General features: G+C 35.8%; 2 protein-coding genes and 1 pseudogene across 4 annotated transcripts; 1 reads left to right on the top strand and 2 right to left on the bottom strand.

The window, feature by feature from the left end:
- Positions 1–16,849: 16,849 nt before the first annotated feature.
- On the bottom strand, positions 16,850–75,932 carry IQCB1 (IQ motif containing B1). Of its 3 annotated transcripts, none has more exons than XM_026494544.4 (15): positions 75,802–75,932; positions 75,013–75,095; positions 70,981–71,092; positions 70,377–70,539; positions 68,324–68,453; positions 64,538–64,631; positions 61,871–61,970; positions 57,707–57,885; positions 55,852–55,961; positions 55,138–55,247; positions 35,852–35,994; positions 33,660–33,808; positions 28,104–28,235; positions 18,297–18,453; positions 16,850–17,431 (listed from the first exon to the last, which is right to left on the bottom strand). In XM_026494544.4, exons 3-15 carry the CDS (start codon positions 71,078–71,080, stop codon positions 17,202–17,204), a joined length of 1,797 nt encoding a protein of 598 aa, XP_026350329.2. In that variant the 5' UTR covers positions 71,081–71,092; positions 75,013–75,095; positions 75,802–75,932; the 3' UTR covers positions 16,850–17,201. The 3 variants fall into 3 exon arrangements, with proteins under 3 accessions (XP_026350329.2, XP_057162659.1, XP_048071075.1); XM_057306676.1 differs by having other exon boundaries at positions 70,981–71,094; positions 75,016–75,095; positions 75,802–75,917; XM_048215118.2 differs by lacking the exons at positions 75,013–75,095; positions 75,802–75,932 and adding an exon at positions 72,454–73,486.
- Positions 75,933–76,040: 108 nt separating this feature from the next.
- On the top strand, positions 76,041–126,000 carry EAF2 (ELL associated factor 2). Its single transcript, XM_026494578.4, has 6 exons — positions 76,041–76,224; positions 83,895–83,989; positions 90,828–90,964; positions 93,893–94,038; positions 110,266–110,517; positions 124,631–126,000. The coding sequence occupies exons 1-6, from the start codon at positions 76,116–76,118 to the stop codon at positions 124,675–124,677; spliced, it is 786 nt and encodes a 261-aa protein (XP_026350363.2). The 5' UTR covers positions 76,041–76,115; the 3' UTR covers positions 124,678–126,000.
- On the bottom strand, positions 108,577–110,084 carry LOC113256176 (ribonuclease inhibitor-like; annotated as a pseudogene).
- Positions 126,001–130,228: the final 4,228 nt, after the last annotated feature.

The raw sequence follows: 130,228 nt of genomic DNA, 5'->3' as shown, positions 1-130,228 counted from the left end.
ATCTTATATTGGACACAATAAGGCTTGAAAAGATTAAGTAATTTGAATAAATTCACATAATGAGGGGCAGAGCCAGGATTTGAAGTTACTATCAAATGCCAAAGCTGCGTACTTCATCAGTACATTATATTCTCATATCCTTGATTGTATCCACCCAGCAAAGCCTGGATCAGGGCAACCACCAGTCTTCACTCCTACCTTTGGAGTGCAGAATGCTAGAGGAGAAAATGTGACATCGGGGAGATGGTTACTTCTATACACTCAGTTTCCAACTTCACTCCATCCTCAGCACACTCCCAAATCTTTGATGTGTATTCAGCTTCCTCTCCATTTCCCACAACAGTTATTCAAAGCTTTAACACCCTCTTCACATTCCCAGCAGATGAACTTAACTTTTATCTCAGAGAAAACAGAAACCATCTGCTTGGAGCCTATTGAGTTACTCCCTTACACAAACATTGTCTTTCTCCATACTTCCTTATTTCCACATTCAGGCTTAGAAAAGATCTTCCAGTTTTAACATAATGAAATTTTCTTATGGGAGAAGAGATTAGAAAATTGTCTGTATAGTAAGTAGGTCTTAGGGCCATGCCTTTCATTCTTGGGTAAGCACAGACTGGTCATTCAGTGAGAATTACAGTGAACACTAGGCAAATGAAGGAATAATAATACTGGATGGAGGTTAAAGGGCTGAACTGAGGTTTTTTTCAAAGGGTACTGAAAGACTGGAAATAATTTAGAATGCAATTTAATGGAAGCAGCTTAGGCCCTGAGAGAGTGATTAAGATAACAAAAGATAACTAGGAGTTGACCCATCAGATAAGAAGGAAAAGAGCAGCGGAGGCAAGTGGAGCAACATGTGCATGGACTGTTTGAGGAATGACATGAGTAATATGAACAGTTAGACAAGAAGTAGGTCATGAGGTGGTGTGTGATATTTTATGGTAAGGGGTTTAGATATTATTCTGAACTCTAGAGAAGTTAGGGACTGCAGAAATCACAGAAGCTTATCATCACTCAGTTGTCCCTTACAGAGTGGCCATTCCTCAATTAAGAGTTCAGTGACAACAGTTTGGGGGACAGGAAATGTCACATCCTCTCTGATTTACTATTGCCCAATTCCCTCTTGGTCTTCTTTTTTCCAGTTCTTTCCTCCTCATTCTCACCTTACCTTATGCCAAATACAAACTTATCCCAAAACTTTCATACAGCCTTATTTATTAATATATTCTTCATACCTAAGGTTATATCTTCAACAGAGTACATGTTCAATAAATAATTGTTAAATGAACATGTTCAAATTCATAGGAATTTGATGTATAACTATGCCAATAAATCTTAAAATCTGAAAGAAATAAAAATTTCTTGAGAAATATAGGATATATAAATATATTTTAAAAATATAAATCACACAATTATATCAATCAATGAAGAAAAAATATGACAAAATTCAACAGCCATTCATAAAAAAAAACCTTCAGAAAACTAGGAATAGAAGGGAACTGCCTCAACCTGATAGAGAACATCTACAAAAAACCCACAGCTAACATCATTCTTACTGGTAAAAAACAATATATTTTTTTCTCTAAGATTGGGAACAAGGCAAGGGCTTCCTCTCTCACCACTCCTAGTCCACATTTTACTGGAATTCCTATCTAATGTAAGACAAGATATACAGATTGGGGAGAAATAAAACTGCCTTTGTTTGCAGAACATGATTATCTATGTAGAAAAATCCCTAATAAACTAAGAAACAAAAAATAAAAAGCAACAACAACAAAACCCACACATGGAACTAATAAGCAATTATAGTAAGGTTGCAGGATAAAAGGTTAATGTACAAGAATCAATTGCTTTTCTATATACTAGTAATGAACAACTGGAATTTGAAATTAAAAACAATGCTGTATATTAGCACCAAAAGAAAGAAAGACACATAAATCTAACAAAACATGTACAGGATCTATATGAGAGAAACCATAAAACTCTGATGAAAGAAATAAAATATCTAAATAAGTAGAAATATCATATTCATGGATAAGAACAGTAAAATTGATCACAGATTCAACATGATCCAAACTAAAATCCCACCAAGTTATTTTATGAATATCAAAAAAACTAATTCTTAAGTTTATATGGGAAGAAAAATCTGCAATAAACAACAGAGTACAGAATAAAGGAGAAGTTGGAGGAGACATGGGCGGGAGAAGAAGGAGGAGGACAAAGTTGGGGGACTGACACTAGCTGACTTCAAGACTTACTATAAAGCTATAGTAATCAAGACAGTGCGGTAATGGAGAAAGATCAACAGAACAGAGTAGAGAGCCCGAAAATAGACCCACACAAATATAGCCAACTGAGCTTTGATGAAGGAGCAAAGGCAATTCAATGGAGAAATGTCTTTTCAACAAACGGTGCTGGAACAATTAGAAACCCATATGCATAAAATGAATATATACACAGACTTACACCTTTCACAAAAATTAACTCAAATGGATCACAGACCTAAATGTAAAATGCAAAGCTATAAAAATTTTAGAATATAAGAGAAAATCTAGATGACCTTGGATTTGGCAATGACTTTTTAGATACAACACCAAAAGCATGGTCCATGGGAGGCTGTGTATATGTGTGGGTGAGAGGGGTGATCTGTTAAGTTGGACTTGATTAAAATGAAAATCTTCTGAAAGGCTCTGCTAAGAGAATGAAAAGACAAATGTTGCAGAACACCTATCGGGTAAAGGACTAGTATCCAAAATATACAAAGAACTCCTAAAACTCAACAATAAGAAAACAATCCAATTAAAAAGTGAGCAAAAGATCTAAACAGCAACCTCGCCAAAGAAGATATTTAGATGGAAAATAAGCATGTAAAAAGATGCTGAACATCATATATCACTAGGGAATTGCAAGTTAAAATAACAATGATATATCACCACATACTTATTAGAAACGCAAAAATTCATGGGGCACCTGGGTGGCTCAGTCGTTAAGCGTCTGCCTTCGGCTCATGGCATGATCCCAGGGTCCCAGGATAAAGCCCCGCATCGGGCTCCCTGCTCAGCAAGAAGCCTGCTTCTCCCTCTCCCATTTCCCCTGCTGGTGTTCCCTCTCTCGCTGTGTCTCTCTCTGTCCAATAAATAAATAAAATCTTTTTAAAAAAAAACGCAAAAATTCAAAACACTGGCAACATCAAATGCTCTCAATGATGTGGAGCTGCAGAAACTCTCATTCACTGCTGGTGGGAATGCAAAATGGTACAGCCACTTTGGAAGACAATTTGGCAGTTGTTTTATAAAGTTAAACATAGACTTACCATACTATCCAGCAAACATGCTCCTAAGTATTTACTCATATTGTTGAAAACTTACATCTACACAAAAACTTTCACTTAAATGTTTATAGAAGCTTTATTTATAATTTCCCAAACCTAGAAATAACCAAGATGTCCTTCAATCGGTGAGTGGATAAACTGTGGTACATCCATACAATGGAATATCATTTAGTGATTAAAAAAAAAAAAAGGAAACAAGCTATTAAGCCACAAAAAGACATGAGGAAACCTAAATGTGTATTTCTAAGTGAAGGAAGCCAGTCTAAAAATGCTGTTTACTGTATGATCCAACAATATGACAATCTTAAAAATGTAAAACTAGAGATAGTAAAAAGATCAGTGGTTGGCAAGGGTTTGGAGGGGCAGGAAGGAATTAATGGGTGTAGCATAGCGGTATTTTTTAAGGCAGTGAAATTATTCTGTATAATAGGTAATGGTGGCTACATGACATTCCTTTGTCAAAATCAATAGAATTATATAACACAGAGTGAACTTTAATGTAAACTATGAACTTTAGTTAAAAATTATTGATATTTGTTCATCAATTGCAAAAAAAGTACCACACTAATGCAAGATGTTAATAAAAGGAGAGGGGCGCCTGGGTGGCACAGCGGTTAAGCGTCTGCCTTCGGCTCAGGGCGTGATCCTGGCGTTATGGGATCGAGCCCCACATCAGGCTCTTCCGCTATGAGCCTGCTTCTTCCTCTCCCACTCCCCCTGCTTGTGTTCCCTCTCTCGCTGGCTGTCTCTATCTCTGTTGAATAAATAAATAAAATCTTTAAAAAAATAAAAATAAAAAAATAAAAGGAGAAACTGTTGGGTGTGGGAAGATAGGGGGTGAGTATATGAAACTATATATCTGCTCGATTTTTTCTGTACATCTAAAATTACTAAAAATAAAGGAGTGTGTGTGTGCATGTACACATATTACCGAATTTGACTAAAAAAGTAGAAAACCCTGACAGTCCATTACCATAGAGAAAAAATTGAGAAGTTGTTAATTTTTCTTGAAATAAGTATACTTTTCAGCCCAGACAGTTTTACAGGGAAATGCTTCTGGGATTTTCAATGAATGGATACTTCCTATGCTAGATAGTCAACACAGAGTGTAGAAACAGGATGCTTCCTAGCTAATTTTTTAAAACTAGCATAATTCATATATATATATATATATATATAATGGAATATCACTCAATCATAAAAAAAGAATGTGATCTTGCCATTTGTGATAACATGGATAGACCTAGAGGGTATCATGCTAAGTGAAATAAATCAGAGAAAGCTAAACACTGTATGAGTTCAATTGTATGTGGAATCTAAAAAACAAAATAAATGAACAAACAAACAAAAAGCAGAAACAGACCCACAAATACAGAGAACAAACTGAGGAGGAGAAGGGTTGGGAGGAGGTGGGCAGAATGGATGCAGGGGAGTAGGAGGTACAGGCTTCCAGTTATGGAATGAATAATTCATGGGGATAAAATGTCCAGCATAGGGAATATAGTCAATGGTATTGTAATAGTGTTGTATGGTGGTGACAGATGGTGACTAGTGGTGAGCACAGCATAACATGTAGAATTGTTGAATCACTATGTTGTATACCTGAAACTAATGTAACATTCTGTGTCAACTACACTTCAAGTAAAAAAAACAAAACCAAAACAAACAAACAAAAAAACCACACACACACACACACACACACACACACACACACACACACACAAACTAGTATAATCCAGTTAACTAGGCTTTTCAAAAGTCTCTAGTTTAATTATTATTATCTTTGTTCTTACTACTTCTCTTTCTCCATATTTATTCTAGCTGAAGCTACTATTTACAAACATAAAAGTGCTAGATGACAGGCTATTTTCAAGGGAGTTTCATGGGGCCTTTGAAGAGAAAGAGGGTCAAAGCCAAGGTGGGCAATCAAGTGCTGGTCCAAAAGCAAGGCCACTGGAACTAAAAGCCCCGTTAGAGCCACAGAGCCAGGACAGCCCTTCCAGAGGCCAACATGAGCCAGTGTTTAGAACATTTTCTGCAGTCTCTCCAAGATCTTCTAATTGAGGCCATATAGCAAGAGAATGTTGCTGAGTACCAACTGCAGCTGTTGAGGGCGGAGGCACTCAGCAGCCTGCATCAACAGCTGAAACTGCTCCTTGATGATGTGCAAATCTACCACATAGTTAGTCTCTGTGAGTTATATTTAAATACAGTCATCAAATAAAATCCTCATTAATCAGGATTCCGTAGGGATGAAGTAAAGTCTAAATTACGAGATTTGAATTTTGTCTGAAAATATCTGCTTATACTTCCCCTGCAGAGCACTGGGTCCTTATTGATTATATTCCCCTACATTGGCAAAAATCCCAGAAGGATCCAGAGCATACTGAACACCCATACTCAAAACCTAAGAAAAGATAATTCCTCTGAATTCCCTGGCACTCATAGGTAATGAGTCATGGGTGTCTCCTCTGGGAAGTACAGATATACCTGTTCATGCTTCAGTGTCCATTTTTTTTAATACAACCTGCCTGCCTGCAGACTGCATCTGCAGCAGATGGGAACTGGTGTCCCACCTATGCTGAGGACAGAGGACTTGCTCCTCTGTAAAATGCTTGGCATCTGTTCTGGTATCCCAAGGAGGCTGATATGACATGACATAGATTTCAGACCATTTGTCTCCATATCATTGTCAGTAGTCATTCTTCATACAACTTCACACAAATTGAATCCTAGCAACAGATGCCAGAGACAGCTCTCTATGGGAATTGGGACTTTTGTTCTCCTGACTTTCCTCCTGGGAATGTTGGCACTCCTGACTAGACATGAGACCCTGGAGAGACCGAGCTGGCTTTGGGAAAACTAAGATCTGATGAATTTGTTTCATCCTCTGTACTCCTTAAAACTTGGAATGTATACCAACCCTTAATATGTATTTTCTTGCCCAACCTCAGGCTCTGGTCTCCACAGGTCTTTGCATATCATTTATCTTTGAGAATGGAAGAGATTGAGATTTGGGACCTGTTCTATCTGTGGAGCTGCAGGTAACTTCTTGCTCCTGCTGGATGAGCTCTGAGATGGGGAGCAAGGATGGCAGGTTGGGTCTTGGAAGGCCTGTAAGTGTAGAATGAGCTGGTGTTCTGGTTCCAGTCTTCTCAGAGACATCAGAGATGCCTGAGGGATGCAGAAGCTTGCCAGTTTCTTTTCCTACCCTGAGGTTAAGGTCCCAATGCCTATCTGTCAGCTCTAGCTAAGCATCTTCAACCAGTACCAGTTTGCCCAAAAGTGGGCAGAAACAAGCAGGAACCCTGCAGGAACCCTGGCACATGGAAGAGCAGGAGAGAGAAAGAGGCCAGGCATCCTTACCCTGGAGATGGCAAAGGTTGTCTCCCAGCCCTAGTCTGGCTGGGAGCTGCTCCTTGAACAGCTGAGGAAATGATCACTGTTAAAACACCCATTGTGCCTCCAGGATCCAGAGATACTAGAACATTTTGACTCAAAGGCCTGAAAAGGCCAGGCTCCAGAAGAATTGACTGAGGCTTCTTCTAACTTTAAGAGTATTCCCCCACATAATCAGGAGGCTCTGGGTACTTCATGGAACATGTGGTGCCAGGCAGAAAACCTTAAAAGACCTGGTAGGCAAAGCATGGGGAATGGCTCAAAGTGGGCTTGTTCTCTCCAGGTGATGAAGTCATGGTATTTTGTCGAGGAGGAGCAGCATTCATGCCACAAGAACTCAGATACCAATTCTATATGAATTGTTATTGAGCATTTACAAATATATGAGGAAGTCATATGGGGGGAAATTGTGACTTTTTCATCCTGAGGCACCTAGAGCCAAGGGCACGAGGAATCTGAAATCAAAGTGCAGAAAATTCCTAGGAGGTGTAATCACAAAGCTCTTATTCAACACTCATTCAACAAATATTTACTAAGTACAGACCATGTGCCAGGCAGGAACTGATATGGCTTATTTTTGATCTAGGATCTAAGAAAAAATTTCAGGCCACTAAGCAAGCTTTGTGATGTGGGCTTCTCCAAGCCATCAGTTTGAAGAATCTTCTTATCATGTACCTTAGGGAATGTAGCAGGGCCCACTTTTGGAGAATTCCCAAATACTATAAAATTTCCTCAGGATACAGCTATACTTAATGCATTATGTTAACACAAAAAGGCCACTGGAACTCAAGTTACATATCAAACTGACATCTCTGAGATGTTTCCTAGGTACTTTCAAGGACTCTATCACTAAAGCATCACCTTGATTAACAAGGCACCCCACCATTGCAGATATAACTAATAAATGTGAAGATTTGCATATACAGCAATATTGCTAGAAAGTTTATGGACTTCCTAATTATCTCTAAATTGTCCTAGGTGTGTCCTACTCAATAAACTCCCCCTTGATTTTTTATCAGATTTCTTTAACAATTAAGAGATTTTATCCATTTACTACTTTACAGTACTAAGCACACTGTTTAGGAAGGTGTATTCAATCCGGAACCAAAATCAAGCTATTAAGAAGTTTTGTATAAACAGCAATTAACAGCCTCCCTTCTGATCCTTGAAGGAAATGCAACCCTGTCTCCTGCCTTATTTCTCTCAGTGCTCAAGATTACCAACCTTCTCATTCACTTTCCTTGCATACATTTTAATTAGGCCGACAGGCAAAAGAAACACAGACTGATTAATATGAATGAAGGGTTTGGCTGCATAATTTATAGACCCAGTAATAAGACACCTCACAGGACTCCCGTGGGGACACAGGTGTTGAGTCTGCTCCCTGGGAGACTCTTTTCCATTAAGATATTGACTTCCTCTTTATGCCTGTGTAGTGCTGAGAGTTGCACATTCTAGAGAGCTTGAGCCAACTCTCTTGTCTTCCCTGTGCTGTATGGGCATTCTATGAAACTAACGTATTCATTCCGTATTTACTACTTGAATTTTATTTACTTTGATTAATCTTTCTATTCTGCTTATTATTTATTCTTGAGAGCATGTTACATTACAGGGCACTTAAAATTGCTTGGATTTCCTAATGGCAAGGTAAGTCCATGTGTGCTAAATAAATCTAGACTCAATAAATTGTTACCGAGTGCCTCCTTCACAATAAATTGGTTGAATAGACGTTTTTTATATTCCCTCTACCTGGAACCTATCCTTCTACTCCAACTGGTCAGTTCATTCTTCAATTCACTTTCAGAGGATTCTTCTGGTCATCTCCCAGACTAAATTAATGACTCTCATATACACATCACTCCCTGCAAAATAATCACCCTCATACTCAATCATTTACTTATTTAATGTTATCTCTACACAAGCTCCATTTCCAGATACTGTATCTGTCTTTTCCACTTAGCACAGCCTCTTTTATATCATAAATGCTTAAAGGTATTCATTGAGTGAACAGCTGCATCTTAGAGTTAAACATCTGACGTAACAGGTAGCCAAATACTGAGAACTCAGTTATTTAACAATTGCTAATTGAGCACTTCAATGTGCATCATGCATAGTGGAGAGACTAAAAAATATATATAAGGAACCATTCTATAAGCTCTCAAGAGGGCTTCAATCAGTGGATGGGCCATTTTCATGCATAGCTGCTTTTGAACGTCCTTTTTTTTTTTTTAAGATTTTATTTATTTATTTAACAGAGAGAAACAGCCAGTGAGAGAGGGAACACAAGCAGTGGGAGAGAAAGAAGCAGGCTCCCAGCAGAGCAGGGAGCCCGATGCCGATGCCGGGCTAGATCCCAGAACCCCAGGATCACGCCCTGAGCTGAAGGCAGACGCTTAATGACTGAGCCACTCAGGCGCCCCTGAATGTCCTAGTTTTTAATGTCTTGCTTCCAAAAAGGAAAAAGAAAAAAAAAATGAGGGGAGGGTAAAAAGGGGCGCCATCCCTTTAAATCCCCTGTAAGTCACTTCAGCCAGAGGGGGAGTGACTTGAAACAATGGAGGTAGGTAAAACAACAATGGCCACCCTATTTTTTTGTCTGCATCTCTGCAGCAATCATTGACCAAAGCACAGATCACCAGTATTTGGAGGACAGGGTCCTTCTTGCTCACCCTGGCTTAGACAAATTGTATACAAGCTGCTCCAGAAACATGCAAAGCTACCTGCTAGGATGCCAGGGTGGGGAGCAGAGGTGGAGGATATAGTAGCTGCTCTTGTGCTTAGAACTGAAACTGACTAAAATTAACTGCAATTTATCTTCCAAACCTCCCCCTAAAAGCTGCAAACCTTCCATAGACTCAGGAGTTCCAAAATAGTCATATGACACATATTCTACCAGTGCAATTGTTGTCTAGGTGAGTGGACAGATTCCGGGTGCTTACTACTCCAACATCTTTTTTGAATCCTCTGTATATAATTTATTTTTATGGTACAACTTCATAATATTCCTGAAAAATATAACAATCAGCTTTGGTTAAAAACCAGTAAGAGCCGGCTCTAGTAAACTGCTATTTATTTCTCTTGATGTTTACCATATTAGAATTACAACATAATAAAACAAAGAATTAAAACATAAATATTAAAAATACTTATTTACTGATGCATTAAAAAGTAATAATAATAAATTATTATATGTTAACAGAAGTTTTGAAGAAAGGAAGGGCACTTTTTTTGCAAAGCTCTTTAATATCTGGCTTAAGAGAAGAAAATTGGATTCTCATATCTGCTTCTGTATTCAATCTGTTGTGATATGTTGTTTTGCTCAAAGCATTTGAAGAAAATACAGCCTCAGGTAATTAGAAAATAGAGGAACATTTTAATAGCCTATGCAGAAAATTGTGGATATTCTTTCTATACCAAACCTCAACAAGTAGTAGTTTCTCAACTGTGGCTGCAATTAGAATCACTCAAAGGGCTTTTAAAAAACATTAATGGTTGGTATTCACCCTAGGATAATTAAATTAGAGGTGGGCCACAGCAATTGAATTTTTAAAAGCGCCTAGGTCTACGCTTCCTAAAATTTAATGTAAATATGAATTACCTAAGGATTTTATTCAAATGCAGATTCTGATTTCATAGATCTGGAGTAGCATCTGAAATTTGCCTTCTGACAGCCCCCACCTGATGCCAGTGCTGGGACCCATGGGCCACACTTTCACTAGCAAGGCTCTGGTGATTCTTACAGGCAACCAGGGCTAAGAACTCAGGCAAAGAAAAGCTTGCTAAACATTAATTATTGATTAAGATTTGCTGTAAGAAAATGCAAAACAATCAAGAAGAGAAAACTAGAGACTGAGGAGGGGAGAAAGCCCTGACAACACTCTGGAACTCTCATTACTGCTGGAGAGTGGGGAGTAGAGTCTATTTTATAATTAACAGTGAGTTAATAAAAGCAAAGTGTTCTTTCCAAAATGTTTATGTAAAAGCTTGGAATCTCTCTCGACAACACTGTGGTAGATGCGTAGCTATGACCTATGTAGGCCCATATGGTAGATCAGGGCAGAACCAGACTTTTGAGTCCATGGCCCAAATTGAATATAAAGCTATTTTAAAGGATGTAAAGAGAAAACTGGATTGAGTTAACCAGAATTTAACATTCCAAACCTGAGAAAAGATCTCTTTGTCAAATTCAGAATTAAACATTAAAGTATCAAAAACTTTTTCAGCCATTGAATTCTTAACTCTGAGTACTTCTGATCAAACACTTGGTAGATCCATAGGTTTTTCTCCAGTCTAACTTTTTTCTCCTCTAAACTCTTATTCACATTCTTAGGCCAAGCTCCCAATTTTCCAATCCCTTTACTTACAGAGAGTTGATCAGGCTTCCTTTCTCCTGTCTCTGAATCTGAAACACTTTTTTTATACTATTATCATGCTGTGTCATCATTTTCTCCTCTTTCTCTCTCCAGACAAAGAGCTCTTGAGAGAATTTTGTTTCTTTCTTTGAATCCCCAGCACCTGGCACAGTCACTGGTACAGATAGGTAAGGTACTCCAAAATATCTGAGGATATATGCTGAAATTAAGAAATATTAGAGAATTAAAAAAGAAAGAAAGAAAAAAATATTGGAGAGTCTATAGAGAATAGCCAATAAAAATGAAAACAGTATTTATGAGAAAAGGGGGGAAAAGAACTAGCATTGCATAACCTAAAGAAGAAAAATTAATGAGGCATTTACCTGTTCCCCAGTACAGTCTATAATGAATTATAAACAAAAAGATGCTGACCCTGAAGGAATTTTTCGGGTTTTCTTAACACATGTAAAAATTCACCAAATTGTACATTATTTTTTTTAAAGATTTTTTTATTTATTTGACAGAGATAGAGACAGCCAGCAAGAGAAGGAACACAAGCAGGGGGAGTGGGAGAGGAAGAAGCAGGCTTCTAGCGGAGGAGCCTGATGTGGAGCTCGATCCCAGAATGCCGGGATCATGCCCCGAGCCGAAGGCAGACGCTTAATGACTGAGCCACCCAGGCGCCCCACCAAATTGTACATTATTAACACACTTTATATAAGCTATCTTTTATGAAAGGGAGGGAAGGAAGGAAGGAAGGAAGGAAGGAAGGAAGGAAGGAAGGAAAAGAAGGAAGAGAAGGAAAGGGAAGGAAGAAGAAAAAGAAAATCCAGCCAACCAAGGAGGTGAATCAAAATACTCAGTAACTGATACATAATGGTTGGGGTTAAGATCAAGAGAGAGACAGACAGACAAAGAGACAAACTTTGGGGAAAGAGGATAGTAGCCTTTAAAGATAGTAGCCCTACTGGTTGAGGAAGGATGTATAGGGATCTGAATATAAATTTCTGATCTAGTTCACATGTGTTGTCTGGCAGCAAAGGAGACATTGAACACAATAAAGCAAGATGAAGAAAATGAGAACATAGTCTTCTCACATGTACTCACACAATCCCTTTGTACACTCACAGCCTCATGCACACACACCTTAAGTATCCCACACCATTTGCCTACACATTCAGGGACCTCCACTTACACACCTTCCACCTGCCATTCATTCCCTTTCTCCCTGTTTCTGGTTCTGTTACTCAATCATCTCTGCTCACAGAAGAGCAGGACTCCTCTATCCTGCCTCTTGACATCAACAGGAAACCCCTGGCTTTGCCATCACCATGGAAACTTGGGGGCACTGGGAAGTAGATGGAGGAGAGAGACTGGGATAGGCTTTGATTGGCTAGTGATTGTCAAAGCTTGAGGCAGAAAACCCAGCTGGGAAGAGTTAGGATGCATAGAGTGCACAAGACAGGGAAAGAAAGAGATACTTTCCATGCATGTTTCTTTGGCTGGACAATGTGTCAGAAAGAGAGTGGAAATCTGAGCCTGTCAATGTCATTGCCCTGCCCCATACGATTGAGTCCTAGCCCAAGTGTCTGAGCATTCACTCAGTGTCTTTTCATTATAACATTAAAGTGATAGAGTGACTAAAACAAACTCACCGTGTCTTAGTACCTCAGTTTCCCCATGAGAACAAAGGGCATAATCATAGCCAAAAGGAGAATACATGAAATGATAGTCAAGCAAGCTTCTTAAAAAATTCTAGAAAGATGCATAGAACCACAGTGTTGTATGTGAAGTCCCTTCTTCTCCGAACAGATGAACAGAATGTTTCTGTGCAATGCAAGCAAATTCCTCTAGGAATATGAAAGAAATGTGATGGAGGACATCTATTGTGATGTAGGAAATGAGATGGAAGGCAGAAGCTGGGAAGGACACACCATGACCTAGATATTGTCTCATGACATTAAACTGTGGCAATCATTGAATTCACCTCATTTGTTTCCTATGGACTTTCCCTCATCGCTGATGTTCAGTGAAATCAAACCTGTTGTTTCATACATGGTTTGTTTTTGTGTTTTTAGGTGGGGGGGGTCAATATGGCACTTGATCTTAGATGGAATGGTTGTTACTTTAAATTACTAAGTTTGGGGGTGGTTTGTGATATAGTAATGAATGATACTGAAATTGATAGCTAGATATGGGATACTGCCATGAAAAAAACCTAGAATACATGGCACTAGCTTTGTGACCAGGCAGCAGGGATAGGCTGGAAAAATTGCAAGGAGACTGGAAAACTGGCAACTTATATTATGTAGCAGTGAAACTATTTATTTATAAACCTGTCACCTGCAAAAACTTGGCAGTGAAAATTTAACAAACTTTTGAATTTAGATAAATGAATTTATCTAAATAAAACTTTCAGAAAAAAATATCCTATGAGGTGAGGATATAAGAAAATAATGAACTAATGAAAGAATAGGCCAGTTTATAAGCATTTAAAGGGAGCTTAGAGGGGCCAAGACAGTTTTAAAAAACATTTCTCATCTCCTGTCTACCCTTTTGGTAAAAGATTCTCAGAGTCAAAACCTAGACGATTTATTTACATTTAATGCATTATTGATATAGTTAGGTTTAAATCTATTTTGCTAGTTGTTTTATGATTCTATTTTAACTGCCCTATCATCTTGTAAGTTATACCTCTTCTTTTATTGTTTCTGTGGTTGCTTTAGGGTTTGCAATGCATATACACAACTCATCATAGTCTACCTAAAAACAATATCTCTTTTCATTTATAATTTTAAAACCTTAACAATTATATTTCCTTCAACTTTTTTTTGGCCTATTACTATCCTACAATTTATTTCTACATATGTTACAACACAAATACATTGTTACTAGGGCACCTGGGTGGCTTTTTTTGGCCTATTACTATCCTACAATTTACTTCTACATATGTTACAACACAAATACATTGTTACTGGGGCACCTGGGTTAAGCTTCTGCCTTCAGCTCAGGTCATGATCCCGGGATCCTGGGATCCAGCCCTGGGTTGGTCTGGTTGGGCTCCCTTCTCAGTGGGGAGTCTGCTTCTCCCTCTGCCCCTCCCCACGCTTGCTTTCTCTCTCTCTCAAGTAAAATAAATAAAACCTTTAAAAAATACATTGTTAATGATTTGACAATTTTACATTGATTAAAAATAAGAAAAACATTTTATATTTTACTTTTATTTTTACTATTTCCTTCATTCTTTCTTTGCGTAGATCTAATTTCTATTTTATATCTTATTCCTTCTGTCTGAATAACTTCCTTTAGCATTTCTTATAGTGTAGGTCCACAGCCAATGAATATAATCAGCTTTGTTTTTATGGGAAAAAATCTTTATTTTGCCTTCAGTTTTTGGAAGATATTCCTGCTGTACATGGAATCTTCAGTTCATAATTTTTTCTTTCAGCATTCTAAAGATGTCATTCCATTGTCTTCTGGCTTATATGGTTTCTGATACGTTTATTGAAAGTCTTACCTTTGTTCCTTGTCACATCATTTTTCCTTTTTCTACGTTATTTTTTCTCTGTTTTCATGATTTTTTCTTTTTGATTTGAAGCAATGTGAGGTGTGTTCAAAAATTTTTATATTATTTTCTGTTATTTATCCTGCTAGGGGTTCTTTGGGATTAGATCTGTGGTTTCATTAATTTGAAAAAAAATTCAAATTAATCTGAGTTCACTGAGGGATTTAGCCAGGAACAAAGGAGCTGGCAGGCAACATTTTCCTCACCCAACCACCCCACCAGCATAACCACATGGCCACCTGCAGGAACTAGCATGGTTCTCTTTTTTTTTTTATCTTCAATATACCATAGACTTCAAATTATTTTTTAGCTGCTGTTACCTTGTGCTTAGAGTGGGGTCTGGGGAGCTTGAAGGTTTTCAGTGTCCACTTTTAGCTGTCCCTGTATGCCTTTGCCACAGAGGTTTCTCTCCATGCTGGTGATACACTGCCATTTCTTATTACTTGGTGCTAGGCTAGTTGTTGGGACATGGGTGTTGTGTTGTCCTGATCTAGCCTAAATCTTAAGCAGATCTCTTCTTCCTGTGATTGGAGGTGGGGCTTTCTCAGGGTTCCTATCCTTCTACTCGATGGCAGTCATTATCTGTGGTGGTCTTGGGCAGGCAAGTTGTCTACCCAGCATTAGCAGACATCTGCTTTGTATTGTGTAGGATTTCTGGGGCTAAGATGATTTCTTGTCTCTCTTTCAGGAGGGGAATTTTGTTTCCATATCTCCCTTAGCAACGCTGGATTTCTTTTGGGGTCTGGGGCTACAGTGTTGCCTATCCTACCCCCAGAGACAGAGTTTTTCTTTTTCTTCCTTACATACAGTGTAATTTTCTCTGAGCCTTGAGGTTAAGAGGGCTTATAGCTCCTGCTCTAGCAGCCTAAGGCTTTTAAGAGAAGGGTTTGGGAAAGCAGGCAGGACTTTGATCATGTCACCCAAAGCAGCCTATCATGTTTGCTGGCACCACGAAGGGCGTCTTCTCAGGCCTGCTGCCCTGCTCCCAACCTTTCCTGTGTTTGGTGAAGGTCTGAATTCCCTGTCTGAAGCTTCTAGATATTCTAAACTGACATGCTACCCCATACTTGGCCTTTAAGAATTTGTTAAAATTTTAACTGATTTCTTATCCAGCTACCTTTGTCTCCCGTGCTCTCCCAAGATGAAATAGCTCATTTCACAGATACTGAGTCCCATCTCAATTTACTTGGCTGTCTCGAGGCCTCAGCTATCAGACAGGCTGAAGAAAAATTATTTTTGTAGATTATCTGGCATTTTTTTTTAACATGGAAGCAACATTTTCACATAGCTTTCTACATTCTCAGTGAAACCAGAGCTTCCATCTGATTATCACAGATGAATTATATACATTTCTTTCCCAACTATGAATAATAATTACATTAGGATACTAGCTAGAATTTTACTAAATTTTGGAGGACTGGACGTTATACTATTTGGTCTTCCCATCTAGAAATACTGGTATTTTCACTCATTTATACAAAAAGTACCTTCTAGGCTCCTTATGGTAGTGGGTCTATGATTCGTTAATTGTTTTTAACTTAAAATCCATATCGTTACAAATACAAATAGAAGTAGCTTCTGAAAAAAAAAAAAAGCAACAGCTTCTGGTATGAAAACACAATTAAAGATAAATAGGAAAAATCAGAAAGTATTAGGTTGGTACCAAATAAGTATATCAGTACCTAGGATCATAACAGAAGTTAAGCATTATATTTAGCTCTGAGATTCATAAGAGATAAGACAAAGGGAACTGTTGAGTTATATAATTCTCATAGTTTAACAGAATTTTATCTGAGGGATTTTTTCTTGTGCTGAATCCTAGGATTTTTTTTAAATGTAGTTCTTTTAGAAATAACAAGATAAAAAATGAATTCAATCACTGTTTGGTGGGAAATAGTGGAGTACCCTTCAAATGACCATTTCTCTCCCCTTAATAAAGGACAAGCTGGTGATGGGTATTAAGGAGGGCAAGTATTGCATGGTGCACTGGGTGTTGTATGCAAGTAATGAATCATGGAACTCGACATCAAAAACTAGGGATGTACTGTATGGTGACTAACATAATATAATAAAAAAATATTATAAAAAAATAAAAAATAAATAGCATACAAAAAAAAGGACAAGAGCACCGTTCTTATGTTAGCAGAAAAATATGAATTATAAATAATAAATGTGAAAAGCTGAAGTAATTCTAACAAGTTTTTGAGAATAATTGTTGAAAATATTTATTTAGAAAACACCTTTAGTAGGAAAACAGCAAAAACAAAAGAAATACCACATTTCATATAAGCAATAGAATGCCATGCTGAGGTTATTTCCACAATAAAAGTCATACTAATTTGTATGTGTGGCCAGGGATGGTGATGTGGAAAAAGGAAAAGAGAACCTAGTGGTAGAAGACAACTCTTTGCCTACTGACTGCAAATCTTATTTGGAGAGGAATCTCTGGAAAACCATGAGTTAGGATAGTTCTAGTCTACTAGCATGCCAGAGGCAGAACCAATATAATCTCCTGAAATAAAGGATTTGTGTCATTTCTCTGGGTAGCTCCCTAAGGGGGTTTGGTTCCACCAATGAATAAAGTTCCTAATTCTACACTAAACTCATCCTTTGGGACATCAATCTCATCTCCTGTTTCTTCCCCAAGCTTCTTCCACCAAGGTGCTTGTATATGCTTCAGGGTGGTGAGATGGGCCTGCTTGGCCTTGGCTGCCACAGGCCTGGATCTACTTAGGAAGAGCTCAGGTTCTTTCTCTTCTGCCTCCTTCAGACTTGGTGCTTCTGTAGTAAACAGAAAATAAACAGGTGAGTAGAAGAGCTCTGTACCATACAAGTAGGAAACTACAGAGTTGGAACTCTGCTATAGTAGGCAGGGACAGGGTTCCAACTCTGAATCTATTATAATTGCTAGCTATAGATAGCATATGACTATTCACAAGTTGTAGGTGTGGCTGGCAGCAACTGCCCACCCCCCATAATGTGTTTAAAAGAAAAGAATAAAAAAAGGTGTAGATTTTTTTAAGATGATTTGAAGAACATGAATTTTTAAAATATAGCAGAACCCCATCCTATATATGAGCTCAGTTACAGCCACTTATCTATTGAAAAATACAAAATTTTCAAGTCATGGCACTCGATAGAGATCCCTGGCCTTCTCTGCTCTCTATATACTAAAAGTGTTTCACAGGTGGACTGAAATACTGTGGCTTCATGGAAGAGATCTCTCACTAAATGTACCTGTGGTTGTGGGGAGCAGATGAATTAACTTTTGTGAAAGCACTTCATTAAAAATTATAAAATGGCATGGTAATTACTGTCATCATCTACTTCTAAAATATGATCAAAAGCTTTTGAGACTACACAATAGAATCTGGCTAGTAGGGCTCAGCATCTTTATAATTAATAACTGCTGTCTGAGTTGATACCTATGAAGGACAACAAGGCTGGGAGAAGCAGCCAAAAAGGTTATGGGATCTGCATTATTTGAAAAGATCATGTGATACCATGTTCTGGATCTAGAAATTTCTGAGGACAAGAGATAGGGTAATAAACCATTAAATGGTGTTTTCTTTCTGAAGATTTTGGATGTCACAAAATCTCGCACAGGTTGTTCATTTTAGGAAACAAAAATGGAATGAGCACATACTCATTAACTGTTCAATGTTGGTGCTGATCTGAGCCATCAGAGCCTCCCTGTGCTGCTGGGCTCTCTCTTCTAGGGCCCTGCCCATAAGGTAGTGTTGCAGTTGTTCTTGAGCTTGGGAATGGAGCTCTCTGCTAGTCACATCTGACATCTGAGAGCTCTGGGAACAAAGAACAGAAAAAATTATCACAGGACACACACACATGTGTTTTGCCCAACCATTTAGTTGAGGTTCCAGAATGCTTAGCTGTCTCTCATCCTATCAGTTGAATCTCATGATTGATTCCTACCTCGTACTCTTGTGCAAGCATTAAATAGCCTTTTAAAAGCAGCTTTAGATGAAAATTCAGAGGGTAGTTCCTTTCTGGTATGCTCCTACACCTCACTTCCTCACACATTGGAATTCTGGGAGAAGAGGTAAGACTGAGAGACCATAGTGAAAACTACAAATCGTTCAGTAAAGATACTGGCCTGGAACAGGAGTAACAAGGCCAACCTCTTGTTCCAGATCCCACCTGACAGACTATGTTACTTTTTATCCCACCCCCACTCCTAAACTTATTAAAATCATAATGTTATAATTGCTTCTGGTTTCAGAGATCAAGGGACAAAATCAGCCAAAGGACCATATTCCTTGGGCTACACAGCTACTTTAAAGGGAACTTAATTAGTTTAGAAAAATACAAGAAAATTTTAACTGTGAAGCTGATAAAGCTTCTGACACCACAGCTTCTCAAATATTTCACAGCTCTGTCTGGAATGGAGTCCCATTCCAGCTAACACCTTACTTTTCAGCCACAGAATCTTAAACAGAGCAGCACTAGAGTATGACTAAAGCAGTACTTCTTTTTTAAACAAGAGCATGCATCAAAATCATACACAATGCATTAAAAAAAGAGAGAGGCTCAAAGAACTAAATGTAAGAGATAAACTAACTATAAAACTCTTAGAAGATAGGGGAAAAGCTTCATGACATTAGGTTTGGCCATTTCTTGAATATGACACTGAAGGCACAGATACAACAAAAGAAAAATAGACAAGTTGAACTTCTATCAAAATTAATCATTTCTGTGCATCAAATGATACTATGAACAGAGCAAATGGGTAACACATACAATGGGAGAAAATATTTGCGAATCCCATATCTGATAAAAGATTAATATCCAGAATATATAGATAACTCCTAAAACTCAACAACCAAAAAACCCAAACAACCGGATTAAAAAGTGGGCAAAGAACCTGAATGGACATTTCTTCAAAGAAGGTAATACACTATATGCTAACTAAATTTAATGTAAATTTAAAAAAGAAGATATTCAAATGGCCAATAAAAGATGCTCAAAATCACTAATCATTAGGGAAATACAAATCCATTCACAATGATATACCTACTACTTCACACCCTTTGGATGTGAAAATAACAGAAGGCAAGGAGCTGGAGAAATTGGAACCCCTGTGCACTGCTGGTGGGAAAGTAAAATGGTTCAGTGCTCTGGAAAATAGTATGGAAGTGCCTAAAAAGACCAGAAATAGAATTACTATATGATTTAGCAATTCTGCTTCTCAGTATATGCCTCCAAAATTTGAAGCAGTGACATGAATAGATACTTGTACACCCATATTCAAGGCAACATTATTCACAATAGCCAAAAGGTGGAAGCAACCCAAGTATCCATCAATAGATGAATGGATAAACAAAATGGGGTGTATACTTATGATGGAATTATTATCCAACCTTAAAAAATTCTACATAAGACATGCTGTGGATGAACCTTGAAGACATTAAGCTAAATGAAATAAGTCAGTCACAAAAGGATAAATACTGCATGATTCTACTCATGAGATACTCAGCATAGTCTAATTTATAAATACAGAAAGAAGAATAGTGGTTGCCTGGAGTTAGGGGGGAAAGAATGGGAAATTAGTGGTGAATGGGTATGAATTTCAGTTTTGCAAAATGAAAAACATTTTGAAGATGAATGGCAGTGATGGTTGCACTCCAATGTAAATGAATTTAATTCCACTGAACTATAAACTTACAATGATTAAAATAGTAATTTTTATGCTTTATATATTTTACCACAATTAAAATAAATAAATTGAAAGAACAGAACATGTGACCACACCAAACTTACTGATTCAGAATTTCTTGGTGTGTGTGGCCTGGGTATGTTATTTTTATAAAGGGATTCAATTTATAACTCTGATTAACACTGCTAAAGTAATACAGTCTACTCTACAGACCTTAGGAACCAATGATCCATTTGTTGGGAAAAAGGCTCCCCCCCCCCCACATTTAGGTTAAATAAAATTTTTTTAAACATATAGCTTTATTGAGGTAAAAGTGAAACACAGTAAACTATAATTATCAAAAGTGTACAATTTGATAAGCTTTAACCTATGTAAACATCTGTGAAAAACATTACCACAATCAGGATAATGAACATCTATCACCATCAGAAGTCTCATTGCCCTTTTGTAATCCTTCATTCCTCACTCTCCCATCTCCAAGCAACCACTAACTTACTTTCTGTTACTCTATAGATTAGTTTACATTCTTACAGTTTATATAAGTTGAATAATACAGTGTATATTATCTGGTTTCTTTCATGTAGCATAATTATTTTGAGATTCATCTATGTTGCTTTGTGTATCAATAATTCATTCCTTTATATTGTGGATTAGCGTTCTATTGCATGGATATACCACAACTTGTTTATCTATCTGTTGATGGATGCTTGGGCTATTTCTGGATTTTGACTATGAGCATTCATGTGCAAATGCTTACATGGACATATATTTCCTTTCCTCATGGATAAATACTTAAGAGTAGGATAGCTGAATCATGTTTAACTTTTTAAGAAGTTGCCAAACTGTTTCCAAAGAGGCTGCACTATTTTACATTCCCATCAGCAGTATACGAGAGAGCTACAGCTCCTCCACATGCTTGCCAACCTTTGATATGGCCAACTTTTAAAATTTTAGCCATTTTAACAGTTGTAGAAGGATCTTATTGTGGTTTAAATTTGTATTTCTTTATTGACCGATGATGTATCTTTTTATGCATTTGCCACATCTTTGGGTGAAGCATCTGTTCAAATCTTTTGCCCATTAAAATAAAATTGCTTTGTTTTCTTATTGCTGAGTTTTGAGAATTTGTTCTATATTCTGGATACAAGTCCTTTACCAGATACATGCTTGGCAAATATATTTTCCCAATATTTGGTTTAAAAAATATATCACAGTGTCTTTTGAAGAGCAGAAGTTTAAAATTTTGATGAAATCCAATCTATCAATTTTTCATTTGTAGATTATGCTATTGTTGTATTTAAGAAATTTCTGCTCAACTAAAGGTCATGATGTTTCTCCAATGTTTTCTTCTAAAAGTTTTACATAGTTTTAGATTTTGTATTGAAGTCTATGACCCATTTTAAGTTTTATATATAATGCAATATAGAGATCCAAGTTCATTTTTTTACATATGGATATCCAATTGTTCCAGTTTCTCCACACATTAATTGTGTACCTATGTCAATAATCATGTTGTTGGCCATGTAGGTGGGTTTATATTTGGATTTGATTTTGTTCCATTGATTTATTTTTTAAATCTTCACATCAATACCATTGTTTTGACTACTATAGCTGTATAGTTTATGAAATCAGGTAGTGGTAGCCCTCAACTTTGTTCTTTTTTGTAGTCATTTTAGCTTTTCTGCGTCCTTTCCATTTCCATACAAATTGTACGGTCTGCTTGTCAATTTCTACTAAAAAATTTTGCTGGGATTTTAAAAGACTACTAAATGACATCCTGTCTCCTTCCTGATTTTAGGAAAGAAGCATCCAGTCTTTCATCATTGTCAGCTGTAGATATTTTTCATGACATGGAGGAAGTTTCCTTCTATTCCTACTTTGCTGAGATTTTTTGTTTTGGTATGTATTTATATGATGATATTGTTTTTCTTAGTCTGTTAATATGGTGAGTTACATTGATTTTCAAAGGTTAAACTAGTTCTCTATCCCTGAGATAAACCCATGATGCATTAACCTGTTTAATATATTACTAATTCAACTTGCTATAATTTTGTTTAGAATTTTTTCATCTATGCAAAATATTGTTCTGAAATTCTCTGCTTGTCATGTTTCTGGTTATGGGGTGAGAGTAATGCTGGTCTTATAAAATAAGCTGAGAAGTATTTTCTCCGCTTCAATTTGACAGATTTTACAGAGAATTGGCATTATTTCCTCCTTAAATTCACCACTGAAGAAATCTAGTCCTGGAGTTTTTCCTGAGGAGAGGTTTTTAACTATAATTTGTTTCCTTTATAAATATGGGGCTATTCATTTTATCTCTTTCTTCTTGGGTAAGCTCAGGTAATTCTTATCTTTACAGGAATTTATTTCATGAGACTTATCAAATTTATTGGCATATAAAGTTGTTATAATGTTCCCTTATTATCCTTTAACATCTGTAGTGTCTACAATGAAGTCATCTTTCTTATCTCTGACAGCAGTAATCTGTATCTCCTCTTTTTCCTGATTAGTCTGGCTACAAGTTTATCGATTTCATTGATCCTCTCAAATAGCTGACTTTTAGTTTTACTAATTTTTTCTATTGTCTTTGTTTCCTATTTTATTAATTTCACTTTTATCTTTATTATTTCCTTTCTTCTATTTACTTTGGGTTTAACTTGTTCTTTTACTAGTTACTTAATTTATAAGCTAAGGTCTTTGATTTGAGCCTTCTTTTAATATAGATGTTCAGCAATATAAATTTCCCTCCAAATACTGCTTTAGAGAAATCCACAAGTTCTGAAATGTGCTTCCATTCAGTTTGAAATACTTTTTAACTTCCCTTTTTATTTCTTCTTTGGTTATTTAGAAGTGTGTTGTTTAGTTTCCAAATATTAAGGGATAATATATCTAGAGATCTTTCTGTTACTACTTCAAACTTAATTTCATTGTGGTCAGAGAGCATATTTGTATGATTTCAGTCTTTTTTAGTTTATTGGCTTGTTTTATGGCACTGAACATGGTCTATCTTGATAAATATTCTGTGTGCACATGAGAAAAACATGTATTTTGTTGTCATTCCATGGAGTATTCTAAAAATGTCAGTCAGGTCAAGGTGTTTAACAGTGTCATTCAAGTCTACTATACTCTTGTTGCTTTTCTGCCTACTTATTGCATAAGCTGTTAAGAGAGGGTATTGGACTCTCCAGCTTATAGTTGTGCTTTCTCTATCTTTTCATCACAGTTCTACCAGATTTTGCTTCATGTATTTTATTTTGACAAAATATATATAAAATTTATCATGTTAACCATTCTTAAATATATAGTTCAGTAACATTAAATACATTCACATTGTTGGGCAATCATCACCATAACCATCTCCAAAACTTTTTCATCTTTCCAAACTGAAATTTCATACCATTTAAACACCAACTCCCCATTCTCCCACCCCCAGCTCCTGGAAACCACCATTCTATTTTCCGTCTCTATTCTAGGTACCTTATCTAAGTAGCATCATACAATACTTGTTCTTTTGTGTCTGGTTTATTTCCCTTAGATGATGCCTTCAAGTTTCATCCATGTTGTCTTTATGTATTTTGAAGTTCTGTTATTAGGTACATAAACATTTAGGATTCTTATATTCTTTTGACTGACCCCTTTATCATTTATCAGAAATTGTTTCCTCTACTTCTGGTAATATTTCTCTGACATCTACTTTGATATTAACATAGTCATTCTAGAATTCTTTTCATTTGTATTTGCACATTTTGTTCTATCTTTTTATTTCTTCATATTTAAAGTGTGTTTCTTGTAGTCAACATATAATCAAGTCTTACTTTTTTATTTAATCTGACAATCTCTGCTTTTAATTGGAGGTATTCAGACCACTTACACTCATTATAACTATTGATAATGGTCCTATCAATGATTATATGATATGGTCTTATTGATATGGTCATATTTGTTTTTCATTTTCCCCATCACTTTCTTTATGTTTCCTCTTTTCTGCCTTCTTTTTTGATGAATCAACTATATTTTATTATTCAATTTCATCTCCTTTATAGGTTTATCAGCTGTACCTTTTTTATTTTTTAATCATATTGGTAGCTTTAGGACATAGTATACGTTTTTAACTTATCAATCTATTTTCAAGTAATATCATCTCACCTCATATATAGAAAAAAACCTTTCCATAGTATACATCTATTTCTCTCCTTCTCGCTTTTATACTATTGTTGCTAAGCATTGTATTTTTATAAAAATTACAAACACCATTAAACATTGCTATTATTTTTGTTTCCAACAAAAACCAAACTAAAATAATCTATTTTTGAAAATGAAGTTTAACTGAAATACAGCCACATGTATTTGTTTACATATTATCTAACGCTTTAATCTACAACTGCAGAGATGAGTAATTGCAATAAAGGTTTTACCACCTACAAAATTGGAAATATTTACTCTCTAGTATGCATTACAGAATACTTGATGGCATTTTGGTTTAAAGAATCAATTATATTTTATAAAGATTTAAATGATGAGGAAAAAGTCATATATTTACCCATGCTGTTACCATTTCCAGTGTTCTTAATTTCTTTATGTAGAGTTGGGACATCTTGTGGTGTCATTTTCCTAGTATCATTTTTGAGAAAAATCTTAAATCCTTTACAACGTAAAGGATATAACATTTCTGGTAGTGTAAGTGTGTTGGTGACACAGTAGTTCATCATTTGCATGTCTGAAAAAGTTATCTTGTCTGTGTTCTTAAAATAATTTTTCAAGGTAAAGCATTCTGCATTGACAGATTTTTTCCTTTCAAAACTTTAAAGATGTCTTCCTACCTGCATTGTTCCTGCTGAGAAATATGTCATTTCTATCTCTGTCTTTATATGTTTTTATTTTTCTATTTTTGAGATTTTTACTTTATTACTGATTTGAGGAATCTGATTATCATATGCCTTGGCATAGGGTTTTTTTTTTCATGTGCCTGCGCCTTCAGTGGACTTGGGGGTAAATTTATAGTTTGGAAAGGTTTTGGCCATTATTTTTTCTCCCCATCTTCTCCAGAAACTCCAATTATTCATTTACTTGGCCATTTGAAGTCTCACAGATCATTAATGTTCTTTTCAACTAAATTTTTTTTTCTCTTTGTGTCTCATTTTATATAGTATATACTACTATGCTTTCAACGGTATTAATATTTTATTCATCAATGTTTAATTTGCTACTAAAGATCTAGTGCATTTTTCATATCAAACACTGAAATTTTCATCTCTGGAAGTTTGATTTGGATATTTTTTATATCTTCCACATCCCTACTTAAAATTTGAGTATATGAACAATGTCCTTCTCTGCTAATTTTAACATCTGCATAGTCTCTAGATTGGTTTGATTAAGTATCCTCCTCTTCATGGGTCATGTCCTCCTGCCTCTAGATATGCCTGTTAATCTTTAATTGGCTGCAAGACATTGTTAACTTTTACCTTGTTGAGTCTTTCTCTGGGATGTGGTTAATTTACATAAATTAAAAAAAAATCTTTTTGGCTCTTGCTTTTATGATTTGGTTAGCAGAATGCATCAGTCCACACTATTTACTTTCTACTACTAAGGCAAGACCTTCTTAAGTACTCTTTCTGATGCCCTGTGAATTAAGTTTTTCCAGTCTGTTTGATGGGCATATGTACTATTCTTGGACCTGTGTTGAGTATCAGGCACTGTTCCTTCCTATCTTTGAAGACGACTGTTTCCTTGGTCTTGGGTAGTTTCCTTATACATATGTGCTAATCAGACTCCTGAAATATACTCAATATTCTGCAGCTATCTGGGGTGCTCTTTGTATATCTTTTCATTCTGTACTCTGTCCTATGAAATCTAGCTGCCTTGTTCTCCTCAGACTCTCAGTTCTATCTCTTCGGCACGGGGATCCCAAAAGGCTCCAACTCTTTCCTCCTCCTTGTGCTTTGACCTAGAAACTCTCTCAGGGCAATAAGCAAGGGTCATCATAGGGCTCACTTTGTTCCCTCTCAAGAATTACTAACCTTCTTTGTTTGATGTCCATGGTCTTGAAAACTCTTGTTTCACATATTTTATCTTTTTTGTCTCCCATTTGCTTCAGGCAGGCAGTAAATCCAGTCCCTTTTACTCCATCTTGCCTGTCAGGAATTACTAACCTTCACTGTCTGATTTCCATGGTCTTGAAAACCATTGTTTCATGTATTTTATCTCCCCCCCCCCCAATTGTTTCAGGCAGGAAGTAGATTCAGTCTCTGTTACTCCATCTTGGCTACAAGCAGAAGTCAGAACTTTTTTCTATTGTCTACCTCCATGTGGTAACCACAGAGGGCCTGACTTATAATGGCAGGCTTATCATCTTCTTTTTCCTCACAGGCTTACATTAATTTACAGGTTCTTAAATTCAGATTAGTAGGAGGGAAATGTAGGAGGCCTTACTCAGGTCTCCTCAACTGGACCTTGTTGTTCAGTTCTGCTTTTACCAATGCTCTGTGTTCTACTGCTTATCTATCAGATACATGTTCAGCTATAATATGTTAGTATTCTAATTTCCATTTATATAAGTTTTTTCTGTTTTGGGGGGGTTGTTTGCATAAAGCACTTTAGTTTTGGGAGCTCTGCAAGAATGAAACAGTGAATGATAGGACTACCTAACATTACTCTTAAACTCTAACATTAGTCACCCAGAACCTTCAGATTTTGAAAGACAGAGTCAGAGAGAAAGTGTATATGTCGGGAGGCAGGGCCAGGGAGGAGAGAGAGAGAGAACCACAAACAGTAGAAGTACAAGGAAATGGATGTGAAAGTACCAAATGGCACTTTTATGAGTGGTTAGCTCAAATGAAGGCAATAAGAATTCTGACTGAAGTGTATAAACTCCCAACTTTCCCCATAAAATTAGTGAAGTATGGAAAAAGCCTCAAGAGAAAAGTGGAGATGACTGGCAGAAATACAGGTTATTAAAATTAATGATGGGGTGGTGAACTACTCTAAAAGCAGAAAGGAAAATGATCTTCAAAGACATACAGGAGTAAAAGGTCAAGAACTCAGAAGGGAGGGGTGCCTGGGTGGTGCAGTCAGTTAAGCATTCAACTTCTGATTTTGGTTCAGGTCATGATCTCAGAGTTGTGAGATCAAGCCCCACATAGCGCTCTGCACTCAGTGAGGAATCTGCTTCTTTCCCTCTCCCTCTGCCCACACCACAACACCCTGCACGCACTCTCTCTCTCTCTATTAAATAGGTGAATAAAAAAAAAAAAAAAGAACTCGGAAGAAGCAAATAACACCTGATCTGTAGTACTGTGGTCATAGAAAGTAAAAGATATGGACATTTCTATTGGGAGAAATGTGTTAGCAGTATTACAGTGATAAAATCATAAGAGACAAACAGTCAAATGCTTTGTAACATTAGCTCCTGGGGTTTCATTAATAGCAGATGTCGGTTCCCACATGTACGCATTACGTGTTTGGGTATACATGTTAACAATGAATATTTATTGATTGGAAGCTATATATATTCTTTATGGAATTTTCAAAACAGTCAATAGTTTTACATACTATTGGAAAAAAAAGCAATGACCATGTCTTGCTGATACACTATAGGAAATAACCAATCTGAAGCAGTCTCCTTCCCTATTGACTATACTATGGCCCATATAATTATAAGACTCCAAATCTCTTAACTCTATGGTAAAGCCACTCTTACTACTTTATATCAATAGTAAACACACAAACACATGAATATCATGCACTGGAAACACTGATATCATGGCACAGAAGCCTGCATACCGGATGTCTTCTGAGATAGTCATCCACTTGTTGCTTCAGTTCAACTCTGCGTGCATCAGTGAGATCTTGAAGTCCTTGCCAAGGAGCAAATATCTTCTTTTTCTTACGACACTTCTCTAGAAATTTAAGAGTCTGGGGCAAAAAAAGATTTGTGATTTTTCATTCCTGACTAACAGAACTATTTTTTCTACAACATATGGTAGCAACAACATTATAACAGTTGTTAACTCTGAGTATACATGGGGAGAGGGATGGGATTGTGACAGGGAGTGAGGGAGGACAATGACTTTTTAATGATATTCTTCTGTAGCATTTTAATATTTTACAAGGATATATTCACGTATTATCTGTATGGAAAGCAAAAAAGAGGAAAAAATAGGAAGTGAGTTCTTGTTTCAATTCTAGTCCCTTATAAACTGTATGATTTGGGGCATAGTACAGTAAGCAATAAAGAGCAAAAAACTAGAAATAAGTTCTTGTCTCAATACTAGTCCCGTATAAACTGTGTATGATTTTGGGCAAGTCACTTGATCTTCACAGGACAGATTCTATGTCTATAGAAAACACAAACCCCAATTCTACTTAGACTACAAAAATGTGAGGACCAAAGGGACAGTATGTAAGAAAAAGCTTGATAAATGAGGAAATATAATAAAATTGTAAAGTATGGGGCAACTGATTAAAGTAGTTTCTGAATGTTCTTCCTCATGTCCTTCAGAAAGAAAGAACTAATAAAAGAAGTCTTGAAACAGGCAAGATTTGGAGAAAATTTGAAATTATTCTGCCCAATTTTTTTTCACTCTCTCCCTTCCTTGTAGTTTTTATTTTCATCAGTTACATTTCATATTGCTTTAAGGAAAAGGTTGGCAAATTATTGCCCACAGACCAAATTCAGCCTGCTGCCTGTTTTTATAAGGCTTAAGAGTTAAGAAAGGTTTTGTACTTTTACATGGTTAAAAAGTTCAAAAAGGAAATGAATATACTGTGATATGTAAAAATTCTATGAAATTAAAAATTCAGTGTCTACAAATAACATATTTTAAAGTTTCATGCTTGTGTATTGCCTACAGTTTCCTTTGTGCTACAACCATAGAGCTGCATAGTTGCAACAGACTGCATGGCTCACAAAGTGTAAAATATTTTACTATTCAGTGCTTTCCAGAAAAAAATTCATTGATGTAATTCTATTGTTTAAAGCATCAGTTTTATAAGAATTATTACCAAAGAACCCTATAGTTCTTTGCCTCCTCCCTCAAAGACAACAACTTTAATTCTTTCAGGTTTTTCTTTTGGTGTTTCTGTCCATCTACTTCTCTGTCATTTCTCAGGTATAGTTATTATCTATTGACTTTCTCATATGAAGAAAGTCATGCAAGACTCTCACTGCTTGGCCTCCCACACACTTTCCGTATCCCGACATCCAATATTATTATAAATTTAGTTAAATCAAAGTTCAGTGTTTACATAATTATGACTACATAAAGGCCATTCAATTTTGAACCATATAGCATATGATTTACTTTTCCTTTTTAGCACATTTTTTATTTTCTCTAGAATTAGTAAGTCTGTTGTTTTCCTGTGCTTACTTTTCTATGCACTTATCACTGATTACATATCTAAACTCTGTCCTAATGCTTAATACATTAAAATACATCAGGCATTCTATCAAATTTATTTTGTTGGACATACATCTTCTGGAGCTTTCTGACCTGCTCCAATCTGGATTGACTGTTCTTTATGCCTGATGCATAGGTATCATCCTGAGATCTCCATTTACCATCATCTTGGTGACTCTTTTCATCTTTCCTTTCCATTTTCTTATATTCCACATTGTCTTTTTTCTTGGGTTACTTCTTTGTTTTAAATACTTTGTGATGCACGAAAATGTCTTTAGTCTACCCTTACCTTAAACTGATAGTGTGGTTGGGTGTAGAATTCTAGTTGGAAATCATTTTCCCTCAAATATGTAACAGCCTTACTCCAATACATTTTAGCTTCCAATGTTGCTACTGAGAAGTGTATGTGTCCCCAGTGTATTTCACAGTAATGAAAATAAATGTGGGTGTGTTTCTGTCCTTATATTAAACATTTAGTCCGTCCTTTTAACCTAAAACTCGTAACATTCAGTTCTGGGAAATCTTGAATGATTTGATTTCCTATCCTCAGGTTTTTTCTGTTGCTTCAAATGTTTGAATGTTTGACATCCTGGACTGGTTATCTTTTCTTTTTGCCCTGCTCTCCAGATTTCCCAAACTTTTTTCCCCTAGCCCTTTTATTATGTCTTTCACTTTTTCTTCTGCCAATGTTTATTCTATTTGTCCCCTTTTACATAGCATCTTGGTTTTGTTTCATGCAGTAGCTCTGAGGAAATAATAGATTTTGTAAAAGTTTTCTTATCCCTGCAATGTCTCTATTTTCACAAAGTAGTTTTATTCTGTTTCTTTTGGCCTCAGCTTTCTCAGATATCCAATGATACTTCGAGTTAATATTTAAGAGTAAGCTCTAAGAAGGTGTTTAGAAATTCTGGGCAGGTTGGTAGGCTTTATCTACCATACTTCAATACAGAACTACTGAACTGAGCTGTTTCTTTGAAGTACGCCATTTGAATAAACTGGTAACTTTTCTCAGATTTCTCAAAGAAAATACTCTCAATCTACTGCTTGCAGGAGATAAGCCTGGCTGCCAGCACACTGGGACCTAAGGGGAGAAAAATAAAAACAGGGCTGGAGGTCTTCTCACTCAGTTTATAAAATTTCCCTAATACCCCTATTTTAGTATGTTACTGGAGCCTTCAACTGTGCTTGCATTTTCCTGTTAAGAGACTCTCTCCTTTCCTTGTATTCTTCCCTTTACTTGATTCTTCTTCCGCCCCTCCTCTACCTCCTGCTTTTAGCACCATCCTAGGCTTATCAAGCTATGCTGGGAACTTCAGAATTAAGGTACCAGAACAGAGGAATCTCTATCCCTAGATCAAAAAAGCCCACCTTGACCTTTTCTCCATTCTTTGTCATTTCAGAACTCTCTGAAATTATATTTCTCACCCCGTTTTTTATTTTCTCAACTGCTAATGGTTTGTTTTACTAAGTGGTTTTGTGGTCAGTCTGTGATGGATATGTATAATAGTGCTATAATACTTTTCTGATATAATCAAGTAGCAAGGATTGCCATTATTCTGGCCCTAGAGACCAACACCAGCAACAATCACCTTCCTTCTGAGCTTAAGAGATGAGAAACCAAGAGAAGAAAATCCTGAAGCATTAAAAGGGAAAATGTAACTAACTCTTCAAATTCAACACTATGCCACTACAGAGAACTCCAAGTTGTCTATGTCAAGGATGTGTAACTTGAAATTAGCAAGTTTACACAGGTTTTTTTTTCAATTTCTAGGTACATGAGAAACAATGCCTCTGCTTTTGCACAAAATAAGGGAGGGAGAAAGGTAAAAACAGTTCTGGTCTTTCTTCCAGTTCTGGCTTTTTCCTGCCAAAAATACTAAAAACCAGTTCCTTCTAAGGGACAAGTTCAGTGAAATGATATTCCTACTACTTTCAGTGAAACTAATGAATTATTCCTTTTTCTTTCTTACCAAGATCAATTGCAGTGCTAACAGAAATATAATGGAAGTCACATATGTAATTTTAAATTTTCTAGTAGCCATATAAAAAAAAGCAAAAACTGGTGAAATTAATATTTTGCATAGGCTAGGTTATGTAAACATAGTATAACTCAATATATGTAAATATATGTAAATTATCCAACATGTATTCAATGGAAAAATTATTAATGAAGTATTTTACACTCTCATATTAAGTCTTCAAAATGTGGTGGGCATTTCACACTTACTGCACATTTCAATTTTGACTAGCTACATGTCAAGTACTCAAGTAGTCACATATGGTTGGTCGGTACTACTGTATTGGACACAGTCTATATGCAGGTCTATAGTATGTCTTAGAAAAGGATGCTTCAAAATGTAGCAAAATGTGTCATTTACTGACCACTGATTGCCCTATTCTAATTTTCTCTACTATTTTCATTTTTCTTCCCTCTCTATACTTAATAATTTTTCTTTCTCTTTTCCCTCTTTGAAAGGAATCCTCTTCTTACCTTTCTACTTTTGCCTAGCTTTGCTTTCCTTCACCATTATTTTCAGTAGTGAGTTGCAAAGACTAAAAACACGACCTCGACCTATCCCTTTTTGTTCTTACAATGGAGACCCATTCTCCTTTTGGGTGGGGGAGATATAAGGCAGATGTAATGAATCTTTTTCCTCTTATGCCGAAGAAAAATGTGAAAGCCAAAATAACTTTGCCTTCATAGCCCTCAGATACCCTCTTATAAAGACCTCTGTGCTTCTTTAAGGAATGGCAGACAAACTGGGGTATCTCACTTTAGAGTAGAGGACCCTTTTATAAAATTTTGGGCTTATCTAAATAGGTAAGATAGTAATTCAATTTAATAAGGGCCCAGCTGATTCGCTGACAAGGGAGCATTTAAGAAAGGAGGTAGCCATGAGGTAAAGGTATTAGAAAGGACCCAAGGGTTCCTCTAAAAGAAGTATGTCCAACACTGATATCCATGGGTTAATTCTTAGATGGCCCCGTTTAACAGAGGGAAAAATGTAGGTATAGATGTGGTTTGGTGATAGTACTGGATTGTTTGTTGCAGATATAGCCTGACCTCACCAGAAAAGCCTGAGGAAGAAGGATGCCACAGAAAAATCTCTTCCTATTTCTGTAGTACTTACTCTAACCTATTTTTTGAGTGGTTTTTAATAATTTTTGTAAAACGTTAATCACAGAGAATTAACAAAGAGACTATTCAAAATCTATCACTGTGAAAAGCTGAAATTAACCCAAAGTTCAACAATAAAGGACTACAAAATGCTATAGGACCTGAAATCCTAATATGAAAGTTAACAGGTATAAGTGAATAACAGATGTTAGGAAATTGGTCATTAAATGAAATAAACACCTTTGTGTGCTATGCTTTCCCAAGGCAATAAATATTACTAAATCCAAGGAAAATTATCATTTAAGAACACCATTCTATAATTCAAGAATTATAGTGATCCAGTTATATCTAATATATTATCTGTACATTAAAAAAATAAACTATGATGTGCTGAACTAGTATAGACTTTGCAATTTACAAAATACTTTCCCATAAATTGGGTCATCTCATTCACGTAACAACTGAGTTAAAAAGGTAGGGCAACCATCCATTCATACAACAAGCACATGCTGAAAGCTGACAACATAGATAAGACTTAGTTCCTTATCCCCAAGGAAGTCACAGACCAAGAAAGAAAGAAAAAAAATTAACAACACTGCAGTATGATAAATGATGTACAGGGTTCTATAGAAGTACTAAGGACTGAGTGTCTAAATCAGTTTGTCCAGTGGTAAGGAGGTACTTATTTTATAGAGAAAGAAACTAAGACTCAGAAAAGCTAAGTGACTAGACCAAGACTTTACAGCAGGTATATACAAGGTCAGCTTTGAATCCATGTTTTTGCCTCCTAATCCAGTAATCTTTTTACTACATTAGACTCACTGCTCTCTGAAGTATGACAGCTGCTTTATACTCCGTGAGAGATGGCCTCTGTTGGCGAAAATTTTTCCTTTCCCTGTACCCTCTCCAGTGTTTCTGGATAATCAATGCTGATTTCTCTTCTATTTCCCGATTATATTTTTCCACCTGACCTAAAAAGATGACAGACACTATTACAACATACTCAACTGCTATGTTTCTCAAGTTCTGGAATCAGGATAATGATAATAACAATAATCTTGCAGTCTTTTTGTTTCTTTAAATATTGTTCATTAATTTCTCCAAGTTTATTATTTTACAATGGTTCTAAGATAGCAGAAACAAAAAACTCCAAAAGCTTTCTCAGATTATGCAAGTTCTTTAAAGATTCATATAGGCTGCTGATGGGTAATAAGGAGGGCACGTATTGCATGGTGCACTGGGTGTTATATGCAACTAATGAATCATGGAATTTTACATCAAAAACTAGGGATATACTGTATGGTGACTAACATAATATAATAAAAAAATATTATTATTAAAAAAAAAGAAACAAGTCCACACATATTTCCTAAAATAACATTGATACGTTCAAACTTAGTAGTAACATTTGTGGGACATATTTTGTTTCTGCCAGATTTAAATATGATGGAGGCAAATGTGAAATAGAATATGTTAAGTAATTACAATAAAAACACCACTAAAAAAAATAAATAAAGATTCATATAATTTTTTTGGCAAAGGAATGAGAAAGGGTTAAAAATCCAATAGCAAGAATATTTACAAAAAAGAATCAGAAGTACATGGTTAGGAATTCAATCCATACCACGAGAGGGAAAAGGCAAGATGTGTGTATGTTAACTACTCTGTGTACTTCCAAATTTCTCTTAAGTCTACAGATAACTACGGGTGACTTTTTTCACTTTCTGGGAGGTGTTGTATGTGAAAGAGAGAAAGACCTCAAGGATGTCTCACAGATGGGAAATTGAGTATATTGTTGTGCTATTACCTGAGATGGGGAACTCGGGGAGAGGAAACGGGTGGGGTGAGGAGAGGATAATGACTAGTTTTGGGGATGTATGTGGATATCTAAGTAAAGCTATCCAGTAGGGAGCTGGCTACAGAGCTGTGCTGTCCAATATAGTAGACACTAACCACAAATGGCTACTTTAATTTAAATAAGATAAAATTAAAAATTCATATGCTTATGTGCACTAGCCACATTTCAAGTACTCAGTGGCCATGTCTAGCCAGTAGGAACCATATTTGACAGTGCAGATAAAGAACATTTCATTTTCTTAAAAGTGTTGGTTTAGGGGTGCCTGGGTGACTCAGCTGGTTAAGCGTCTGCCTTTGGCTCAGGTCATGATCCCAGGGGCCTGGGATAGAGCCCCATATTGGGCTGCCTGCTCAGCAGGGAGTCTGCTTCTCCCTATTCCTCTCCCGCCCCTCCTCCTAGTGAGTGTGCACATGCACGCTCTCTCTACCAAATAAATAAATAAAATCTTACAAAAAAAAAAAAAAGAAAGTGCTGGTTCAGAGCTTGGGAAGGTGAAGATGAAAACAAGATTTGTGTGTGCGAAGCACTCAGTTGTTAGTTGAAGCTATAGTTACGGACAGGATACTGTAGGAAAAGCAACATGAGAATAAGAGGTGAAGATGGAACCCTGGGAAACATCTATATTTAAGGGTAAAAAAAGAGAAATAAGAGGTTAGGTAAGAACACTGGGAATGAGTGGTAGGAGGGGAAGGGGAAGAACAAAAAAAATATCTTGAAACCATTCAGATTCCTAGACTATAATATTAATTTCAGCCTAGTGCATCAAAAGTGGCAAGATGGCACAAGGTTTATAGTGGTATATGAGTGAAGTTCTGATTCCAGAATGTAGCAATATTCTAACTCCTTACTTTAGGTCGAGGTGATTCTTTATGTCTCTGAAAGCCATCTTTAAGCATGTATTTTTATGTTTCACTAATTTATCTGAAAGATAAGGAAACTAGTGGAGAGACTGCTCATCATCAACTAATAGGCCTTAATAAAAAAAAAATAGTAACTTTTTTTTTTTTTACTCAAGATTTAATAAAGTTTACCTGAGAAGGGAGAAAACAGGAGAAAGGTCCAAATTAAAAGGAAAAAATCATCAGATAGTGGGAAATCTGGTTCATTAAGATACTCTAAACATTTTTACACTTACAAAATTGACATTGCCACCCACCTGGATGAACTATTTCGAGCATACTCAGCCGTAATTCTCGGGACAATCTCATGGCTCTCTGTCTTTGAAGTTGCAACTGTAATCTGCGGTGCTCTTCTTCTTTCTGCTTATTTAGCTTTAGTAATATCTTGGTTCGTCTAGATCTGTGATAGAAACATTAAGTACCTTACACACAATTTTTTCTTAAACTACATATCCACTCAAGAAGTATATGAAAAAACATTTAATCTCACTAGCAATTATATACATGCAGACTTGTTATAACAGTAACAAGTTGAAAACAAACTGTATGCCCCACAACAGGGAACTGGATAAATAAATTACTGGTTTATTCACTGGACAGGATTCTATGAACCATAAAAAAATAAAAATTACAAAAACTATTTAGCAAATTGGGAAAATACCCAAATCTAATGTCAAGTGAAAATAAAATCAGAATATAGAAGACATCCAAAGTGTGTTAAAAATATGTATTATGTACATAAAAAATAAATGATTAAAAAACAATAAAATTTCAACAGTGATTTTTGCTGCATAGAATGATTATGAATGATTTTTTTCTTCATGTTTACCTATTTCCCAATTATTGACTAATAACCATTATTATTAGAACCAATTATGAAAATTTTCATGTGGCCACAAAAAATTATTTAACTGGCATTTGTATATTACCTGCTCTTATTCACCAAAATTTCTCCTTAGCCATTTCTACCAGTTTTGATTGCTTCCTATATTACTGTGTAAGGAGATCACAAATATTAGTCTATAGTGAATATACTCAAAATGCTTTCAGATATCCATAGGAAAAGAAACCAAAAAGGATAAGAAGAAAAGAAAAGAATACATTATTCATTTTATCTCTATAGACTTAATTTGCTTGTGTCTCACTCAAGAGCATTTGCTCCTTGATTCTTTTCCCAGAATTAAACTGCCAACAAATGAGGTACCTTGGCTATAGTTTTGTAGACAGGCAGATTTCAAAACAGTATGGTTATAGAGGGTTATAATAATTTTTAATTCAGTTTCTTTTGGAAAAGGAAAAACAACCATAAAGCAATTTCAAAAATCTTTTAAAACAGGAAAGGAAGACTCACAAAACTATTTTGATAAAATTTTGTTTGAGTGTGTATGGTTTTTGCCTTTATTCTTAGTGTTTCTTAACTGCTACCAATTATAATTTGAGTGGTTTTTTTGGCTTTACACTTTGTCAAGAGTCAAAGATTTGTTTCAAAATATCTTTCTTATCCCATTATGAAAGGTAGAGAAGACCTCAAAGTGCATGTGTGCCAAAAGGAGAAGGGGTTCTAGAGAGGATGTAGGGCTAGCTGTATAGTTTCTAAGTGTCTCTTCCTCTTCCAGACTGGAAATGAAGTAAGTAAGGGGCCTTTATGTTCTCAAAGAATGGCTGATGGCTTGCTTCTCCTGTAGAACTAACTCTCCTTGGAAAATTCTGGGTTGTATACAGCATATACATAAGGATGTTTTACCCTTTACCTACTTATGGAGGGTAAAAGAGAACAGTTGGCTCTAAACAAAATCTCCTTTTAAATTACCTAATTGGTTACAGATTATAATGTCTAATATTGCATTATCATTATTTTAAATTTACTATTAGTATAAGAAACATAGTAATCATTAAAATTGAATTGCTAAGACATTTAATCTGTCAGAAAACTGGGTCTGAGAAAAATATGCAGGTTATAAAATACTGCAAAAAAAGAACTATGGAGCATGCAGGGCAGAAGTAAAATACAAACAGAAATATAGTAGAAAAGTGAGATTCAGAGATTGAAATGACTATAAATTGTAAATATGTACGTTTCTAGATTCACGTGCTTTAATTTCATGTTTGAAAACATTTATTAGGAATTAATGTGATTTTGAATTTGAATGTTTTCCCCCCCATTAGGAACATTTTTGTTAGTTACTAGTAGTTAGGTACTCTGTAGTTCTAGTTAAAGAGTTTCTTTAATCATTAAAAAATTAAAAGAACATTTATTTTATTTTTATTTTTTTATTATTATTTTTAATAATAATTTTTATTTTGTTATATTAGTAAGAAAATTCATTTAACTGGTCTCTTTATAAGAAAGACTAGGCATTTGACCATCTGGCATCTGTGAGCACTTCTGAAAAGGAAATGAGTGATCAAATATATTCCCAATTTATGTAAGTACATTCCATGAGTTACATTTAATCAACATGAATCTTTACCACCAAAGAGAAAGTTGACCAAACTATCTACTACCAAGACATCAGGAAGTCTCTAGCAATTCCTTTGTTGGAGAATAGTAAGTATGAACTGGGGGAGTACCATATGAGTTGACTGCCAAAAGAGTTGATGGGCTCTGTTCATTAACGCAACAAACATTTATCTGAGTGATTGTTGCCTGCTTGGTACCATCACTCAGGGAAACAGAGAAGAAACACAGTTCTGCTCTTCAGAAGCTCAAATTCAAGGAGAAGTTGAAGTATAGCACAATATGTCACTCTGTCATAAAGATTATTTTGAGCTGGAGGCAAATGAGAATCCACAAATGTAGAAAGAGCCTTCCCAGAGCTTCCCTTATTGGACTAAACGCAGAAATGTCTCAGAAATGAGGGCTGCCATAAATCCCCCTCTCAAGAAGTTTTATGGCCATGAAGAAGATGGAAAGTTGGTACCAAGATGGACCTAGACAAATAACCCACATACTCCATTAGTTTCCCAAATATATTTACCTTTTCATAATTTCCTGACTTTGGAAGTCTAAAATCCTTTTCTTTTTACCTGTCACTTCTCTATGAATTTATTATTCTTTGTTAAGATGCTATACAAGCCCAAATTCTAACTACTCATTTGAGTTATTCATCATGTGAGGTTTCTTCAGCATGATGTGCCCTGCACATGTTAATAAACTGTTTTTCTCTTGTTAATTGTTTTTCCCCCTTTTTTGTCAGTCTAATTTCCAGGGAATGAACCCACAGTATGGTAGAGGGAAAACTTTTTTTCTTCCCCTACAAAGTGAAACAAATACAATTAAGACACCAAAATATCAGCACTATGATAAAGATAGGTAGTTGTGAGGTTTCCCAAAGGTAACCGGAGTAACTGTTAGCTGCTTCAGAAAACCTTGCTCGGCACATGACAGAAAATAAAGTTTCTGACCATAAAAAAATGATTCAGTAAAAAAGAAACCCCCCAGTGGTGAGAGGATGGGCAAAATGGGTGAAAGGGAGTGGGAGGTACAAACTTCTAGTTATGGCACGAGCAAGTAATGGGGATGAAAGGTATAGCACAGGAAATACAGTTAATGGTATCATAATAGCGTTATATGGTGACAGTAGCTACACTTCTGCTGAGCAAAGTATAGAGTCATCGAATCACTATGTTGTATACCTGAAACCATAATTCAGTTAAAATAAAAAGAGCAGCTCAAAAGGCATCTTACACATCATAAGAAATAAAAAAAGAAAAGAAACCCCCAAGAAAGTGCATTAGTAAAGGTGTGACTACACAAGAGTGCCTCTTGCTGGAATTTAAAAAGCTCTGATGAATCTGGGCCCATAATTATGAGTGGTGGGCAGTCCCTACCTGCACCCCCCAGCCCTGGCAAAAAAAATGGGAGGGAAAAATTACCCTGAGATAACGACCTGACCACAAAGAGACAGAAATAAACTTTGCAGAAAGTTCAGTTATAAAGCAAGCAAGAAAAATTTGCATAACCTATTTCAACTAGAAGAGGAAAGGTGGTGAAGCCTGAGCAAACTTGAAATTTAAAAATAATAAATTAATAAATAGAACCCAAAGGTTAAACCTATACTTCAATCTGTCCTAAAATTTCAAACTCAAAAATACTGGGGAAAAAAAACTAATTATAATGTGAGATTCAAATAATTCTGGCTTCACAGCTAATCTCTTTTAATGGAAATATTTATAACTGGACTGGTTTTGTTACATAAAGCAATGGAATTTCTATTTTAAAATAGTGAAACATTAATTAGACTCCACAGATACAGTTCTAAAAGTGGACAAAATCTATAATCCTGGGATACTTTTAAATACAGATTTTAATATTACAAGACAAAGTAGACTGGCAAATTTGACAACTATTGTGAGACTAAACATCAAAGGTCTGAATCCATGGTACAGGGGTACCTTTAAATGTTAACAGAGCAGATAGCTGAGAATAATAGCAAGTAGAATCCATAAGTAATAAATACTCTTCCTTCACCACAGAAGGCAGGGCTATACCAAGAACACAAGTACTATTTATTTAACATATCTATCTGTCTAACTAGATTTGTAAACCCTCAAAGGCAAAAAATGTGCCATATGCATTTTCCCCACTATCATCTTTTCTAAGTTCCAGGTAATATGCTAAAAAAACCTTTATATTATTTTAATCTTGGAAGGTACACAGACAATTATCCCCATTAAATAGATGGGAAATTTGAGGCAGAGAGAGGTTGGGCATTTTGTCCACAGTCATAGCCCAAAGTTGCTGAGGTGGAATACAAAATTGAGTCTGTGTAACTCTCCCAGTACCCAGCATAGCTTCTGGCATATATTAGGCAATTGAAACATGTCTTAAAAATGCCATGTTTAAAACAAACAAACAAACAAAAAAACACCAAAACTCATGCCCATATTAATAATCTATCTTTAACTTCTTTAAAGGAAACTTTCATAAATGACTTAAATCTAAATTTTAGTTTACTATATTAAAACATTTTTGTACCTGAGAAATGCAGCTGCAGTTATTAAAAGACTAGTTTTAGTTCTCTTAAAAAACTGACTTCTGGCATATGCAAGTTTCACTTTAGTGAACGAAAATTTAAAATTGAGCTTTAAGCTTAAGGCTACATGAAAAATCACCTCTGAGATAGCTCTATTTCATCATAAATGATTAGGAGCTAAGTCATTTATTTGTGTGCATGTGTGTGTATATGTGTGTGTTTCATTCTTTCCATTGCCTCTAAAATCTGGATGGGCCAGTCATATAAAAAACTGAGCCATGTCTTCAGTATTTCATTTTTGGTCCACTTCAAATAAATAAATGACAAACTGTCATATCTAAATGATCATTTCTATCCATTCCATATTTACTGATAAAACTCAGGTGAACATACTAAAACCTTTATGAATTCATACATGGTTTTACCATAATTACATATGAACAATTAAGGCAATTTTTTATTTTAAGGGTTAAATAATTGACTATCACTGCCTCTTTCTGTAGGCTTGGCCCACAAAAAAAGTCTTATCAAGTGAATAGGGTTATGTATTTGTTTCATCAGATTTTTGTCTTACATTATGTCCTTTGCTTTGAAAGTACATCTAGTTAATGGTACTCAGAAATGTGTTTTCAGAACAAGAATGAAAGCAAGAGTAAAAGAAACAGCTGGAGGAGCAAGTGGGTAGAACAGGAGGATCCTGAGCTCATCTCCTTCCCCAGACAAACAAGGCTTCAACTAAATAAGAGCAACTCTCTCTGGGAACAACCTAAAGATTAGCTATTTCACAGCTAAAGATATAAAGAAAAAGCCACATGGAGAAGGGTAGAAGGGACAGAGATGCAATCTGACTGGGACTTATACTAGGAGTGCAGTGACTCACAGGGGGAGAGATACCACAGACAGAGCTTCAGACTCTGCCCTGGGGACATGCACCTGAAGAAGTGCCCATAATGTCCAGCTTTGAAAATCAATGGGGCTTAATTCTGGGACAGTAGGGAGGCTATAGGAAACCAAGACTCTGTTCTTAAAAGGTCCCATGCACAAACTTAATTGCTCTGAGAACCAGCACAAAAGCAGCAGTTTAAAAAGTGCCTCAGCCATATGTAAATTTACTGACTACTGACTGATTTTAGGCTGTGTGCTGGAGGGCCAGGGATCTGTAGGAACTTTCTCTGGGAATGGAAGTACTGGTATGTTCCACTTCTGACATTCTCCATCTACCCTTAGCACCACATGCTTCTCTCTTCAGTGTTGCCTTGTGGACTCACCACACCAACTGGCAGGTGGCATTGGCTGGGACTAGCACCTCCTAAAAGCATCTCTTGCCTCACTGCATTCAGTGGGAAGCATTAGCCTGGATCAGCACCCACCCAAATTGGCTGGCAGGGGGAGATGTAGACAGCCCTACCTACCAGTGTGCCCACAAGAGTTGCAGCCCAATCATAAAAGAGAGAATGATCCCCATACAGGGAATACCCCTGCAGCACCTGGTTCTGGTGACCTGGGGAGGACTGTGCTTCTGGGCCCTCCAGGATGCCTTCTACATAAGGCTACTCCTTCAAGACCAGGAATTGATTGACCTAATAGAAACAAATACAGAAAGTCAGGCAAAATGAGGAAACAGAAGGATATGGTCCAAATGAAAGAACAAGAAAAAACTTCAGAAGAAGAATTACACAAAATGAAGATGAATGATAATTTGGATAGAGTTCAATGTAAAGGTCATAAAGATGCTCACTAAACTTAGGATAAGAATGGATGAACACAGTGAGAACTTCAACAAAGAGACAGAAAATATTTTTAAAAAGAACCAATCAGAGCTAAAGAATACAATAAATGAAATGAAAAATAAATTAGAAGAAAATCAACAGCAGATTAGATAATACAGAAGAACCAAACAGCAATCTGGAAGAGAGTGTAGTGGAAATTATCCAAGCTGAGCAACAAAAAGAATGAAGAACATGAAAAAATTAGAATACTTTAAAGGACTTCTGGGACAACATCAAATGTACTAACATTTGTATATTAGGGGTCTCAGAAGGAGTAGAGTCGGAGAAAGGGGTAGAAAACTTATTTGAAGAAATAGTAGCTGAAAACTTCCCTAACCTGGGGAAGGAAACAGACATCCATGTCCAGGAAGCAGAGAAACTCCAAACGAGATTAACCCAAGGAAGTGTACATCAAGATACACAATAATTAAAATGTCAAAAATTAAACAGAGCATCTTTTTTTTTTAAGATTTTATTTATTTGACAGAGAGAGAGAGTACAAGCAAGAGAAGCAGCAGGCAGAGGGAGAAGGAGAAGCAGGCTCCCTGCTGAGCAAGAAGCCCAACGGAAGGCTTGATTCTAGGACTCTGGGATTATGACCTGAGCCAAAGGCAGACACTTAACCAACTGAGCCACCCAGATGCCCCAAGACAGAATCTAAAAAGCAGCAAGAGATAAACAACTAATTATGTAACAAGGGAACACCTATAAGGCTGATTTTTAGCAGAAACTTTAAGGACCAGAAGGGAGTTGCATGATGTAGTCAAAGTTCTGAATGGAAAACCGTACAACAAAGAGTACCCAGCAAGATTACCATTCAGAATAGGAGACATAAACAGTTCCCCAAACAAACAAAAGTTAAAGAAGTTCATCACCACTAAAACCAAACTTACTAGAAATATTAAAAGGACTTTTTTAAGCAGTTAAAGGCCATAACCAGAAGTATGAAATTTATGAAAGAAAAAAATCTCACTGGTAAAAAAGATATTGGAAGAACCATTTATAAAGCTAGTACGAAGATTAAAAGACAAAAGTAATAAAGTGAACTGTACCTACAATAATTAGTTATGGGACACACAAAATAAAAAGAGTTAAATATGACATCAAAAACAAAAAACATGGTGGTAGGGGAGTCTTTTAGAATGTGTTCAAACTTAAGTGACCATTTACTTAATATAGACCACCATAATTAAAGTGTTATATATGAACCTCATGGTAACCACAAACCCAAAATCTATAATAGGTACACAAAAAATAAAAAGACAGCCAATCATAACACGAAAGAAAGTCATAAACTCACAGAAAAGAGAACAAGAGAAGAAAAAAACAGCACTACAAAAACAACCAGAAAACAATAACAAAATGGCAATAAGTACATACCTGTCATAATTACCTTAAATGTAAATGGACTAAATGCCCAATCAAAAGACACAGAGCAACTGAATGGATGAAAAAAACAAAACAAAACAAAACACCCATCTACATGCTGCCTATGAGACTCCCTTCAGACCTAAAGACACATACAGGCTGAAAATAAAGGGATGGAAAAAAGATACTCCATGCAAATGAAGTGAAAAGAAAGCTGGAGTAGCAATACATATATTAGACAAAAATAGACTTCAAAACAAAGACCATAATAAGACAAATAAGGGCATTACATAATGATCAAGAAATCAATACAAGAGATTATAACAGTAAATATATATAAGCACCCAATGTAGAAGCACCTAAATATATAAAGCAAACATTAACAAATGTAATGGGAGAAAATGACAGTAATACAATAATAACAGGGACATTAGTAATCCACTTACATCAATGAATAGGTCATCCAGACTGAAAATCAGTAAGGAAAAAGTGAACTTAAACAACACATAAGACCAGATGGACTTAACATATACACAGATCATTCTAACCCCAAACGGCAATCTACATATTTTTTCAATTGCACATGGAACATTCTTTTTTTTTTTTTTAAGATTTAGTTATTTATTTATTTATTTATTTATTTATTTATTTATTTGACAGAGACACAGCCAGTGAGAGAGGGAACACAAGCAGGGGAAGTGGGAGAGGAAGAAGCAGGTTACCAGTGGAGGAGCCTGATGTGGGGCTCGTTCCCAGAACACCAGGATCACGCCCTGAGCTGAAGGCAGATGCTTAACGACTGCGCTACCCAGGCGCCCCCACATGGAACATTCTTGAGACTAGATACATGTTAGACCACAAAACCAATCTCAACAAATTTAAGACTGAAACCATATCAAGCATCTATTTCAACTACAATGGTATAAAACTAGAAATCAATTACAAGAAATAAAAACTGGAAAAACCACAAACACCTTGAGGCTAAACAACGTATTAAATAACCAATGGGTCAACAAAGGAATCAAAGAGGAAATTAAAAAATTACCTTAAGACAAATAAAAATGGAAACACAACATTCCAGAATCTATGGGATGCAGCCAAAGCAGTTCCAAGAGGAAAGTTCAGAGCAATACAAGCCTACCTCAAAAAACAAGAAAAATCTACAACAATGTAATCTTACACCTAAAAGAACTAGAAAAAGAAAAACAAAGCCCATAGTTAATTGAAGAAAAAAATAATAAAGACCAGAGCAGAAATAAAACAGTAAAAAGAAAAAATGGAAAAGATCAATGAAACTAAGAACTGCTTCTTTGAAAATTTAAACAAAATTAATCAACCTTTAGCCAATTTCATCAAGGAAAAAAAGAGAGGGCCTAAATAAATAAAATCAGAGATGAAAGAGAGGTTACAGCTAACACCACAGAAATACACAGGATTATAAGAGACTACTATGTCAAGCAGAGAAAGACAAATATCATATGGTTTCTCTCATCTATGGAACATAAGAACTAGGAAGATTGGTAGGAGAAGAAAGGGATAAAGAAAGAGGGGTAATCAGAAGAGGGAATGAAGCATGAGAGACTATGGACTCTGAGAAACAAACTGAGGGCTTCAGAGGGGAGGGGTATGGGGGAATGGGATAGGCTGGTGATGGGTAGTAAGGAGGGCACGTATTGCATGGTGCACTGGGTGTTACATGCAACTAATGAATCATCGAACTTTACATAAAAAACCAGGGATGTACTGTATGGTGACTAACATAATATAATAAAAAATATTATTATAATAAAAAAATAAGAGACTACTACAAAAAATCACATGCCAACAAATTGGACAACTTATAAGAAATGAAATATGCAATTTTACAAGAATGAATCAGGAAGAAACAAAATCTTAACAGACCAATTACTAATAATGATACTGAATCAGTAATCAAAAAAGCTCTCAACAAACAAAAGTCCAGGATCAGTGGGTTCCCAGGTGAATTCTACCAAACATTTGAGAGTTAATATCTACTCTTCTCAAACTACTCTACAAATTTTAAGAGAAAGGAACACTTCCAAATTCATTCTATAAGGCCAGCATTACCTTGATAACAAACCAAAGACGCTTTTACAAAAAAGGAAAATTATAGGCCAATAATCCTGATAAACACAGATGTAAAATTCCTCAATAAATACTAGCAAATTGAATTCAACAATATGTTAAAAGGATCATATACCATGATCAAGTGGGATTTATTCCAGGGATGCAAGGACTGTTCAATATTCACAAATCAATCAACATGGTACACTATATTAACAAAAAAAAAAATCACATGATCATCTCAATAGATGCAGAAAAAGCATCTGGCAAAATTCAACAGCCATTTATGGTAAAAACTCTCAATAAAGTATGTATAGATGGAAGATACCTCAAAATAATACAGGACATATCTGACAAACCCATAGCTAACACCATATGCAATGGTGAAAAACCAAGAGCTTCTCCTCTATGATCAAGAACAAGACATGGATGTCCACTCTTGCCAGTTTATTCAACATAGTTCTGGAAGTCCTAGACACAGCAATCAAACAAGAAAAAGAAATAAAAGGTGTCCAAACTGGGAAGGAAGAAGCAAACTATCACTGTTTCTCATAAGATAATACTATATATAGAAAACCCTAGAGTTAAGATGGCGGAGAAGTAGGGGTCCCCTTTTTCAGCTGGTCCCCTGAGTCGAGCTGGATAGGTACCAGACCATCCTGAACATCCACGGAATCAGCCTGAGATGCAGGAAGATACATCTGGATGTCTACAAATGAACATCTCCAGCGATGAGTATTGAGGTACAAAGCGGGGAGCCATGAAGCCGCGCACAGATATCGGAAGATAAACGGAAGGGGGAGGGAGCCACCACGTTCGGGCGCTGGGAAGCGGTAGCCACCTGCACTGGGGAGCAGGCGGACTCGCGGACTGGCACCCGCAAGAGAGCAGACAGAGACCATGAGCTGGGAACGTGCGTGACCAGTCTGAAAACCAGAGCTCTGGAGTGCACGTGAACCACACTGAAATGGAGCTCCAGAGCGTGCGGGGGCGGCTGGAGGCTGGCGGTGTTAGAAACACAAAGGACAGAGATGTGCCGGCCCTGGAAGTGAGGTCTGGGACACCGGCTGTGGGGCGCACATCCCGGGACGCTGCAGGGTTGAGCAGCACCAACAGAAACAGAGTTAAAGTGGCCAGAACACCAGTGGAGAGTTCTGAGACAGAGTCTGAGATTTGACTTCTGCTGCTCTGACTCTCAGAAGAGGCATAGCAAACCACCAGGGAAAGCTGCCAGAGAACAAAAGCCTGGAAATACCGTCTCACAATGTGCCCATTCCCATCCCCCCTCGCAGGGAACACGGAGACTCTACCCAAACAGGGTTGCCTGAGTATTGGCGCGGCAGGCCCCTCCCCCAGAACACAGAAGGCAGGCTGAAAACTCAAGAAGCCCACATCCCTAGGTCCCTATAAAACAAGGGCGCATTGCCTGGGTCCTGGTCAATAATTTGGGCTCTGGACAACACCGCAACTTCTCCTCATCAGAATGACGAGAAGGAGAAATCCCCCCCAGCAAAGACAAGAAAATGAGTCTGTGGCCTCTGCCACAGAACTAATGGATATGGATGTAACCAAATTATCAGAAATGGAATTCAGAGTAACAATGGTCAAGATGATGTGTAGACTTGAAAAAAGTATTAACGAAAATGTTAATGAGAATATAGAATCTCTAAGGGTGGAAATGAGAGCGAATCTGGCAGAAATTAAAAATTCTATGAGCCAAATGCAGTCAAAACTAGAGGCTCTGATGGCCAGGGTGAATGAGGCAGAAGGACGTTATCAGCGAATTGGAGGATGGGTTAGTAGAAGAAAAAGCTAAAATAGAATCTGGACTCAAAAATCCACACTCAGAAATGTAGGTTATGGGAGATTACTGACTCAATGAAACGTTCCAATGTCAGAATCATCGGCATCCCCAACAGGGTGGAGAAAAACAGAGGTCTAGAAGAGATATTTGAACAAATTGTAGCTGAAAACTTCCCTAATCTAGCAAAGGAAACAAACATTCGTGTCCAAGAGGCATAGAGGACCCCTCCCAAGCTCAACCACGACAAACCTACACCACGTCATGTCATAGTGCATTTCGCAAATATTAGATCCAAGGATACAGTATTGAAAGCAGCCAGGGCAAAGAAATTTCTCACGTACCAAGGAAAAGGTATCAGAATTACGTCAGACCTGCCTACACAGAACTGGAATGAGAGAAAGGGTTGGGGGCATTTTTAAAGCTCTTTCAGAGAAAAACATGCAGCCAAGGATCCTTTATCCAGCAAGGCTGTCATTCAGAATTGATGGAGAGATAAAGACCTTCCAGAATTGCCAGTCATTGACCAATTTCGTAACCACGAAACCAGCCCTACAGGAGATATTAAGGGGGGGGTTCTATAAAAGTAAAAAGGCCTCAAGAGTGATAAAGAACAGAAAGTCACAATCTATAGAAACAAAGACTTTACAGGCAACATGGCATCATTAAAATGGTATCTCTCAATAATCAGTCTCAATGTAAATGGCCTAAATGCTCCCATAAAATACCACAGGGTTGCAGATTGGATAAAAAGACATGACCCATCCATTTGCTGTCTACAAGAGACTCATTTTGAACCTAAAGATACATCCAGACTGAAAGTAAAGGGATGGAATACGATCTTTCATGCCAATGGACCTCAAAAGAAAGCTGGGGTAGCAATTCTTATATCAGACAGATTGGATTTTAAACTGAAGACTATAGTTAGAGATACAGAAGGGCACTATATTATTCTTAAAGGATGTATTCAACAAGTGGATATGACTATTATAAATATATATGCCCCCAACAGGGGAGTAGCAAGATACACAAGCCAACTCTTAAGCAGAATAAAGAAACATATAGATGAAAATACGTTAATAGCAGGGGACCTCAACACTCCACTATCAGCAATAGACAGATCACCTAAGCAGAAAATCAACAAAGAAACAAGAGCTTTGAATGCCATACTAGACGAGTTGGACCTCATAGATATATACAGAACACTACACCCCAGAACCAAAGAATACTCATTTCATTCTAATGCCCATGGAACATTCTCAAGAGTAGACCATGTTCTGGGTCAAAAAACAGGCCTCAACCGATACCAAAAGACTGAAATTATTCCCTGCATATTCTCAGACCACAGTGCTTTGAAATTGGAACTCAACCACAAGGAAAAATTTGGAAGAAACTCAAACACTTGGAGACTAAGAACCATCCTGCTCAAGAATGATTCGATAAACCAGGATATCAAAAATCAATTTAAACAATTTATGGAGACCAACGAGAATGAAAACACAACGGTCCAAAATCTATGAGACACTGAAAAGGCAGTCCTAAGGGGAAAATACATAGTCATCCAAGCCTCACTCAAAAGAATAGAAAAATCTGAAATGCAGTTTTTATATTCTCACCTCAAGAAGCTGGAACAGCAACAGAGGAACAGGCCTAATCCATGCACGAGAAAGCAGGTGATCAAGATTAGAGCAGAGATCAATCAATTAGAAACCAGGAGTACAGTAGAGCAGATCAACAGAGCTAGAAGCTGGTTCTTTGAGAGAATTAATAACATTGACAGACCTCTGGTAAGACTTATCCAAAAGAATAGAGAAGGACCCAAATTAATAAAATTATGAATGAAAAGGGAGAGGTCACAACCAATACCAATGATATTAGAAGGATTATTAGAAACTTTTATCAACAGCTTTATGCCAATAAATTAAGCAATCTGGAAGAGATGGAGGCCTTCCTGGAAACCTATAAACTACCAAGACTGAAACAGGAAGAAATTGATTTTTTAAACAGGCCAATTATTTATGAAGAGATTGAAGCAGTCATTAAAAACCTTCCAAAAAACAAAACACCAGGGCCTGACGATTTTCCCAGGGAATTCTACCAAACATTCAAAGAAGATATAATACTTATTCTTCTAAAGCTATTTCAAAAAATAGAAACAGAGAGAAAGCTACCAAACTCATTCTATGAGGAAAATATTACCTTGATCCCCAAACCAGACAAAGACCCCATCAAAAAGGAGAATTACAGGCAGATTTCCCTAATGAATGTGGAAGCCAAAATTCTCAAAATTCTTACTAATAGAATACAACAGTACATTAAAAGGATTATCCATCATGACCAAGTGGGATTCATCCCTGGGATGCAAGGGTGGTTCAACATTCACAAATCGATCAGTGTCATAGATTTTATCAACCAAAAAAAGCCAAAAATTATATGATCCTCTCAACAGATGCAGAAAAAGCATTTGACAAAATACAGCATCCTTTCCTGATTAAAACCCTTCAGAGTGTAGGGATAGAGGGTACGTTCCTCAATCTCATAAAAACCATCTATGAAAAGCCTACAGCGAATATCATTCTCAATGGGGAAAAGCTGGAAGCCTTTCCCTTAAGATCAGGAACACGACAAGGATGCCCACTCTCGCCATTATTATTCAACATAGTACTAGAAGTCCTTGCAACAGCAATCAGACAACAAAAAGGGATAAAAGGTATCCAAATCAGCAAAGAAGAAGTCGAAGTGTCTCTCTTCGCAGATGACATGATACTCCATATGGAAAACCCAAAAGAATCCACTCCCAAACTACTAGAAATTATGGAGCAATTCAGTAATGTGGCGGGATACAAAATCAATGCTCAGAAATCAGTTGCATTTCTATACATGAATAATGAGACTGAAGAAAGAGAAATTAGGGAATCCATCCCATTTACAATAGCACCAAAAACCATACGTTACCTTGGAATTAACTTAACCAGAGACGTAAAGGATCTATATTCCAGAAACTACAAATCACTCTTGAAAGACATTGAAGAAGACACAAAAATGGAAAAATATTCCATGCTCATGTATCAGACGAATTAACATAGTTAAAATGTCCATGCAACCAGAGCAATCCACACTTTCAATGCAAACCGATCAAAATACCAATGACATTTTTCAAAGAACTGGAACAAACAGCCCTTAAATTTGTGTGGAACCAGAAAAGGCCCCGAATCGCCAAGGAATTGTTGAAAAGGAAAAACAAAGCTGGGGGCATCACAATGCTGGATTTCAAGCTGTACTACAAAGCTATGATCACAAAGACAGCATGGTACTGGCACAAAAACAGGCACATAGACCAATGGAACAGAATAGAGAACCCAGAAATGGACCCTCGGCTCTTTGGGCAACTAATCTTTGATAAAGCAGGAAAAAACATCCAGTGGAAAAAAGACAGTCTCTTCAATAAATGGTGCTGAGAAAATTGGTCAGCTACATGCAAAAGAATGAAACTTGACCACTCTCTCACACCATACACAAAGATAAACTCTAAATGGATGAAAGACCTCAATGTGAGACAGGAATCCATCAAAATCCTAGAGGAGAACATAGGCAGCAACCTCTACGACATCGGCCAAAGTAAACTTTTTCATGACACATCTCCAAAGGCAAGAGAAACAAAAGATAAAATAAACTTGTGGGACTTCATCAAGATTAAAAGCTTCTGCACAGCCAAGGAAACAGTGAAAAAAACTAACAGGCAGCCCACGAAATGGGAGAAGGTATTTGCAAATGATACTACAGATAATAGATTAGTATCCAAGATCTACAAAGAAGTTCTCAAACTCAATACACGAGAAACAAATAAACAAATCATAAAATGGACAGAAGATATGAACAGACACTTTTCCAATGAAGACATACAAATGGCTAACAGACACATGAAAAAATGTTCAAAATCATTAGCCACCAGAGAAATTCAATTCAAAACCACACTAAGATACCATCGTACGCCAGATAGAATGGCAAAAATAGACAAGGCAAGAAACAACAATTGCTGGAGAGGATATGGAGAAATGGGATCCCTCCTACATTGTTGGTGGGAATGCAAGTTGGTACAGACACTCTGGAAAACAGTGTGGAGGTCCCTTAAAAAGTAAAAATTGAGCTACCCTATGTTCCAGCCATTGCACTACTGGGTATTTACCCCAAAGATACAGACATAGTGAAGAGAAGGGCCATATGCACCCCAATGTTCATAGCAGCATTGTCCACAATAGCTAAATCGTGGAAGGAACCGAGATGCCCTTCAACAGATGACTGGATTAAGAAGTTGTGGTCCATATATACAATGGAATATACTCAGCTATCAGAAAGAACGAGTTCTCAACATTTGCTGCAACATGGACAGCACTGGAGGAGATAATGCTAAGTGAAATAAGTCAAGCAGAGAAAGACAATTATCATATGATTTCTCTCATCTATGGAACATAAGAACTAGGAAGATCGGTAGGAGAAGAAAAGGAAAAAGAAAGGGGGGGTAATCAGAAGAGGGAATGAAGCATGAGAGACTATGGACTCTGAGAAACAAACTGAGGGCTTCAGAGGGGAGGGGTATGGGGGAATGGGATAGGCTGGTGATGGGTAGTAAGGAGGGCATGTATTGCATGGTGCAATGGGTGTTATGTGCAACTAATGAATCATCGAGCTTTACATAAAAAACCAGGGATGTACTGTATGGTGACTAACATAATATAATAAAAAAATATTATTATAATAAAAAAAAAAAGAAGTTCAAAAACCCACAGAGAACTGTCTTCTGCAAAAAGACCAGATCATTACCATTAAAAAAAAAAAAAGAAGAAAACCCTAAAGATTCTTTTTTTTAAATTTAAATTCAATTAGTCAACATATAGTACATCATTAGTTTCAGATGTAGCGTTCAATAATTTATCAGTTGTGTATAACACCCAGATAGAAAACCCTAAAGATTCTACCAAAAAGCTATTGGAATAAATGATTTTAGTCAATTTGCAGGATATAAAATTAATTGATAGAAATCTGTTGTATTTCTATATATTAATAATGAAGTAGCAGAAAGAGAAATTAAGAAAACAATCCCATTTACAATTGTATCAAAAGAATAAAATACAGGAATAAACTTTTTTTTATATATAAATTTCAGTTTATTCTCACTGCTTCCCTTCCCTATTCCATTGTTCTTTTTTAAAAAATTTTTTTTCTTATAATAATTTTTTTTATTATATTATGTTAGTCACCATACAGTACATCCCTGGTTTTTGATGTAAAGTTCGATGACTCATTAGTTGCGTATAACACCCAGTGCACCATGCAACACGTGCCCTCCTTTCTACCCATCACCAGCCTATCCCATTCCCCCATCCCCTCCCCTCTGAAGCCCTCAGTTTGTTTCTCAGAGTCCACTTAACCAAGGAGGTGAAAGACCTGTACTCTGAAAACTCTAAGACATTGATGAAAGAAACTGAAGATGACACAAATAAATGAAAAGATATATTGTGCCCATGGATTGGAAGAATTAATATTGTTAAAATGTTCATACTACTCAAAGAAACCTACAGATTCAATGTAGTCTCTATGTACATTGGCGTTTTTCACAGAATTAGTACAAATGAATCCTAAAACTTGCATGGACCCACATAAGACCTTGAATAGCCAAACCAATCTTGAGAAAGAACAAAGCTGGAGGTATCACATTCCCAGATTTCAAACTACACCACAAAGCCATAGTAATCAAAACAGTATAGAACTGGCACAAAAACATATAGACCAATGGAACAGAATAGAAAGCCCAGAAATAAACCCACATATGGTCAATTATATATGACAAAGGAGGCAAAAATATATAATGATAGTCTCTCCAACAAATGGTGATGGGAAAATTGGACAACTACATGAAAATGAATAAACTGGACCACCTTCTCATACACAAAAATAAACTCCTAAATTAAAAGACCTAAATTAAAGACCTAAATGTAAGACATGAAACCATAAAACTCCTAAAACAAAACACTGGCAGTAAACTCTTGGACATCAGTCTTAGCAATACTTTTTGGATCTGTTTCCTCAGACAGGGCAACAAAAGCAAAAACGAATTACTGGGCCTATGTCAAACTTTAACATCCACAAAACAAAAAGGCAACCTACAGAATGGGGAAGATATCTGCAAATGCTATATCCAATAAGGGGTTAATATCCAAAATATATAAAGAACTCAACACCAAAAATGACCCCCAAACAATTCAATTTAAAAATGGGTAGAGAACCTGAATACACATTTTTCTAAGGAACATGTACAGATGGCCAACAGACACATAAAAAATGCTCAACATCACTAATCATCAGGGAAATGCAAATCAAAACCACAGTGAGTTATCACCTCACACCTGTCAGAACAGCTAATATAAAAAGACAAGAAATAATAAACATTGGCAAGGATGTGAAGAAAACGGAACCCTAGTACAACCGCTGGTGGGAATGTAAATTGATGTAGCCACTATGGAAAACAGAATGGAAGTTCCTAAAAAAATTAAAAATAGAAATACCTTATTACCCAGCAAATCCATTTATGTGTATTTATCCAAAGGAAATGAAAATACTAATTCAAAAAGATATATACACACCATCTTCACTCCAGCATTATTTACAATAGCCAAGATATGGAAGCAACCTAAGTGTCCATCAATAGATGGATAGAGAAGATGTGGTGTATAAATACAGTAGAATATTACTCAGCCATAAAAAAGAATGAAATCTTACCATTTGTGATAACATAGATGGACCTAGAGGGAATTATGCTAAGTGAAATTAAGTCAGAGAAAACCAAATGCCATATGATTCTACACTTACATGTAGAATCTAAAAAACAAAACAAAGGGGCACCTGGGTGGTGCAGTCAGTTAAGTGTCCGACTCTTGGTTTCGGTTCAGGTCATGATCTCAGGGTTGTGAGATTGAGCCCCCGTGTCAGGCTACGCACTCAACATGAAGTCTGCCTGACATCCCTCTCCCTCTGCCCCTCCTGCTCATACTGTCTCTTTCTCTCTCTTTCTTTTATACAAGTGGATAAATCTTAAAAAAAAAAAAAAGAAAAGAAAAGTAAACTATATAAACAAATATAAAAACAGATATAAACTGGTGGTTGCCAGAGGGGAGAGGAGTAGGGGGATGGACAAAATAGGTGGAAAGAAGTACAAACTTCCAGTTATGAAATAAGTAAGTCACAAGGATGTAAAGTACAGCATAGGGAATATAGTAAAAAATACTATAATACATTTGTATGGTGACAGTTGATAATTAGACTTATCCTGAGTGATAGTCATTTCACAATGTATATAAATGTTGAATCACTGTTGTACAACTGACACCTATATAATATTCTATGTGAACTACACTTCAATTAAAAAAAGAAAAAGAGAAACGGATTAGAAAATTGGGGGGAAAACATCCTAAGTTTTTATTTCGCTATACTGTAATAAGATATAGGTGTCCTCTGAGATCATCATTCGTCTCACCAAAACTTTTTACCTGAAACTCCTCTGCAAAGTAATCACAGCAGATGGAAGCTTCTTTAATCTCTTTCTAGTTTGGAAACCCCTCCAATAAGCTTGAATCAAGCAAGCTGCTTGATGTAGTTTCTGAAATTAAAGGCCAGAATTAATTTAGAGACATCTCCATGAAAGTCTTTTTTAGAAGTTAACCTCCTAAAATATCAGGCCTGGGCAAGTATTAATCTTCATCTCTAATAAGCTGGGCAGGAGGCAACAATTTCATAGGTCCAGGAAAGGTAAGGTCTAAGAATATTAAACCTGATCTCCCAAAGGAGATACATTAGGCTCTCAGGAAATATCTAAAATGTATTCCAGATATAGTTTGATTAGCTCTGAATTCTCCTTTATTAATATCCCTTCCACCCCTTTTATAAGGATTTTATAGTTCTGCTTATTTAACACTTTACCCTCTTTGCTTGACTTCTTATGCTGCGCCTCACTTATTCAAGCATTCAAGGGGTGAAAAACTTTAACAGGCTAGGAAAAAAGGCTCTAGGGTCAAAAATTTGTTCTATAAAAACCCCTTCCCTCATCAAACTATGACTGCTCTGAATGTTGGGGGGAGATAAGTAAAGAAAGGGGAAGAGACAGCAAATAAAAGATTCAAGAGGCTACCATTCTCCAGTATTTTCAAACTAAAATGTTTATTGAGATGTTAGCAAATATGCAAAATATTTTTATAATTTATTACCTGTTCTTCTACTTCCTGATAGACCTTAGGGGTTAAAAGGGCAATGAGTTGTCCAATTTCTTGACTAAACTCTGTCCCAGGCTCATATTTATTTAGTAGATTTCTGAGTCCTGAAATGGAATAACAAAGGTACGTTTAATAATAAAATATGATTTGTAATCTAATCAGTATTAATTAGAGGTTACAAAGTTTGGTTTAGAAACAAATGAATATTACAGCAAAATTAATCAGATGATTTTTCTTTTTCCTTTTCTCAAAGACTTCTAGATTGAGGTCTTTAAGATATTTCTCTGTCCTAAGAGTTTTTGTGGGCTCACTTGTAGGATCTGATGCAAAGGCTGTCTACTCAATATCTTTAATTAAAAAAAGGTAAGTGGAATCAATGTTTTAAGTCAAAGAGTAGAAAGTTTTTTTTCTGTTTGAACATAAATATCTTAAACTGAAACATTTTTAAAAAGATAATAACATGCCGAGTAAATGCCTACACTGTGGAAGCATTTAAATAGATTATTAGTCATTCTTAAAGAAAGTTATTACTAAATAAAAATATATAGTATTATATGTAATTTGGGGCAAATCAATAGGTTACTGAGCAATTATTATAGGAGAAGTGCTACAAATACTGCATTTTTATCCCAAAATAAAACACAGTAGTAGTATAAGATATAAAGTACTATTTCTAAGCACATTGAAATGATGTATTATATTGTATGTATTCAATATAAATAAAGTAAAATGCCCTTGGGGTGTATTATTGGGGAAGCCACCATATGGATCTGTCCATGCCTTTATACTCCCTTCAAAACTCAAGTTCTCAGCAGTACTAATGACTGTAAAATATCTTGAGGAAACTGAGTAAGGTCTATTGAGAAAAGAAAGGAAGACAAATTATTCAGGTTAAATTCCCTTATAATGAAGTCTGTTAGAAATTCACATTTCTATAGAATAAATGTAATTACAGAACTTAAAAATGTGTATGGCACAATATCAATTAGAGAGTTCTATTACTGGCACCTTCTTTCCCTCTCCATTCCAAACATAAAATAATTATAATGTTCAAAGTTAATGACTGATGCAGGGTAAGTTACTAAATAGTGCCTTCCAAATCATCAAGCATGTTTTGAAGGCCTCTGTAATAGTTTAGGTACTAAATGCATCATAATGTAATGTTCTAATCTTTAAAAATTTCCACATAATATGGCCCTGTATTAGTGAGTATACACATTTGATTTTGGAGGTGAGGAAGATTTTTTGCTTTGAGAAACAGCAGTGAAAGAGCTGAAGAGTAATTATTAATCAATGTAAGATCAAAAGGGCTGTCAATCTCTCAAGCACAGCTCTATTTTCTCCAGTAAAGTTAACCTTGTTGAGGTCACCAGTCTTTTTGGTCATTATTTTACTATACTATATGGTATACTCAATATACAACTTTTTTTTTTTTTTGGTCAGAGGGAGAAGGAGTAAGTATCCATTGTAACCTCATCAACAAAGTACCAGAAGTCATCTGTTGAGACATGAAGATAGCTTGATTACATAAAGACATTTTCCTGAATTGGTATTTGTTGTAATAGGGTTTTATCTGCAAACTTTGGTTATTGACTTTTTCAAAATATAAGAATTTTAGTGATTCCACACTTTCATAACACCACCTGATGCTCATCCCAATAAGTGCACTCCTTAATCCCCATCACTATTTAACCACTAAATTGTGTACCTGAAATTAATACTACACTGCCTGTTAACAACTGGAATTTAAATAAAAACTTTAAAAATATATAGGAATTCTGTTTTCCATAAACCATCAATAAAAATTTCTTTTTGAGAATCTCCAGAAAAGAAAGAATATATGCACTACCTTTGTAGCAGGCACTTAGTCTTAGTAAAATCAAAATTTCCTGATGGGATTCAGTCATCAGCAGTAGAAGCTTTGTAGCAGTACTTCTTACAACTGGACTAGGAGTTGATAAAAGCTTGAAAACAACTTCATCTAAAATTGAATGCAGGGTTTTTCCTTCTATTCTGAGTAAATCACCACTAATAGACAAAATACAAAGATTAAGAATGTACCATTACTGATGGATGCATAGGTGTCATAAAAAATTAAACATAAAAGTTCTAGCAACTTGATGGCTAACTGTGCCAGGATTCAAGAAGACAGCCCATTTTTTAAATATACAGCTTAGTTCCAAGAATACATCACATTAAATCAATTACTATTTACTGAATTTCTACTGTGTCTAAGGCACTATGCTAGGTAAAACAGGAATACAAAGCAGCCAAATGCTTTGAAAAACCTGTAATCAAATTGCAGAGGAAAGATAAATGTACAAAATATAAAATAGATGATTCAAAAACTTCAAAGCAACAGTAAGAGGAAAATCACAAGACGGTACGTGGTTCATTACTTAATGATGTATGAAGACAAAAATGCTATAGATATTCAATTATAATGGACTTAACACAGGAGGAATTTACCTTTCCTTTGGTATTTTCTTCATTACACTAGCAACTATCGTATTGTGTTACCGTGTGATGAAAACTTACCTGGAACTTAGAAAGAGTCAAAAGAAATCACTGAGTATCTTTTACTTACCCCCCACTAAGGAATACGTATACATTTGCTTGACTATGTATTTACCGTTGGCTAGGATATTTTGCAATTCTGTAAAGGTAGAGGTTGGCTTATAGAAAACAAGTAACAATGATTCTATCTGAGAGCAATGCAAATAGATTCTTATTCAACAATACAAATGGATTTTATCCAGTAGAAAAAGTAACTGTAAAGGTTACTCTTTATTGTTTTATAAGACATCGATCAGGTTTTTAAGCTATTAGCAAATTCATTTCTACATTTCTTTAACAAACCACTCTATAAACACCCCTCCTCAAATTCTCCTTTGAACCTACATAAACATCTTACTGATTCCTTCATTAATAACTGAGTTAAATAGAATTTTAGTTTTGACACGTTTTACCACCAATATCATGATAAGGAACATACCCATTGTGCCACAAAGTTTCCTTGTGCTTCATTGTAGTCTCCCCCTCCTTCACCTCTTTGGCAGCCTACCCCAGACAACTGATCCACTTTCTATCACTGTAAATTAGCTTACATTTTCTAGAATTTAATACAAATGGAATTATATAGTATGTATTTTTTTGCCCGACTTCTTTCACTCAGCACAATTATTTTGATATTCATCTGTATTGTCACATGTATGAATAGTTCATTCCCTTTTTTTTTTTTTTTTTTTTTTTTTGCTGAGTAGTAGCCTATTGTATGGATATAGCACATAGTTCATCCACCTGTAATGGACATTTGAGTCATTTCTAGTCATTGGCTATTACAGATAAAACTGCTATTAACATTTGTATACAAGTCTTAGTATGGACATATGCTTTGATTTTTCTCGAGTAAATACCTAGAAGTAGAATGGATAATATGATAGGTACACACTTGTAAGAAAATGTCAAACTACTCCCCAAAATGATTGTAGTTTTATCACTCTGACTAGCAGTGTTTGATTCCTCCATATTCTTGTCAAGACTTCGGTCAGTGTATTAAATTTTAGCCATTTAACAAGTGTATAGTGGTATCTCCCTAATGACTGTTGCTGAACATCTTTTTTGTGTGTGTTTTGTTCGGTGCTATGTATTTGTGTATTCCTAAAAATATTTTTGAGTTTTCTTCTGGTTAGAGATTTTCAAGTTCCATATACAAATCACATACAATCAATGATTTAGTAAAACTGGCATCGGATTAGTAATGCTTCTGACCAGAACTAAAATATCAGTAACATTTTGTAAAACCAAGCCACCTATTGATCTGTATCACGTTCTATAGCATCGCTGTAATGGTAGATCCTATCTGAACATTTTCAGTTTGTAGTAACTGTAAGAAACTATCACTTTGTATTACTAAAGGAAGAGAAAAAAAAAAAGATCAAAGCAAAGATGCTATGATGGCACAAGTGGGATTTTCTCATCCCTTTAAAGCCAGATCAACACATAACCATTTCTACTAAACTTCCTGCCTTTGCATATACCTTACAATAAAGATTTTTAAGATAAAGGCAGTTTCAAAAACCAGAGCAGTTACTTGGAAATAATTTGCCCCATTTGGGTTCTGCTTTTATTTTGTTTGGATGGTCCAGAATAGCACTCAATCTAGTGCTAATTATCCCCCAGTACTGAGATGAAACCTTCCTGAGTACACTATTCAATGTTCCATTATTCATGATGTTTTCCGCTTTGGCTGTTGGAGTCAGGCAATATTCTTGGCTCTGTGTGAATTTCTGGTACTGTTCCTTTTCACTGTTTTGGATTATTGTTGTCTTTAATATTGGGTAGTTTCCTTACATGTATGTGCCAATCAGTACTCAACCAAATACTTAAAGGAGATTTTCTGATCTCTAGGGTTCTCTCTCTGCATATAGCTCTTTTCTTTGATGTTCTGTCTTGTGAATTCTACCTGTTTTGTTCTCCCCATACTCTCAACTTACCTCTTCAACTCAGGCTGGCTAGGATACCCCTCCCTGAGCCACAGTCTGGAACCCTCTTGATGCTATGAGTTAGAGAAATTGTTAGGTTCACCTTATTCATTCCTTTTCCTTAGGCCTCACTTCCTTTCATTAAGTCCAGTTTCCTGAAACCTATCTAATGGCAGAAGAGGAATAGTATCAGGGAGGTGGGGGAGGGTGGTAAATGTGGGGTTTCAAATACAACCAGTCCTGTTTTATTTCTTTAGAAAATAAAAACATGAAGCAAATACCAACAAAAACAAAAACAAACAAAAAACAACCTATCGTTTTGTGTTTTGCCTGTTTTGTGTTCTTAGGTAGTAGGGTAAATCCATTTCTATTATTCCATCTCAGTCACAAGTGGAAGTGAAATCTTGATGATTTTAATTCATTAGTTTTTAAGATCCATTCGTTTTAAAATCTATTTGGTACCAGTGCACAAGGCCAAGATTTTATTACTTCACTTGGATTACTGTAGTTGCTTCCTCTAATTGCCTTCTTTGTCTAGAGTTTTGTCCCCCTTAAATTCTTCCTCCACATAATAACCTGAGTGATCTACGTAAAATATTTTTATCCACTTTAAAAATATTTTAATGATCCCATTACCTACAGGATAAGATTTAATTTCCTTAACACAGCGTATAAGCTCTTTATGACTTAAGTCTGCAGAACTTGGTAGCCACCTCCACTTGTCAAACTTTAAATGTTAGGAACGATGAATTGTACCCACTTTTTATCCTCAGCATGTTGTTTCTTATCTCTGTGCATTTGCTTACATTGTTACCTCTGCCTAGAAATACTGCTTTCTCTTTTTCCTCTCTGGCTAATTTTTCAACTTTAAAGTTTCACCCCTCAGTTTTGGATAGGAGCTCCTCTAACACTTGTGCAAACTTTTATAATTTTAACTTAATATGTTATAATATAATTATGTTCATGGGTTGGTATCTTCCACTACACTGTAAGCTATTTGAAGGCAAGTTTTATATCTTAGTCAACTTTGGGAACCCAGTGACAGACATATACTTGGCACATAACAGATACTTAATAAATCCATAAGGAACTGGAAGAGTCAATTGTTACAACTGTGTATACTCTTTTTTCCATTATAACCTGGAAAAATTGCCCATTAGTTCTTTTATGCCATTCTGAAGACCTGGCATAATAGTAAACTTGCAGTTTGCTAAATAATATATGATTAAGCATTTTTTATTGTGATCTCAATATTTTTCTTCAGATATCACCATATTTTTTCTCTAAGCCTGAGATCGGTCTAAAATCTTAAGCTCTGAGATATCGATTCAACAGTAAATTTCCAGTCTTTGATGGTATTTTATATTCTTTTCTAAAAGACAATGGTAATAACAGAGCTCTTGAAGTATCATGTCCAAGTTATATGTAATTGATGACTTCAGCAAAACTGGAATAAAACTGGTAATGCTTCTGAACCAAAAGTTAAAAATTATAAATACTTTGATAAATACTTTGTAAAACCAAATCACCTGTTAATCTGTAGTATGTTCTGTAGCATAGTCATGACTGTAGATCCTATTTGAATGTTGTCAGTTTGCAGTAAGTGCAAGAAATGATCACTTTGTAGGACTAAAAGAGAAAAAAAATTAAAATTAAAAGAGCCTATGATACAATTGGGATTTATTTGTCCTTTCAAAACCAAATCAAAGCATGACCATTTCTGCTAACATTCCTGTTTTTGTATACTTTACAATAAAGATTTTAAGATGGGCAGTTTAAGTAACCATAAATAAGTCGTTCCATTTTATGAAAGATATAAATAGCATCCACAAATTCTAAGCTAAGACTCTATTGTTATTTCCCATTAAATAAGAAACGAAACATATCCTAAATTTGAATCCCTTTCTAGCAATAAATTTCAGTGAATAAAATGAAATTTCCTGTTAAGAGATAATATGAAGAATGGAAATGGTACATATGACTGTAAATAGTGGCTTACATCCTTAGACACGAATTATTTTATATAATGTACCATGTTTGCTAATATTTTGTCTTAAATAATAATGAGATTATTAGTTACAAAACAACATTTGTTTTTACTGGTTTGTAATTTTTAGGCTCTGAGCAGCCTGTTATGAAGACCTGACATTGGATGCTTCTGCAAGTTGCTTCACCTTTCAGAACACCCATTTCTTTATCTATAAAGCTAGAATAGCTTTCTCACAGACTATTGCAGAACGTCCTAGAACAGGGTAGGTTCCGGGTAAATGTCAGTTTCTATTCCCTTGTGCATTAACTGATCAGAATTTTAATTAAAGTGGGAGCAGGTGTGCAGGCAAGGCACCCTGTGAATACTATCCTAGCTTCCATGAAACTTCACTCTTCTTATTTCTCTCCTTAGAGAACACACTTGATTTCTTTCACATATTAATTACTCTTCTATTTACAGAGTCCAATATTTCAATATTTTACTAAACATCATTTTTGTAACTTCAAAAATATCAATTCCACTACCTTTAAATATTTCTATGGCTTCTTATTTTCTATTACTTCAGTAGTAAAAAAAAAATTCTTTTTTATAACTGGGATAAGTATATTATTTCATTTTTGTCTACTTAAAGATGTTTTATTAGTAACTTTTTAAACTCTGAATTCACTGAACTCATGCAGTATGTACTATATATATGTTTATCTTCTTTTCTATATTGGAAAAAGTTATGCTAAAACAATTTATTAAACAGTCATTCCATTTTATTTTTACAATGTTTGTTTTATATTATTAAATAACTTATTTTTGGAGCCCCTATTCTGTTTTACAAATGTATTTGTTTTAATGGGTGTCAAATAACTATTTGGTCCCCAAAACAAAAACTGATACTTTTGCCCATTTAAACTTTTTATAACGAACTCTTCAAACTTACACAAGAGAGAATAATATCATGACTCTGAATGTACCATTCAATCTTAACAGTGATCAACTTACGGCCAATCATGTCACCTAGCCCATTCACTTCTAGCCCCCCCCCCCCCATTTTCTTTTGAAGCAAATCCAAGATATCAAATTATTTTATCCACAAGTATTTCAATTTATACTCCCAAAAGATATGAATTATTAAAAAATAAAACATATTATCTAACCTATATATGATTCTTTAATTTTATCAAATATTCAGTCAGTGCTCCAATTCCCAAATGTTTTGCAGATTTTTAAGTTTGTTTGAATCAAGATCCAAATAAGATCCACCCATTGCACATATTATACATTGTAATTAGTTATCTTTCAAATTTCTTTTAATCTATGGATTCCTCCTTTTTTCCCCTCTTACATTTGTTGACAAAACTATGTCAATTGTCCTGTGAGCTTCCCACAAGCTAGTTTTGGTAATTGCATTCGTGGGGTATAATTTAATGTTTCTCTGACCTTCTATAAATTGGTAATTGGAGATGGGGCATCAAAATGATTCAGGTTTGAATTTTTGACATCTACATTTCATATGTGATCATGACCTGAGCTCAAGGCAGACTCTTAACCAAATGGTTAACCATCTTAGGGTCCTGGGATCAAGCCCTGCGTCAGGATCCCTGCTCAGTGGGGAACCTGCTTCTCCCTCTCCCTCTGCCCCTTCACCCTCTCTTGTGCACACATTCTCTCTCTCTCTCAAATAAATAAAATCTTTAAAAAAAAAACTAATGCATATTTATATTTCTCAATGTAAGTGTAGAAATATCCTGTAACTTTCAAGTTCAGGAAAAATATCAATATATAGAAGCTTACTCTTACATGAATAGTTAGGCTATGAATTAAGTCATATCTATTCTGTACATAGGGATTTCTCTCACAGTAAATCTAAAATACAGGTGCAATCTTTGGCACTTTGAAAAATTTTCTCCCTAAACTAAATTGTTAAAATTATCATTAATCCTTATCTAGGATTTGCTAAAATAGAAAAAGCTAAGAAGAAAATTATATGTAAGCAATTTTCTCCTTAATATTCACATTGTCAATGTTGGCTATTTAAAGCCGAAATGTCCAAATGGGCTTTTATTTTTTGTGTGTGGGATTGTTTCAGTGTAGTTTCATTTAACTGTGGTTATCCGTATAGTTAATGATATATTTATTTTTAGAAAAAAAAAATCAAGTTGTTAGCAGGTACCTTACAATAATTATCAGTTATCTTAAAAATCTTTTCTCTTACCATTTTGGATGAGTTGAACATGGCCTCCCAAGAGCCAGAAGAGAGAATCAGTCACAATTTGGAAAGAGTGAAGTAATTCATCTTTTTCTTCACCCTTAATACACACACACAAACCCAATTTACTTTTCTGCAATTGCTTTATTTAAAAAAGAAGGGAAACTTCTCTCTGGGGAGTCAGAGGACCTGGTTCCTGGATCTTACTTAGCTATTCATGATCTTGTAGCCTTTAGTTTCTTAATTTATAAAATTTGTGTTACAGGCTAGTCCCACCTACTCTACTTACTAGAGAAATGGTTGTTATCCAGAGGTCAAATGAGACAACATAAATAGTTTAAGAACTACAAGTTGATATACTAGGATTTCTCAACACTAGCTATGCATCAAAATCACCATGGAGGTTTTTGTTGTTGTTGTTGTTGTTTCGTTTAAGCTAGTTTATTTTTTAAATTTTTTTTATTTTTTAATAATATTTTTTATTATATTATGTTAGTCACCATAGAGTACACCCCTAGTTTTTGATGTAAAGTTCCATGATTCATTACTTGCATATAACACCCAGTGCACTATGCAATACGTGCCCTCCTTAACACCCATCACCAGTTTGTTTGTTTTTTAAATATACCCATGTACAGGCTTTAACCCACATACTGAATTTGAATCTCCAAAGTCAAAGTATGGACATCTGTATTTTTATAAAGTTAGGTGGGTGATTTGGTTATGCAGCCAGGGTTGAAAATCATTGCTCCGTGCAAACGTGTCAGCATGTAAAGCATTATTATTAGTGCATTTCAGTTACAACTTCTAATCTATGACTCCATGAGAGCAGGGACCATGTTATTTAGCTCTCCACTATATACTCAGTGTCTAAGACAGTTCTGACATAATAAATGTTCAATCAGTATTTATTCAACAAATAAATAATTTTTTTCTTCTACTCCCTTTCTGGAAAGTAGAGTGAGAAATTATTCTGGATTAGAGTATGTGTCACAGTGGCAAATAAGAAGCAGATTTTGTTCACAATTATGTCACTTATTGGCCATGTGACTTCAGTGGAAAGTTGTATAAAGGCCACCAGTTTTATCCATTTCTTAAATGTTTGTACTCTAGCACAAAAGTAATGATGACAACAGCAAAAACATTATGACTACAATGATTATTCTTCATAATCATAAAAATATTTTCTTCCTATTATTTTAGCACAGGATTAGGTAGGTGCTTAAACAGACACATGCTAACTTAAATACAACAATAAAAAAACCCAGAAAACAAAAAAGAAAGAAGTGTCACATTAGATCAAGAATTCCTTTAGTCCAGGAAAGTGCCTTTGCCAGTTTCACCAAAAGACACAGCAGAAAGAGCATGGTTGTCATGTCTTCACTGTTGTCAATCTCAAAGGATAGTGCTGGACTCCTAGACTTCCTATCTTCCTTAAAAACACATTAGATAATGACACCCATAAACTCATGGCTTCTGAGACTGGCTAAGAAAATTTACCCTTAAATCACTTCAAAATTTTTGGACAGGTATTTTTCTTATGGATAAATGTAAGAATGTATATATATACATACGTACACATGTATGCATATATATGTATGTGTATACTTTAACCAGATTACAGTTTAGGCCTGATCATCCTATGTATGTCCCATCATGTGATCTACTATCTTTATGCTAGCTAACTAAAAAAATTTTTTGATTGGTAAACACCTAGGTAGATAAAACTATTAAGTTCAGTTTTCTTGTAATCTTCAACCCTATTTTAATTTTGCCCTGTGGTAAAGTGACCTCTTTTTCTGTAACTGGTTTACTCCCTTTGATGTATTACTAAAAAATTTTTTAGTCTCTATACAAATACCATAATAAAGAACAGGTAGATATTATTAAAGGACTATATAAATGAAAAGAATGTAATTACTATTGCCCTTAATATTAAAAAAAGTACTCTGAAGAAAATATAAAGCTGTCTTAATGGTCTGAGCTATTCATGAGATAGAAATCATTTTACAAAGGAGGAAACTGAGGTACAGTGAAATCAAGTGATTTGCCTAAGAACCCAGAGTTAGTTTGTGGCACAGCCAGGAAAAGAAATCAAGTCGAATACAAATTCCCATAGTTCATGTCACTTTAATTAACTTGAATTAATTAAACCTAGAAATATGCAAAATTTATTTAACACTAACATCCCTCAAAATGCCAATGGAGATACTGGAAGAATTTGTGACCTATTACATAGAAAGCCTACACTCTACTGCTAAGTTTAATTCCCTGCCAACAATACTTCTTATACTCAAATTACTATCTTATCCATATTGTATGTCTCATTCCATTGCACTCATAATTTTTTAATTTGTTGTTTTTTTGAATTAAAGATATATCTATCTTAGGTTTTCTATAAGAAATATCTGAAGGTCTTGTCTACTTTATTAGCCTAGGCATTAAGTACAAGACTGTGTCTATTCCTTATATACTTAGAGCATCTCAAGTGGAATTTAATACCCCATAATGTCTTAGTTATTTCTCTTCATAATTCACAAAAGTTGTGAATCTGCTCAACCTTTAATATAGCAGCAGGACCAAATGTATACATAGCCAAGAACTACTACAAGATAAAGGAATTTCAGCCTTGTAAACTTATGATTCCTATAGGTTCTACAAGCAAATTTATTTGACATTCACAGAACATTATTCCACACAACAAATGCAGAGTTCACATTCAAGTATACAGGCAGTCCTTGCTTTTTGCATGGTACCATGTTAAATGAAACTTGTGCATATTAAAATTTGTGATATGCATGAGTTTCAGTTAAGATGGCACTGTGCAAAGGAAAGACAGCTTGTAATGAAACGTACACCAAGATAAAAGGGCCATAAAACAAGTCAGAAAAAATTTCAAAGGATTGAAATGATACAGAGTATGTTATCTGACCACAAGAGAATTAAGGTTGAAATTGGTAACAATAAAACAAGAAAATTCACTCATATGTGGAATTTAAGAAACAAAACAAACCAGCATAGGGGAAAAAAGAGAGGCAAACCAAGAAACAGACTCTAACTATAGAGAACAAACTGATGGTTACCAGAGGGGAGGAGGATGGGTGATGGGTTAAATAGGTGATGGGGATTAGGGAATGCACTTGTGATGAGCACCAGGTGTTGTATGGAAGTGTGGAATCACTAAATTGTACACCTGAAACGAACATTACACTGCATGTTAACTGGCTGGAATTTAAATAAAAACTTTTTTTAAATTCTCAAATATTTGGAAATTAAGCAACATACTTCTAAGTAACTCATAGGTTTAAATTTTAAAAAAAGGACAGTACATATAGCATCTAGCATAATCCACCCAAGAAATGCTTGTTGGATTGAACAAGCCCTATGTTTGGGTTGAAATATTTCAACTGCAGAAGATCTGAAAGATCAAATAGAAAGTTCACTTTTATTGTTCTTTGCCACTGAAGCTATTAGAAAAGTGCTCGGCCACAGAACAATACTTTACTCTTAATTTAAGTGGAAGGTATGTTTTAGGAAGATGCTATAGAAATAAATGTCTATGGGTGCTGCTCAAAGTTAAGAAGCAAGGCAGATCCTTCAAAAAGTCATACGGTATGCTTCGGCCAGCACTTCAAAATTTCACACCTAGAGATTATTTTTGGTTGTAATTTTAAAAATGTTTGAATCCACTACTCTAATTGTGCTTTCAGCCAAATACTGCACATATGAAAAATAATGTGGAGCATCTTCTTAAGAATTTTGGCTACTAAAACACTAAATAAACACATATACCTTAGCTGCATTGATGAAACATGTTTGCAATCGCCTCCCCAAAACCAGAAAATTTTCTGCAGCTGATGGGAGTAATTCATTGTAAAATTCCTCTGCGTCTTCTCCTGGCTCCAAGCCCACACAGCAATGGCTGAAATAAGAGCACAAGTCTGTGACTCAGTTTGTGTTAATTATGAATTTCAATTGAATGCTAGAGCTTCTATAGACAACATTGTGCCTTAATGAGAATTTTTAGTTATCTCTTTTGTTGCCAAGCCAAAAAACAACTTCTGCTGGAAAATTAGCATTACAACTTTCTAGAAAAGTAAGTAGTGTGGACTTTGCCTGTACTTAGAGCTAGGACTCGTATGTCCTAAAAACCTACTTGTCAACCTTTCAGGAAACAAAATACACTTGACTCACAACAAAGAGAAATGAGGCAAGTTTTCAGTGAACAAGCTACAAACACTTTAAAAGCAATACAGTATCTTGGGAGGCTAATTCATGAAAAACATTTGTGCTAACTGATAACTTTTAGACCTCTGATAGCTGAAAAATAACCAGGGTAGGATTAGTCTACAAAAGACAGATTAAGAAATCAAACACTCTAATACCAATTCTACTCTCCAACAGATCTATTTTCTTAAAGTTTGCAAAATATCTGACTACATATTCCTTATTGCAGAGGAGTAAACAGTAAAAACCTAGCTCTATTAGGAACATTTTGTAATTTACATTAAAGGAGAGAAAGTCATTTTAGAGAAAAGAATCCTCTTGAAACTGCACATAAAAGTCACTCCCCAGATATAAAATAGGTATATTCAAACCCCTCGATAATAAAAAGTATTTGTGTAGACTAATACTAATAAGTCCCCAACCCAAGAATGGTCTCTAATTAGTAAACATTGCTGTCAGACACTTTTTAACATAATGTAAGACACTGATAAGCAATAGTGACAATGCACGAGTATGCTAAAAACTTAACTGGCGAATGATCAATGTACTTTTTTTTTTGCACATCAGTCCTAAAGTTAATGGACAAATGCTTACATATATTAGTTTCTCTTTTTATTTTGGTTCCTAAAGTTATTTAAGAGTGTCTATTTTGATTGTGAACATTAATAAATATTATATTTTTTTGTACATTCACAAACATGGGGATTTCTTAAGACTTGGATTCTACCCCAGAGAGCCTTACTCAATCAATATTTTCATGAACCAATGTATCTAATCAAAACAAAGGCTTTATTTACTTAAGGAAATGATCTTGAAAATTAAAGTATAAAAAAGAACATTATGTGCATTTGTTAATTGTTTTTTCTAACTATACACCTTCAATCTGGCCTTTATGTAGTAACAAATTAGGAATAGCAGTTTTGAAAGGTAAGATCAATTAGTACTGCATACTTTTAGCTACTTAATTAGGAAGTAGCTTAGGCACTGAGAATAACTGGTTTACTTATTTATTTTTTTGCCTCTTTTAAAAATAAACGATTTTGATCTTTTCTCTCAACTTCTAGCATGGCAGTAGGTCAGTACATGCTTCTTCTAAATTTTATTTACAGAATTTGGGTTACCTAATGAAATACACAATTGAGATAACTAAATCAATACAACATGGAACAACTAGTTTCTACATCTGTTCTCCTGTAGTACTTTGCTTATATCTTTCATTTCACACCTATTTCATTCAGCCTTGTAGGATAAAGTCACATGACTGTCATCTCATCTCTACTGTAAGTTTTTCCAGCATAGAGCCAGTGCCTTAGTATCTTCATTTCTTCATATATTCTTTAGTCAATAAAGAGTCTGTTAGGTATGTAGACTGAGTGGTGAGCCGAAGACATGATCATCATCTTCATAGGACTTATGCTGCAAAATTTTAGACAGTGAAATACTCACAAGTATAGTTACAAACAATAATATATAGTATGAAGGAAAAGTACAGCCATAACCTACCACACAGAAGATTGCCAGTGCTTATAAACCAGATGAATAAAAAGAAGCAAATGTTATAAATAAGAATCTACTACTACATCCCTCAAGAACAAGTGGACTTATTGCTTCATTTTACCTTAATATCTGTGTAAGCTGGGAAATTGTACTCCAACCTCCCTGGATTCGAGAACAATCTTGACTGAGCACCAAAAGGCAATACTGAATGAGGTCATAACAATATATATCTTGTTTGATTTTCTTCAACTCTGAGCTTCCTAAAGGTGTGTTGTTTATTATTTCTAAGGCAAAAGGAAATAAGATATACTTATTTTTGCTCAATAAATCCAAGAGCTTTTGCATTTTTACAGTTTGAATAATAACTAAAAATACTTTTAAAAAGAAAAAAGAATCACTGCTTTATCACAATGTTAAAATTTCTCTGAGCAAATTAGATACAAATGCCAAAACTATACTCATGATGGAATTATTTTATTACTTAAACAATGTTAGCCAATCACGAAAAGATTCTTACTTTTTTTTTTTTTTTTTTAAGATTTATGTATTTACTTGGTGGAGGGGAGCAGAGGGAGACAGAAAAAAAGAGTCTTAAGCAGACTCTGTGCTGAATGCAGAGCCCAATGCAGGGCTTAATCTCACGACCTTGACATCACTACCTAAGTCGAAACCAAGAGTCAGATGCTCAAGTGACTGTACACCCAGGTGCCCCAAGATTTTCTTACCTTTTAACTTCAACAGTATAACAGGGACATTCTGCTCAGGACTTTTTGCAACTTCAGCAGCTAGAGATAAGATCCTTGGGTCTGTACCTATTGGCTTCATTTCTTACATTACCTATATTTTAACAGAATCAGAAAGATAAAGGTCAAACAGTCCTAAAATATTTGCTCCCTAAATAATGTTTGCAAAAGTTTCAATATAAATAAAACTTTAGCTTTGCTTGCTTTGAGAAGTGAAGGGTTGATTTTTTTCAATTTCTTCCTTATAGCAGACTCTGGTTTTTCTAACTAGAATACCTCTAAAAGAGCTAGAGACTCCTCTACTTTACTGTGACAGCTACGGCACATATTATTTATTGTGTACTAAGAGTCAGGAATAATGCTAGGTGCTCCACATTCACTCTTTCTAATCTGCACAATAATCCTGGGATAGAAATTACTTTATCATAAAAGAGACACTGAGTGCAAAAAAGAGCTAACATAGGCCTGAGACAAGATTGGCCCCTGGCTGGTGCCTAGGAACTTGGATTTCAGAAGGGTTTCCACCATTCCCTAATAAGAGTGGTTCACTGCCTAAAGTGTTTGTGAAAATAATGTGGCTTATGCAGATGTCTGTTTTCCTTCCAGAAGTTTGAAATTCTGATACTTGGTAGAGGATACGTACATAACCATCTTTCAATAAAGACCTTTGTCACTGACTCTCTGGTGAGCTTCTCTGGTAGACAACACTTCAAAATGTCAGAATTCCATTACAGGAAGAATTAAGTGTGTCCTATATGAATCCACTAGGAGAAGATTCTTGGAAGTTTGCACCTATTTTCCTCAGGATTTTGCCCCATTTGCCTTTTCTCTTTGTTGATTTTGCTTTGTATCCTTTTGCTGTAATAAATCACAGCCACGAATATGACTATATCCTAGGAACTGTGAGCCTTCCCAGTGAATCACTGAACCTGAGGGATCCCTAACACACAACTCAGAAATGAAATGTAATTATAAGACAACAAAAGCTTGTTTATAAATAGCATAGTAAACAAAATTGATTATCTTAAAATTAAATAAAAAATTAAAAATAGAATTAATTAAAAAAACTTTATAAAAAATTTTAAGGCATTCAAAGCTCAAAGATATCATTATTTAATAAAAAGTACAATCTTTACTTATAATAAATATTTAAGTTAAGTATTTATTATGAACTAAGCACAGTGCTAAATGCTTTTATATACATCATCTTATTTAATCCTCACAATAGGAGTATGAAGTAGAGCCTGTAATCATCTCATTTTACAGATAAGAAAAATAAAGCTTGAAAAAGAAACTTATCATAGTTCCACCAGCACACGGTAGAGTTAGTACTCAAATCGAGATCAGTCTGACTCCATAGTCTATGGTTTTAGCTACAATGTTAATTATATTCTCTTCCATGTAAAACAGTAAAAAACACAAAATGTATTCCCAAATGACATACTTCTAACTCACTTATTTTTAGCTATTATTCTTCACCACTGGCACCACTGTCCTTTATATTGAAGACTTGGACATAATACAAGCATCAAAATGTCATCCCTTTAGGTAAAATATAAATCATTAAAATACAAGTTTTCTGAAAATATTTCAAAGAAAGCCCACCACAACTCCTGGTGTCACTCCTGGCACATAGTAGACATACAACTTTCCAAGAGAGTGGATACAATTATCTCACTCTTTCCAATGGATGCATTACGCTATGCTTCTTTTGTGAGAGTGCATCAAAATATATTTAAACCAAATGAGTGTTCAAAATGGGTTTTCCAATTTGTATTTCCACTAACAACATATGAGGGTGCTCATTTTACTATGCCTTCACTAATACATACTGTTATCTTTTACATTTCTGCTAGATGAAAAATGGTATCATCTTGTTTTAATTTGTATTGTTTTGATTATTAGACAAATTAGGCACAACTCATGTTCACTGGCCATTTCTTCTTTTATATATTTTCTATTCATATGCTTCAACAATTTTTCTATTGGTTTATTCTTTTGTAGAAGCTTTCAGCTTTTCATACATGGATATGAATCCTTTACCTTTTACATTGGCTATAAACAACTTCTCATTGTCTATCATTTATTAAGTTTGATTATACTGTCTTTACCACAGTTTTACAATTTTCATGTACTCAAGTATTAGAGTCTTTTACTCTATGATATCTACCTTGGTGACAGTCTTAGAAAGGTCCTCCCTACCCTAAAAGCTAAAATATAGTCTATTAATATAGTCTATTTCTGGTGTTTTTATGGTTTTGTTTTAGTGCTATCTTCATTCACTTATATCTTTATATTTTCAATGCACATTTATTTGTGGGGCGCCTGGGTGGCGCAGTCATTAAGCGTCTGCCTTTGGCTCAGGGCGTGATCCCAGCGTTCTGGGATCGAGCCCCACATCAGGCTCCTCGGCTAGGAGCCTGCTTCTTCCTCTTCCATTCCCCCTGCTTGTGTTCCCTCTCGCTGGCTGTCTCTGTCAAATAAATAAATAAAAATCTAAAAAAAAAAAAAGTCCCTTTAAAAAAAAAATACACATTTATTTGTGAATGGTGTAAGACAGAAACCTAACTATATTTAAGTTAGTTGAGGTTATAGATTTGTAGAAAAGACCAAATGCATACAGCTATCATAAATTCCTGAAGTAATATGTCATGAATAGATATAAACAAAGCAATCTGAAATGTCACTTGGGTACATTTTTTAACTCTATTTAGTTCATTAATCTGATTTTTTTTTTTTTTTAATTCCTGGGTTAGTACAACCTGCTTCATTTTAACACATGTTTGGTGAAAATTCACACCAGTAAGTTTCATGACAATAAAACTCATACCATCCTTAGTTGCTCCCTTCTTTTCTCTGATTTACTGCCATATTCCCAGAGGCTAGACCAGTGCCTTAACCAGTACCTGCTAGGTACTTAACAAATATATGCTGAAACAAGGAATAAAAGCACAAACTTTGAGCATTTCAAAACTCAATTTCTTGACTCTCTGCTTTCTTCTTTCTTATAATATGGAAACTTCAGATTTCTAATTGGAAGTCTTTTTTAAGTAAAATAGGCTTAAAACACTGTTGTTACCCTCTGGTTAACATAATAAAAACACCACTGAAACATTAATCATCATCACCAACACATATATAGGGCACTATGTTAGATGTATGGGTCATAAGAATTTTGTATGGGACAGAGTCCCTCTTGTTCATGTTCTGGTTGGGAAAAAGTATACACACACAAATATACATACATGTAAAATAAAATACTTAATTATATAAAATACTTTAAGTGTCAAACAGATGACACAGATGATAAGAAAACAGACCACAGAGTCAGAGGACTGGGCTTTTCTGAACCAGTTTTCTTATCTATAAAGTAAACAAAAAAGCAATTCCTACTTTCTAGAATAATTCAAGATTTAGAAAAGAAAGCAGAAACCAAGGATGGTTCTAAAATGTTGCTAGGCAGTAGAGTTATACGTCAATAATAACCATTTGGAGAGATTTTACTATGTGCTGTGAATTGTTTTAAATCCTTTCATGTATTTATTCATTTAATCCTCTCAACAACTCTAAGGAATAAGCACTATTATTTTCCTCCCAATTTTAACCATGAGCATACTTTAGTTTGCGTGAAGTCACATTGTAAAGTCACATTGTAAAGTATGAAGCTGGGGTTGAAATACAAAAATTCTGTCTCCGGAAGCTGAGCACTTAATTACCACACTAAACAATCTTAATACTCCTTAAAAAAGTAGAATTTAGACAAGCAGATTGAGGGAGACATATTCATGGACTTGCCTAAAACAATAAATCGACAAATTTGGCTAAGAAAGTATGGGAGTAGAGTTTGACTACATACTTATCCTGAAGAACAACCACCCGATATGACAACCATATGTAAACTTTCTGTTGGGTGCTTCTCCTCTAATACAACAGTTCCCTCATCTTTACCATTAAACTCATGAACTTTTGACAGGAAAAAAAAGACAATTATTTTTCGCTTATTAATGCTACTACCCTGTTGCCACAGTAGGAACTCAGGCCTTGATCCTTTGGGAATTTCGTCTTCCTGGCCGAGCCGTTACTGCCTTCAAGGATCACTGTGAAGGAAATGAATAAAAGAAGGGGGAATGAAGCATGAGAGACTATGGGCTCTGAGAAACAAACTGAGGGCTTCAGAGGGGAGGGGGGTGGGGGAATGGGATAGACTGGTGATGGTAGTAAGGAGGGCACGTATTTCAGGGTGCACTGGGTGTTAATTCGCAACTAATGAATCATCGAACTTTACATCGGAAACCGGGGATGTACTGTATGGTGACTAACATAATATAGTAAAAAAACATAAAAAAAAAAAAAAGAAGGCTATCTAATGCAATCTGGTTGCAAGTGATCTGAAACACCGTAATTCCTAACTCCGAATCTTTTTTCCCCTTCCTCCCCGTCGCCTGTCCCGGTCCTAGTACCACCGGGAACTTCTCTGGAAAAGATCAGAAGGCGATTGCGGAGGTAACGGCGTCGCCTCCAGTGAGGTCCAAGGTCCGAGGCTCTGAGGTCGCGGGCTCCTTCGCTCCGGGTTCTAGACCCAACTTTGGCGGTATCATGCCTTGGGCAAGACACCGGGCCTTGTGCCCCGCTCCCGCCCCTCCCCAGGCCTCAGTTTCCACTACAGATCTCCACAGAAAGGCGCAGATTCTCCCGTTAGGTAGCTCCTACGGGCCGGGGAGCTTGGCCCAGAAACCCTGTGGCCCTGGCTTCCCGGCACCCCGAGATTCTCTTCTTCCCCAGTCGCCACCTCAGGTGGGTTACCTCATCCTCCCTTCGCGTTCTCCTCCAGGGGACCCTGCTCCAACCAAGCACCTCAGCTGTGCGGCCTTCCCGGGAGGCGAGCGTCGCAACGCGGGAAGAGACCTGGAGGCGGGACCAGGATCCTCGAAGCCAGGGGGCGGGGCGCGCCTCTCCAGGAAGCCAATCAGCACGCGAGAGGTGCCCGCTGGGGCCGCGCGCGTGAGGCGCGGGGCGGAGTCTCCTGGGTGCCCGGGCCACACCAAGTGCAGCTGTTTCAGGATGAGGTGGCAGATGGGAGTGAGCGCAGGTGGCCAAGGCAAAGTCGCAGCCAGAGAATGATGAATGGAGCAGCGGGACCCTCGCACATGGACCGTCGCGAGCGGGTTCTCAAGTTAGGCGAGAGTTTCGAGAAGCAGCCGCGCTGCGCCTTCCACACTATACGCTGTGAGTGAGGACGATCCCCGGGAAAAAGGGGAGCTCTGGATATGCGGGTGTGGAGGCACAAACCTCTCAGAGTTGTGTTCCCACAGACCCCCTTACTCTGCTGGAGAATGGGGTGCCCAGCGCTATCCGTTGCCCTGCCTGGAGTCCCAGAGGTTTCGTGGAAGGAGCCGAGTTGAGCAGGTGTGGGTAATCCCTGGGCAGAGAGATTCAAGTGAGACCAAGAAGGAGAAAAGGAAACTTTGTGGAGGAGATGTACAGGTGTGATTGTGGAGACAGACATGACTGGTGGATGATGCAGAGATGGATAGGAAAATAGTAAGGTGACAGATGGAAGGGTGCAAAGGATTGAACTATTATGCAAGGGAAAGGGAATGCCTTCAGGCTGGTAGGGAAATATTCCCCCTTTTCTTCACTTTCTCTGTCACTGCCTAATGAGAGTTCTTGTTTAGTGTGTTCCTGGGTAGATATTCTGAACCATTCCAGTAATCTGTATCTCTTTGGACCCCTGATTTCGTTCAGACAGTTACCAAATACTGATCGTTCAGATAGTTGCCAAATACTGATTATCAAAGTACTTGAGGGTGTGTTATTCATTTTTTAAGAAAGATATTTATTTCTCTTTTTTATTTCCTTTTGATTGTCCTCTGGAACTAGTTTTGATAAATTACCCTCTGTTATGTTGTTTAGGTCGAGAAAGGAGCTCTTTTACTTTAATGTTGGATGGTGTAGATTCCAGGAAGGAAAATATAGCATATTATGATTTGGTATGTAAAATATTTCATTCTTTGCATAGTAGCCCTCAGAATTATAGAGCGGAAAGGAAACTTTAAGATCTTTGAATCATAACCTCTTATTTTTCTGTGGCAAAATTGTAAAGTAGGTATTTTTTCACTTCCTTTCCCCTGCCCTGTTCTTCCTTAGTGTCTCATCATTCTACCTTTCTCAGTCATCCTGTCCTTAGACTGTCCAGAGATCTTCATGGTTTTTACTCTGAACTTTTACATGCTTGAATCAAAATACCCAATTAAAACTCAACATTCTCCAAAAGTTTAGTTAAGTTGTAGACAATGTAATTATAGTAACTCAGGGTAAAGGTAAAAAGACCAATAGGTTTAACTCTCCAAGGATATATTTGCATTTTATAAAAGAGTTTTGTTAAGCAAAATTAACATCCAGTTAGTAGAATAAACAGGGGAGATTATTTGAAAGCAGAAGATCTTCAACAGGGTCCTTTGTTTTGTCTTTCTTTCTTTTTTTTCACCACACTGAGATCAAGACCTAAGCTGACATCAAGAGTCGGCCTCCCAACTGACTGAGACACCCAGGCACCCCGTCCTTTGTTTTTTCTGCTTTGCCATACTATGTCGTCCAACATTAACCACAGTGAGACAGCTAGTGCTGGCTATACATTTTCTCTCCTTCAGTCGCATTTTCCAAAAGTGTGATATAGCTCTTACCTAGTTTCTCCATGCCTTTCTCACAAATAATCTCTCCTCTCTCCTCTTCTTTCTCAGATTTGTGGTAGCCTTTTAATAATTTTTCAAATCAAAGTTTAAGATTATAAAACTTTACTCATTTGATTGTTATATTTTCATGTAACTTGGGTGTATATTCTCTTTTAAGGGCATGAACCCCAAATGAAGAGAATATAAAATAGCCTTTGAAAAACTCTTTGCAGGTGCTTCAAAGCTTCTCATTCATAAAAGTTCTCCACATGTTGGAATTGTGCCTTTAGAGCTTAAGAATCAGTTGATCTAGCCACAAGAATGGAAAAAACAGCAATAAAAATGGACAAAACAACCATAGGAATAACAATCACAATAAACCCGGATGTTTGAATACACTCTTAGTGCTGTGAGAGACATAAGAAAGGTTTTTAGCCTCAGTTTTATTCTTGTTGAAGCAGGCAGAATCTTTGATTTATTTGAATAAAACCAGTCATTATCCTTGAGGATAGGTTCATTTACCATATGATGCTCACTCTTAAGGACTCAGAGTAAGGGACAGAAACTATAGTACAGGAAATCTTACTTTCGTTCAGGTGGACCTAATTTATAACAAACACTCAAGTGAGTCAGCGTAATCTGGGAGAAAGTAATATTCTATGTTTATGTACATAATTATGCCTGTCTAATATGCTTAGACTTTGGACAAAACTGGATGTGAATTCTGGCCTCCACCACCTATGTATGTAATGCAACTTTTGGAACATTCTCTAAACTCTCAGCCTCAGTTTTCTTGTATGTAAATGGTCATAATAATATCTATTGTATCTACATTTCAGAGATTTTTAAGGATTAAATAAGATTGCATAAACAACAAGTCACTATTATTCTTGAAGCATTATATTCATGTGTGTATGAGGAATGCCGATGGATGTAATTAACTTAGACTTTCAAGGCATTTACCAGGGCTTAGCAATAAAAACCTATCAAAAATATAGTCTGGCATGTGGTAGGGAAGACATGGGATGTTCTATAAATGATAAGCTAAATGTTCAGCAGCAGATACTTCACTGGGTGGAAGAGTTGGAGTAACAGGATGCACTAAAATAAATTTTAAATTTGGACTAGTGTTAATTTTACAATTTATATCTAGATAAGGAACTAAATATTGAAATTTCCAAGTTTGTAAATGACACTACTTTTTGCTGACACTAAATGAAGAACTCATGGGCAGTGACTACAGGGTGATTGTCTGAGGCTTCAAGTGGAGCCACTCCCCAAAAAGTGGTTGTTAAGCTTTGGTGTGAGCAAACATTAGAAGGTACACTAATGAAGATGGGATTAAAATTATATTTATGATGAATGTTCTCTGATCAATGTGGTATATTGGAAAGGGTATAAGTTTTGGAGTTAGTTGAATTAGTTCATATCCCAGCAAGTAAATTTATGATAGTAACTGTGATTCTTTTATGATGATATAGACATTATGTGACACTACAGCTTAAATAGTCAGAAAAGTGATCAGCATTGACTGAAAAAGCATTAAGTGCAAAGTAGGAAATGTTTTTCTACTCTATATCTAATATAAGTGATTGTACTGTAAAGAATAAAATAACATAGGGACACCTGGGTGGCTCAGTTGGTTGTGTTGGACTCTTGATTTCGGCTCAGGTCGTGATCTCAGGGTCATGAGATCAAGCCCTGCCCCTGCGTGGGGAGATTTTCTTTCTCTTCCTCTGCTCCTCCCCCTGCTCTTCCCCCTGCACCTTCTCTCTCTCTCTCTCTCTTTGTCTAAATTAAATAAATCTTTAAAGAAAAGAAGCAATAACATAGATGAAGGAAATCTACAAAGAATAAATAAATGGTAAATTTGGTGGTGAGTTTTCCAAACCAAGGAGAACTGAAAGAAAGAAGCTATGTATGTAGTCTGGAATTACAGCAACTTCAAAAATACATTTGACATTTGAAAGCATATGGAAAACATGAGATTACTCAACAAATTCTATAATTCTAGGTTTATACTTCATTCACTTGAAACTCAAAAGTTACACACTTAAAAAAACTTGTTTGAAGGCAAATAAAAGACAATATAACAAGTAATAAAAAGAACTTATTCTAACAGCAAAATAATTAAAAATGTGAATAGGTTCAGAATAGTTTTGATTTATTGATTATAAATTCATGCTTATCATTAAGTAAAGCCACAGATATTTTGAGTACATTTCTGTCTCTTATCGTTGTCCCATAGACATCTAGGCTTCAGGGACTTGGGAATCTCTTGAAATTATGCAGTACTTGATATGTATATTTATATATGCATTTTTTTCTGTGGAGAGAATCTATAGCTGATTTATAATTTCATCAGATTCCCATAGGGACTTATCATTATTCCTCATCTCCTAACAACCCCTCCACCACCAATATATGCAAAAGTTAAGAACTGAATATAAGGCAAAAAGGCTATAGGTTATGAGTGGATGGAGTATGTGGCTTGAGTTCCTGACTTGATTTTTTTACTGGCTTCATTACTTTAGAGGAATTCCCTATTGGTAAAATGTGGGTGAGAATCTTCAAAGAGCTGTTGTGAAGATCTAAAGTGATGATATATTATAAAGGAAAAGAATCTGTATTTAAACACTAAAACAGAGGTTATAGATTAACAGCCTATTGGCTGAGTTTGACATTAGAGATGCTTTGTTTGACCCACACAGTTGTTGTTTTAACAGAAATTAGTTGTAAATATGTAAAAATCAAGATCTTTTATACAGAAATCTGGATTACCAGCTTCTCTTTCAAAAATCAGAAGATAACCTGGTCACACCAAACCCATATTCCTCTTGACAGCAGTTGGTGGTCTTCTTGAGATTGGGCTTATTCACTGTGGTTCCCCGCTGGTCTGCTTCACTGCTTTGGGTTACCTTTCTGGCCTCTTCTCTAAAGCATTATTTAGCTGTAGTTAAATGACAGCCATATATCCCAGTATTGTCCTTTGTGTCACTGTCAGAAAAATATGGGAGATCAGAGAACCATGGTTTTACTCTAGGATGTCATTTCTGTTTTACCTATTTATCATAGAGAATTCTTCATTGTCAAATATTAAGTTATGGGTGCCCTCTATGAGAACAAAAATGTACTAGTGAAAAGTACAAAAGGAATATGGCAGTATCTACCCTAAAGAAATGAGAGTCTTGAAGTACAGATGAATCTGATCCTCAGGGAACAATTAGAAAACAAGCCTTTTGCATATAATTTAACTGAAATAAGGTTATACTTAAAATAAGTTTGGAGAAGGTTCAGAGAAGGATAAACATATGAACCAGAGTCAATTACAAAGACCTCATATGTGCCCATTATATTAAAGGCATTATGCTAGGAGCCATAATTCAGGAGGAATTAAAGTATGAGGCATTATACTTTAAAAAATTACAGTCCAAAAGGGCATGTACAGGAAGAGGTAAATAATGCCACGTCATTTATGTTAGGTTTTGATGAATGGTATGGTAAATGCTACAGAAGGGGTGGGGGGGGAGAGAGATTTTGGAGAGTAGGGAAAGGGCTCCACCCAGCAACTACTTTAGGGAAGAGGAGACTTTGAAATAGGATTCACATTCTAAGAGCAAAAACAGAAAAGCAGATGAGCAAGCTGTAGGTACTTTGATAGTTTAGCTTTTCGTTGATCGAAAACTACTTTGTCCTCAGCAATAATAAAAGATGGCTCTGAAAGATATTATGGAAAAAGACATAGTGATTAAATGTGAGTGATGAAGAAGATTGAGGAATATTTACAGGAATACTTACACTGGTGAGCAGAACCTTGAAGGATAGTTAAAATTAGAATGTTGTGGACACTTTAAGATGAATAAAGACTTTTATTTTGGGTACCCCCATAGGCCATGATGATAAATTACTTATATTAAAACATTTTAAGTGGTAATTACTTCATTTATTCTGTATACATCCTTATAAAATGAAATTTTCACTTTAGGGTTTCAAATGATATTTACTAGCTCAGATTGAAATTATCTTCTTTCTCCACCAATGTTGATATCAATAAGACTAATATCAGGCACCTGGGTGGCTCAGTTGGTTAAGTGTCTGCCTTTGGCTTGGGTCATGATCCCGGGGTCCTGGGATGGAGCCCCATGTGGGGCTCTCCGCTCAGTGGGAAATCTGCTTCACTCTCTCTCCCCGTTCCTCCCCCTCCAGCTTGTGCTCTCTCTCTCTCTAGTAAGTAAATAAAATCTTAAATAAAACTGATATCAGAGGTTGTTGGTCAACCACTTATCTTTTGTCTACTAAATTTGGTGGTTCCTTATTCTAGCTTTAACAAATATTAATTCCATGATCTTGGGCAAAGGGCTTAATTTCTTCCACCATCATTTGCCTTATCTGTAAGATAGGGATATACACTACTTTACAGAATTTTTGTGAAGCTTTGAGATAAAAGTAATTAGGAAAAATTTTAAAATAATTGTATAAGTAATTATATAAGCAATAGCTGTTATTATTATTTTATTTTGTATCTTTGTTTATTCTCTTGGATTTTCCTGTCTTCTGCTTTCTACTTTCTCTTTATTTCTGTGATACTCAAGGCTCAGTTCTGATTTGTTTCCTTCAATATTGTAGTCTTTTAATTAATTGATATTAATTAACACTTATTTCTCTAGAACTTCTTTCAAGCATCAAAAACTTAACACCTAAATTATTTTTTATCTTTCTCATTACTTTACTGCTACTAACAAACTCCCCAATTTATTTTCAGTCTTTATCCTCATGTTACTACCTAAAGATACACTGTAAATCAAATTCTTTCACATTTTTCATATTGCTTATGTTATTTTTTATCTGTTTCTTAAAATCTAGAAATAAGCATCAAGGTTTTAAGAGATATTGCATGTATTCTGTTTTGAATTAAAGCAGCATGAAGAATAAATTGTATTATAGAGAATACTTCTGTGAATTGTTTATATTCATATGTGCTTAAGGAACTTAAGAATGGATTTCATTTCCTTTCTTAGGGTTGTTATAAGAATTAAATATGAAATGTTAAGCATGATGCCTGGCAGGAAGTAAGTGCTCCATAAATGTTAGCCATTATAATTATGACTGGGAAGCAGGGCCAGCTTTTGTTTATTGACAGCAAATGATTTGATGAGCACTGGAAGATTCTCTTTTCCCAAGATCTACCTATTATAGTCCCCTAAATTCTAATAAATGTTCAGTACTTTGGATTTAAACTTTTTGTCTTTGGCTTCCCTATTAATATAAAGATCAGTCTCTTGGGGTAGGGGTAATTGGGAGAGGCCTTTCAGGGATTGATAATGTTCTATCTCTTGATCTGGTTGGTGATTACATATGTGTCACTTTGTGAAAATTCATCAAAGCTTATTCATGTTCTAGTTTGCATGTATGCTATATTTTAATAAAGAGTTAACCTTGGAAAAATATGTATTACCCGAGGAATTCTATATCAGAGTTATTGGTCATTGATATGATTTGATGTGAATTATTTTTAAGTGGCTTTCATATCTTAGAGGTTTTTAAACTTGTTCAGCATGTGAAATATCTGGGCACTCTAAATTCCTTCTGGGTAATATATTTTAATAACATTTGAATTATGATTTAACTCAAAATGAAAGCCTATTTTAAGTTCTTCCGAAGTTGCAGATTTGGTTAAATTTACGTATCCTTTAATGGTAGGATTCATGAAAAACTCAAACTGCTAAACTCAATGATTGCTTTTTCTTAAGCTTTTCCATAAATATGTATTTACCATGTATTCATTAATTATGTATTCTGCTAGGACAGCTGGCAAGTGATAGTAGACACCCAAGGTGGTTTAAGAAAAATTACGGGAGAAAAAGACTGAAAATTGAAAACATTCTACTGATACCAGTTTTTAGCAAATTGTGAAAACATTGACATTATGTATTTTTTAGCAGTAGAACATCTTAGTCTAGTTTATCTTAACCTAAACAGGATTCGGAGGGAGCATGGTTTGAGGAATACTATTTTAGAGTTTAGTTGTTTCTTTTTTTCTCGGAATTATACATACAGAAATAAACGGATTGGATTTTATATGTAATATGAAGACTCTTCTAAACCATTTTAATTACTGGATGTTGCAAAATGATTTATCACGCTGAAACATGCTCATATTTTTGATATCCAGGTACCCAGCTATTGTTCCATTTTATAAAAATCCATATCTGTCTCTATTTTTAGATGACTTCAAACCTGCTTCTATTGACACTTCCTGTGAAGGAGAGCTTGAAGTTGGCAAAGGTGAACAGGTGACAATAACTCTGCCAAATATAGAAGTGAGTATTTGTATATATTTAGACTGAAAGTATCCTTTTGCAGGATTTCTGCTAAATTTAAATGAAACTAATTACACAATTCATGTAGTGATAAAGTAGTTAACAAATATACCAAAGCAAAAAAAATTTATTTTAAGCTATTTTAGGTAAAACAATCTGAAAATACTTTTTTTATAATATTTTTAAATTATATTATGTTAGTCACCATACAGTACATCCCTGGTTTCTGATGTAAAGTTCAATGATTCATTAGTTGCGTATAACACCCAGTGCACCATGCAATATGTGCCCTCCTTACTACCCATCACCAGCCTATCCCATTCCCCCACCCCCCTCCCCTCTGAAGCCCTCAGCTTGTTTCTCAGAGTCCATAGTCTCTCATGCTTCATTCCCCCTTCTGATTACCCCCCTTTCTTTTTAAAAAATACTTTGATCTATTTAATAAGTTTCAAGAACTATCATTTCAAATTATTTGAAACACTTGGAGGTCTAAACATATACTTATTAAATGATTATTATGAGCCAAATTTTGTACTCTGAACTAGGAACGATAGCATATTCCTAGCCTTCTAGTCCTAATCTGTTATAGCAGAAAGACACACAGATGTCTAATGCTATACGTTAGAACATGTACAAAATTCGGTGCAAGCACATAAGTGGAATCAAATACTCTACCTGGAATATTACTCAGCCATCAGAAAGAATGGTTACCCAACATTTGCATCAGCATGGATGGGACTGGAGGAGATTATGCTCAGTGAAATAAGTCAAGCAGAGAAAGACAATTGTCATATGGTTTCACTCATTTGTGGAACATAAGGAATAGCAGGGAGATCATTAGGAGAAGGAAGGGCAAAATGAAGGGGGAAAGGAAGGGAAAAATGAAGGGGCTTAAACAGAGGGGAAAATGAACCACGAGAGACCATGGACTCTGGGAAACAAACTGAGGGTTTTAGAGGGGAAGGGGATGGGGGGATGGGCTAGCCCAGTGAAGGGTATTAAGGAGGGCACATATTGCATGGAACACTGGGTGTTATACGCAAGCAATGAATCATGGAACACTACATCAAAAACTAATGAAGTACTGTATGGTGACTAACATACCAGAATTAAAAAAAAACAAAAAACAAAAAAAACTCTGCCTGGTAGAATCTTGAAAGGCTTCACATGGCAGATGCTATTTGCGCTGAGCCTTGAAGGACAAGTAGAATTTCATCAGGCAGAAAGGGAGTAGACTATTCTAGGCAGAAGGAACAGTATGTAAATGGCTCTAATAAAGAAAGAACAAGAAGTTCGTGGAATAAATGAATTAATGTAGTGAATAAATGACAGAATTATAAAAAATGGTTGATAGCAGTAGAGTCTGGAAAGGTAGATTGGAATCAAACTGTGAAAAATATATTATCGTCTAATGTAGAATTTCGACTTTATTCCATAGGTATTAGAGTACCATTAGAGGTTTTTAAGCAGAGTAGTAACATGATTAGATTTGTGCTTTTAGAGTGATTTTAGCAATAGTTTAGGGAATGGATTAGAAAAGAAAGAGGCTAGGTCGGGGAGGATTTAACCAAAGTTTTGTCCATTTAAAAAATTTCCAGAATTTTCCAAGTAACACTGTCAAATACTATTTACATAAATAGACAAATTATTTGTTGCTCTAGGTTTCTCAGTTTTTGAGTTCGAAATTTCTTTGTAATCAATTTGTTTCTTTTTTTTTCTTTTATACTGACTTGGTCTATTCTCAAAGAACACAAAGACTGTAACTTTATATTTTAACATATAGAGAAAGCACTGGACTGAGATTACTTTTCTTTGTTTTCTTTAATTTCTTAACAGAAGTGATTTTGTGCCAGTTCATCAACATTCTCTTGTATGCATTTATGAGATGATTTGTTGTGATTAGAGGTAGAGCAAGCAAGCTCTCTATCCTCTAGTCCTCTAGTCTTCTTATTTTTTATCAGTCAACACTATTTATTGAGACCCCACTGTTATGTCAGACTATATCAGTTGCTGCCTCTGAAACTTTTCCTAAGGTTAATTAAATTTGTGGGGGAGGCTTCTCATTTGCTCCCTTACAAACTGAAGGAAATGAACAACCAATTCCGTGAGACATGTGGATGAATAAACTTTTGTATTACTCTATTATGAAAAGCTGGCATCTCTAAAATAGTTTGGAAATTTAGTACCCATATGTCTAAGGCTTTTTAGCTTTATGATGTTTATTAAAGAAAAACCTAAACCATCTCCTTAATTCTAAAAGTTATTGAAAAGCCTTAAATTGATAACAGGTACCACTAGCCTGGTCTCAGATTATAGGATTATTGATCAGTGATGATTGGTTTGCAAAAAAACTGTAGCTGGGTTCTTCTTTGCCATGTAGAATATTCTTCTCTCAAATTAATAATCCTTCCATCCTCATTCCTTGCACTGCTTTTTCTCTTACAAACAGATGGGGATTCTTACATTTATTAATAAAACTTTCTCATTCATGCATATCCTTCTTTAAGCAAGAGTCCCATCCACCATGTGTTTAGTATGATCTCAACTGAAATATCTCTTTAGGGAATGACAAGTATAGAAGGAAGTTTACAAGCCTTCAAATTGTAAATTTCTAAAACAGCAAAGAAATAATTTGGGAAGAAGTAACCCCCCCAAAAGTCCACCAGATATATATCCAAAAAAATATGTCTCAATATTTGTATGTGTATATATGTGCATGAGGAAGAGAAACAGATGGGCAGATGGGCCATATATACATGTACGTTTGTGTGGTAGCTCCTGTGCTAGGCAGCTGTTGGGAATACAGCAGAAGACTAGACATAGCCAGTGCCCTGAAAAATATTACCATTTAATGAGGAAGACAGGAAATAACTGATTAAAATATAGAAATGTAAGGACTGTCACAGAGGTATACACAGAATATTACAAAAGTGCAGAAGAGAACTCAGCAGAGAAAGAAAAGATGCCAGGCTATGCTGTCTTGAAGAAGAGTTGAAGTTACCCAGGTAAAGGAAAGAGGGAAGACATTTTAGGCAGAGAAAAGAAAAAAACATGGGCTAAGATAAGGCAACAAAAAAGTCTGTTACATTTGAAGAACTACATATAAGCCACTGTGGCTAAATCAGATGGAGTCTACTAGGGACATAGTGGGAGATGGAAAGATATTTAGGAATCAGATAAAAAGGGCTTAATGTGTAATGCAAAAGAATTTAAACTTTATCCAATAACCCTTTTAGACAGCTGAAATGAAAGAGAATAGTTAAAATTACCACATGTAGAAAGCAAATATTTTTTTCTGCTGGCCATACAGTCCTAGAACAATTGTAAGTAAGAATAGAAATTACATTCTCAAATACATTTTGTGTGTTTTCTTCCCTGAAGTGAAGAACTTCTTTAAACAAGTAGGAGGTTTACATTTCTTCAGAGTTCTTAATTTTGTGGAAATGTAATGATTGTTAGTTTGATAGTTAATTTGTTAGTTTGATATTTAATTCTCTATTTTCTTTATGAATTTGCTTTCATCATCTGAGTAAGAAAATGACTAGAAGCTAGAAGTCATCCTATAAAATAGAACTTTTATTATACTATACTTTTAAGAGTACCTTCAGTTTCTGGCAGTTCCTTCATAGGGTAGATTTTCTAATTTTCATTCCTCTGGATTTTCTTTGCTAGTACCAAGTAGAAGAACCTAATAAAAGTGAAGACAATTAAGCTGGTTAATATTGGGCATTTACAAATCTCTCTTCCTTACAAATAATTCCTATAATTGACTATTATAAAATTTCAAAATGTTAAATTTTGAAGGGAAAAGACTTAATTAACTATAATGATTTGTCATTGGTGTTGTCCAAGTTTGGTATTCTTTAGTGCTGTCTCTCTCTTTTGAGGAGTACTTTTGTGGGACTCAATGAAAAGTCCACTGGAAACTTCCAACTAAACTTCCTGTTACGCAGGAAATGCATCTCTAATGGTTGCTTATGCCTTTAGCCCCCAAACACTGGACTTGTGAAAGTTCTGTATGTCAGATGCGCTACTATGCCCCTTTAAACCACCCTCTTGGGCAACATGCCTTCCAGGATGAACCTGGTTTGATTCTGTCCACTGAGTATTTAACTCGAATGAGAGAAGAATCCACCACATTCTTGGGACCTCAGCTTATTTTAGGACTGGTTCTATTTGAACATCCTATTACGGTTATATTTTTTAATGAATTGTATCTTTTATCTGTATATCTTTTAATTCTGTTTTTGTGATTTTAAGCTTAACTACTACCTTGTCTAATATTAATATTGCCACCCTTGCTTTCTTTTGATTTGCATGTTCATGAAATCTCAGTGTCTGTTTCTTTTATTTAGCTGATATTTTGTTTTAAGTATATCTTTTGTTAACAGAATATTGTTTCATTTTTTAACTTTTTTTTAGATTTTTTTTATTTTTAAGATTTTATATTTTTTAGATTTTATTTATTGTTTTTTAGAGAGAGAGCATGTGAGCAGAGGTAGGGGCAGAAGGAGAGGGAGAGAGAGAACCCCAAACAAGACTCCACACTGAGCATGGAGCCTGATGTGGGGCTCAATCTCACAATCCTGAGATCATGACCCTGAGATCATGACCTGAGCCAAAATCAAGAGTCGGGCACTCAACCGACTGAGTGACCCAGGTGCCCCATTCTGTTTTATTTTTAAACCCAGTTAGACATGTTCTGTTTTTATTAAGAGAATTCTAACCACATTTAGTTTAAAGCTGATGTACTTGATTTTTATATCTATCATCTTTAGTATATTTATTAGTTATTTTAATTTTTCTCTCATTTGTGTTTTATTAGTTTCATTAACCATCTCTTCTTTCCTTTCTTTTCCCCCCCCTCCTATTTGGGAATACAATTGTACTTTTCTCTTCCATTACTGATTAATTTCCTTTCCTGGTATTCATAATCAGACATGATCAGATTTCCCTGTCAGCAGATGGGGGGAAAAACTGGAAGGAGAGTAGGGAGGAAGATAATAGTAACCTAGGTGAGATGATTATTGGATTCTGAATTTGGGCAATAGCAGTAAATATAGAGATGATTAGATGTATTCAGTAGGTTTTTTTTCTTTTTGAGGATTGAATGAGTTTAATGTTGTACATACAGAATACTTGGAACAGTGTCTAGTACTCTGTAGATGTTCACATACGTTTATACAAGGCAGTCTTTTTAAAAGGTAATTCCAGGGGCACCTGGGTGGCTCAGTTGGTTGACCATCAGACTCTTGATTTTGGCTCAGGTCATGATCTCAGGATCCTGAGATCCAGTTCCAGTCTGGGTTCCATGCTGGGTGTGGAGCCTGCTTAGGATTCTCTCTCTTCTTCTCCCTCTGCCCCTCCCCCTGCTTGCAAGTGCTCTCGATGCAATAAATTAATTAAGTAAGTAAGTAAATAAATAAATAAATAAATGGTCCTTCTCCTTAGAGGCCTCCAAATGCTTCTCATGACTCGCAGAAAAAATCTCAAACCCTCCCCACGGCCAGCAAGACACTGCAGGATCTAACAGTCATCCATCTGCCCAAGGTCATCTCCCTTTCCCACAGCCCTTCCCTCTCACTTCACCTTTCTGGCCTCAGATCCTTTGCACTTGCTGTTCCCTTTTCCTGGAGCCCTCTACCCTCAGTTCTATGGTGGCCGAGTTCTTATCTTTCAGGCTGCCTCTGATTTAAATTTCACTTCCTCACAATAGTTATTTAGAGGCAAAGATAGTTCATATGCTTAGGAGTTTCCTCATACTTTAATACCCCTTTCTTGGAGTATGGAATAAGGAGGTAGGCAGTAATTGAAGTTTAAAATAGGAATGGTGCTCAATTTAATAAAGAAAAAACTTTACTTTTTAAAAACTTGTTCAAAATGTGGAAGGCAGGTATAGAGACTATGAAAACCTTATTTAACTTGTTACTTAGAATCAAAATGTTCATATTGTTCATATTCAACATCCATTTAGTATCTGTGAAGGGTTTTGTACTTTAGGTGGTAGGAGCAAGAAAAGAAATTATGATCCAGGCCTTTATTCTTCAGGAACTCAAAGTACAATAATGTATTGTAATTTTAAGATCTATTCTAAGTAGAAATACAAATATCTTTAAGAAGAATATTGCACAAATCTCTTATCAACTGTAATTTGAGTCCTTGGATTGCTATTTAGAGGTATCTTACTCATTTCTTCCTCTATTCCTTATATTTGCTGTAAACCGAGAGTTTTATCTAAAGGCTTGATGAGAGTTAGATTCCGTGTGTGTGTGTGTGTGTGTGTGTGTGTGTGTGTGTGTGTTTAGGCAAGAATACTCTATAGGTGATGCTGCTCACTTTCTTTTATATCATATCATGAAGGTTATATCTGGTTTTCCCACTTTTAATAATGCTAAAATTAGTGAGGTTTAGCATAACAGGTGATCTATATAGGGAAGTGCCACTTTAAGAAAATACCAGATTTTAAAAAAACTAAACTTATGAAGGAAGAAGAGGGTGGGTAGGAAATATGATTTAGGGCATCTGTTCCCTTATCTGTAAAATGTATTGGTTGCATTAAAATTGAATCCCAATTGCCTGTTGTAGACCAATGAAACAAATCTTTAATGACTCAGGGCAAGTACTTCCTCTATTCCCTTTCCTCAATGGTAGCAGGTTTGAGACCTTAGCTTTGCTTCATCTGTCTTTTTTACTATGAATCCTTGTTGTCTGAGTAATAAACTTAGGAAGTTAGGTTACTTGAGGTATAATATAGATTGAGAAACACAGAAGATCTCAAAGAGCCTCCCAACTGAATTTCCGTGATAATTCAAGTAATGATAATTAACTTTTTAAACAGGGTTCAACTCCACCAGTAACTGTTTTCAAAGGTTCAAAGAAACCTTACTTAAAGGAATGCATTTTAATTATTAACCATGACACTGGAGAATGCCGACTAGAAAAACTCAGCAGCAACATCACTGTAAAAAAAACAAGGTATGTGGTTAATGAAATAGATTACTTTATCAACAAATAAATTGCTAAGGAAATGTCAGTGAAAGAAATTATTGGATTAAGTCACATTATTATACAAGGATTATTTCTGCATGGTACAAAGATGTTTTAATTTTTTTCCAAGTTTACATTTGGTAGACATCCTTAACACTTCTTCCTATGATATATAAAAGCTTTTTTGTTTCTAAATGTTTTCTATATGTGTAGGTTTACCTTTTATTCTATTGTAGATGCTTTCATAGAATTGGACTGAAAAGAGCCATTATACACTCTCCAAAATAATTTCATCTTCATTAGTGAAAATTTATTGAGCACCTAGAATATGTAAGGTACTAGAAAAAGGAAAGTTTCTTATACAAATACTAACCTCAAAATGTCTGCATTTTAATTGGTTTAACAGATCATTCCATTTAAAAAGTCAGTAAGAATATAGCCATCTCAACATCTCAAATTCTTGTTTGCAAATTGGTGGTGCATTTATCATGTAATATAAGGGACCTATACTAAAAACCATAAAAATAGCATAGACAAAAATTGTTCTATGACTTAAAGGAAGGGAGAAGTTAGCATGTATTGGAGCATTTAGGGAGTCCCTACTGATGTCTTGAGAGGTTAAGAATTTGAAGGGATACATGCACCCTGATGTTTATAGCAGTGTTATCAATAAATAGCCAAAATATGGAAACAGCCCAAATGTCCACCAACTGATGAATGGATAAAGAAGATGTGGTATATGTATACATATAATGGAATGTTACCCAGCCATAAAAAAGAATGAAATCTTGCCATTTGCAACGACATGGATGGAGCCAGAGAGTGTTATGCTAAGTGAAATAAGTCAGTCAGAGAGCGACAAATAACATGATTTCACTCATATGTGGAATTTAAGAAACAAAACAAATAAACATATGGGGAAAAAAGAGAGAGAGAGGCAAACCAAGAAACATACTCTTAACTATAGAGAACAATCTGATGGTTACCAGACGGGAGGTGGGTGGAGGGATGAGTAAAATGGGTGGTGGGTATTTACTCCAAAGATACAGACGTAGTGAAGAGAAGGGCCATATGCATCCCAGTGTTCATAGCAGCATTGTCCACAATAGCTAAATCATGGAAGGAGCCGAGATGCCCTTCAACAGAAGACTGGATTAAGAAGTTGTGGTCCATATATACTATGGAATATACTCAGCTATCAAAAAGAACAAGTTCTCAACATTTGCTGCAACATGGACAGCACTGGAGGAGATAATGCTAAGTGAAATAAGTCAAGCAGAGAAAGACAATTATCATATGATTTCTCTCATCTATGGAACATAAGAACTAGGAAGATCAGTAGGAGAAGAAAAGGAAAAAGAAAGGGGGGTAATCAGAAGAGGGAATGAAGCATGAGAGACTATGGACTCTGAGAAACAAGCTGAGGGCTTCAGAGGGGAGGGGCTGGGGGAGTGGTATAGGCTGGTGATGGGTAGTAAGGAGGGCACGTATTGCATGGTGCACTGGGTGTTATACGCAACTAATGAATCATCGAACTTTACATCAGAAACCAGGGATGTACTGTATGGTGACTAACATAATGTAATAAAAAAACATTAAAAAATAATAAAATAAATAGGTGGTGGGGATTAAGGAGGGCACTTGTGATGAGCACTGGGTGTTGTATATAGTGGTGAATCACTAAACTCTACACCTGAAATTAATATTATACTGTACATTAACTACCTAGAATTTAAATAAAAAAATTTTTAAAAAGATTTAGAGATTTTTTTCCCCCAAACATACTTTATGGTAAGAATTATTATGGGTGCTTGTTAAATATGAGTTCCCAAGTCCAACTTCAGATCAGAGAAGGGACCTGGGAAACTCTATTTTTATTATCCCCTCTCTGCCCTGGTATTTTTATTAGTAGGAAAGTTTGGAAAATATTTAATTGATCAGAGAGAAAATGAAGTTTTAGACAAAGTTTGAGGGCAGGAATATATCTGTCTTATTTGGAGCCAGTGAGTAAGACCTGTTTGAAAAGAGCAGTGCCCATGTATAAGTAGATTGACATGCTTATATTTTTTTGAAACATTAATCCACCAAACAAGTTGAGTAAAATGAAACAATGTGGGAAACAGAAAAATGCATAAACCATAATTTTTGGAAGTAGTAATGAAGAGAACAGTGAGGTTCTAAATACTCTGTGAAGGTAGAACTGACACAATTTGGTGACTGGACATGGAAGATACAGCATAAATGTATTATATACTCTTAAAAGTATTCAAAAGAAAGTATATGGGGGCACCTGGGTGGCTCAGTCGTTAAGCGTCTGCCTTTGGCTCAGGGCGTGATCCCAGCGTTCTGGGATCGAGCCCCACATCAGGCTCCTCCGCTGGGAGCCTGCTTCTTCCTCTCCCACTCTCCCTGCTTGTGTTCCCTCTCTTGCTAGCTGTCTCTCTCTCTGTCAAATAAATAAATAAAATCTTTAAAAAAAAATAAAGGAAAGTATATGAATCTCCTTTAGTAACATGTCTTAAAGTTAGGAATGAAAAATGTGAAAGTGATTTGATTTAAACAGAAATGATAATTTTAGAATTTAGGAGATATGCTGTATTTGTTATACACTTATGTATAATTTCCATTTATTTGTAATTTGTGTATGTTTCATGTCTTCAATTTTAAGCAGTAGTCTTGTTTTTATTCACATTTGTATCCCCCATCTGTGTGTATATCATGCATATAGTAGGGCTCAATAAGTATTTGTTAAATAAATATTTGTTAAATATTGAACTAAATTAATGTTTTAATCTTTGAATATCATTTTAAGGATCCCTAGGGAGAAGAATAAGTGGTCAATTTTAGTAACATTGTAAGTTACGGTTGTTAAATTTCTATCATCCCTGTTTTGACCTTTGATATTCTTAATTGCAGAGTTGAAGGAAGTAGTAGAATTCAGTATCGTATAGAGCAACAGCAGCAACAAATGCGGAATTCAGCTAGGACTCCCAATCTTGTGAAACATTCTCCAACTGAAGACAAAATGTCTCCAGCATCTCCAATGGATGATATTGAAAGAGGTAAAATCTAAGTGTGTATAATGTCTCTTGTAAGAAATTATTAAGAAATGTTAGGTAAAATTTTTCATTTTAATTAACAAGGGGACTAACTTTGAACTGTTATTGAGAGCATAATATTTTTTGTAATTGTGGATTTTTCTGGGGGAAGAGTGTGGTTTATGATTTAGAGTATTTTGTCAGTAAGACTATAGAATAGAATTTATATCTTTTATTATTATTCAGGGGGAAAAGTGGCTATTTAGATGTTTGTAAGTAGAGTTTTCTTCTTTTTGACAGTTGTAATGATTGATTGATTTTTGACAGTTGTGAAAATTTAAATTGAATTCCTCACAGCATCTTTCTGTCAAAGTTCTTTATGTACGCCAGACTGTAGGTATCTAAGATGTCACCAAACCAATAATGAAATGAGGAGATGTAATAAGATGTAATAAGTTCTGAATTGCTTGCTTACTTCCCAGCAGGAAAGTGTTTCTAGGGAGGTATAGTCCTTTTGAAAGTTAGGAAACTTAAATCTCCATTTTTTTTTTCTAGCTTTAGGTTGGTAGAAGTAAAACTCTGGTCACCTGATCACAAAGTATATTTGCTTCTACACTCTTCCTTCATAATTTGCATGTAGCTCTCCAATTCCATTTCCGCCCTTCTAGGCCCATTATGGTATTACTTCCCCAACATATTAGTGAGCGAAGAATAGGTAAGCTCAAAACCTTTGTTGCTTGAATTTCATTTGTTTTATTTTAATTTATTACCATATCTTCTTCCAAAATGGGTTTTAATAATGATTATACATCTATATAACAAATCCTGTAATAGAAAATCAAGATATTGAAAGGGAAGAGGATTTGCTAATTATTTAAAATTATTTAAATATTTACTGATTATTAAAGCATTACATTTAGATCTGAGCTTCCTAGCCACTGAGACAAAAATGAAGACCTAAGTAGCATATTTTGTATTGTCTAAGGGACAGGTTCCAAAGAATCAGACTCTTCCTTGCTATTAAGTCTAAAAGGAATTAATCATATGGAACCTGTTTTAGGGAGTATTAAACTGTATAGTATCTCCAACAATAATTTTACAGTACAAGAAGAAATCCCTCTTTGTTTTTTAGCAACAATCTTAATAAAAGCATTGTATTGAAGCATTGTATTGTAAAGGATAAATTATCATGATCCAAACATAAGATCCAATTTTATATAAGATTTTACCTTGAGATGTTTTTTTAAAAATTTTTCATTATGTTATGTTAGTCACCATACAGTACATTATTAGTTTTTGATGTAGTGTTCCATGATTCATTGTTTGTGTATAACACCCAGTGTTCCATGTAATACGTGTCCTCCTTAATACCCATCACCGGCCTAGCCCAATCCCCCACCCCCTCCCCTCTGAAACCCTCAGTTTGTTTCCCAGAGTCCATAGTCTCTCATGGTTCATTCCCCCTTCAGTTTACCCGCCCCTTCATTCTTCCCTTCCTTCTCCTACCTATCTCCCTGCTATTCCTTATGTTCCATAAATGACTGAAACTATATGATAATTGTCTTTCTCTGCTTGACTTATTTCACTTAGCATAATCTCCTCCAGACCCATCCATGTTGCTGCAAATGTTGGGTAATCATTCTTTCTGATGGCTGAGTAATATTCCATTGTATATGTGGACCACATCTTCTTTATCCATTCGTCTGTTGAAGGGCATATCGGCTCCTTCCACAATTTAGCTATTGTGGACAATGCTGTGAACATTGAGGTGTATATGGCCCTTCTCTTCACTACGTCTGTATCTTTGGGGTAAATACCCAGTAGTGCAATTGCTGGGTCAGAGGGTAGCTCTATTTTTAAATTTTGTGGGACCGCCACACTTTTCCAAAGCGGCTGTACCAACTTGCATTCCCATTAACAGAGGATTCCCCTTTCTCCACAACCTCTCCAACATTTGCTGTTTCTTGCCTTGTCCATTTTTGCTATTCTAACTGGCGTGATGTGGTATCTCCATGTGGTTTTGATTTGAATTTTCCTGATGGCTAATGATTTTGAACATTTTTTCATTTGTCTGTTAGCCATTTGTATGTCTTCATTGGAAAAGTGTTCATATCTTCTGTCCATTTTTTTATTGGATTATTTGTTTCTCGTGTATTGAGTTTGAGAAGTTCTTTGTAGATCTTGGATACTAGCCTTTTATCTGTAGTTTCATTTGCAAATATCTTCTCCCATTCTGTGGGTTGCCTCTTTGTTTTGATGACTGTTTCCTTTGCTGTGCGGAAACTTTTTATCTTGATGAAGTCCCAAAAGTTCTTTTTTTCTTTTGTTTCCATTGCCTTTGGAGACATGTCATGAAAAAAGTTGCTGTGGCCAGTGTCGAAGAGGTTAATGCCTATGTTCTCCTCCATGATTTTGATGGATTCCTATCTCACATCAAGGTCTTTCATCCATTTGGAGTTTATCTTTGTGTATGGTGTAAGAGAGTGGTCAAGTTTCATTCTTTTGCATATAGCTGTCCAATTTTCCCAGCACCATTTATTGAAGAGACTGTCTTTTTCCCACTGGATGTTTTTTCCTGCTTTGTCAAAGATTAGTTGACCATAAAGTCGGGAGTCCATTTCTGGAGTCTCTATTCTGTTCCATTGGTCTATGTGTCTATGTGTCTTCTGTGCCAGTACCATGCTGTTTTGGTGATCACACCTTTGTAGTATAGCTTGAAATCAGGCAACGTGATGGCCCCAGCTTTGTTTTTCTTTTTCAACGTTTCCTTGGTGATTTGGGGTCTTTTCAGGTTCCACACAAATTTTAAGATTGTTTGTTCCAGCTCTTTGAATAATGTCATTGGTATTTTGGTCGGGATGGCGTTGAAAGTGTAGATTGCTTTGGGTACCATAGACATTTTAACTATGTTTATTCTTTCAATCCATGAGCATGGAATATTTTTCCATCTTTTTGTGTCTTCTTCAATGTCTTTCATCAGTGTTCTGTAGTTTCTAGAGTATAGATCCTTCACCTCTCTGGTTAAGTTTATTCCGAGATATCTTATGGTTTTTGGTGCTATTGTAAATGGAACTGATTCCCTAATTTCTCTTTCTTCAGTCTCATTGTTTGTGTATAGAAATGCAACTGATTTCTGATTGATTTTGTATCCTGCCACATTACTGAATTGTTGTATGAGTTCTAGTAATTTGAGGGTGGAGTCTTTTTGGTTTTCCATATAAAGTATCATGTCGTCTGTGAAGAGAAAGAGTTTGACTTCTTCTTTGCCAATTTGAATACCTTTTATTCTTTTTTATTGTCTGGTTGCTGTTGCTACGACTTCTAGTACTATGTTGAACAGTAATGGCAAGAGTGGGCATCCTTGTCATGTTCCTGATCTTAAAGGAAAGGCTCTCAGCTTTTCCCCATTGAGAATAATATTCGCTGTAGGCTTTTCATAGATGGCTTTTATGAAATTGAGGAATGTAACCTCTATCCCTACACTCTGAAGGGTTTTAATCAGGAAAGGATGCTGTATTTTGTCAAAGGCTTTTTCTGCATCAATTGAGAGGATCATATGGTTCTTGTCTCTTCTCTTATTACTGTGATCTATCACACTGATTGATTTGCAAATGTTGAACCACCCTTGCATCCCAGGGATGAATCCCACTTGGTCATGATGGATAATCCTTTTAATGTACTGTTGGATCCTATTAGCTAGGATCTTGTTGAGAATTTTGGCATCCATATTCATCAAGGATATTGATCTGTAATTCTCCTTTTTGATGGGGTCTTTGCCTGGTTTGGCGATCAAGGTAATACTGGCCTCATAGAATGAGTTTGGTAGTTTTCCTTCTGTTTCTATTTTTTTGAAACAGCTTTAGGAGAATACATATTATTTCTTCTTTGTTCTTTGAATGTTTGGTAGAATTCCCCAGGGAATCCATCAGGCCCTGGACTCTTGTTTTTTGGGAGTTTTCTGATCACTAATTCAATCTCTTCATGATTAATCAGTCTGTTTAGATACTCAATTTCTTCCTGTTTCAGTCTTGGTAGTTTATAGGTTTCCAGGAAGGCATCCATTTCTTCCAGGTTGTATAATTTATTGGCATATAGTTGTTGATAATAATTTCTAATGATTGTTTCTATTTCCTTGGTGTTGGTCATGCTATCTCCCCTTTCATTAATAATTTTATGAATTTGGGTCCTTTCTCTATTCTTTTGAATAAGTTTGGCCAGTAGCTTATTGATCTTATTAATTCCTTCAAAGAACCAGCTTCTAGTTTTGTCGATCTGCTCTACTGTGCTCCTGGTTTCTAATTCATTAATCTCTGCTCTAATCTTAATCAGTTGTGTTCTCATGCATGGGTTAGGCCTGTTCTTCTGTTCTATCTCCAGCTTCTTAAGGTGAGAATATAAGGACTGCATTTTAGATTGTTCTATTCTTTTGAGTGAGGGTTGGATGGCTATGTATTTTCCCCTTAGGACCGCCTTTGCAGTGTCCCATAGGTTTTGTTTTGTTTTTTTAAATATTTTTTATTAGGTTAGTCACCATACAGTACATCCCTGGTTTTTTATGTAAAGCTCGATGATTCATTAGTTGCACATAACACCCAGTGCACCATGCAATACGTGCCCTCCTTACTACCCATCACCAGCCTATCCCATTCCCCCACACCCCTCCCCTCTGAAGCCCTCAGTTTGTTTCTCAGAGTCCATAGTCTCTTATGCTTCATCCCCCCTTCTGATTACCCCCCCTTTCTTTATCCCTTTCTTCCCCTACCGATCTTCCTAGTTCTTATGTTCCATAGATGAGAGAAATCATATGATAATTGTCTTTCTCTGCTTGACTTATTTCACTTAGCATTATCTCCTCCAGTGCTGTCCATGTTGCAGCAAATGTTGAGAACTTGTTCTTTTTTGATAGCTGAGTAATATTCCATTGTATAGATGGACCACAACTTCTTAATCCAGTCATCTGTTGAAGGGCATCTCGGCTCCTTCCATGATTTAGCTATTGTGGACAGAGCTGCTATGACTATTGGGATGCATATGGCCCTTCTCGTCACTATGTCTGTATCTTTGGGGTAAATACCCAGTAGTGCAATGGCTGGATCATAGGGTAGCTCAATTTTTAACTTAAGGGACCTCCACACTGTTTTCCAGAGTGTCTGTACCAACTTGCATTCCCACCAACAATGTAGGAGGGATTCCCTTTCTCCACATCCTCTCCAACAATTGTTGTTTCTTGCCTTGTCAATTTTTGCCATTCTAACTGGCATAAGGTGATATCTTAGTGTGGTTTTTATTTGAATTTCCCTGATGGCTAATGATTTTGAACATTTTTTCATGTGTCTGTTAGCCATTTGTATGTCATCATTGGAAAAGTGTCTATTTGCCCATTTTATGATTTATTTTTTTCTCATGTATTGAGTTTGAGAAGTTCTTTGTAGATCTTGGATACCAGTCTTTTATCTGTAGTATCATTTGCAAATATCTTCTCCCATTCTGTGGGCTGCCTCTTAGTTTTTTTGACTGTTTCCTTGGCTGTGCAGAAGCTTTTGATCTTGGTGAAGTCCCACAAATTCATTTTATCTTTTGTTTCTCTTGCTTTTGGAGATGTGTCATGATAAAGGTTGCTGTGGCTGATGTCGTAGAGGTTGCTGCCTATGCTCTCCTCTAGGATTTTGTTGCAGTGTCCCATAGGTTTTGGACTGATGTGTTATTGTTCTCATTGGTTTCCATAAATTACTTAAGTTCTTCTTTAATTTCCTGGTTTACCCAATCATTCTTAAGCAGGATGGTTCTTAGTTTCCAAGTGTTTGAGTTTCTTCCAAATTTTTCCTTGTGATTGAGTTCCAATTTCAAAGCATTGTGGTCTGAGAATATTCAGGGAATAATTTCAGTCTTTTGGTATTGGTTGAGATCTGTTTTGTGACCCAGAATATGGTCTATTCTGGAGAAAGTTCCATGTGCATTTGAAAAGAATGAGTATTCTGTTGTTCTAGGGTGTAGTGTTCTGTATATATCTATGAGGTCCATCTGTTCCAATATGTCATTCAAAGCTCTTGTTTCTTAGTTGATTTTCTGCTGAGATGATCTGTCTATTGCAGAGAGTGGAGTGTTGAGGTCCTTTACTATTAATGTATTATTATCTATATCTCTTTATTCTGGTTAAGAGTTGGCTTGTATATCTGGCTGCTCCCCTTTATATATCTAATATAAATTAGATATTTATAATTATTAGATCCTCTTGTTGGATACCCACTTTAAGAATAATATAGTGTCCTTCTGTACCTCTAACTACAGTCTTTATCTTGAAATCTAATCTGTCTGATATGAGAATTGCTACCCCAGCTTTCTTTTGAGGTCTGTTGGCATGAAAAATGGTTCTCCATCCTTTCACTTTCAGTCTAGATGTATCTTTAGGTTCAAAATGAGTCTCTTGTAGACAGCATATGGATGGGTCATGTCTTTTTATCCAATCTGTGACCCTGTGGCATTTTATGGGAGCAGTTAGGCTATTCACATTGAGAGTGATTACTGAGAGATATGATTTTAATGATGTCATGTTGCCTGTGAAGTCTTTGTTTCTATAGATTGTAAATTTCTGTTCTGTATCACTCTAGGGATCTTTTTACTTAATATTTTTTGTAGGCCTGACTTGGTAGTCACATATTCTTTCAGTTTCTGCTGGTCTTGGAAGCTCCTGTCTCTCCATCCATTCTGAATGACAGCCTTGATGGATAAAGAATCTTTGGCTTCATGTTCTTCTCACTTAGTGCTCTGAATATGTCTTGCCAGCTTTTTCTGGCTTGCCAGGTCTCTGTAGACAGGTGTGACATTATTCTGATGTTCCTCCCTCTGTACATGAGGAATCTCTGTTCCCGGCTGCTTTCAAGATTGTTTCCTTCGATCTAAGATTTGCAAATTGTACTATTATGTGACATGTTGTTGGTCTGTTCTCATTAATCTTGGGAGGGGTCCTCTCTGCCTCTTGAACATGAATGCTTGTTTCCTTCACCAGATTAGGGAAGTTCTCAGCTACAACTTGTTCAAATATCTCTTCTAGATCTCTCTCTTTCTCCACCCCTTGGGGATGCCGGTGATTCTGACATTGGAACATTTCATTGAGTCAGTAATATCCTGTAGTCTTATTTCTTGAAAGTGGAGTTTCTTAAGGCATGTTTCTTCTCTTTCTTTCTTTTCTATCATCTCATCTTCTAACACACTAATTCGTTCTTCTGCCTCGTTTACCGTGGCCATCAGAGCATCCAGTTTAGACTGTATTTGATTCATAGCATTCTTAATTTCTGCCAGATTCACTCTCATTTCTGCCCTTAGAGATTCTATATTTTCCTTAATATTTTTTTCAAGCCTACATGTCATCTTGACCATTGTTACTCTGAACTCCATTTCTGACAATTTGGTTATATCCATATCCATTAGTTCTGTGGCAGAGGCCACAGTCTCTGTTTCTTCATTTGTTGGGGGTTCCTCCTCCTTGTCATTCTGATGAGGTTTGGTTGCTGGGATGTACAGAGCCCAAATTATTGACCAGGACCCAAGCAAGTTGCACGTGTTTTATAGGGACCTTAGGGATGTGGGCTTCTTGTTTTTCCAGCCTGCCTTTTGGGATAGGGGCCTGCCATGCTGATACTCAGGCAACCCTGTTTGGATAGAGTTGCCCTGTCCCCTGTGTGGGCAGGGGGGAGGATGGGTGAAAACCAGTTTTTCTGGGCTTTTGTTCTCTGGCAGCTTTTCCTGGCAGTTTTCTGTGACTCTTCTGAGGGTCAGAGTAGCAGTGACCATATCCTAGCCTCTGTCTCAGAACAGAGAGATCGCAGTCTGCTCTTCACTGAGCTCTCCTGACCAATCTAACTCCATCTCTGTCGGTGCTGCTAAAAACTCCTCAGCATCTGGGTTGTGAGCCCCACAACCATTCTCCCAGTCCTTGTTCCCAGGGCCGGCACATCTCTGCCCTTTGTGCTTCTAAAACTGCCAGCCACCCTGTTCCCCTGCGTGCTCCCAAGCTCCTGGTTTCAGTTGGGTTTGCGCACCCACTCCAGAGCTCCAGTGTTCATTCTGGTCATATGTGCGCTCCCAAGCTCCAGGTTTCAGTCTGGTTGGAGTGCATGCTCTGGAGCTCCCAGTTTCACTCTGGTTCCCCCGCTCCAGAGCTCCAGTTTTTACTCTGGTTGCAAGCGCACTACTACCTCCTGGTTTCAGTCTGGTTTCCCAGCAACTACTAGTCTGTGAGTCTGGCCAGCTCCCCAGTGCAGGAAGCTACTGTTTCACGACGCCCAAGTGCCTACCTTGAAATGTTTGTATCTGTGTGCTAAGCCAGGGTGACTACCTGCTAAAAAAAAAAAAAAATGATTAAAAATTTTTTGTCCAACTACTTGACATTTGTATTCATATTCTAGAAAAACATTGACCTGAAAGTCAGTAGACTTGACTCTGCCCCTAAAAATCTGGTAATTTTTGTTCATTTTGGACCTAGGTTTCCTCATTTGTAAAATCATAAAATTGATCCAAATGGTAGCTGAAGACCTCACATAACCATAAATTTTGTGTATCTTAAAAATTTTTTTGGAAATGCTAAACCAAAGAGGATATTGACATTATTGCTCTTTTTACCTACTGGAAGAAATAAATGTTCCATAAAATGCACAGACATCAATTCAAGGCTATAAGAAACATGAAAAGTCAAGGAAACATGCCACCACCAAAGGAATACAACAATTTTTCAATAATGGATACCAAAGAAATAGAGATCTATGAATTGCCAAAGAATTCAAAACAATTGTTTTAAGGAAGCTCAGAGAGCCAAAAGAGAACACAGACAACTCAATAAAATCAGGGAAACAATACACAAAAATTGAATTTCAACAGAGAGATAGAAATAATAAAAAAGAACCAAACAAATCCTGGAGCTGAAGAATACCATGAATGAAATTAAGAAATGCAGTAGAGAGCACCAACAGCTGACTTTACCAAGCAAAAGGAAGAATCTGTGAACTCAAAGATAGGTCATTTGAAATTAACTTGTCAGTGGAGAAAAAAAGGAATGAAAAGGAGTGAGGAGAGCCTATGTTAGTTAGGGGATACCACTAAGCAAAACAATGCATGAACTATAGGAATCCAAGAAGGAGAAGAGAGAGAGAAAGCTTATTTAAAGAAATAATGACTGAAAACTTCCCAGATTGGAACATCTGAGTATGAACATCCAGATATATGAAGCTCAAAAGACTCCAAGCAATATCAACCCAAAGAAAGTCACAAGAATAAAAGGCACAGCATAAGGAATATAGACAGTGGTATTATAATAGCACTGCATGATGACAGATGGTAGCTATACTTGTGGTAAACATAGCATAGCATATAAAGTTGTTGAATAACTATGTTGTATACCTGAAACTAACATCATGTGTCAACTATACTTCATTAAAAAATTTTTTAAGTCTTCACCAAGACTAATTATAATAAAACTACCAAAAATTAAGAACAAAGAAACAATTTTGAAAACAGTAAAAGAAACTCCTCACATATAAGGGAACCCCCATGTGGCTGTCAGTGGATTTCTCAGCAGAAACCTTGCAGGCCAAGAGAATGGGATAATATTGTCAAAATGCTAAATCAACAACAACGAAAAACTGTCGACCAAGAATACTTTAACTGGCAAAGCTATCCTTCAGAAATGAAGGAGATACAAAGACTTTCCCAGATTAACCAAAGCTGAGGGAATTTGTTGACACCAGATGTGGCTTACAAGAAATGCTAAAGGGAGTTCTTCAAGCTGAAGTGAATGGATGCTAATTAGTAACATGAAAACAAATGAAAGTATAAAACTCACTGGAAAACTTAAGTACATGGTCAAATTTAGAATAGTCTAATACTGTAATAGTAGTGTATAAATTGCTTAACCCTAGTATAAAAGGTAAAAGACAAAAGTATTACAAATTACAATAGCTATAATAATTTGTTAATGGATACACAAGTTCAAAAGATGTAAATTGTGGGGCACCTGGGTGGCGCAGTCGTTAAGCGTCTGTCTTCGGCTCAGGGTGTGATCCTGGTGCTCTGGGATCGAGCCCCACATCAGGCTCCTCCGTGGGAGCCTGCTTCTTCCTCTCCCACTCCCCCTGCTTGTGTTCCCTCTCTCACTGGCTGTCTCTCTCTGTCAAATAAATAAATGAAATCTTAAAAAAAAGATGTAAATTGTGACATCAAAAACCAACTGTAGGAAGGGGAATAGAAGGATAAAGATTTTGTATTTGGAAGATGTTATGGTTAGCTTAAAATAGACTGTTATAACTGTAAGAGATTTTAAACTTCTAATAGACACCCAAAAGGAAGAAATCAAAGAAGAAAGAAATCAAATCAAAGAAATTGATTACATCACAAAGGAAGACAGCAAAAGGTACAAACTACAAAACAACCAGAAACAATTAACAAGGTAGCAATAGTAAGTCTTTACCTATAAATGAAACTTTAAATGGAAAGGAATTCAATTCTCCAATCAAAAGACATAGTGTGGCTGAATGGATAAAAAACAAGATCAACTAGGTGCTACCTATAAGAGACTCACTTCGGCTCTAAGGATACATATAGGCTGAAAGTGAAGGGATAGAAAAAGATATTCCATTCAAATGGAAACCAGAAGAGAGCAGAAAGAGCTATACTTATTATTTCAGACAAAACAGACTAAGTCAAAACTGTTACAAGAAACAAAGAAGGTCATTAGATAATGATAAAGGGATCATTTCATCAAAAGGATTTAACAGTGGTAAATGTATATGCATCCAATATTGGAGCACCCTAATATATTACATATTTATGGATCTGGGGAGAAATAGAGATAGCAATGCAAAAATAGTAGGGGACTTCAATACCCCACTTTCAGCAATAGATAAATCATCAAGACAGAAAATCAATAAGATAATATTGTATTTGAACTAGACTTTAGACCAAATAGACCTAACAGATTTGTATAAAACATACTATACAGTAGCAGCAGAAAACACATTCCTCTCAAGCATATGCTGAACATTCTCCATGATACATCATATGTTAGGTCACAAAGCAAGTCTTAACAAGTTTAAGGAGATTGAAATCATATTAAGTATCTTTTCCAACCACAGTGGTATGAAACTAGTATCAACAATGGGAGGAAAATGGGGAAATTCGTAAATTTGTGGAAATTTAACAACATGCACCTGAACAACAAATGGGTCAAATAAGAAATCAGAAAGGAAATTTTAAAAATCTTGAAATAAATGAAATGGAAATGCAATATACCAAAACTTACAGGATGCTGCAAACACTGTTCAAGAAGGAAGTTTATAGGAATAAATGCCTACATTAAGAAAAAAGAAAGATCTCAAATAACCTAACTTTATAACCTCAAGGAACTAGTAAATGAAGAGAAAGCTAAGCCCAAAGTCAACAGAAGTAAGGAAATAATAAAGATTATCCAGAATAGAAATAAGAGAAATAGACTAGAAAAACAATAGAAAAGATGAATGAAACTGAGTTGGTTTTTAAAAAAGATTAACCAGACCAACTTTTAATTAGACTAAGGAAGAAAAAAAGAGAGAAATGAAAGACATTATAACTGATACTACAAAAATACATTCATAAGAGACTGAAAAATTATTTGCCAACAAATTGTATAACCCAGAAGAAATGGATAAATTCCTAGAAGGAGACAACCTACCAAGACTGAATAATGAAGAACGAGAAAATCTGAACAGACCAATAATAAGTAAGGACACTGAATCTGTAATCAAAAATCTCCTAGCAAAGAAAAGCCCAGGACCATATAGATGGGTTCACTGGTGAATTCTACCAAATGTTTAAAGAAGAATTAATGTCAGTTATTCTCAAACTGTTCCAACAAATTGAAGAGGAGGGTACACTTTCAAGTTAATTTTACAAAGCCAGTATTACTCTGATATCAAAGCCAGAGAAGGACACTAAAAAAATTATAGACCAATATCCCAGATGAACATAGATGCAAAAGTCTTCAACAAAATACTAGCAGACCAAATTCAACAGCATATTGAACAGATTATACAACATCATCAAATGGGATTTATGCTGGGAATGCAAGGATATTCAACATACGCAAATCAATAGATGTGATATATCCTGTTAACAGAATGGAGGATGAAAATCATATGATCATTTCAGTAGATACAGAAAAAGCATTTGACAGATTTCAACACTTTCACCTTAAAAACTCTCAATGAATTAGATACAGAAGAAATACAGATCTACATAATAAAGGCCATGTATGGCAAGCCCACAGCTATCATACTCAACAGTGAAAAGCTGAAAGTTTTCTTCTAAGATCAGAAATAAGACAAGACATTCTCTTTATTTCTATTCTGCATAGTACTAAAATCCTAGGCAGAGCAATTAGGCAAGAAAAAGAAATGGATCTAAATTGGAAGGAGGAAATAAATTTGTTTCTATAGATGACATGACTCCACCCTAAACTAAAAAACCCTAAAGACTCCAGCAAAAAACTGTTAGAATAAATGAATTCTGTAAAGTTGCAGAATAGAAAATCAATATACAAAAACCAGTTGCATTTCTATATACTAACAAACTATTGGAAGGGAGAAATAAATGAAATAAGCTATACAAAGAAAGATAAATATTGTATGATCTCATTTACATGTCGAAGCAATCTAAAAAAGTTAAACTCATAGAAACCGTGTAGGTGGGTGGTTGCCAGGGACTGCTGGGGTAGGGAGAAAGAGGAGATATTGGTCAAAGAGTATAAACTTAGAGTTATAAGATGAATAAGTTCTGAGGATCTAATATAATCTAGGGTATCTAAATCTTTTTAAGTTTTTATTTAAATTCTAGTTAATTAACATGCAGTGTAATATTAGTTTCAAATGTACAATTCAGTGATTCAACACTAACATACAATACCCAGTGCTCATCACAACATGTGCATTCCTTAATCCCCATCACCTATTTACCCCATCCCCCCTCCCATCATCCCATCCAGCAAACCTCAGTTTGTTCTGTACAGTTAAGAGTATGTTTCTTGGTTTGCCTCTCTCTCTTTTTCCCATGTTCATTTGTTTTGCTTCTTAAATTCCACATGAGTGAAATCATATGGTATTTGTCTTTCTCTGACTGACTTATTTCACTCTCTAGCTCCATCCATGTCGTTGCAAATCATGAGATTTCATTCTTTTTTATGGCTGAGTAATATTCCATTGGAGATATTTTTACATATAAATATATATATATATATATATATATATATATATATATATATATATATATACACATACACACACACACACACATAAATCTCACATCTTCTTTATCCATTCATCAGTCCATGGACATTTGGGCTGTTTTCATAACATGTGTCTATTAGCCATCTGTATGTCTTCTTTGGAAAATGTCTATTCATGTCTTCTGCCCATTATTTAATCGGATTATTTGGTTTTTTGGGTGTCAAGTTTGATAAGTTCTTTTTTTTATAATAATTTTTTATTATATTGTTAGTCACCATATAGTACATCCCTAGATTTTGATGTAAAGTTCCATGATTCATTACTTGCATATAAAACACCCAGTGCACCATGCAAAATGTGCCCTCCTTAATACCTTTACATATTTTTAATATATTTTTGATACTAACCCTTTATCAGATATGTCATTTACAAATATCTTCTATTCTGAAGGTTGCCTTTTAGTTTTGTTGTTTTCTTCGCTGTGCAGAAGCTTTTTATTTTGATGAAGTCCTTTAATTTTGCTTTGTTTCCCTTGCCTCAGGGACATATCTAGTAAGAAGTTGTTGTGACCGATGTCAAAGAGGTTACTGCCTGTGTTCTCCTCTCAGATTTTAATGGTTTCATGCCTCACATTTACATCTTTAATCCATTAAACATTTATTTTTGTGTATGATGTAAGAAAGTGGTCATGTTTCATTCTTTTGCATGTTGCTGTCCAATTTCCCCAACACTATTTGGGAAAAAAAAAGACTATCTTTTTCCCGCTGGATATTCTTTCCTGCCTTGTCAAAGTTGTGGGTTCATTTCTGGGTTTTCTATTCTGTTCTGTTGATCCATGTGTCTATTTTTGTGCCAATAGTATCCGGTCTAAATTTTCTAAGAGAGCAGATCTTACATGTTCCCATCACACACACACACACACACACACAAATGGAAACTATGAGGTGATAAATATGTTAATTAACTTGATTATGATAATCATTTCACAATGTATATCAAAGCATTAAGTTGTATATTTTGGTTTTTTTCCTCTTGCCAAAAACAAAGTGCTTTAATAATTATAAAATGTCTAAAATTTTCTCCCAGAAGTCAGTTGATTTGAGTGTTTCTCTTCAGTCAAAGCTAGGACACCAGAGTGAGAGCCCCTAGGAGCAGCCAGTCCCCTGCTGGGTCCTAGGTAGGGCCTGTTAGGAGAGCAGGTTTCAGAAGCTGGGGCTGGAGGCGACTCAGAAGATGACCCTCAGGTTCAGCTTGTGCCCTTCCTGGACCTGCAGGTGATCCTCTGTCTCCTTCATCCAGTAGATGCCATGCTATTTCAGAGCACATGTAGTTGTTGCCTGAATTCCTGCTTGTGCAGGCTGGGGTTGGCCAGCAGGAGCAAGGCCAGGCTGCTACAGCCACTGTCCGTCAGTCGCATTCCCCCAGCCAGGGCGCTCACAGTGGGGTGCCAGGCTGGCCCAGACCTCGGCAGAGCTCCCGGACTCCAGAATCCCCTAGCTTGTTGTTGCTCATCTGCAACTCCATGAGATACTATTTTGGGTCTATGTCGTGAAGTGGTGGCAGCAGATGGCCATAAGCTGCAGGACTTCACCCATGGGTATTGCATCTGGCAGCCAGATTCCCACAGGCTCTCACATGTAGCCAGACACCCTTGTCCCCCAGCACATTGCCAACCAGGCTCAACTCTTAAGGCTCTCCTTGGCCCTATGGACGTGGCACAGGTCTCTGCAGCCCCTAGTGGTGATGTCACAGTCCCAGAGCCACAGGGCCCTGAGTCAGGAGCTGGGGTGTAGCATTTTGGGGCACATCTCGACAATACCCAGGTCACCCAGCTTGTCACCCAGGTCCAGCGCCTTGGAGGTCACAATACTACACAGATCCTTACCATTGGCCAACGTGAAGCCACAGTTCTCCAACTTGAGCATCTCCAACTGAAAGGCCGAGTCTACCAGGCCCTGGTACAGCACTCAGATGCCTCCTCGCAGATGTCATTGTTGCTCACCATGAGCTCCTTGGAGTGTGGCTTGGCCTTTGAACACCACAGCTAGGGGCTCACAACTGGCAGCTGTCAGGTTGCAGTACTCCAGCTGAAGTGTCTCAAGGTGGCATTGTGAGTCCAGGAGATCTTTGCAGAACAGCTGCAGGCCTGCATCTGCCAACAAATTGTCACTGAAGTGCAGTTCATGCAGGACGGGCACCAAGTGCAGCACGCAGGTCAGGACTCCACAGCCAGCCTCCATCAGGCAGCAGTTCTGGAGGCTGAGCTTCTATATCTTGCAGGTGGGGCTCTACAGGCCCTGGAGCACCAGGTGCCTACCAGCATCACCCAGCTCTTTGGTGCAAAGGCTAACTCAGTCAGGGAGAGGTTGGCCCAGAGAGCACAGGTGACATCCTTGGAACACAGCTCTTTGAGGCCCCTGTCATCCAGCCTGACCACCTCAAACAGTTGGATCAGAGGCGGGAACTCTCTCCAACCAGCATCACTCAACTGCTTATACTGAATGTCCAGATTCTTGGTTCAAGGGGAAGTGTTTTGTCAGGCCAAGTTGCTTCTTAAACTGGGGCTGGGAGCCTGTCATACACTTTAAGTATATACAGTTTTGTCAATTATAGGTCAAAAAAGCTGGGGGAAAAAAAGAAATTCATCTGTATGTACTATACTGCCTTATACATATTAAGAGAGTAAGGGGAATTGGAGGATGGTTTCTGCTAAAACAGATTTTAATTTTTACAGTTTTAATTTTTCACATTCTTTATTTTATTTGAATTACATACATATTTAAGTATAATGGTATAATAAATATAGCATTTAGATTTAGGCATTGCCTATGTCTTTTAATGGTAGAGGAGCTTTTTAAATGTTTTAAATACTCTACATGTATGTTTAATCTCATTTATTCCTCAACAATGGTTTTTTAGAAGCTAACACATCCATTTTTTTATTTATTTAATATTTATATTTAATATTATTTATTTAACCTATTAATTTCTGTTTTATTTTCAGAACTGAAGGCAGAAGCTAGTCTAATGGACCAGATGAGTAGTTGTGAGAGTTCATCAGATTCCAAAAGTTCATCATCTTCAAGTAGTGAGGATAGTTCCAGTGACTCAGACGATGAAGAGTGCAGATCCTCTCCTTCTGATCCAGGGAATTATATCTCAGGACATCCTGCCATGTCACACTGCAGGATTCCTGATATGGATGCCAGCCAGAATAGATCTCATGACAACAGTGGCCTTCTGATGAATACTTTAAGTAAGTATATATAAACATGAGTAATTGGAAAAGTAAGAATTCAGCATGGAGCTCTAGTGATTATGATCTAAAATTTGGATAAAAAGAAAAACTCATTTTATTCATTTGATACTATGATTAACCATTACCTTTCTGTTGACTCATTCCTTTTCTTTTGACTCTGTGATATAATGTCTTATTGGTTTTTCTCCTTTCTCTCTAGATATATTTCTCTTTCTCCTTTGCCAGTTTAGAATCTTCTACTTAGTAATTAGAGCTGGAGTTCTCAAGCCTTTATTTTAGGTCTTTTTTTCCTTTTTACTCCACATTCTTTCCCTAGATAATCTCCTCCATATTTCTGTTGTAATTAGTACTTATGTATAGATAATTTGTAAATTTGCTTCTCTGGCCCAGACCTCTGAGCTCTGGAAACAGGTCCGACACCACGTTTTAGTAAGGGCATCCTAAATTCACTTTGTCCAAAACCAACTTACAATCGTTGGTTCACTGTTTCCTTTTAGTGAAAGGTAGATTCATCTAATGATACAATCCAGAAGCCTAATTGTATGCAAGGATTTACTTCCTCTCCCTTTTTATAGTGTAGTCAATCCTTTATCAAGTCCTGTTTATTTTACCTCCTTAATATTTCTCAAATTCATCTACTTCTCTGTATCTTCACTACTATCACTCTAGTTCCACTTGCTGTTATTTCTTGCTTTTAACTCTGCAGTGACTTTCTTTTTTTTTTTTTTTTTTTTTTAAAGATTTTATTTATTTATTTAACAGAGACAGCCAGCGAGAGAGGGAACACAAGCAGGGGGAGTGGGAGAGAAAGAAGCAGGCTCCTAGCGGAGGAGCCTGATGTGGGGCTCGATCCCAGAACGCTGGGATCATGCCCTGAGCCGAAGGCAGACGCTTAACGACTGCGCCACCCAGGCGCCCCTGCAGTGACTTTCTAACTGGTTTACCCTTTATCTAGTCAAGCCCATTTTGTTCCATCATGTACATTGCAGCCATTTTGATCTTTTCATAATTAAAATATAATTTGTCACCCCTCCTGCTTTAAAATTTTCAATAGCTCATACAGTTGACCCTTAAGCAACACAGGTTTGAATTGTGCAGGTCCACTTACACATGGATTTTTTTTTTTTTCAATAGACTTTTTTTTTGGTACTGTAAATGTATTTTCTTTTCCTTATGATTTTCTTAATGTTATTAAGAATACGTATATGTAATACATATAAGATACAAAATATGTATTAATCGACTGTTTCTACTATAAGTAAGGCCTCTGGTCAACAGTAGGTTATTAGTAGTTAAGTTTTTGTGGGGTCAAAAGTTATATGCAAATTTTTCACCATAGAGGGTCAGCCCCCCTAAACCTCCCTCGCATTGTTCAAGGGTCATTTGCAATTTCTTTTATGATAGAGACAAAACATTTTACTATAATGGTCTTGCTCTTTCTGTTCTAGCAACATTTACCTAATTTTTGCCACTGTACTCAAATACTTTCACCCACCTCAGGGCCCTTATACACTGCTATTCACTCAGGCAGAAACACTTCCTTCCTATCATGTAGTTAGCTTTTTCTCCTTTAGATTACAATTCAAGGCATACTTTATCAAGGACACCTTCCTGACAAGGTCAAATCCCCCTTTTTGTAGAACTTCAGAGCAATATCTTGTTTATATCAAATGTCATAATTATAAAGTTATATCTTTTGTGTAATTTGCTTTCTTCTAAAGCATAAGCTCCAGGAGGACCTATTATGTTTATTTTTGCTTATCATTGAATACTAGTATCTAGCACAGTTCCTGATACATAGTAGATGCTCAATAAATACTTCTTTTAAAATAAAAGCATACAGGTTGACAGGGATAGAATGAGACTTTCTGCTTATTTAAAGCTAATCTCACCATGTTAATTAACAATAACAAAGAAAGCGGCTAGGAAGGATTGACTCTAGCTCTAGCCAAATAACAGAATTAAGGAAGGAAAGAGCCAAGTCTAGGTGGCAGAGAAAGTAGAACTATGAATTAAATAGGTACCAGGAAAGGTCTTTTGAACTTCCAGTTGTTAATGTTGTTAGTGCTAATCTTCCTACCTTAAGAGGTAAAATTGGAGTGTCTGATTTCTTGAATGGCCAAATAATGACAAAAGGTTCAATTCACCAGCAGGATAAAGAATTACAAATTTATATGCGCATAATAATATATCTTCACCATGTATGTGCATATATATTAAAATATGTAGTTGTATGTATGTGTGAGCATATATATATAAAATAAAAATTGATAGACAAAGAAGATACTGACAAGTCTCTGTCATAATCTATCTGTAATCAAGCGGACAAATTTAGTAAGGGTATAAAATCCTTGAACAACATAATTAACATGCCTATTCTAATAGTAAATACAGAATTCCAAAATGTGAAGGGAACATTCTTTTAAGGTATATATAAAACATTTTAGTAATTACTTCATACTGAGTAAAGGAAATAACATATTTCAAAGAGTTCACATTTTATAGGATATCATATTATAGGACTATAATACAATGAAAACATAAACAAAAATTATTTTAAAATAAATGGTTGGAAACTTCAATAATTTACATGTTAAAAGGAAACTATAATTACATGTTAATTTACATGTTAAAAGGAAACTATAACGAAATTATAAAATATTTACAATTAAGCAAGATCAAAAATAATATATCTTAGTAATTTGAGGATGCAGCCAAAATGATACTTACAGGGAAATTTATAGCCTCAAAATGTTTCTTTATTTAAAAAAAAATTGAAAATGAATGAAAGATTCCTCTTGAGGAAAAAACAATACCGTTTTAAGCTTAAAGAAAGCAGAGAAAGAGAGTAATAAAGGTTAGAATCAAAACTATAGGTAACAAAGAAATATTAGAGAATAAACATAACTAAAAGTAATTTATTTGAAAACAAATAAAAAGATCAGTCGGGGCACTGGGTGGCTCAGTTGGTTAAGCGTCTGCTTTCCGCTCAGGTCATGATCTCAGGGTGCTGGGATCAAGCTCTGGGTGTGGCTCCCTGCTCGGTGGGGAGTCTGCTTCTCCCTCTGCCCTTCCCCCCCCACTCATGCTCACTCACTCTGTCATGTGCGTGCTCTCTCTCTCTCTGTCTCTCAAATAAATAAATAAAATCTTAAAAAAAAAAAAAAACTAACCGCTAATGAGAAATGATGAAGAAAAAAAGAAAAAACACAAATAAAAATATTAAAATGAAAAAAATGGATAAAATTTTAGCTATAGTATGTTTTATTTTTTAAATTATGAGAATTTTATAAAAATTTCATCCCAGTAAATTTGGGATGGAAATGGATGATTTTTCTAGAAAAAGTGTTATCGAATATGACTCAAAGAGAAATGGAAAGCCTGAAGAAACCAGCAATACTTAATGTCTCTTCTTCTCCACCCTGGAGAGGTGGATGCTGGAAAACTGAAGATTGTTTTACAGATGAATTTTAACAAATATTCAAGGAACAAATAATTCTTATCTTCTACGAACTGTTTCAGAGAATAGAAAAGTAGGGGAAGCAACCCAGTTCTTTTATAATTTTAGGATGATCTCAACATCAAAACTAAACAAGAATAACACAAAAAACAATGTAGAACAATTTTACTTAAGAACATAGTTACAGGGGTGCCTGGGTGGCTTAGTCGGTTAAGTGTTTGCCTTTGGCTTAGGCCAATGATCTCTATTTCTTTAACTTCATAAAAGTTAATTACAAAAAACAAAACTATTGCTGACATGGTAATTTAGACTCTACAAGCATTCTCATTCAAGTTAGGAAGAAGACAAGGAAGACTGATATCATTTCTATTCAACGTTGTACTGAATGTTCTAGCAAATGCAATAAAACAAGTAAAAGAAATGAGATATAAGAATTGAGAACAAGAAAGAATGTAATTGCATAAAAAATTCAGGAGAATCAAAAAACTATAGAAATAATGATTGTGGATGCAAAAATTATAGGCAAAAGCCAGCAGTGATTTGTTATACTTGTAGTAACCATTTGGGATTTCTCTAAAAAAAAAAGTGAATTTCTTCTTCTGATATATTTTATCCAAATGAAAGTTTCCTAATAAGAGGAAATAAACCCTCTGTTACTATAGTGATCTCATTTCTCAACCTTATCAGACCCAATACCATCTTTTATAACATATTTTAAAGTCCCCTTTAACTATGGTATTTGTCTTTCTCAGTCTTCTTCCACTTAGCATACCTTCTAGGTCCATTCCACAAATGGAATGACCTCATCCCTTTTTATGGCTACATAATATTCCATTGTAGATATATGACACATATTCTTTATCCTTCTGAGTCTTAGATTGCTTCCATATCTGGGCTATTGTAAATAATGCTGCAATAAACATAGGGGTGCATATATCTTTTTGACATAGGGTTTACACTTTCTTTGGGTAAATACCCAGTGGTGGAATTATTGGATCATACATTATTTCTATTTTTAATTTTTTGAGGAACCTCCATACTGTTTTCCAGTGGATACACCAATTTACATTCCCACCAATAGTGTATGAGGGTTACTTTTTCTCCTTGTCCCCACCAATGTTTGTTATTTATTCTCTTTTTGATTTTAGCCATTCTGGCAGGTGTAGGTAATTTTTCATTTTGGTTTTGATTTGCATTTCCCTGATGATGAATGATTTTGAGCATCTTTTCATGTGTCTGTTGGCCATCTGTATGACTTATTTGGAAAAATGTCTGTGTGGATCTTCAGCGCATTTTTTTTTCAAGATTTTATTTAAATTCAAGTCAGTTCACATATAGTGTAGTATTAGCTTCAGGAGTAGAATTTAGTCATTCATCAGTTGCATATAACACCCAGTGCTCATTACATCAAGTGACCTCCTTAATGAGCATCACCCAATTACCCCATCCCTGCACCCACCTCCCCTCCAGCAAACTTCAGTTTGTTCCTTATATGTAAGAGTCTCTTATGGTTTGCTTCCCTCTCTGTCTTTATCTTACTTTATTTTTCCTTCTTTTCCCCTATGTTCATCTGTTTTGTTTCTTAAATTCCACATGTGAATGAAATCATGTCTTTCTCTGACTGGCTTATTTGGCAAAGCATAATACACTCCAGCTCCATCCAACTCATTGCAAATGGCAAGATTTCATTCTTTTTGGTGGCTGAGTAATATTCCATTGTGTATATATACCACATCTTTATCCACTCATCAGTTGATGGACATTTGGGCTCTTTCCATGTTTTGGCTATTGTGGATAGTTCTGCTGTAAACATTGAGGTGCATGTGCCCCTTCAAATCACTATTTTTGTATCCTTTGGGTAAATACCTAGTAGTGCAATTGCTGGGTCATAGGGTAGTTCTTTTTTTGACTTTCTGAGGAACCTCCACACTGTTTTCCAGAGTGGCTACATCAGTTTGCATTCCCACCAACAATGTAAGAGGGTTCCCCTTTCACCACATCCTTGCCAACATCTGTTGTTTCCTGAGTTGTTAATTTTAGCCATTCTGACTGGTGTGAGGTGGTATCTCATTGTGGTTTTGATTTGTATGTCCCTGATGATGAGTGTTGAGCATTTTTTCATGTGTCTTTTAGCCATTTATGTGTCTTCTTTGGAGAAATGTCTGTTCATGTCTTCTGCCCATTTCTTAACTGGATTTTTTTATTTTTTAGGTGTTGAGTTTTATAAGTTCTTTATAGATTTTGGATACTAGCTTTTATCCAGTATATCATTTGCATGTATCTTCTTCCATTTCATAGACTGCCTTTTGGTTTTCCTTTGCTGTGCAGAAGCTTTTATCTGGATGAAGTCCCAGTAGTTCATTTTTGCTTTTGCTTCCCTTGCTTCTGGACATGTGTCTAGTAAGAAGTTGCTGCAGCTGAGGTCAAAGAGGTTGCTGCCTGTGTTCTTCTCTAGGATTTTGATGGATTCCTGTCTCACATTTAGGTCTTTCATCCCTTTAGAATTTATTTTTGTGTATGGTGTAAGAAAGTGGCCCAGTTTCATTCTTCTACATGTGGCTGTCCAATTTTCCCAGCACCATTTAAGAAGAATGTCTTTTTTTTCCTTTGGATATTCTTTCCTGCTTTGTCAAAAATTAGTTGACCAGATAGTTGTGGGTCCATTTCTGGGTTCACTACTGTGTTCCATTGATCTTGTGCCAGTACCATACTGTTTTGATGATTACAGCTTTGTAATACGGCTTCAAGTCCAGAATTGTGATGTCTCCCACTTTGCTCTTCTTTTTCTACCTTGTTTTCAATTTAAATTTTGTCAGTTAACATATAGTGCAAAATTGGTTTCAGGAGTAGAATTCAGTGATTCATCAATTACATGCAATGCTCAGTGCTCATCACAAGTGCCCTCTTTAATACCCATCACCCATCTAGCCCATGCCCTGCCCACCTCCCTCCATCAACCCTGTTTGTTTTCTGTCATTAAGAGTCACTTATGGCTTGTTTAAAGACAAATACCGTGTGATCTCACTCATATGTGGAATTTAAGAAAGAAAACAGATAAACATATGGGAAGGGGGAAAAGAAAAAAAGGAGAGAGGGAAACAAGCTCTTCTTTTTCAACATTACTTTAGCTATTCAGGGTCTTTTCTGGTTCCACACAAATTTTAGAATTGTCTGTTCTAGCTCTGTGAAAAATGCTAATGTTGTTTTGATAGGGATTGCATTGAATGTGTAGATTGCTTTGGAAGTATAGACATTTTAACAATATTTGTTCTTCCAATCCATGAGCATGGAATGTTTTTCCATTTCTTTGTGTCTTCCTCAATTTCTTTTGTAACTGTTCTGTAGTTTCCAGAGTACAGATATTTTACCTCTTTGATTAGGTTTATTCCTAAGTATCTTATGGTTTTTGGCGCAATTGTAAATAGGATTGATTCCTTGATTTCTCTTTCTGCTGCTTAATTATTGGTGTATAGAAATGCAACAGACTTCCATGTGTTGATTTTATATCCTGTAACTTTGCTGAATTCCTGTATCAGTTCCAGCATTTTTTTGGTGGAGTCTTTTGGTGGAAAACATAAAAGATTATGTTTTCTACATAGAGTATCATATTGTCTGTGAAAAGTGAAAGTTTGACTTCTTCCTTGCTGATTTGGATGCCTTTTATTTCTTTTTGTTGTCTGACTGCTGAGGCTAGGACTTCTAGGACTATGTTGAACAACAGTGGTGAGAGTGGCCATCCCTGTCTTTTTCCTGACCTTAGGGGAAAAGCTCTCAGTTTTTCCCCATTGAGCATGATTTTAGCCGTAGGTCTTTCATATATGGCCTTTATGATGTTAAGGTATGTTCCTTCTATCCCTACTTTCTTCAGGGTTTTTATCAAGAGAGGGTGACATACTTTGTCAAATGCTTTTTCTCCATCTATTGAGAGGATCATATGGTTTTTATCCTTTCTTTTATTAATGTGGTGTATTATGATGATTGATTTGCAGATATTGAACTACCCCTGCAGACCAGGAATAAATCCCACTTGATCATGGTGAATAGTTCTTTTAATGTGCTGTTGGATTTGATTAGCTAGTTGTTGAGAATTTTTGCATCCATGTTTATCAGGGATATTGGTCTATAATTCTCCTTTGTAGTGGGGTCTTTGTCTGGTTTTGGAATCAAGGTAATGCTGGCCTCATAGAATGAGTCTGGAAGTTTTCCTTCCATTTCTATTTTTAGAATAGTTTAATAAGAATAGTATTAATTATTTAAATATTTGATGGAATTCCCCTGGGAAGCCATCTGGCCCGGGACTCTTGTTCGTTGGGAGATTTTGATTACTGATTCAATTTCTTAGCTGGTTATAGTTCTGTTCAAATTTTCTATTTCTTCCTGCTTCAGTTTCGGTAGTTTATATGTTTCTAGGAATTTATCCATTTCTTCCTGATTGCCTAATTCAAATTGGCATACAATTGCTCATAATATTCTCTTAATAGTTGTCTGTATTTCTTTGGTATCGGTTGTGATCTCTCCTCTTCCATTCATGATTTTATTTATTTGGATCCTTTCTCTTTTCTTTTGATAAGTCTGGCTAAGAGGGATATCAATTTTGTTAATTCTTTCAAAGAACCAGCTCCTAGTTCACTGTATTTTTGGTTTCTATATCATTTATTTCTGCTCTGATCTTTATTATGTCCCTTCTCCCACTGGATTTAGGCTTCATTTGCTGTTCTTTTTCCAACTCCTTTAGGTATAAGATTAGGTTGTGTATTTGAGACTTTTCTCGCTTCTTGAGAAAGGCCTATATTGCTATGTACTTCCCTCTTAGGATTACCTTTCCTGCATCCCAAAGATTTTGTACTGTTTTCATTTTCATTTGCTTCCATGTATTTTTTTAATTCTTTTTTTTAATGTTTTTTAATTATATTATGTTAGTCACCATACAGTACATCCCTGGTTTCTGATGTAAAGTTCGATGATACATTAGTTGCGTATAACACCCAGTGCACCATGCAATATGTGCCTTCCTTACTACCCATCACTAGTCTATCCCATTAATTCTTTTTAAATTTCATCTCTTCATTCTTTAGTAGGGTGTTTTTAACCTCCATGTATTTGTGGTCTTTCCACATTTTTTCTTTTGATTGACTTCAAGTTTCATAGCATTGTGGTCTGAAAATTTGCATAGTATGATCTCAATCTTTTTGTACTGTTTGAGGCCTGTTTTGTGACCCACTATGTGATCTATTCTGGAGAATGTTCCATGTGTACTCAAAAAGAATATGTATTCGCTGCTTCAGGATGAAATGCTCTGAATATAACTGTTAAATCCATCTGATCCAGTTTGTCATTCAAAGCCCTTGTCTCCTTGTTATCTTCAGCTTACATGATCTGTCCATTGCTGTGAGTGGGATGTTAAAGTCCCCTACTATTTTGTGTTATTATCAATGAGTTTCCTTAGGTTTGTTATTAATTGGTTTATATTTTTGGCTGCTCCCAAGTTAGGGACATAAATATTTACAATCATTAAATCTTCTTGATGGATAGACCCCTTTATTATGATATGGTGCCCTCCTTCATCTCTTATTACAATCTTTGGCTTAAAATCTAGTTTGTCTGATGTAAGTATGGCTACTCCAGTTTTCTTTTGCTGTCCATTAGCATGATGAATGGTTCTCCATCCCCTCACTTTCAATCTGGAGGTGTCTTTGGGTCTAAAATGAGTCTCTTGTGAGCAGCATTATCTATGGGTCTTTTTTTTTTTTAGTCCATTCTGCTTCTCTGTGTCTTTTAATTGGAGCATTTAGTCCATTTACATTCAGAGTAACTATTGAAAGATGAGTTTAATGCCATTGTATTACCCATAAAGTTGCTATTCCCATAGATTGTCTCTGTTCCTTTCTAGTCTTTGTTGCTTTTGGTCTCACTTTCCTGCTCAAAGGGTCCCCCTTCATATTTCTTGCAGAGCTGATTTAGTGTTCACAAACTCCTTTAGTTTTTGCTTGTCTTGGAAACTCTTTATCTCTCCTTCTATTCTGAATGACAGCCTTGCTGGATAAAGTATTCCCAGCTGCATATTGTTCCCATTTAGCACATTGAATATATCATGCCAGTCCTTGTGGCCTGGACAGGTCTGCGGCTAATCTTATGTGTTTACCTTTGTAGGCTAAGGACTTTTTCTCCTGATCTGCTTTCAGAATTCTCTCTTTATCTTTGTATTTTGCAAGTTTCACTATGATATGTCACGGTGTTGACCTGTTTTTGTTGATTTTTGAAGCAAGTTCTTGTGTCTCTTGGATTAGAATGCCTTTTTCCTTCTCCCAGATTGGTTAAGTTCTCAGCTATAATGTGTTCAAATAAACTTTCTGCCCCTTTTTCCCACTCTTCTTTTTCCAGGACTCCTATGATACAGATATTTTTTTCACTTTACGGAATCACTGAGCTCCCTAAGTCTTTCTTTGTAATCTAATAGTTTTGTTTTCCTCTTTTTTTCAGGTTTGTTACTTCCTTAATTTTATCTTCTATATCACCTATTCATTCCTATTTCTTTCATCCTCATTGTGATTATATCCAGCCTGTTTTGTATCTCAGTTATAGCATTTTTAATTTCAGCCCGACGAGTCTTAGGTCCTTTTATCTGTGCAGCAAGGGTCTCTTTGGTGTCTTCTCTGCTTTTTTCAAATCCAGTCAATCTTATAGCTGTTGACTTAAATTCTTGTTCAGACATATTGTTTATATGTGCTTTGAGCAAGTCCCTGGCTGTGATTTCTTCCTGACCTTTCTTTTGGGGAGAATTCCTCCATCTTTTCATTTTGGCTAAGTTTCTGTCTTTTGCATGTTATAAAAGTTTGTTATGTTTTCCTGCACCTGAGAGTAATGCTATATTTAAAAAGAGTCATACACTGTCCAAGGCCTGGCATTTCAGGAAGTGTTTCTAGTGCATGCTGTGTGCACTCTGCTTTTGCGTTTTGGCTGCTCTTTCCCACAGGTCAGCCCTCTGCAGGGTTCCTCCTTGCCCACAGTGGGTATTGTTTGGACCTTTAACTGGATATGCTTCATTTGTTAAAATAAGCCTGGAAAAAAAGAAATAGGAAAAAAAATAAAAAGAAATCCTGATCCAAAAAAAAAAAAAAAAAAAAGAGAGAGAGAGAGAAAAGTAAAAGAAACAATAACAACAACAAAAACCCAAACAAACAATCAAGAAACTATAAGGCTGATTCCAAAGAAAAAGAAAGGGGGGAAAAAAGAAAGAACAAGAAAAGTGAAAAAAGAAGCCTAATCCAGAAAAAGAGAAAAGGAAATGAAAAAACAAATTAACAGACAAAAAACTATAAGCCTGATTCCAAAGGGGTGGGGGAGAGAGAAGAAGAAAAAAAAAATACAGCCTGGTCCTATTCCCATTGGAACTGAAGATGATGCTTTGAAGCACTGTATAATGAGTAGACTTGGTGCATGCAGGGTGCTGCCTGTGCTGGTCTTCTGGGGGAGAGGTCCACTGTGCTGGTCCAGCATCAGTCCTGCCTCAGGAAATATGCACTTGCCAAGTACAGGGAAGCAGTGTTTGGTGTAAGCAGTTCCTGCCTTTACTGGTTCTACCCATCTTTTAATCTGATTGTTTGGTTTTGGGTAATGAGTCATATAAATTCTTTATATATTTTAGATATTTACCCATTACTGAATATATCATTTGCAAGTATCTTCCCCCATTCAGTAGGTTTTCTTTTTGTTTTGTTAATGGGTACTTCACTGTGCAAAAGCTTTTTATTGTGATGTAGTCCCAATAGTTTATTTTTGCTTTTGTTTCCCTTGTCCTAGGAGACATATCTAGAAAAATGTTGCAGTGGTTGATGTCAAAAAAAATTACTGCCTATGCTCTCTTCTAGGATTTGTATGGTTTTAGGTCTCACATTTAGCCCTTAATCCATTTTGAGTTTATTTTTGTATATGATGTTAGACAGTGGTCCAATTTCATTCTCTTGCATATATTTGTCCAATCTTTCCAGCACTATCTATTATACATTCTTGCCTCCTTTTTTATAGATTAATTGACCAGGGTTTATTTCTGGGCCATCTGTTCTGTTCCATTGATCTATATGCCTATATATCTCTATTTTTGTGCCAGTACCATACTGTTTTGATTACTACAGCTTTGTAGTATAGCTTGAAATCTTTAATAAATCAATTTAGAATTAAGAAAAACAAGACAACATACCACTCATAATGTCAACAATTTTTCTTTTTATTTAATTTGTTGAAATAGGGATTGGAAAAGCATTGATGTCACTAATATGTTTTCCAAAACAAGTAAAGAAAATCTTTGTAAAGTTCTGGAAAAAAACAAAGTAAAGTCTTCTTTCAGTTTACATGATAGTTCCATCCTCGTAAATTTCAGTGAATTTTAAGTCTGTGTAAAAGAATACTTTAGTTCATAAAACTGAAATTATGTTCCAGCCTTACAGTTACAAACAGGTCTTCCAAGTACATGAATATACCACTGGATTTTCAAAAGCTTTGCAGAATGTAGTAGAGTTCTTTATTGTGAAAGACTGGTCCCTGAATTGTAAGACATTTACCATTCCTAAATTCCCCTCCCACTAAATGACGCTAGCAATCTGTAAATCATCTGGACAAGCAACACTTCACATAAATTTCTGTAACCTCTCTGAGGGAACAGTATTTTTCTCATTGAGAATCATTGGCTTAGGAGTCTGAGTACATTTGCTATGGGTAAACTCTTTTTTCCAAGTCACAATTACCATTTTGATTGGAAATGTATTTCCTTAACCAGCATGTCACGTTCACAGGCTAATCTGATACCTTCAAAATCAACCGAACATTTCATCAGCATGGTAATACTGTGCATATAACCTGTACAACATGAAGTCTATTAACAAAAGTGGAACTTGGGACATATGGATTTAACCTAAGAAACTCATTATGGGTATCATATCAAGTTGAACATTCTTATGCCATAGAATAGTTGTGTAATAAATGGAAACTTAATCCTTGAAAAGTATAAAATGGTCATGGGAATCAGATACACAAAAGAAGCTTTAGTAGATTTCTTTATCAAATAATGTGATAGTTCTGGAGTTCATGCAGTAGACTGAGCTCTCTTACAACAACTTATTTATGGCCTAGAAACTACTCCTCTTAAATTGGGTATTAGCTTCAAATTATGCCAGATTTTTGTTGATTTTGGAGTAGCGTAAAAATATGAGAATGTTTTTAGCCATTGAATTTACTACTCAAATGATATTATCCAATCCCATATCTTCAAATAAACCTCTGCAGTTGGCGACTCCCAAATCTTTATTTCCAAGAGTCACTTTTACCTGGAGCTCCAGACTTATATATCCAATGCCTGTAACATATTTACGTGAATATTTCTATGTATCTCAAATGTGTCATGTTGAAAATTGAACTTGTGATTTTTCTCACACAATCTTGTTCCCCTGACATTTCTTATCTCAGTAAATAATACCACCATCCAGTTGTTTAGATCAGTAACACTGGCGGTCTTTCTTCACTTTTCTCTTTCTCTCATGCCCCATATCTAGTACTTTTGATAGTCCTGTAGGGTTCTGTCTTTATATTATAAACCCGACTGCTTAGCACCACCTCCACCTGAGTCAAAGCCTGTATTATTTCTTATGTGAGAAGCTGCAGTACAATTGTAGTATATTATAGCATATTCACTGTTAAACATTTCAAGTCAGTTGCTTGCTTAAAATTTTCTGATGAATTCCCATTACATTTCTGACAAAATCCAAAGTTTTTATCATAACCTGGAAACCAGTCTTCTGAATATCTGGATATCTTTCTGACCTCATTTCCTATCATATCTTCCTCATTCATTCCATTCCAGCCGCAGGGCCTTCTTGCAGTCAGAGAACGCAGCAAGCACGCATCTGCCTGGGGGCATTTGTATTTGCTGTTTCCTGAGCCTGACAGTATCTGCCCTCCATCCACATTATTATGACTTTCTCTCTATAGTTGGATCTCTGTTCAATGTCACCCTTTAAATAGTCCTTATCAACTATCCTATCTAAAATAGCACTTCTCACCAGTCTTCTCATGCCCATCTTAATTTTTCATAGTATTTATCCCTACTTGGCATAGTATTATATATTTGTTCGTTTATAGTCTGTCTCCCCCACTGGAATGTAAGTTCCATTGCTGTAAGCACATCATTGAATTACAAACAGAACCAATGATGAGTTACTCTTAACATATACTATTTAATATTTTGACTGAATTTTAAGTACAAAATTGCATAACATTTTTTTCACTTTTCAAAATGGTTTAGGTTGATCTTCTAAACCACATTTTTTCTCATTACCTGACTTAAATCAGTGGGAGTAACAAAGGAAGGCGGTGTTGGTATGTGAAAGAAGACTAAAAAAGATGCCTGGTGATACTAAAACTATGCTGAAGATTGATGGTGTATGTTTTCTTTACAAGCAGTATTAATTTTTGGAATTACTAATGATGTGACTAAATTATAAGATAAGCAGTCTAATTATTAATGATAAAATGCTGGCTAAACTGGATCACCCTTGGTGTTATATTTTACATGATATTTATGTTATCCAAATATAAATATATTGAATATGAAAATATTAAATACTTAATTACTACAGTTTTGATATTTTTTTATTTTAGGAAATGATTTGCAGCTGAGTGAATCAGGAAGTGACAGTGATGATTGAAGAAACATTCAGCTATAAATATAAAGTTTGTAAGATGTGATAATTTATTTTATATTTAGAATAAAGATTCCTGATACTGAAGAAAATGTATCTTAACTTTTGATGATAAAAGAAAGTAAATTTGTTTCAGAATTTACAGTCAATGTTATATTTTTGAACTTTTTTAAGTAGTAGCATTTTCATGTGCTTTCCATTTATTAGGTTCTAGAGATGAGAAAACAGAGGTTAGGTAACTTGCCCACATGCTGTTAGTTAACAAGTGGCAAATCAGGTGTTGTAGAGTTCAAGTTCAATGCTCTGTTTTAAAACACTGCTGTTTCTCAATTGTGAAATGTCAAAACAATTGATTTATAATAAATGCCCATGGTTTTAATTATATCTCTGAGCATTTTATATCTGGTAGTCCTTAAATTTCAGTTGAGAGTACTTTAATTCTTGACAAAATTAAGCTATAATTTAGGATAAAAGTAAAGCCAAATAATCATTTTAATGAAAATGTTGTTGTATCTCATAATATTTTTTGTCATTTAAAAATTTTGCTTTTGAGAAAAAAATAAGTTTAATTAATTGTGTTAAGTAGATTAATAATTAGTATTAACATCTACAGTATTTTTGAGTTTGGAGAAAATGATTATGGTTGAGAGCCACTGACCAGCAGCAAGTTCTTTTTTTCTTTTTTACGTTTTTTTTTTAACTTCACTTTTTAGAGCAGTTTTCAGTTCATAGCAAAATTGAGCAGAAAGTACAGAGAATTCTCATATTCTCCCTGTTCCCCTCCACACACAACCTCATCCACTATAAACATCTACACCAGAGTGGTACATTTTTACAACTGATGAATCTTACATTGACACGTCATCACCTAAAGTCCATATTTGCATTAGAGTTTGCTCTTTGTATTGGGTTTCAACAAATGTATAATGATATGTAGTCACCATTATAGTATCATACAGAATAGTTTCCCTGCCCTGAAAATCCTGTGCTCTGCCTACTCATTTATTCCTCCTTCCCCCACCCCCAACTGCTGGCAGCCACTGATCTTTTGCCGTCTCCTTAGTTTTGCCTTTTACGGCATGTCACATAGTTAGAATCATACAGTGTGCTGCCTTTTCAGACTGGCTTCTTTCACTTAAGCACTTAAGCTTCCTCCGTGTCTTTTTCATGGCTTGATAGCTCATTCATTTTTGTCAGTGAATAATATTACATTGTTTGGATGTACCAAACTTACTCTCTAACCTACCGAAAGAATTTTGGTTGCTTTCAAGTTTTGGCAGTTGAAGTTGAATAAAAAAATTTTGTCATAATTGCCTTTTACCATAGGAATTTCTGTAGTTTTGGGTTTTTTTTAATCTTTAAATTTTGTTTTTAATCTCTCTTACTTTCTTCTCTCTCTCTCTCCCTTCCTTTCTGTGGCCTACCTTCAGTTAATCTATTTTTATCTTCATTTTTATATCTATTTTATTCATTAATAGTTATCTGAGAACCACAACTATGTCATTTATTACTTAATTAAAACAAACGCAAATATTTAAAGTAGCTAGTAAAACATGCTTATCATTTTAACATAGTAATACAAATTATAATGTTTTTTACTGAAACTTATTATGCTAAGATTTCTTTGATTAGTGATTGCTGTACCAGAAATGAGCACATGGTGGTCTGAGCTGATAATGCCAGCTACATAACATTATGTTCTCAAACTATACCTCTTGCAGTCAAAACAGCTCATCCTTTCTCCCTCTTAATATTTCCCCCATAAATGAAACATGTTCTTAAAGACATGTCTTTTTTATGGTCTGAATACCTAGAGTATCATTCTCTCTACCCTTTAAGGATGAGTATAAGTGGTTTAGAGAGGAATGAAATAATATCTCCCATGCCTCTGTATCCCTCATTTGATATTTTTTCAGACACTGAAATGCAGGGATTACAAGATTACAAGATATGAGGTTCTCTGCCAGAATCATCTGATGATCCTGACATGATGCCGAGCAAATACCTTTTCGCCCATCTTTATTGAAATGTAATTGACATATAACATTGCATATATTTAAGATGTACAGTGTGATGATTTGACACACATATATATTATGGAATGATTACTATAATAAGGTTAGTTGACATAAGCACTATATCATTTTACTTTACCTGTTCTGAATGGTTTGATGAAAATAATGATGATATATGCTTGCAAGTAGGAAAAGTAAGTTGGCCACAAAGGAGCAAAAATCAATGGGTTTGAACCATTCTGTAACACTACACTAATGCACTGAAGTTAGGAAAGCTGCATCTGCACAAGGATATGAGTGTGACCTATAGTGTATACATTAAATGTTATCCATAGTTTGGTAAGAAGACATTCTTAGACCTGTCAGAAATCAGGAATTATATCCTTCACATATCATTCCTATAATAATTACTTTAGTAATTTCCAATTTATTAAGAGATGAGGCAAAATTAGAAGTCAAGCAGAGAAAGACAATTATCATATGATTTCTCTCATCTATGGAACATAAGAACTAGGATGATCGGTAGCTGAAGAAAGGGATAAAGAAAGGGGGGGTAATCAGAAGGGGGAATGAAGCATGAGAGACTATGGACTATGAGAAACAAACTGAGGGCCTCAGAGGGGAGGGGGTGGGGGAATGGGATAGACCGGTGATGGGTAGTAAGGAGGGCACGTATTGCATGGTGCACTGGGTGTTATACACAGCTAATGAATCATCGAACTTTACATCGGAAACCGGGGATGTACTGTATGGTGACTAACATAATATAATAAAAAATCATTAAATAAAAAAAAAGAGATGAGGCAAAATTAGGAACTCAAGAATGGAAAAAATATCATAAAAATATATTCTAAAAATGTTGATAGCTCTCCTACCCTGCCTTCATGAAAGAGACTCACTCAATTTGAAGGTTAGGTGACAGTCATGTCCCTCAACATTTTACATGGAAGTGACCTCTTAGATTCTGGCCAGTGGAGAAGAGTGAAGAGCTTAGCCCTGGTAGCCTAAGATTGCAATCCTTGTTGGGGAGATGGCATTCTAGCTGAGGCTATGCACAGGCAGAGCAGGGACCAGAGATGCCACAAGCTATTCATACACTCCTCGCTAACCCTGGGGCTATATGCTTATGCACAGGACAGTGAAAATGGCCTGATAAAAAGTAAAATCTGGGAAGACTTGAAAACAACCTGAACTTTGAACGCACTCCCCTACACACACAGATCCATCAGCAAACAACAAAGCCTTAGTGGTTCAAGGTGTACAGTCTTTGCTCCAAGTAATACACACTGCTTCACTGCCACTTCTAAATCTCATTCAAGTTTTTCTGGCCTAGACCCAACCAGAGAAGATGATTCCTGGAAACGGTTCCTACCTTAAACCGAGTTGACAATAAACAACCCTAAAACTGGAAACAACCCAAATGTCCATCGACAAAAGAATGGGGAAATAAATTGTGTCATATTTGCATAGTCAATTCTACTGAACAACAGGAAAAAGAAATCTTGTTACAGACAACAAAATAGATGAGTCTCACAGACGTAATGTTGAGCAAAAATATCAAACACAAATAATACAAACAGTATTATTCCATTTATATGAAATTCAAAACAAACAAAATAGATCTCTGGTGATAGAAGCCAGAAAAGTGATTACCTTGGGGGAGGACAGTTTGGGAGACAGAAGGGAAGCAGTAAGTATTATTCTCTGAAGGGCTTTCAACACTGAGATCCTAGAAATATATATATATTTTTCATCTTATCTGGGTGATGGTTGTGTGTTACACAAATATAGAAAATGGAGCTTTACACTTAAGATTTGTGCATTTTAAGTTATATTTAATTTTAAAAGTCCAAATACAAAGTCAATAGAGAAAAATATTTGCAATGCAGACAATGACAGCATTAATATCAATAATATAGATTTTATAAACCTACAAGAAGGGAAGAAACAACTCACTAAGAAAATGAGCAAAGGAAATGAATAGGCAGTTCTAAAAATTATAAAAACATACTTTTACCTTAGCAATCTCACTTCTAGATATTTATCCTTCAGATATATTTGACTTATATACAAGGTTATTATGACAGTTTCATTTATAATAGGAAACTAAACAACCTGGATATGCATCCTTTTGTTACTGATTTTTTGGAGTTGTTTATATAATCTGGACACAAACAGTTTGACAGATATATGTAATATGAATATTTTCTCCCACTCTGTGAGTTGTCTTTTCACTCTTAACGTGTATTTTGGTGAATGAAAGTTCTTAATTTTATATTATAAATTTATAATAATTTTATAATCCAAATACTCAATATCCAAGATAGTCCAAAATATCAATTGTTTTTCTTTTATGGTAACCATATTTTATGTCTTATTTGAAAAATCTTGGCATATTTCACAGAGAACACAAAGATGTTTTCCTCTAAAAGCTTTATTTTTTAAAAAACAGATCCATAATCTATATAGAATTGTTTTTTACATATGGTGTTAAGGGCTAAAATTATTTTTTTCCCATGTGGATATCCAGATGGTATTTATTTATTGAAAACACCATCATTTCCCCCACTGTACTGCAGTGTCAATTTTGTCATTAATGATGTCATTAATGATGACATACATACATACATACATGTGTATGTCTTCTGAAGTCCGTTTTGTTCCATTTGTTGCCTTACTATTGTGTTGATACCACTCTGTTATAATTACAATAGTTTTATAATAGGTCTTATATTGGGTAGTGCAAGTCTTCCACTATTGTTCTTCAAGATTGCCTTTGCTATTCTTCACTTTTTGCATTCCCATATGAATTTTAAAAATGAACTTGTCATTTTCTACACTCACAAAACCTATTGGGATTCTGTATTGAAACAACAGGTTGATTTGGAATATTGACATCTTTATAATATGAAATTTCTAAATCATGAGCATGGTATGTCTCTTCACTGATTTAGATTTTCTTTCATTTCTTTCAATGATATTTTATAGTGTTTAACATTGAGGTCTTAGACATCTTTTATTAGGTTTTTTTCCTAGGTATTTTTATGCAATTATTGCTGGTATCACTTTTAAAATTCCCTTTTCTATTTGTTTTTGCTGATATTTAAATACAATTTATTTTTGTGTGCTTTTTTTAAAAAAATATTTTATTTATTTACTTGAGAGAGAGAGCACAAGCGGGCAGAGGGGCAGAGGGAAAGGGAGAAGCAGGCTTCCTGCTGAGCAAGGAGCCCAATGCGGGGCTCGATTCCAGGATTCTGGGATCACAATCTGAGCCAAAGGCAGATGCCCCTTGTGTGCTGATTCTATATTCATACACCTTGAGCAACATGTTTTCTTTTAATTTCTTATCTTACTTCTCTCTGACTATATTAGTATCTATCATTTTAGAGCTTCAGTCTCCTTTCTGAATATGAGTGCAAAATATCACTCTGCTGACATACTCCCTGAGGTCATAAATATTTTTTACTCTTATCACTGATATCTTAGATTCTTCCACTTTTATTACCTCTTTTGTCTCTGAAGACTTTGTGCTCATTTCT

Source organism: Ursus arctos, unplaced genomic scaffold, assembly GCF_023065955.2.
Source record: "Ursus arctos isolate Adak ecotype North America unplaced genomic scaffold, UrsArc2.0 scaffold_4, whole genome shotgun sequence".
NCBI classification, from domain to species: Eukaryota; Metazoa; Chordata; class Mammalia; order Carnivora; family Ursidae; genus Ursus; species Ursus arctos.
Note: the sequence above shows the minus strand (reverse complement) of the source record. Positions and strands in the feature narration are given on the sequence as shown.

What these genes read in the sequence shown, in the direction of transcription:
- IQCB1 (XM_026494544.4), bottom strand. Translation starts at nt 71,080, where the DNA reads ATGAAGCCAATAGGTACAGACCCAAGGATCTTATCTCTAGCTGCTGAA. An exon ending in ACTTTGCAGAGGAGTTTCAG is followed by an intron (nt 35,995 to 55,137) that starts GTAAAAAGTTTT and finishes TTTCTATCACAG; the next exon opens with ATCTAGACGAACCAAGATAT. An exon ending in ACTATCTCAGAAGACATCCG is followed by an intron (nt 18,454 to 28,103) that starts GTATGCAGGCTT and finishes CTTTGTTCCCAG; the next exon opens with AGCTCTCAGATGTCAGATGT.
- EAF2 (XM_026494578.4), top strand. Translation starts at nt 76,116, where the DNA reads ATGATGAATGGAGCAGCGGGACCCTCGCACATGGACCGTCGCGAGCGG. An exon ending in CGCCTTCCACACTATACGCT is followed by an intron (nt 76,225 to 83,894) that starts GTGAGTGAGGAC and finishes CTCTATTTTTAG; the next exon opens with ATGACTTCAAACCTGCTTCT. An exon ending in CCTTCTGATGAATACTTTAA is followed by an intron (nt 110,518 to 124,630) that starts GTAAGTATATAT and finishes TTTTTATTTTAG; the next exon opens with GAAATGATTTGCAGCTGAGT.